General features: G+C 35.5%; 11 protein-coding genes, 1 non-coding gene and 2 pseudogenes across 21 annotated transcripts; 8 read left to right on the top strand and 6 right to left on the bottom strand.

Annotated features, from left to right (window-relative positions):
• Window positions 1-2966: 2966 nt before the first annotated feature.
• On the bottom strand, window positions 2967-10959 carry LOC133859864 (DEAD-box ATP-dependent RNA helicase 14). Its single transcript, XM_062295422.1, has 9 exons — window positions 10796-10959; window positions 9273-9627; window positions 8362-8508; window positions 7429-7497; window positions 6624-6893; window positions 6082-6432; window positions 5620-5897; window positions 4153-4536; window positions 2967-3586 (listed from the first exon to the last, which is right to left on the bottom strand). Exons 2-9 carry the CDS (start codon window positions 9591-9593, stop codon window positions 3301-3303), a joined length of 2106 nt encoding a protein of 701 aa, XP_062151406.1. The 5' UTR covers window positions 9594-9627; window positions 10796-10959; the 3' UTR covers window positions 2967-3300.
• Window positions 10960-14653: 3694 nt separating this feature from the next.
• LOC133859863 (DNA (cytosine-5)-methyltransferase DRM2) lies at window positions 14654-25689 on the bottom strand. 3 transcript variants are annotated; one of them, XM_062295419.1, is made up of 11 exons: window positions 25531-25689; window positions 25289-25409; window positions 20970-21015; window positions 20617-20748; window positions 19206-19305; window positions 19079-19125; window positions 18551-18667; window positions 18148-18247; window positions 16311-16402; window positions 15399-16130; window positions 14654-15129 (listed from the first exon to the last, which is right to left on the bottom strand). In XM_062295419.1, the coding sequence occupies exons 3-11, from the start codon at window positions 20970-20972 to the stop codon at window positions 14695-14697; spliced, it is 1758 nt and encodes a 585-aa protein (XP_062151403.1). In that variant the 5' UTR covers window positions 20973-21015; window positions 25289-25409; window positions 25531-25689; the 3' UTR covers window positions 14654-14694. The 3 variants fall into 3 exon arrangements, with proteins under 3 accessions (XP_062151403.1, XP_062151404.1, XP_062151405.1); XM_062295420.1 differs by having other exon boundaries at window positions 25513-25664; XM_062295421.1 differs by lacking the exons at window positions 25289-25409; window positions 25531-25689 and adding an exon at window positions 23362-23416.
• A 5252-nt stretch (window positions 25690-30941) lies between these two features.
• LOC133859862 (shaggy-related protein kinase epsilon) lies at window positions 30942-39085 on the bottom strand. 2 transcript variants are annotated; one of them, XM_062295418.1, is made up of 14 exons: window positions 38875-39085; window positions 38026-38093; window positions 37619-37838; window positions 37425-37517; window positions 35207-35266; window positions 34820-35092; window positions 33764-33838; window positions 33625-33681; window positions 32571-32711; window positions 32389-32439; window positions 32172-32267; window positions 31990-32073; window positions 31419-31521; window positions 30942-31282 (listed from the first exon to the last, which is right to left on the bottom strand). In XM_062295418.1, the coding sequence occupies exons 3-14, from the start codon at window positions 37754-37756 to the stop codon at window positions 31200-31202; spliced, it is 1254 nt and encodes a 417-aa protein (XP_062151402.1). In that variant the 5' UTR covers window positions 37757-37838; window positions 38026-38093; window positions 38875-39085; the 3' UTR covers window positions 30942-31199. The 2 variants fall into 2 exon arrangements, with proteins under 2 accessions (XP_062151402.1, XP_062151401.1); XM_062295417.1 differs by lacking the exon at window positions 38026-38093.
• Window positions 39086-47066: 7981 nt separating this feature from the next.
• Window positions 47067-51921, top strand: LOC133859860 (polygalacturonase At1g48100-like). Its single transcript, XM_062295414.1, has 7 exons — window positions 47067-47356; window positions 48108-48239; window positions 48610-48756; window positions 48881-48907; window positions 49199-49406; window positions 50334-50524; window positions 51257-51921. Exons 1-7 carry the CDS (start codon window positions 47096-47098, stop codon window positions 51653-51655), a joined length of 1365 nt encoding a protein of 454 aa, XP_062151398.1. The 5' UTR covers window positions 47067-47095; the 3' UTR covers window positions 51656-51921.
• Window positions 51922-52512: 591 nt separating this feature from the next.
• Window positions 52513-56546, top strand: LOC133859858 (polygalacturonase At1g48100-like; annotated as a pseudogene).
• LOC133859859 (peptide deformylase 1B, chloroplastic/mitochondrial) lies at window positions 55658-62373 on the bottom strand. 5 transcript variants are annotated; one of them, XM_062295412.1, is made up of 7 exons: window positions 62019-62373; window positions 61786-61924; window positions 59826-60018; window positions 59067-59177; window positions 57765-57827; window positions 57177-57305; window positions 55658-57031 (listed from the first exon to the last, which is right to left on the bottom strand). In XM_062295412.1, the coding sequence occupies exons 1-6, from the start codon at window positions 62239-62241 to the stop codon at window positions 57204-57206; spliced, it is 831 nt and encodes a 276-aa protein (XP_062151396.1). In that variant the 5' UTR covers window positions 62242-62373; the 3' UTR covers window positions 55658-57031; window positions 57177-57203. The 5 variants fall into 5 exon arrangements, with proteins under 5 accessions (XP_062151396.1, XP_062151393.1, XP_062151395.1 ...); XM_062295409.1 differs by having other exon boundaries at window positions 62029-62373; XM_062295411.1 differs by having other exon boundaries at window positions 55658-57026; window positions 62029-62373.
• A 1906-nt stretch (window positions 62374-64279) lies between these two features.
• Window positions 64280-68175, top strand: LOC133859857 (ADP-ribosylation factor 1-like). Of its 2 annotated transcripts, XM_062295408.1 has the most exons (7): window positions 64280-64439; window positions 64942-65111; window positions 65681-65751; window positions 66339-66458; window positions 67275-67393; window positions 67621-67702; window positions 67946-68175. In XM_062295408.1, the coding sequence occupies exons 2-7, from the start codon at window positions 64964-64966 to the stop codon at window positions 67949-67951; spliced, it is 546 nt and encodes a 181-aa protein (XP_062151392.1). In that variant the 5' UTR covers window positions 64280-64439; window positions 64942-64963; the 3' UTR covers window positions 67952-68175. The 2 variants fall into 2 exon arrangements, with proteins under 2 accessions (XP_062151392.1, XP_062151391.1); XM_062295407.1 differs by having other exon boundaries at window positions 67621-68021.
• A 1540-nt stretch (window positions 68176-69715) lies between these two features.
• On the bottom strand, window positions 69716-70276 carry LOC133860583 (aquaporin TIP1-1-like; annotated as a pseudogene).
• A 9232-nt stretch (window positions 70277-79508) lies between these two features.
• On the top strand, window positions 79509-83116 carry LOC133861439 (MYB-like transcription factor EOBII). Its single transcript, XM_062297232.1, has 3 exons — window positions 79509-79687; window positions 79820-79949; window positions 82718-83116. Exons 1-3 carry the CDS (start codon window positions 79546-79548, stop codon window positions 83040-83042), a joined length of 597 nt encoding a protein of 198 aa, XP_062153216.1. The 5' UTR covers window positions 79509-79545; the 3' UTR covers window positions 83043-83116.
• A 974-nt stretch (window positions 83117-84090) lies between these two features.
• On the top strand, window positions 84091-101104 carry LOC133859856 (monodehydroascorbate reductase 4, peroxisomal). Of its 2 annotated transcripts, XM_062295406.1 has the most exons (8): window positions 84091-84102; window positions 95734-95883; window positions 96964-97015; window positions 98090-98170; window positions 98360-98478; window positions 98945-99164; window positions 99371-99489; window positions 100196-101104. In XM_062295406.1, exons 2-8 carry the CDS (start codon window positions 95764-95766, stop codon window positions 100919-100921), a joined length of 1437 nt encoding a protein of 478 aa, XP_062151390.1. In that variant the 5' UTR covers window positions 84091-84102; window positions 95734-95763; the 3' UTR covers window positions 100922-101104. The 2 variants fall into 2 exon arrangements, with proteins under 2 accessions (XP_062151390.1, XP_062151389.1); XM_062295405.1 differs by lacking the exon at window positions 84091-84102 and having other exon boundaries at window positions 95327-95883.
• Window positions 101105-101783: 679 nt separating this feature from the next.
• On the top strand, window positions 101784-101855 carry TRNAP-UGG (transfer RNA proline (anticodon UGG)). Its single transcript has one exon. It is a non-coding gene; the product is annotated as a tRNA-Pro (tRNA).
• Window positions 101856-101999: 144 nt separating this feature from the next.
• Window positions 102000-102811, top strand: LOC133859854 (large ribosomal subunit protein bL12c-like). Its single transcript, XM_062295404.1, has one exon. It carries the CDS (start codon window positions 102014-102016, stop codon window positions 102647-102649), a length of 636 nt encoding a protein of 211 aa, XP_062151388.1. The 5' UTR covers window positions 102000-102013; the 3' UTR covers window positions 102650-102811.
• Window positions 102812-105455: 2644 nt separating this feature from the next.
• Window positions 105456-109164, top strand: LOC133859853 (PWWP domain-containing protein 6-like). The gene is made up of 2 exons (XM_062295403.1): window positions 105456-105618; window positions 105795-109164. Exon 2 carries the CDS (start codon window positions 105836-105838, stop codon window positions 108899-108901), a length of 3066 nt encoding a protein of 1021 aa, XP_062151387.1. The 5' UTR covers window positions 105456-105618; window positions 105795-105835; the 3' UTR covers window positions 108902-109164.
• A 985-nt stretch (window positions 109165-110149) lies between these two features.
• On the bottom strand, window positions 110150-113526 carry LOC133859852 (universal stress protein A-like protein). Its single transcript, XM_062295402.1, has 4 exons — window positions 113194-113526; window positions 110850-110971; window positions 110597-110715; window positions 110150-110414 (listed from the first exon to the last, which is right to left on the bottom strand). The coding sequence occupies exons 1-4, from the start codon at window positions 113369-113371 to the stop codon at window positions 110306-110308; spliced, it is 528 nt and encodes a 175-aa protein (XP_062151386.1). The 5' UTR covers window positions 113372-113526; the 3' UTR covers window positions 110150-110305.
• Between the last annotated feature and the right edge of the window lie 4103 nt (window positions 113527-117629).

The raw sequence follows: 117629 nt of genomic DNA, 5'->3' as shown, positions 1-117629 counted from the left end.
TGACATGGATATTGCCAAATATTTAGTCTATATCCATTTCACTCAGTTTTCTTCCTGTTAATTAGTTATACGGGTAACATTATTTGCGTGGGACAAATTAAGTTTTCATTCAAACTGGATTAGTTATGTTAATTAAATTAATATTTATCCTTATAGTACATGAGAATTAAAAATGCACGTAAGAATCACGTGTTCTAAGAAGAAAGTTACTCCAACCGGCCATTATATAAAACTATCATGTATTTCGAATCACATATTTTTTTAATAAATTTTTCCAAAGAGAAAGACTGTTGTATTCTCTTGTACATACATCTAAGTGCAAGAGATGTGCAAATTCATATTGAATTTGTGGACTCACATATGGATCTCACAGATTCAATGGTAAATTTGCAAACGAGATGTACAAGAAAATGAAGAGTAACATATCTCTTTTTGAAATTTTTTTAAGAATAATCATTTAACTATATCATAATACTGATGTGATAGTCTCAACAAACCTTTGGATCAGTCATTGTTAAAATAAATAAATAATTCAAGAGTTGGTTGGAACTGTCACATTAACATTGAGATGGTTTACATTTAAAATGTGATTTTTAGCATTACTCTCTCATAAAAGCATGCGCTTCTCACATACTAAGAACACATAACAATTTTATCGAATGAATCGAAGGAAGTTCCTCCTAAATATTGGAGGAAAACTCTATCTAAAATATTTTAATAGATCAGGTTGGAGATTCTTGAAATACTATGTCCAAGAAGAATAGATATCAATTTAACATACTAAATTAATATAAATTCCAAACCCAATTTAAAAAAAAAAAAAAAAAAAAAAACTTTATCATTTGCGTAATATGTTGTTTGGAATGTAGCTAGAAGCAACAAAATTGGAGTTTAAATAGCATATTTTCACTAATTTTCTAGTTCTGACAGAAATTGTGATGCTTTATAATACGTAAACCGTGTTCTTTTCTTTCTTTTTTTTTCTTTCTCTCTCTCTCTCTCTCTAATTAAGCCCTATAAGGTTCAAATCATGAAAGAAAAGGGGAAATGAAAGACGAATATTTTAACATGCATTAAAAGAGAGAGAGAGAGAGATAAGTGCGACTTGCCTATAGCAGGTGTATCCTGATCATGTGGCGAAATGTAGTGCATGAAATACATGTGTAACAACTCAAACACAAAAAGAAGGTAAAAAGAGGTCATAGGATCTTTCAAAAAACTAAAAAAAAACAAAACAAAAAGTTCATAGGAAGGATATTTTCAATAAGACAAAATCGTCCTTATAAATTCGAAAAAATAAAAACTTAAAAAATAACTTCTTTTTTTTAAAAAAAAAAACTGAAAATTTATATAAATATATATTAAATTAAAACAAACAGCTTTTATTTTATTTTAAATTTTTTAGTTTTTTTATTGTATAACTTTTTTTTTCTTTATTTTACATTTTTTAAATAATTTTTTTTTAAAAAAAAAATTAATAATTTTATGAAAAGTATTTTTGTCATTAGGGGGGACATTGACATTTTTCGGTAGTTTAGAGAGAGAGATTGACACAATTGGTAGTTTGGGGAGACATTGACAATGAGGTAGTAGTTTAAGGAAGTTAAGTGTATTTTTCTCATTAAATTAAAATAAAATAAATAAAATTAATATCCATTACGTGTTAAAAAAAAAAAAAAGAATATATAAGCAAAATAAAATACACAAAACACAAATAATTGTTTCTTAATATATTGCAATTTTCAATTCACCCATCTATCAAATGGATTCCAACGTTCTTTTAGATCCCAAAAATTATCTATGATTCAATATGTATTAAATTTCACATCAATTTGTCTTTTGATGTACGACATCAAAAAATCAGTCAGAAACTCATCTTCAATTTTAAGTTTTGATAATATTCATAATTGAAAATGCTCGTTTTATAGTTGCATAATAAAGTATATTTATATAGAACCTTCCAAAAGTAGAGGAAGGTCATGGCCTATGATGGTTCCCCCCTATTGTAAGTCTAGTATTATTCGTAGTGTAAACTAATTGTGAGTTTATACACTCCAATATTCGATCTTCCCTAAAGAAGCCATATGGTTTGAGACATGGATTTACATAATGAGCAATGCTAAAAATCATCTTTTTATCCTCTTAAAGTTGTTGTGGCTTTTAAAATCAGTATTAGATCAAAATTCAATAGTGATGCATCTCAAATTCACTGATGATTTTAAGAGCCACATGAATTTAAGAGGATAAAAAGATAAACCTAGCATTACACTTTACGTGATAACCTTGCCGCCATTGGTTAAACTAAACCACATCGACGTTTAACTAGGATGCTGTTGTTTTGATAGAGTAGCCTTCTTGTCGTTGTTGGTTGACAGAAACAGAGGGTGACAACAAAGACAAATTCTAAAGAAGACCACTGCAAAGGCAAGCCTATTCATTCCAATCTAGGCCGATTTGGAGTCTCCATATATCATTGCCAGGGGCAAAGCTTATATACTTTGGAGTGCATGCCATGTCGCTCCTCCTGGACCCGTCCTGGTCATGTGCAATCTCCACTGCAAGGAATTGTAGAAAAGCTAGAAATATGGCCAATACGTTTAAAAAGAAGAAAAGGAAGCAATGTGACAGAGAACCTTTGCAAGATCAGAAGTGATAATAAGCTTTGCATGTGACACAATTCTTAAACCTCAATCAGAAATGGGTTCTTTTCGAGTTAAGGACGAGATCAAATAAAGAATCACTCGTCGCAGGAATTGTCAACAAAAAACCCTGCATACTTGACTATTAAAATAGAGCAATTGGTTGTTTCAGGAGCATTTTTCCATTCTTAAGCCTCTTTAAAAAAAAAATTGAGGTAATTTGTTCACATCTCATTTATATGGCAGACTCTTGTGAGTTCTCACCCTCACAATCCCAAATCCACGCAAGAAGCATTCTGACGCTGGAAACAATGAGTATGTTGCACATTCAAACAAAATCAAGACCATGAAATATGGCTATAGTAAATGACTATGAAGGTCATCGTATTACAAAGCAGACATATCAAAACAATTTTTTTGTGAGTGGTGCTTTCTCCTCGCCCTTTCTCTTCCCTACCAAAAGCGAGAAAGAGAACAAAAAAGGTTGTCAAAGTTTTAAGAGGAGGGGTCGATCTGGTTCAGTCTTTAGGCCACCTCCAACTTAAGACATAATAAAAGTCAACTTCTACACCATGGTCGCCCTAGTTACAGTCCCTACTTACACTTAAAAACACTACACAACAAACAAAAAGTATAGCACCAGCCAGATGCTCTAACCGCTTTAAACCCCTCGAAGTATAGCATCACCCTCATCCTGAGGAATCATGCCTTCCTCTTCTTCCCCCAAATAAGAAGAATGAGGTCCATTGGCAAATCCTCCACCATTCTTGGGTTCCCTTGCATTCTCACCATTGTGGGATGACCGACTGCGTTCCATCATTGTCTGGTGAAAACTGCGCACTGGGGAGCGCTCTCGTGCCTGTGGAACCCTATCATATCGGTTGGGACTTCGACTACGGCTGCGACCTCTATCTTGTCCATAGTTGTTACCACGGTCACGGTCATACCTGTCTCACACAACAAAAAGGTATGCCCAACCATTACTTCTCAAAATACTCAAAAGTGCACATTCTAAAGCCTTCTTTTTTTAGTAGTCAGGAATACATTCAGCTCGAGAAAAAGAAAAACATATTTTTGGAGCTACAAGGCCAATTGAATTGCTATTACTTGGCATCAACCGCATCGCCCATTCTTTATCAGCCAAAAAAAAATGTCGCTCTCTATCTCTCTCTCTCTCAAAATGTGGTTGCTTTATCAATATATATGTGATTATACCGAGCCAAAACTGAAAAAAAAATAAATAAAATAAAAGGAAAAACACTTTCGCTAGCAGGTATGAAAACCAAATGCAGATGAAACGTTAGAAGTAACATTGCAATGATTAATGCACATTATGAACCGAGTCAAACTTCACAAACCACGCACAAAAATTGGCATGCAGAAGTAATAGTTGTACCATGGTAGAATGGAAGGACTGTTTTTAGAGGCACCAAACTCCAATCTATAAGTTCATATGAACTAATAAGAGGTAAACAATTAATAAAAATAATAATTAAAAGACAAGCCTCAGTACCTCTCACGTGCCTCAGAGTCATATCCACGGCCTCCACTTCTTTCTGGCCGGCCAGAAGAGGGAGGAGAAAATCCCCACCCACCCCTTCCACCATGACCTGAATCATTACGCCCACCGCGGCCCCCATCACGACCACCAAAACCAGAACCAGAACCCCAACGTCTAGACCTTCCCATCCCACCACCACGAGAAGCCATATCACGAATTTCTGGAGGGACTCGCTGATTTGCGCCTTCCAAAACTTTGATGAGATCTGAAGCATACTTGGCATCCTGGTCACCAAAGAATGTGTAAGCCAAACCAGTGGCACCTGCCCTCCCCGTCCTCCCAATCCTATGAACATAATCCTCCACTCCTGTAGGGAAATCATAGTTGATAACCACCCTGTGACAAAATATGACTAATTGTTACTTTGATTTTTCACCTCTGAAAACAATAGCATGGGAGAAGGCATTCCAGTCTCTTTTGTTTTCTGGATATCTTATTAACTTAGAAGTTGAAAGCATCATAAAACCATTTACGAGGTACAAATTATAAAACTAGTGAGGACTGCATAGTCTGCATTGTAAACCAGAAGCTGGCAGATGAACCATAGATTAAAAAAAAAAAAAAAAAAAGTGTAAATCAGCACATCTTCAACTATAGTTACTTCAATTGACAGGGTCACACACACACAACTATATATATATATATTTTAGTTCTCCAACTCCCACAGTAATTGCATCATGCAAAAATGAAGGAATATGCTGGGATATCAGAGGAAAATCACTTAAATCACTGTCACAGATGTCTTATTAACATCCATCTTTAGCGTAGCATGGTGGGTGGGTGAATGCTCCCAATGCCATGAACATCATCCTCCACTCCCGTGGGGAAATCACAGTTTGATAAGCACCGTGACAAAAACTATGACTGTAATTGTTGCTTTAATTTTTCAAATCAGAAAACAATGACACAGGAGAAAGGGTATTACAATTACATCTCTTTATAGTTTTTTTTTTATGTTAATTTAGTAATAAATCAAAAAAAAATTTAACAGGCACAAATTATAAAATTAATAACAACTGCATTGGAAAACAGAAGCTGGCAGATGTACCATAGATGGCTCATTCATAGATAACTTAAATTACATACGTACTATTAAGCTTCAACCATGGCCTGTCTCAAAAGAAGTTAAGGGGAAGAAATATCTGAAAAACTTGAACTGACATCCCCAAAAAGCAGAATGCTAAACATTATGAGTAATGCTGCATACACTCCCACTCCCACTCTCACAATATGGAAGTAGGAGTTGGAGGGTGCAGCATTTCTCAAACATTACTGCCGTGTATATTATTTTTTTTGATAAGTAAACATTATTGCCGTGTATATAATTGCCCCAAACTTTGCTTCTCAAAAAATAATTCTAACATAGAATGCAATGCCATAAAACATTAAAGAAGTGACTATAACTAGGTAGTCCCCAACCTGATATCCTTGATATCCAGTCCACGAGCTGCAACATCAGTCGCTACAAGAATCGGAGACTTCCCAGTCCGGAACTGACCCAACACGTGATCTCTCTCACCTTGAGATTTGTCTCCATGAATAGCAGCAGCACCAAACTGGCGGGTAAGATTGCGGGCAAGTTGGTCGCACATCTTCTTGGTTGAACAAAAGATAATTATCTTTGATCCTGGTTCTTGAGATCTCAATATCTGCTCCAGTCGTCTGTGTTTCTCCATGTGTGCCAAAACTTCAACATGCTGCAAGATGCCGAAAAATATATAGTATTAAGTATAGCATAGATGAAAATAGAACTTCTCCAACAATCCCCTGATAACAAAATTCAATACAATTATGCACATTAAAATAAGAGATTTTAAGAGAGGGAAAAGAAAAACCAACTTAAACAAAGATATATAGAGCTACTACAACACATTTTCGCACCTGCGTGATGGACTTGTTTGCAACAAGCTCATCCACATTGCCAATGTTAACCTGAACAGGATTGACCAGCAGATCTGCTGCAATCTTCCGAACCTCCTTTGGCCAAGTTGCTGTGAACATGAGGGTTTGGCGGCGAGGAGGCACCTCCTTCACAATCTTCCTTATCTGAGGTTCAAAACCCATGTCAAGCATGCGATCAGCCTCATCAAGAACAAGGTAAGAAACTTGATGAAGGCTAATTCTCCTCATCTCAAGAATATCATTCAAGCGGCCAGGAGTGGCAATCACTATGTCTGATCCTCTGTCTATATCTCTTAACTGGGGTCCCTTTGGTGCTCCTCCATACAAACACTAACATGAACAAAACATTAATAACATTAGTACCAAACCATATACGTCAGCTATAAGCATCAGCTATTATCAGGAGAAACAAACTTGATATTTATAGTATAAGATAAAATTACATCTGCAATATCAATGCCTATATCCAGGAAAAAAAAATGATGTATATTTGTATCTAATTGGAGTCAGATCTAACGTACCGTGCAAGAAAGCCTTGATGACTGCCCGAACTTCACAGCTTCAACTTGTATCTGTGTTGCCAACTCCCTTGTTGGTGACAATACCAACACGGTTGGACCCAATTTAGGGTCATTCCGACAGCGCTTGAGATGAATAAATCCTGGAAGCAAGTAGCCCAAGGTTTTCCCAGAACCAGTTTTGGCAATGGCCACTATGTCTTTACTTTGAAGAGCAATCGGCCATGACTGTGCCTGAATCGGAGTTGGGGCAGGGAACCCAGCATTGTGTACCTGGAAAAGCAAAAATCCAGCAACCCCTGTGAGAGAGGTACTGGCTTCTCGTTTCTGGGGTTTTTTTTTTTTTTTTTTTTGAACCTAATGGCAGAAGAAGCACCATCCCCCATATGCAGGCGGCCAATGCTTGCGGATGCAAGCTAGAGCAGGAGGAGGCCTCTTCTTCCGTACGGACTGAGTGGCAGACTGAATCATCACCAACGGCAGTCCTGGCCACGAACTTGGATGATTCGGAAAGCCCTTCCCAAAAATTGGTCCACCTTATAAGGGCGCTCCAAATTAAATGCAAACCCCCCACAAAGAGGGCACACAGCGTACGACATAAGCTCCTCCCAGGAGCAAATATCGCACCTGCGACAAAAAGTACAGATGGCAAAAAAAGGATTAACATGAGTCTGAAACTCAACATTGGACCTCCAGTAATCACAGAACTTTGCACAAGCAGCAAACTTACGTGAAATCTTGGCCACCGATAACCCATAAAGACCGAACCAACAAAACAAAGGAGCAAAAGAGAAACAGAAGTTCATACCTCTCTAAGAATCTCAGGTGGAAAACCAGAAGCTTCAAATGATGTAAAAGGCGGAGGCACATTGTCACCCTAAAAAAAATTGTGAAGGAAAAAAAAAAGTATAAACTATCATAAAAAGATGAATACATAAACCTTAGGGAAGTAAAGAAATATAAACTAAGGTCTGACAAATAAATTTTTTTGATAAGGCTGATAAATTTTATAAACAATTTGTAGAGAGATGAATACATCAGACCATACAGTATAAAAGAAACATAAACTTACGTCTATGAAAATAAACTTTACAATAAAAGAAAAGAAAAGAAAATGTGCAACTTAGTAAACGGAAATTGTTCATTAATTCAAAGGAAATAGAAGTTGTTAACCAACTATAGTTTTCACTTTATACATAGGAATAAGTCTCTTGTGAAGGGTGTGTCCAAAATAACCCCACAGTGATGGGGTAACTACAATTTTAAGAACAAATCAGCAAAACAATACACCAGGCATAAGCAATTCTGGGACAATGAAACAAGGACAAAATACGTGTCTTGAAAACCTGACTTCAATATTATTGATTACTATATTAACCATACACTTAAGTATGACAGCAAATGGATCAGCTCTATAAGCAAGCTGAGACTTGTAAATTACTAAATTAACCCTGATATCTGGTTTTCCCCTTCTCTTCAACTCAATAAGGAAAAATTTAATATATCATAGGTAATCAAGCTAACCAGTTAACGTAAATAACCATCCATCTTCCATCTAACTAGAGAAAAAAAAATCAAGTTTACAGATTCTGAAAATCTAGAATAGAACCAGAGATCATTGGAAAGAGGACTGGGGAGTGAGGAACAGCTTCCAATACATCCAGTCAAAAGAAATGTCAGGATCACTGAAATTTAAACATCATTGTACTATATCCAATGCATGAAGCTTTAAAATACTTACAGTAACAGATATTTCATGCCGACGACGATAAGACTCCGCAGAGAGACCAACTCCTACATCTGACGCTCCATGCCCTCGTGTGGAAGATCCTCCATGTCCAGCACTGAGTGTCCCATTTAAAGCATTAATGGTTCCGCCTCTTTCACTCTAATGCAAAATTATGGACATTGCATTAGTCCCAATTGATGAACAAAGATAAAGGAAACATAATATATGGTTCAAGAGCTTCTTTTTTTTATGACGAGGAATGCCTCAAGACAGGGCCACTTCATATATGGTTCAAGAGCTTAAGAGGAGGTCTGAGGGAAACTTCAGTCAGCCCCCATGTTCCTGCTTTGGATAAATGGTCCATTTGAATTTGTTAACAGTTAAAGAGCTTTTCTTTTTCTTTTTTTTCTTTTTTTAATGACAAGGAATGCCTCAAGACAGGGCCACTTCATATATGGTTCAAGAGCTTAAGAGGAGATCTGAGGGAGACTTCAGTCTGCCCCCATGTTCCTGCTTTGGATCAATGGTTCATTTGAATTTGTGAACCAATTCTTCGAATTTCAGTAAGACTTGTATACAACAACCGGGATCTTGTTCACAAAATGTGAAGAAGAAACATCAAACCAAGGCTCTTAATCAGATGCAACAAAAGCTACGGCTGCATGGATTTTGAGACTCTTCAATACAATGCAACAAAAGCTGCAACCAAGCTCACTCAATATCATATAAAAAATCCAACACAGCATAAACAGATATCATCCAGCATTTTTTAAGTTAAATATCATCTATCCTACAAGCAATTTTTAAGACTCTACGCCAACTAATGGGGTACAAATCTTGTTAAAACTCAAGAAAGTCAAGAGTAACACTACCCATGCGTCCATTCATGAAACAAAATTAGCTAGCACAAGTGGAGTGCAAACCTGCTGACTCCTTGATCCGACCTCGGGTTTTGACCCACCATTGATGCCTCTGCCATACCTACCATCCTCATCAGGACCATAGCCATGACGCTGTCCTTGCGAAGATTGTTGAACTTGGACAGAAGAACTAATAGGCGCTGGAGTGGACTTCTGTGGAGTAAAGCTTGTAGGCCTTTCATATTGTGTGACATTTGTGTCTGGATTCCAAAAGTAAAGGTACCCAGTTTTACCATCAACAAGGCCTTTCCACGGTTTGGGGAGCGTGGGGTCCTCTGGTGCATACCGTGGACCTGAAGAAGAGACAGTCACAGCGGTAGCCATTGCAAGGGAAGCACCAAGACAATCGAATACAAACCTACAACACAGAATATGGGTAATTATAAAGATAGATTGGACAAACAAAATTTCCAAAAAGACAAACTTAACAACAAAGGAGAACACATGAAAGAAACAACATACCACCAGCTATACAAAAACAGTTGTTAATTAGCACAAGCAAAAAGCAAGAAATTTCTGGACACAAGATGGGTCTATTAGAAAACAAAGAAAAACAACAAAACCATAAAATGATATGTAAGGGATGTATGTGTATCATTTCTCAGAGAAAAAAACACATGCCGACTATGCTAAGAAACTGAGCTGAGTAAGTTTTATTTAAGTGTACATCTTAATCTGGGACCCTTGATGTTAGAATATAAATTATATTATTAAATTCATCATTTCTTGTCCGCTTAAGCTTATAGGAAATTGTTAATTTAATTATTTAATTAATTTTTTAACCCTCCCTGTGGTCTCAACTCCTCCAGGCCCTTACAATATTTAATTCATAATGGGAGGTGGACAAGGAACTTTGTCACTTATACCATGATAAATCACCATTTATCCCTAAAGCTTAAGCTTAAAGAAAATGGTTGGTTAATTATTTAGTTAATATTCTAACAATTGATTTTAAAACGTCCCTCTCTTCTATTTTCTAAGCTAAAACAGAGCACGCGATTAACAAAAACAAATTAATATCAGGGAGTCAGCTCAAACGAACCACGAATTTACATACTTGTCCAAACACCCAATCAAAGACGCAATTTAACATAACACCGTAAAATCCTAGCTCAAACACAACTTCATATCCTCGCAGCCAAACAACAATCGAGCTCCAAGACATGAAAATTTCCGTTTAGTTCCCGATAAAACTGACGAAATGAAAAAAGGGGAACAAAAACCGAAACCAGCTCGGATTAACCATAGAAAAAAAAATAAAAATTCTTTCAACACTACATTACATTAAAAAAAAATAAAATATAAAAAAAAAAAAAAAAAAAAAAAAAAAAAAAAAACCAGATGAAATCCCTACAACCGAATAAAGAAGTCCAAATTCGTATTTTCTGAGCAACCAAACAGAGCGAATAGAAAGCAAGAAAAATAGCACCCAGTAAAACCCTAGATTTAACCCCCCCCCCCCCCCCCCCTGCATGAGAACAAAAATCGGATTCAGATCTGAGCGAGAAATTAAAAGGCAATTGTACCTGACGGCGTCGGATTGAGATTTGAAGAGCGAGAAATGCTCGGAGTATCTGACTCGACCCTCCTTATCCCCCTTTCTCTCTAAATTTATATATCTCTGTGGTTATATACTCGAGAGAGAGAGAAAACTACGCTTCAGATGGGCGAGAAGCGTAGAGAAAGGAAAGTGGGAAGGGAATGAGACCCGAATGGGGTATTTATAGAGATCTAAAGGTATCGAAGGAAAATGACCTTGGGTTGGGTTGGGACTATGGTTAGGTATTGACGTCGGCGTTTTGACCCAAGTTTAAGTCGTTGAGGCCCTCTGAAAATGTAAAATATCAAAGAGTTTGAGTAGGTTTCCCTTTTTCGTTTTTACTTTGATGCAAAATTACATTATTAGTTTTTGTGCTTAGTTTAAATTACATATCGTTAAAATTTTGTGGTTGGTTTGTAATTAACTTAATTTACAAATTTGTAGAGTTAAATTCCGTTAAAAATTTTGACAGATTCTATAAGCGCCACATCAACACCAATAAAATACATCAACACCAATAAAATAACGACACATATCGATCATAATAAAAAAATTAAAAATATAAATTAATAAAACTTAAAATTTTATTTTTAAAAAATTAAAAATTAAAAATAGAAGAAAAAAAAAAAAAAAAAGGTGGTATGGCCACTCCCAGTCAATGAGGGTGGCCACACAACCTCCAAAGGCATCAGAGGGTGGCGTGCGGCCAACCCTCTAGGTAGACAGAGGTGGCTAGGCTGCCACCCTTTTTTTCTCTTCATTTTTTTAAATATATATATATATATTTAATTAGTGCCTAATAGAATCTATCAAAATTTTTAACAGGATTTGACTCAATGGAGCGATTTGTAAATTAAAACAATCACAAGAATCTCTGAATTAATTTTGAAATTAGAAAAAAATGATTTGTAATTTAGGCTAACTATATGGACTAATAGTGCAATTTTTCCTTACTTTTATTTGAAATATGTTTGGGTAATATCATTTTTACTATAAATAACTCTTTAAAATTTAGGTGATAGTTTACATTCCTAGGGAATGATTAGTAATATATATTTTAGTAAATAATGTGATAAGTGTCGCATGAACTGTCGTGTCGGTTTTAGATATAGTATCATGTGATAATCTATATTTTAATAGTTAATGTAATGTCACGCTGTTACGCCGATTTGTAAAAAACTTATAGAAAAAGTTATAATACTTGTAGCTATAATTTTATTTTGCAAATTTAATGTCGTAAATTAGTGCAGTCCAAAGAGAAGGATTAGCAAACAAAATATTAGTTTTGTTGGTAATGAAAATACTTTTGGCTGATTTGTTTCTTGAATAGAATGAAGAATGAGAGGAATAAAAGGATTAAGATCATAAAACAGAACTCAGGAGTTAGATTTGATGGTAATGAAAACTTTTTTGTGTTGATTCTTTTTATAAGTTGTTCTAACTTCTAAAATGTAGGCTTAGATTTGTTAGAAATTTGGGACATCGTTTTGTAGTCTGTCCTATTTGGGTCAGAAGCATTTTTCGTAATATTAAAAAATAAAATTGAAAAATCATCAGAATAATAACAAAAAAAAAAAAAAAAATGATGAAGCTACCTTATTGCCTAATTTTCTAACTTCTATCTTCACTGCTGTTAAAGGGCTTTTTTTTCTTTTTCTTTTTCTTTTTCTTTTTTCTCTCTCTCTATTTTGTTTCTTCTTTTCAAAACAAAAATATTAACAAATAACCTAAAATGCAAAAAAATCAAACACTATTTTTCACCATGGACGAGTTGTAAGAAATTTCCTCCAACCCAATCTCTAAAAATGCCGCCTGTCTCTTATAATGTAAGAAGCACATGCTCATATGCTTTTTTAATAGCATTGATAATATATATATATATGAAGAAAAAAAAATAGTTTCTCACATGCTCAAGGGACACATGCACTTTTAGAGACTGGATTGAAAGAATTCCTATGGTCCAATATGTAAGAAATTTATATCATTTCACATTTATGTCATCACTTCTTCAAACTAAAAACAAAAAATATCATCCAAAACATATTATCAAATAGAACCAATTTTTTTTCTTTCTTTCTAGGATTACGGGGCTTGAGGGTACAATTATCTACTTAGCGTAAATATGTTTTTATGTACATGCCCCCCAAAAACATTAGGAAACACTGTTTGAATAAGAGTACTAGCAGCAGCAGCAACTTCCCTAAATCCAATTTCCTTCCATAGATATAAGAAAAACTCTTAAAAATAATTCATTGAATCAGATTATCTTGTTGTTCTATAAATTAAGGAAACACCAGGGGAACCAAAAATTGTACCCTAAATCTAGAAGCGAAAGTAGTTCCTTTAACATTATTTTAATATAAAAGACTTTATATTTTTTTCTCTCATTCTCCTAACATTTATTTGAAACAATATTTAAATAATTTTTATTTCTTCTCTTTCTCCTAGTATTTAATTTAAAGAATATTTAAATGGTATAGGAAAATGATAAAAGAAATTATTGTGGAGTGCATTTAAATAAAAAAAAGAAAAAAGTAATTTAATTCTTTAAATTGATAAAAAAAAATTTAAGAAAAATTATTGCTAATGCTCTAATAAAATATCCAATTTTTCAGTTTATGCATCGCCATAAGCCATAACCCTAAAGCATACATCTACGAGCTTCGTGTCTCACCAAGAACGTGGGTATACTGAACATATTTCCTTTACACTATGTTTGCAAATGCATATAAATAAAATAATGAGAATAGAAAATAAATTGAGATTTTTCCTAACATCCTATAGCTGCTGCAATTTATTTTTTTCTCTTTTTTTTTTTTTTTTTTTTTTAAAGTAATAAATTAATCTCATCTAAAGCGTAATACACCTTTAAATACATAAAAAATACACAGAGTGAACTATCTAACTAGAAAGAGCAAAGCAAACAAAAAAGTTACTATAACTAATCGACAAAAAAGACACATACATTGCTGCTGTCCATAGATACAATATTTCATAGAACAATGATAAAATTATTTCCCCCAACATCCTCTAGAGCCGCTACACTTTACACTTATAAAAGTCTCAAGAACGAGCACATTTCAAATAAACTAGTAGAAAAGTTATTATTGCATTATGGGCATTGTTTGGCAACGCGGCAACGCTTTTGCTTGTACAAGATAGTGCTATGACTAACAATCAAAACATTCTAACTTTTTTTTTTATTTTTTATATTACATCAATAATTTTTTGTTACTATTCAAATAAAAAAATTCATTACAATACAATTTTTTTTTTCACTTTTCTATATAAATTCTTTTTACTTTATATCACATTATCACTTTTTACTAATTTTAAAATTAACAACTCACTACTTTATCCTACATAAATATTTTCCAACCATACCCCTGAAAAGAAGAATCCAATACCTTTGTACTTTGATTAAATCCTTTTCTTTTCTTTTTTTTAATTTTTAATCTTTTTAGAACTTGTTAACTTTTTAGATTTAACACGTCTTTAAAGTAGTGTATGACGTGTCTCGTATACTTTTTCGTACTTTTTAGGCGGAGCAAAGAATGCCACATGTAACGAAACACTCCCTTCTCCACATTTTATTCCTCTCCCCCAATCAAAAAATAGGTGGTAGGTTTATTCATCTCATTAAAGAGAATGTTTCAACAGATAAGCAGGCAACGTCAGAAACATAAAGATAAATCTCAGTCAATAACTTTTTATCTTCCTTAACAAATAATTCCAAATTTCTGTTGAAATAAGCAGAAGCTTAAAATGAATTAGGTGAGGCATTGTTTCAATTTTTTGACTTTAAAAAAAAAAAAAAAAAAAAAAAGGATCTAAGAAATCTAAATTAAACAAGTAACAGGAAAAAGGGCTCCTTCACATGAAAAATCATTGTGTTTTGTTCATGATACATTTGACCAAGTCTAGAATACGAAAGTAATCGTAGAAGAGTGAAGATTCTTTACCCCCAAGTCCATCTCGATGAAGCCTGTTGCTACCTGCGAGATTATTACATGGGCTCCCACCAACAATAAGATCAAATCCGCCAAACGAGCCCATCAACTCCTCCAACCGATCGCCATTTAACTGCTGCACGTCTGCAAGGTCGATCAAATTCCCTCTCTGGTTTGTTTGCTCCCACCAACTCCTGACGATATTCCTATTTACTTCTGAAATCTCAACTGACACAACATTCTTAAGAGGGATACCAAGCCTATGTAGCGCTACTTCCGCACCACCAATCCCAGAGAAAAGAGAGAGAAGATTGATGCCATTTGGGAACATGGCTTTCAAGACCGAGAGATGGTATGCAACTGTGTCAACCTGAAATTAATTAATACATGCTAAGTGACATTTACAATTCCCCAGGGACATTATCAAACAGGAATAATTCAAAATTTAGGAGAGTCTATTTGGAAGTAGAAGATTAATTAACAAGCATTTCCCGCATGAAATAGGTTACATTTTGCAAACAATTTAAAATCAATGGCAGCATTTCTAGATATCCATGAATAATTCATGTATTAGCAACTCATGTTGTGAAGGGATTCAACAGAGACAACAATCAATACAAACTGACAGCAGATTCATACCTGGAATGAATTACCGAGTGATTTAAATCTATCAGTTCGACTTATTCCACCTCCCCTCGTGTGGTTAGTTGGGAATCCCAAAAGCTTTTCTACTTCATCAGGCTCAAGCGGGGCAACCTTGTTCCTCCCAACCCAGACCAGATTCCACTTTCGGCATTCATCAAGCACATACTTTTGAACATGCAGCGGTGGTTCACCATCATAGTCTTCAATTGCCTTGCGGATTCTCTCTGTCAGTTTTGCACTGCCAACGCAAGTTTGTAGGCAATTCAACTTTGTTCTCGGGTCCCACGAAGGCCACCATTTCTTTGTTAAGGGAAATGCCTCAAAAATGGTGCTTGGTGGAAGCGGAACAAGAGGATATCTGTCATGGATTGGGATATTGTGAACATAGCCCCTTTTCCTAGCTGCAGCACAGAAATATTTCGAATCAACAAATTCCGGCTCCACATCATACAGGAACCGTGAGATAGTGGTCCAAACCCCTTTAGGAGCAAGAGCCACATTCTCATAATAGAAAAAGGGAGGCCCAATGGCTGCCTCTGGGAGTGTTCTATGAATTGTCTGGCACATTTCATTAGGGACACCAAACCCAATCATTGGATTTGGGAGACGGACTATCTCATCATCATCATCGTGAAGGAGCCTCTTCTCTAACCCCCTCTGCTTTTTCCTTTTCCACATCTCATAATCAAAATGTTTCCTTTTCTTGTATGAAAGATTAGGCCTCGGCTGTGAAAATAGACATAACAAATCACCTTTGACCCATATTATTCCCAACATGCTATGAATAGAATCAATAGATAAAACTATGTTTCATTATAATTAAGGGAAAATAAACTAAACTTAAGCTTCATATTCACCATATTGGTGGATGAATTTATATCCACTTAAAGATGCAAAATGGATTACCTTGTCTTCAAGGGGGAAATGAACATCAGCCACCTTGGCCATTTGAGCAGCAGTGATAAAATCTGTCAACTCCACAAGTGAGGAGTCGAGACCTGCAGTGTTTGAAGGGCATAATAAGCCAAGGAGAAAAGAGAGGTGAAATACATTGTGCTACAATAGAAAAGAGACTGAAGAAGGTTTAAAAAGTCAAACTAAGAAACCAACAAATAAGTAGACCAAGGACTCCAGTAGTACACAGATATAAATCATTATTGTGGTTAACAGCACCTAGAAACCAACGTCACCAAGTCAACCTGGAATATACCTTGATTACAATAGGGTTTATAAGAAGAATGTTGCTACCCACCTTCATTTAGTTATCCCTGGTTCATTAGATTGCCACTTACAGTAGAAATCCAAACATAAAAAAAAAAAAAAAAAAACAAAATATAATGCTGAATAATTCATTGATATGAAAAATAACTACAATAATGCCTTGATGGAAATTTTGTGGCAAGTAAGCCGATACGGGAAATGTCAAATGACTACATTTTGACACAAGTTACTAATTGCGCCTCCCTAATGTCCTCTACCTCTTAGAAAGTAACGGGCATAAAAAGAAGCTTCTGTAGAACATTCGAGTTACTTCAGCACAATAACAAGCACCCTAATTTTTTTATAAACTAGATTACAACAGTAATCAATACAGCAATGTACTTCTTCCTTATGTCCCACATGGCAACACTTCCAAATCAGCTGAGCAGAAAAGTCAATTATGATCTAAGGAAAACGATTGATCAAGGGATTTTAACCGAAAAGTTGAGCATCTGATAGTACCATCCATACTTAAATGAGAGCATAAAATTCATGAATAAATTAAAGGAAATTATCCCTATTCTTCACAAACCAGTTAACGCACTATCCACATTTCCACATAAACCTAATTCCTAGCACAAGACCAAATGGGAACTTGAACTATTGATATAATTACCAAAAAAGTACCATAAATGTATCAACAGTAAAAACTATTGAGGGAGAAAACAGTAAAACTATTGAGGGAGAAAACCCAAAGAACCTAATATCAATTTTGCAGACTTTAACTGCTGCAAGACAAACAGGCAAAAAGTTCTTTATTTAGTCTATTTATTTCGGGGCGATCCCAGTTCTATACTCCCTTCGTACTAGAACACATCTCCTTTTGGCATGCTTTTAAACATTTTTTATAATTTATAAAATAAGAAAAAAGCAAAACTGGAATTAGTACAATAAAGAAGCAAGTAAAGGTTGCTCACAAACTTCTGTCAAGGGTCTAGACGTACTTTTTCACTCAAAAAAGCACTCCATTCAAATGAAACTTTACCCAGCAAAGGCATCAAACATCTAAGAGGTATTACATAGAGCTTCTCTCATGAGAAATAAAACTTTTTTATAAGTAATTGAATTTCATTAAAAGCATAAGGGCACAACCCAAGGACACGATATATAAAAGAAAAACACCTGACCAGAAATAAAACCAGAAACATTATACCCTTTAAAAAAAATACCTTGAAAATGGAAACCTTCAGTGACCAGTATGAATAAATTCATTTGATAAGTTATTCATACTGGATGAAGCAAAATGAAAAAATTTTAAACCCTGTCCGACAATAGACACTAAAAAGTCATTTAGCATGGACAGTGTATTTCACCAACATGGCAAGCTCCATCGGTCCCTTTTTTTCATTTCTTTCATTTTCCTGTGGCTGTTAGGGTGTGAACAACTAAATCTTAAATCTTCACAATCTATCATCACGAACAGGAATAATGAGTAATACACAGCTAAGACATTTCAAAATCCACATAACAATGAAATACGCACCACATCTCTCTATTGCTATTGAAGCCTCATCCCTTGTGTACCCCATTTTCACTAAAGACAACAATTTCTCATCCTCATCAGACACAGGATTTGTGATTTCCTGCAAGATAGATCAATTATGTGCAAATTTATACACATAATCAGCAAGAAAAAACTTAACTGTCATCATAAGCCTCCATGTGTGCATCAATGTGTGCACAACTTTCAATGTTATTGCAGATTTAAAGTTTTATATAGCTTGAAGACAAGAGCCACTAGGACTAGGACAGCCATGCAAATATGCAATATAAAGAGTTTCTGGCAGGCATATGTTTGCAGAAGGGTATGTTAGATGAATGGTTAAAAAGTCTATGCATCAGACATCATCTAAGCAGTCAGTTCAGCAAAAAAAAATTATATTCACCTCGTTGTCGGAAAAACTATCAACATCTGAGAAATCATCAAGAAAGCTCCCTTCACATTCCAAAGAACAATGATCAGAATCGATATGTTGCTGTCCTTGGGGAGAGCTTTCAAGAGCCTGCAAAAATAATCAATACATTAATCAGAAATTGGGACCTCAAGTTGTACACAAATTCAAGCTCTGGATGTGCTCTAGACAATATATTCAATACATTCTGGTCTAAGAAGGTAGCCATTCAATTAGGTCATAAAAAAGAAGTGATGGTCCAGCATGGTAGGCAATTGATTAGGCTACTCAAAACAGATCATTCATCAGCAAAGAGTAAGAGACGGTCTTTTATCCTTTGAGTGTGAGTGTGTGTGTGTATGTGTGTCTGTGTGAGAGAGAGAGAGAGAGCGGAGAATTGATTACCAAGCACAATATGGTTTAGTTCATAGAATCAGGATGTAGATAATGGAGAATAATTTACGTAGACAAGACAGCATTAGCAAAAAAAAGCATACGAGAACTAGGTAGCTATTCACTCACCGAGTATGTAAGGAGGGTTTCTAGAATTGAATCTGTATTTTCCTTTCCTGACATTCATCAGAGAAGAGTTATCTAATGCTTATAAAGTGAAAACATATGCTTAATTTAAGTGAGACAGAGCTTATACCATTTTCCTGAATTGCTTTGGCTACCATCTTTTCAGAGAACCCCATCCCTATGAAATGATCAATCAACTTGGAGTTGGAAGAACCAGCTGATGAGCTTGCCTTGAGGCAGAAAAGGAGAATAAATAGTTATTTAACGAACAATTTGTATATTGACATTAAATCTTCATAGGCAAAATATATATGAATTAATGTAATAGCAAGTGCATGCCCTTCAATAGTAAGAGAACAAGGTATACTCCAAGTAAAGAAAAGCATGGAAAATAGTCATAAATTTCACATTATGAATCCAAGCAAAAGAATGTATAATTTCATTTGGAAAATAACACAAGGTGATCCTTTTGCAAATTTGGTTTTGGGATTAAATGAGAGGAGATAAATTTGGTGAATGAAATGGGAGATATTTTTATCAAACAAATGGCCTGAAATCCTTCGAAGACTAGACCCCAATCGGAATATCTATAGAAATTAAAGATCAAAATGGCACACACCTCAAGAGACAAAGACATTAACAGGTGTACATACATCTTGGATAACCGATTAAATTATTTGCTGAGTGATCTACCATGTCACTTTGATCTGTTTGTCTACTTGAACCACCATTTTGGTTAACCATGTCTTCTTCTTTTTTTCCTTTTTTTGGGGAATTCATTAACCAGGACCATGCAACAAGGGCTAACAAAATAAAATATGCATAATCCAGTAAAACTACAATCTCAAGATGGATGATACAACCGTATGAATAAGCAAATGCAAACTTTTCAAAATTGGTTTAGAGGAGAAATACTTTTATGCAAGAAATGGGCATAACATTTATATCTTTAAATACATACATATCACTCAAGAACATACCAAAATCTCTATTTATATATATGAATCATTGATTTATTAATATGCACCAAATACCAAAAAAATTGCAATCCGATACTTCCATGATACTATCTTTTTCTGATAAGTCATAAAAGTGATATGAGAATAACCCAAGTACATAGGATGTATTCAAGAGAATCCCATAGAGAATTACAATCTAATATCAATATAATTTACAGATTCAGAACAAACAAAAAAAAAAAAAAAAAAGAAGAAAAGAAAAAGGAAAGAAAAGAGATTTGAGTTCAATAATTGATTTTTCGACACCTTCAAAGGTACAATTTTTCATTTCTCTCTAAATTGTCCAGATAAGGCAAAGTGGCACAGCCTTCCAAACAAATGTCTTTTTATTGTCAACCAGACCTTGCAAACTAAAGTACTCTCATCTAACTCCTTATTTGGCATTACCATAACACCACCAAACATAACCAAGCCATAAAATGTTATCATTGTATCTTTTTGTTTACCAATTTGCCCAGTACACTAATATTTTTAATGCTGAAACCAAAGGAAATTTAGTATCGGCTGCTGAAATTTTTTTACCTCCCCAGAGCAAGCAACAGCTTCTCCATTTGGAAGTGTCAAACTCGAATTAGAAGATAAAGAGAAGTTATCAATTTCCAGCTCATCGTCAGTGTTCCAGTTATCACCCTCTACACCAGAAGTATCCCCATCCTGCTCAAGTATACACGTCAACACAGATATGCACTACAAATAGAACTGAAATCACATAGAAATATATCAATAGCAGAGAAAGATTATTTTTATCTGATATTACTGTTCTGTCAAGGCCAAGATTTTGGTTTGATTCAAAAATGAAGAATTATAATGAAAATGAAAGGATTCCCAAATAATATATCAACAGATAGAAAACTAGAATGAACAACAAACAATACCATTTCTCTGTAATCTACAGCCTTGTGCAAAGTTGAGGTTTCCAATCTGTTCAGGAATACAAATAAGGAAATAAGTGCCAACTAAAGGCAGGTTATATACCACTCACAAATTAAAGTAGTAATGAACAATATAAATATCGAAAAAATTCAATATAAATATCTAAAAAATTTATATATATATATTTCATTTCATACGCTATTTCGATTTGAATTTCACTTTAAAATAATATATTTATAAAATTATATCAAGCACCATGAGACTTACATAAAGGGTTTGCTCACAAAAGAGTAGGACCCATAATGACACTCAGGTTTGAAGTAAGAAATCTCTGAGGTGCGGTGTAATGACCCAGGAAAAAGCGTTATCCACATATGCGTTATCACCCTAAAATGACTAGTCAATTTGAAGTTTCTCTATAATAACTTATAAAGCTCAATTTCACCTTAATTAGTAAGCAATGTAAGACTTAGCACCCATGAGTGTCTTTACTCACTCTATGTGGACTACTCATCTTTTCAATATGAGACCGAGGTGTTACAACCACTCCTCCTTAAACCCCTAACATCCTTGTCAAAGCCACATCATACGGTGCTAACAGTATCACATAGATACCATTTGTAACGACCCAAGGAAAAGCGTTAGCCACATTTACGCTACTATCCCAAAATGACTAGTCAATTTGGAGCTTCTTTATAATCACTTATAAAACTTAGTTTTATCTAGTAAGTAGCCAATGTAGGACTTATCACCAATGAGTATCTTTATAAACCACCCACTCTATGCGAGCTACTCATCTTCCTAATATGGTACCGGGGTGTCACATGCGGCGTTAAGATAACCATATAATTTTGAAACATAGAATTATGCTAGAATTTATCCAATCAAGCGGGGACAAATTTGTGGCCCACAAACTCTTTGACCAAGATCTTTCAGCACATACACTCTCTTACAGAGGGCCAGCAATCATATATGATTCACTACATTGCATAAAATCAGCTGTACATTAAAAAAAAAAATCTCAAAATGGTCAGAATTCTTCCATGAAATCTCTTATAAGGACCTCTTTTGTTCTCCACCACATAATTTAAAGCAAGGAGCATAAAACACAGAAAATACATTCACACACCAAATATATTCCCTAAAAGGCAAATCTCCCAAATGCAAACTAACCTAGAACTCCTTGGGCGATATTCAACACCAATCCAAACCAGAATAAAGGATCCATTGACCTGTACACTATCCTAAGATGATTAACAAACCCAAGATATTGAAACAATGATGAATCACATATAATCCAACAGATATTCACTAAAATTTAGCCATATGCCAGAAAGCACATCATACAAACGCGCTTGTAGACAAAGAGTTGGAGCTTTTTGCCAGAATAGACTTGTTTCCATACGAGCGGATCGCAAACTCAACTGAATTGTCCCGTCAATATATCTAATAGAAGACATATTGAAGTGCATTAAGTAAACAAACCTTCCCTAGTGTCTTTGGGAGGTAACTTGAACTACTCTTCCCATTTTGTTTATTTAATGGGTTCAGCAACTCTTTCTCATAATTTTCACACTAAATCAAACAAAAGTACATACTAGAACACGCTTTGTGAAGAACTAACACACTTGGTTCATGCATATCGTAACAAAATCTTTCAAGCTATTATTGCAAGGTTATAATGATGATATATAACGTTTCTAGTTTGTAGTGATTAACATGTGCCACATTATATTGAATGGTGTAGACTTTAATCACCATATCCAAAGAGAAAACAGCAATAGATATGCAAAACAATCCAAGATCAACAATTAGGAAATATAAAAGAAATCAATTCTAGATTTTCACATTCATAATGACGATACAGAGCTTACATTTCTTCTCATACAAGGTTTTGAAAGCCTTTTTACTATTTGATTATATCAAGATAAATTAAATTCAAAGCTAAAAAGCCTTTTTACTCGGCTTTCCTAAATCTGAAAAGTGTGAGAGAATCTATTAATTAAATTTAACTATTTTACATATAAATGGAGTTGCTCAAATCTGGAAGAATATATGAGACCATTATTAATAAGTATTTAACTGCCATACGAGCATGTTAACATCAGCATTCTTGCATTTCCTCTTCCAGCAAAATGGAATGAGAGTACAGAACTCTCTGAAATGCAGAGTTCCAAATTGATCTAACCAGGATATAGGCAAATATAGCAATATGGTTGTTTGTAAATATACACCTCTAATTTATTTGTCTATATCCTTGTCCATAACACAACTAATTTAACACGTGCAGTTTTGCTTTCAGTGTCTAATTTCACTAAGGACCATCTGTGTAGGGTGCACTCATTTGGTTGAAACAATGAAAGGGGAAAGATCCTGGAATTTTTCCAATCTTACCAGACGCAATGCAGTGATTTTCTACACCTCCCAGCAGCTGTTTGTAATTTGGACTTACCATGCATGGCATAATCAATAATCAGATATTAATCCTACTAATAATCAGGTCAACCAAGAACTTATGAGCTTCGAGACCACGTAGAGGGAATTTATCTCTAATCTCTTAAGTGCACTCGATGGCATTAATTTGCATTCAACCAACCATTCACAAATATTTCATTTGCTTGTACAATGACTCGTTGCCTTCTTGGAAACCAATTCACATACGTCCCCAAAAGCCGCATGAAGAAAAATATGAATAATTAAACTAGTATTAGTCAATTTATCAAAACGTAACGACCCGGGAAAAACGTTAGCCACATTTGCGCTATCACTAAAAAATGACTAGTCAAGTTGCAATTGGAACTCCTTAGAAACAATTTGAGACTTAGCATCCATGAATTCCTTTATAATCCACCCACTCTATGTGGAGCAAGTCATCTTTCAAGTGTGGTGACTAACTTTCTAAGGTGCCACAACCTCCCCGCTCTAAAATTCCTTACGTCCTCCTCGTCAAGGCTCACACCATGCAATGCCACATGGTATTATCAATTTGTTCTAATACCATTTGTACCGACCCACAAAAAATGCTAGTAACATCTGCATTATTACTCCAAAATGACTAGTCAAATTGCAATTGGAGCTCCCTAGAATCATTTATAAAGTTAGTCTCACCAAATAATGAACCATTATGGAACTTAGCATTCATGAGCTTCTTTATAATCTACCCACACTACGTGGGGCAACTCATCTTCCCAATATTGTAACTTAACTTTCTAGGGTGTCACACAAAATGTTTCAAATCCTTTTTTTTATAAGTTTCCAAACCCTCTTCAAACACAAACTCTAATCTCAACATCTGAACCCCACCACAGCCTTAAAAAATCAGTCACAAGGCCCTACACGCCCTCTTTGTTCTGCATCAAATACTCTAACAATAACAAACAGCAACAATAAACCTATCCCTCTGTTTGGTTCCTAAGAAAACTTGAGAAAATAATTTTCAAGAGAAACAGAATCTCAAAAATGCTATGTTGCATGTAGTTCTGGAATGAAAACTCACTTTCCAGTTAATTGTCCGGCGACTCCGGCCCAATATATACTCTTCGCCCCAAATGTGAACAAAAACTTACGAATGGTAAAGTTTTGAGAAGTGTTTTAGGTTTTGAGTTTTGAAAAGTGTGAAAATTGGTAATTATTTTGGTGGAAGCCACAATTGAAAAAAGTGTAATATGTGGGGTTAAAAAAAAAAATCGTTTAGTTTTTTGAAAAACAAAAAACTGAGAAGTGATTTTAAAAAAATAAAATTAAGTAAAAATATATATATATATATTGGGAAGTAGGGCCGCAAGACGGATCTGGCAGCCACCGTGAGCGGCCAAGCCAACCTCAATTTTTATTTTATTTTTGTGTAACAAGACAACTTTTAGACCTGAAAAAAAAAATTAAAAAAAAAAAAAAAGAAAAAGAAAAAGAAAAAGAAAGAGAGGATGAATTAAGTTATTTTTTGAGAAGTATTTTATGTTCAATTTGTTTAAGAAGTGTTTTGCTTTCTGCAAATAGTTTTTGCGATTTGTTTTGGAAGATTGTGTTAGTCATGGGTTACGTCCAAAAACTCGGTTCAATAACCGATGTTTAAGAAAAGTATTCAGCGTTAAAAAGAAAAAAAAAAAAAAAAACAGTTTTCTAAAATTTTGCGAAACAAAGCCGCAATTTTTCCTTTCGTTCAGTTTCCTGCCCTTTTCTCGACAGCCAAACAGAGCATTACGCATAAATTAACTTTTTAACTGCCCGCTTAACATGATATAATTCTAATTATTAAGCAAAACCCCAACTTAAAAAAAAAAAAAATTGGCAAAGAAATTTCTCTCGTTCAGAGAAAACTTACCACTGACACGAGAACGAAAGGAATCTCCCAAATTCTAAATCTACCTCCGCTCAAAACGAAAATGTACTATTCCGTCGGTGTAAACCCCTCCATCATACGGCTGTTAACGGTGAAGCTTCAGCTGCCAAAAAAGAATTGTCGAACAAATTGTAAAAAAAAAATAATATATCGCTGAGCGAAAGCAGAAGAAACTACATGCAGAAAAGGCTGAGAAATTTTAGTACAGAGAGAGAGTCTGTTACAGTAAAGAGCTCGTGAAATTTTGAGAGAGAGCTTTTGAAGCACGAGGAAGAGGCCGAGGCCTCTTTTGGCTCGGAATCTGATTTTCAGGGAAGGGTAAAACTGTAAATATCACTCTCCACACAGTTAAAGATTTTGATACTCGCCGGCTGTAGCGAGAATAATTTGCCAATAAAAGATTTTGTGGTGGGCGATCGATTGAGATTCCCCATTTGGTTGTTGAATATTTTAAAATCAGGATTCAATTTTAATTTATTGTGTGAATTTTAAAGTTTGATTTTATAAGTTAAAATTTTTTAAAAAAATTAAATAAAATATAATTTATTTTTAAAAAAATAAAAAATAAAAAATAAAAAATTCCCTAAACAAAAAATATGCTATTTAATTATTTATGTGCCGGATGATATGGGATTTCATTCAAATTCCCTGCAATTCTTTGTCTTTAATTGCAAAAATTTCGACAATTGATTTAAAAAAGCAATTTAAATTGAATTATACAAATAATAAAATCAATAATAAAAAATATAATAGGTATAGCTTTTTTTTCTTTTTCTTTTTTTTGGTGAGTTTAGTGGTACGAAAGGAAAGGTAGAGCGAGTGTGAGATTTTTGTAGTCTCGAGTGTGGGACTCGACCTTTCACCTTTGTTTTCTTTCGAAGTCAAACTGACATGTTTACTGGAATTTTGTGGAAAAGAAGAGACGGTTTTCGTCTGTTAATGTTTTTTAAAAGTAATTTAATGTGATATAAAATAAAATAGTATCGAGTATTTTGTATTTTTAATTGTTTATTAATATTTTTTTAAAAAAAAATGAAATAAATAAATAAATAACAAATAAAGCCGGAATTGTTATTGTAAGAGCTATAATTATGGTGGACATAATTTGAAGAACTCTGCATATGAGAAAATAATAGGAAATAATAAATGGGGAATAGAATTACTATTCCTTTCATTTATTTTCCTACCTTTTTTGGGCAACCAAGTAGAGCATTAACAATCCCGCTTAACATGATATAATTTATAATTCTAATTATTAAGGAAAACCCGAAATTAAAAACAAAATAGCAAATAAATTTTCCTAGTTCAGAGAGACATAAGCATGGAAGAAGAGTGATGTTCGCCTCATTTGGCAAGTGATTGAAGCACCTTGATTTTGCCAAACGATGCCGTTGCATCTGCTGGTATGTGAGTAGAGTTACATTATTTACTAGAAAAAAAAAAAAAAAAATTAATACCTTCAAATTGCATGCTAACATGTATTAATAAATTGTAAAAGAATTGTAGAGGTATGTTTTATGTAAAACCCTACATCTTAGGCTGGCTTACGGCTTAGCTCTCTCTCCCAAAAATAATATTGTCAAGGAATTTTATTTTTCTGTTTTTTTTATAAAAATAAAAATAAAAATAAAAATAAAAATAAAAATAAAAATAAAGGAAGGAGGATGAGGTATAAATGAGGAAACTACATGCCGAGGGTTAGAAAACCCAATATTCCCTATATATTATGTGATTACATTTTCATTTATGTATTTATTTTATTTCTATAATGACTTTCATTTTTTTGATTTATTTTTTGAGGAATGTTACAGTATCTCCTTGTGTTCTCCTAGAATTAAAAAATTACATCTATGCCATTGCAGGAGAACACCGAAAAATGTTTAGAACATTTCTCTTCTTTTTTTGTTGTCAAGTCTACATTTATTTATATTCCAAAAATAAGTGCAATTCTTCGTTATTTAACATTGTAGATATTGTATGGCCAATTCATAGAAAATAAATACAACTTTACTTAACTATTTTGAAAGTTAATCCTCTCAAATTGATCATTTGGAGGCTCGATCTCCTCGAAAGAATTGATTTGTCCCTTTATTTTCTTATATTTCCAATTAATACAAATCATCGAGTTTTTATCACGTGGTATCAGAGCAGTTGTCATGTTGAGTATCGGATCAGACGTAACTTGTCGAATATGTGATGCGACTTTATGGTAAAGTCACATAGGGCGGGACCTAGATAGGGCTGCCACCTATAGAAGACAAGGGTCGGTGTAGCCACCCAGTTGTGAATGATGGGCTGTCGGAACATTAGTTGAAGAATGTGCTGATATATTATAATTTTAAGTGTCTCAAATCCGTTAAATACAATCTTAATGATGTTTTTTTACCCATGTTTGTTACGTAGAGAAGGCAGAAAAGTTATAGGGGAGAGAGAGTGGGAGGAGGGGGGGAGAGTGAGTGAATTTATTTTTAACAAAATTATAGTCTTTATTAATAAAATCAATCAATCAATCAATCAACAGCTACATTTTAATTAACTTCAAACATACCTAAGAGTGATTTTTTTATTTTTTTTTGTTACACTAGCGGGTTGTAGCGACAATAATATAAAATAAATGCTAAAATCAAGATAGTAAGATGCTATTTAATTGTTTACGCGGTGGATGAATTCTCTGCAATTCTTGTTATTTTTAGTTGTTTGTATTGGATGACATGATATGCGATTGAGACAACGGAATTGCAAGGCTTATAGGCTTTGTTTGGTAAGGGAATATGAGTTAGGGGTAGTAGTAAGATATGATATAAAGTAAAAAAATATAAAAAAACAAAAAAAACAAAAAAAAATGCATGAAAAAAGTGAAAAAATTTTGTATTGTAGTGAATTTTTTTTATTTAAATAGTAGTAAAAAATTATTGATGTGATATAAAGTTTAAATATTTTGAAGTTGATTGTTTTTTTAAAAAAGTAAAGTGGGGAAGGGAGAATTTTATCTCCCTTGCCAAACAAGGCCATAATTCTATAAAGATTTAGGCAATTCATTCAAAACAAATAATTTAAATTTAGTCACATAAATAATAAAATAATTAAAAAATAATAATGGGCGATTTGACCACCTCCTAACAATGGAAAAAATGTTCTCCACTAATTTTGTATTTGGCGAGTGTCAACTGGGATTTAAAGAAAATGAGCGGAAGTGAAAGGGAAGGGAGGGCGAGGGTGAGTGCGAGTGCGAGAATTTTGTAGTCTTGAGTGTGGTATTCAAAATTGTGAATACTGAAAATTTTTTTTTTATTAAAGTTATATTTTGATGATTTAGAGAATTTGAAACAAAATTAAAAAAAAAAAAAAAAAAAATGAATAAAATATGAGTAGAATTTAAATTTAAAAAACCTATCTAACCATATATTTAAAAAATAATAAAAAAATAAATGCTACCCAAACATATCCTCAAATTTTTGATTTGGGTGTAGCCAAATACCTAATTTATCCCTCCTTTTGGTTTGAAACAAGCCCAAAAATGTAATTACAGACATTTCTTAGCTGGCTTCCACCATCCAATTATTAATGCATGTCACTATCATGGTTACTGCCACTATCTACAGTATCTTCACCAAAAATAGAATAAAGTACAGTAAAGACCACTTGCATTGGACTGCTCAAAGTTTAGTTAAATACCTTTTTGCCCTATAAGATTTAACAACTTTATTAATTGTTATGAGCATATACCGAAATAATACATTCATTCATCTGCCTTTAAAAAAACTAACGAATTTATTCGTCAAACTAATCAAAACTTATCACATCTCGTATGCCTTATTAAAAATAAAAATTGAGCTTAATTTCAATATATTATCACGTTTGTATATAATAATTGAACTAATAGCTATTAATTGCCTTGAACTCAAACAGCATGAAGAAACCCCCCACCCTCCACGCACCAAAAAAGACATACGAAAATCAATTTATTTCCAACAGAGCAACGTTTTCATCAAATCTTCCAGTTACTACCTTTGCGAACCTCAAACAATCAACGTTCTCCTTAAAAAGTCATGTCTATGTTAACATGATACCTTGTAAGTATAGAAGAACACTAAAAAGAGTTATATAGTATTCCTCTTTAGTTTTTTGGTCGGACTCTATCTAAATTCCTAATTTTAACCCTCATTTTGGTTTGAAACAAGCCCTGAAAGGTAATTACAAACATTTTCTAGCTGGCTTCCACTATCCTATTTTCAATGCATGTTACTATTATTATCACTGTCACTGTCATTATTATTTTCCAATTATCAATGCATGTTATTTTCAAAATGTAACAATTCCATGTTTTAAGGATATATATCAATTTAATATTAAATTATTTTTAATTTGAATAAAATCTCATCCTTTTGAGAATTGAGGTGTCTGTACCACTCCTCCTATCCCATAATAAATGATTTTTTATTTTTATTTTTTAATTCATATGGTCATATTTATTTATTTAACTTCTCATATTCTTCTTATATTTATATTTAAACCTGTATGACTTTTTTAACCCACCTTTTTTATAATCCACTTAAATACGTATTCAAAAGATTACATTTATTTTACTGCATTAAAATATGTGTTATTCATCTACTCTATTAGAATATTAATTAAATAATTAATTCATCATTTTGCATCAATTTAAACTTTTAAGATAATTAATGATTTTACATAATATGAAAATGTCAACTACTCACACAAACACACGGTCCAACTACATAAATTCAATGTGTCCTGTTTTTTCTCTCGTTAATCTTTACTTTTCACTAAAATTTGTATAGTCTTAATAATCCCCAACAGTATTTATAATAGTAATAATAATAATATGATAAAAAAAAAAAAAAAAACCGAAGATTACAAATTATAAATATGCAGTAATCATTCTCATCTTTAAATGAATATAAAAATTAATTAGATTCTTTTGAGAACAAGAACATTGTTGTTTTACTTATTTAAGTCAGATACAAATCATGACTTTATAATCCTCAATAAGAGGGCACTTTCCCTTGCTTTTTTATTCGTAACCGTTTGGGAGAAGAAGGGGCAAAGGGTTGGAAGGAAAGGAATTAAAATGGAAAATGAGATCAACTTCGTAAAGAAAAACTTTAGTAAATGAGAAAATATAGAGGTCGGGGAGGTGGACTATTATCAAATGCTATATAATGAGAGTGATGACTTTTACGATGTGTTATGCTTAATGAGCCATTGAAATGTGGATTGTCCTTTTTTTCTTTTTCTTTTTTGGACATTATTAGACATGGACTCACTGTTACACCAAATAGAGAGGATCATTGTCCAACATTTTAGTAGCAAAAAGATAAGGAGATAACGTCAACTGACCCAAAACCTGTTGACAACTGACTAGATCGGTCCAAATCGAGTCAACTTGATCTGTCCTGACCTGGTTGGGAGTGGCTCAGATTGGTTCCACCCAAACCGGCTCACAAAAACGATCAGACCAAACTAGATCGAACTTGTGGTTCATTCCTAATTAGTACACGGGTTCAATTTATTTCAAAATTAGATGTGATCGGGTCAAACGGACCTATTATGATGAACGGGTCCGTTTTAATCAAACCACATGGTCCGAACTGGTCAATGGAAGAGAGAAAAAAGGGGGAAGGCAACTGTACATTAACTGGCTACTATATGATTACAGACACGATCCACTTAGAATCACTCCCAAGTCTTCACAGAATAATAATATGCGTCCACAGTAAACAAAAAATGAAAAGAAAAAGGTAAATACCAGCATCATTTGTCAATCAAATACTTGAAAGTCCAAACTAGATAGAACAACAAACAAGTCGGCACTAATTTCTGCAGAAATCATATTACAATGGTTCCATTCATTTAGCACTGATGTTGCAATCTACAAAGCAAGGAAGGGGCATTGCTTTCGGGCGTGCTCTGGTATCAGTTTGGACAGAAGCTCCAGAGTTGCTCCTTTCAGCTCTACAGGTGAGATGTACAACATTGAAAATACATGGTATTGGCCAGATCAGTTCATGCATGCAAGTTATAAGTAGGAAAAGAGAAAGAGAATAATCCAACCAAAATAAATAAATAAATAAATAAGAGAGAGAATAACCTTGCGGTTTGAAGTTGAAGAGAGGTGGCAAGGGGCGTCCATTAGGGAGACGGGTGCTCGGATCACGAAGTTCATTGAAAAATGGGTGGACGCAGGCCTCTAACTGCAAAAGACATATAACAGTTGATCATTGGATTGACGATGATAAGGCAGTAGCAGAGAATTGGTTATTCCATGGAAATGATCATTTATGTTGTTTTTTATTTCCTCGGGCCATTAATGTTGTTATTTCTTTAGTAACTGGCAATAAGTGCATTTCACTTTACATAGCATTCAAACAAGTAAATGATGTGGATATAGGATCATAACTTAAAATCTAAGAAACAAAGGAATTATTCACAATGGGGCAACAAGAAGGATATCAATTTTTATTGTTCATTCAGAGGTTTTTTGGTCAAGAAACAACAGCTGTAAACATGAGTAGAAACCACACCCACAGGTTTTGACAAGGCAAGCCATATTAACAGTATAAAGGAAATTTCCACACAGTGAATTGAATGGCTGATAGAAATAATTAATCTAACCCTTCACTTGCATCACGACATAAGGAGGATCAAATGGAGATACTTACAGCAGTGCACCTTAGATTAGGAGAGTACTGAAGAAGTCTCGAAACAAGATCTACTGCTTCTGGGGGCATACGCTTGTGGAATATCTGTGTGCAAAAGAAGACAAGACCAGATAAATCTGCAAGTATCATGTAGAAAACGTCTTGAGCAGAAAATGTAGACCATGGAAGCCAGGGGGATTCACCTTATGCCAGGGGTGAGCCTTGATTTGTGGGAACTTAAACTCTGTATAGTTTGGATTCATACATTTGATTTCCTCACGAGTTGGGGTACCAAGCACCTATTTTACGAAAAGCTTCTTCAATCATGTTTGATTTACGAAAGACAATCAATCAAAACTTAAGTTCATCTAATGATGGAAATGTTCTCTCTCACACAAAAGGCTAAGGAGATCATCTTACCTTAATAATTTCAACAAGCTGATCAACTCCACTTTCACCTGGAAAGAGAGGCTAAAAGTTTTGGGAAGGCCCAAAGAAAAAAGAGAACAGCAATATTCACAATCATTTCCTGCTATACATTAAGTGAATCCAAGAAAGAAAGTACCCAGCTAAAAAGAAAAAATTTATGCTTTGTGGAGAACCTGTCCAAGCAGTAGCTCAGCGAGAACACAACCCACAGACCAGATGTCAATTGCAGTTGTGTATTCAGTTGCCCCAAATATGAGTTCAGGTGCTCGATAATAACGAGAACAAATATATGATATATTTGGCTCGCCTTTTACCTGTTCCAGATGATAAATAAAGAAGCAACAGATGCATAAGGAGGTTGAGGTAATCAAATCAGAGCTCATAAAATTAAGGCCCAACCTGAGGGAATACCATTGACATCATGGGGCAAAACTTATAGAAGAAGAAAGAAAAAAGATACACTCAAACAAGTCTTAAAGGCTAGACCATGCATAATTGCAAATGAAATCCAGAAATTCACATCTGTAATCCATGGTTCTGTATCCACCCATCCATTTTTATCATTCTAAGAACTAAAAGGTCTAAAAAATAAATTTGTAAGGAGAAAGGCAAGGAAAAGAAGAAGAAGAAGTTAGGGGATGATATTATACCATAATTTTTCAAGGTTCCTTAGTAAATTTCGGTTCACTATCTCTGAACCTTGATGAAAAAAAAACCGATACTTTGAACTCACCAAAGACAGGTATTAATATCTCGTTTTATTCCTCATTTAGTTTCCTAGCAAAGACCACATAGGGAAAGTCTCGGACTCTCTCTGTTGGTATCTATCAGGAGAGTAATGTTACACATACTCCCACTTTTCCACGCCCTTAGGTGTCTTTTAAAACCACAATTGGATTAAAATCTAATAAAGATCCATATCAAAGCCAATGGTGGTTTTAAAAGTCACCTAAAGGTGTAAAGAAATGGGTGTGGAGAAGTGGGAGTGTGTGTAGCATAACTCCTATCAGGAAGTACTTACAGAGCTAACTAGGCTCAATCTATTAGCTTCTTGATAAAGATGCAAATATCAACCACCTCAAGTTATCTTACTACATTCTAATATCTTCAAATACAAGAACTGACAACTGAAAAATAGATCTTGCCATTCTCACAAGAACCATGCAACTAAACGTTATCTATGCATATGACATTAGGAAGTCAAGAGACAAAGCAAAAAAATACTACCAGAACTTTTGCACTTCCAAAGTCGCATAGCTTGACCTGGTGAGTATGAGGATTAACCTGTAACAAGAAATTGTATTGGTAATAGGATCCAATTTTATTAAGGAAAAATCCCTAATATCCCTAATTTTCAAATACAAACCAGTAGATTCTGTGGCTTAATGTCCCTGTGGCACACACCTATGCCTCCATGAATATATGCCAAAGCTCTACATATCTGCCAAAATCCAAGAGGTGTGTTATATATCACAGTATAGCCGCTATATGCAAACAGGATATTCTGGTGATCAAGAACTAGTCCCCTAATATAGCAATAATACATATAAGAGAATGTTATCCACTGCCATTATATCACATTTATTTCTTGGAAGAAGGTTCTGTTTCCAATATCAACAGTATCTGTAAGGTGATCTAAAATAGCTATGAGAAGAAAAAGTTGTTTTTTAAGTTATACCCAAATGGGTATGCTCATAATGAGGAAGTGTTGTTCTTTCACCTATTTCTCTTTAAAAAACAATCATGTCTTCATCAACAATGTGCAAAATGGATACTAATATGCGCCATTTATATTAAGATGCACATTCTTGGGAGGAAGCCAGTATTTATCTCACTTCTTATTTGAACAGGAGGTGAATTTGTTATTCATGATGGTCAGTGTCAAGTCAAATTCCACTGATTTTTCCCTAGTTGAACAAAAAATGTAATTGAAGAGCATCTAGAAAAACTAAATTGAAAAAATATTTAGAGTTTTTTTAGTAGTGTTCATTGATAAAACAATTCAGAGATGGAACTAGAAACTAAATTTTTGCCTTTTTGGGGGGCGATACTGCCCTGAAATTTTGTGGGGGCCATCACTAATAAAGTAAAAGGGGGGTGGGGAGGGGGGTCTGTCCCTGAAACAATTCAACCAAGAAAAAAATGGATTTTACGAATTTAAAATTTTAACTTTTGACTCTCATTTTTGTTGATATTTCTCAACTTGTTCCCAAAGGCTTCTTTTTCTATTACACACCCCCCCCCCCCCCCAAAAAAAAAAAAAAAAAAAAAACCTCTTACTAAGTAACTTCTTAGCTTACTTGCACTGGATAATCAAAAATCCGCTAAAATAGTCTATTACCAAGTATAACCAAGTTAACACATCCAAAACAACAACATTCTTACACAAAAAGGAAAGGAAAAATATGGCAGCATAAGTAACCTGATATGTGTAGAGTTTGACATATATCATGGGCATCCGCTGATTTGCCTTGCTGTAGTGCTTGGCTACACGATATACAGTCTCAGGTACATATTCAAGCACCAAATTGAGATAGAGCTCATCTTTGTCCGTGGTTGAGAAGAAGCAGTGTTTGAGTGACACAACATTAGGGTGATCAAGAAGGCGCATCGTTTGCAACTCACGGTTCTTATATCTCTTATCCTGCAATACCTTCTTGATTGCAACAGTTTCTCCAGTTTCTAGACACTTGGCCTGGAAAATAGAATGTTTAAGGTTTCAAATGATTATCAGTAATCCCTATCAAAAAGGCTACAAAAAAATCAGCTATCAATATATATAACTTATGAATTGCAATTAAAGTATCACCTGAAACACAATACCAAATGAACCCTGTCCAACAACGCGCTCTGCCATGTAACTTATGGTCTGCAGTACACATCAGAAAAATTAAAGCTAAAGGGCTTAACCAAGTCAAATGGAAGGTTAAAGTAACTCATCAAATTCAACAAATTTATCAGTGTATGTGGTTTACCTCATGATGTACTATTTAGCTAGCAATGGAAAAACATTTTCCAAGGAGATGAACATGAAATTAAAAAAAAATAAATAAAAAAAAAAGGAAAAAAAAAAACCTTTTGTGTGTATGTGTGTGAGAGTGAAAAAGAATAGTAGTATCTGAAGAGTGGAATGTATTCATATCTAGTGGTGTACATGCTAAAAGCTCACATATGATACAAAAGATGAAAGGCTAAAACTCAGAAGCCCTATCATATGATCCAAAAGATAAAAGGCTGAAACTCAGAAGCCCAACTCCAGAAAACCCGTTGCTAGATTTGTATAAATATATTTTTTTGATAAATAAGAAAAACTTTATTAAAAAAAGCGAAAAACGCCCCTAAGTATACATGAAGTATACACAGGAACGACCAAGCTAGCCCACAGAAGAAAACCCACAAGGATTTACGCACTCACAACACCCAAAGTCCCCATAAAACCCAAAATCCAGACGAAACCCCCATAAAACCCAAACTACAAAAGAAGCCCCCACCCAAAAACCTGAAAAAAAAACCCCAAAACCCTAAACCCGAAATACAAGCAAACCCAAAATACATAGGGAAAAACCCATGAAAAACAACCCTCAAAAGATCCCAAGCAAAAACCAAAAACCCGAGGAACGACCCACAAACCAACCCAAGCATACAACTCTACAACATAAGGTCATTTCCTTTGCTATGCCTAGCGGAAGGTTTAGCGTCGCCATAGTTGATAGAGCTATGCAGATTCAGAAGCTCCCTCTTGCCTTTAGACTTTTGGTGCGATATCATCTTGTCACGCTGAAATTCTTCTTCCATGACATCCCGAATTGCCAACGCCTCCTCCCCAAAAGCACCCTCTGACGCCCAATCCAAAGGCAAAAGATCCCAAAGATCAACGTCCTCCTCCCAAACCACAATCTCCCCGTTATGATCAAAACCGATCAGCCAATTCCGAGATTGGGAGAATTCATTACCCTCAATGGGTGAAGAATTGTAAAAATATATATTCCAGAGTTTACAATGAATCCCTATAACCTATTGCATCAAATCAGCAATTTCTACCTACGATATCTCAATGCCCACAATTATTGACGTCATTTCCTTTTTGGATTTAGTTTTCAAGTTAAAGACATGGAGCTTCATGGCCTCTCACAACCAACTTCTCAATTTTTTTTTAGTGATTTATTTAGCGGAGGTATATGTAATGTTATTGTTAAGGAGATTGACACTATTGGAAGTCTCTCAGTGAGACCATAATACAGCATGTTAGGACAACAGTCAACCCAAAAGCTTAAGCCTATGGGTTTGGACAAAACTATGTTATATTAATCACTCACACTTATAGTATCTTTTCAATGTGGGACTTTATCCTTTTACACTCACACATGTATACTTAACAATCGCCCCCTCGCATGTGAGTCCATCACCACATTGTTACACTCCCCCTCAAACGGATTTTTATATCAATCTTATGGGCCGTCTCCAAGATCACTTGGGTGCTATATGAGTTTGTTTGTGCCATGCACCTTTGCCATCACTCCAAGGACTCTCGTTTGTACCCGTACCATGAATCTTTACCCTTTACTCTAGAAACCCTTGTTTATGCTCGCACTTTGTACCTTTGTCCCTACTCCAGAGATCCATGTTTGCGCCCATGCCATGAACCTTTGCCTCTTATTCCAAGAACCCTTGTTCATGCCTGCACCTTACACCTTTGTCCCTACTCCAGGGATCCTTGTCCATGCTTGTGCCATTCCACCATAGCATACACTATTATCAGCTCTGATACCACTTGTTAGGAAGATTGACACTATGAAGAATCTTTCAGTGAAACTATAATAATAGCATGTTGGGACACTACTCAACCCAAAAGCTTAAGCCCTATGAGTTTGGACCCAACTATACTATATTAACCACTCACACTCATGACATCTTTCCACCATGGGACTCAATTTTTTACACCCAAATGTATATACTTAACCATTCTCTCTGCAGTCCACAACTTAACTAGAGCTGATGCAATTACAAATAGTGTTTCACATGTCTACCTGTTTGGGTTGACCATTTCGACCACCAATCGTAGTTACAATAATGTGTCCAGTTTCAGTTCCATTTCCATCGACCACTGTTGCTTCCATTTCCTACCACACAGAAACCATCAATAAAGAAAAGACATGGACAATATAACAAAAACCGACTATACAATGACAAAAAGTCATCCAGATATATTTGAGAAGCCAACCTTTTCAACTTTTTCATCCCTGATCTTCATTTCATTTATTTCCTCTGGGAGCTTATCAACAATCATTGCCTCGCCGGCAGGTTTTCCGACGGCTGAAGCAGGAGCCACACTGGCAGGAGCTATGCCGGCAGAAGCCATAAATATTGAAGAGATATAGAGGCGAGATGTATGCAGTTTCTTAGAAAACACAATCCATGTCAACAAGTGAAAGCTTTATAACCTGAGAAAAGGTGAAAATATCACACAACTCTGACACAGCAATGGTACATACTACTCATTGAGATATGAAGAGAAGCTCATAAACTGAGCAATAGTGTGGCATCATGGAAACCCCATAGCAACTAAACACACATTGCCATAACTAACTTATCACAAAACATTTAACTTGAGAAACATAATATACTTACCAAGAGTGCGTTAATTCTGAGCATCAAAATCGGGTATTAAGATAAGCTCACATTTTAATATCAGTGCCCTAGAAATAAGCAGAAACTCTTTAATATATATAACATCATGTCCTTAACCTAGCCACATTGTATTTGTAAGCTGCATAGATTTCAAAGAAGCATGCAGATGTACACTATCATAAAGTTTTTATTTGATTAAACACAATCACATTCTCCATTTCATATCGTACATTCATAGATTTTGGTCTAACTATTTACATGCCAATAGATTGATAACATAGATTCCTACAACCCCAACAATACCCCAATACTTATTTTTCCCCTTCTAAATCCAACATATAATAAAAGGCATTTTTCTGAACTTTTCTCAGCAACCAAATAAAGCACTAAGTCAGCCACATCCCTAATCTTATGCAATTCAATATAAATTTAGAAACTTGCCAAAACCTCAAAATTCCGAATCTGTAACCACCAAAATCAGCTCAAGTCAAAACAAAAGGCAGTGACAGCTAATTCGTAACCTCAAACTGAAAAAAAAAAAAAAATAGAAAAAGAAAAAGAAAGAAGAAGACCTTCTTCTTTGTGCATAACAAAGAGACCTAAAAACTCCACTTGTTTGCTCAGAAAATGTAAATATACGAAAACAAAAACCTTCGAAATCGTAACCTTCTCAACTCCACTGAACCAAGCCTAAAGCAACCGCTAATCTTAGCTTAGCTCGGCTCCCCCATTTTCCAGAAATCAAAACAACCATAAAACGTAAAAACAAAAAATCTCCCTACTTCTCTTTTTGTCTCTTTTCTTGGAAACCAAACAGGAATTTAAGAAGAAGCACAGAAGTATATCTACCTGTGCTGCGAAGTGTGAAGCTGTAAATCCCTCACATTTTGCAATTTCTTCGATCCAAACACACAGCGAGAGATTTTCTTGTAAAATAAAAGAAAAAGTCTTCGAAGTTTCAGAGGAGTTTCTTACGGGTTTGACACTTTGACTGAGAGTAAGCGAGAGAGACTCTTCTTTGGATGCTCTGTGTAACTCTGATTCTGACCCGGTAGACCGGAACCCAACGGGCATTTATCAATTTTAGTTAAGAGTCAGTTTTCACGTCCAAACTTTGGACTCTGGTTTGACACGTGGGAGCAAGTGGTTGGGTGAGTTAGAGACTGACGTCATGGTCTTCACCGGCTTCGGAGACCAGGAAATGATAGCATGCATCTAAGGCCTTTTGCTCTGCGGAACAAATTTGGGCTTCACAGATTGAATTTCCTTTTTGTTTTAGATTGGGCTGGAAATGGCCATGGGCATCCCATTAGGTGTCATCCTGTGTTGCCTTCGATCCCACTCAAACGAGGATAAGGAGTTTCATTATATTGGATTGTGATTCCGTGCAATATTGCATAGGCTATAATAGTTTTAATTTGAGCTATTTATTTAAATCGACGGTCCAAAATCTGCCATGTTATCTACAATGTGAAAGCAATTTGCATATTGTTTTAAACATGCAAATTTTTAATTGGCATATGAACAGTCCAAAATTTGTCATGTCATCTACCATGTGCAAAAAAAAAACAAAAAAAATGGCATATCGTTTTTAGCCACCTCTCCACATCCATTGTCATCTCTCCATTTGCTCATCCATCACCTTCTGACTACTGTTTAATTCATATTTTGCCACCTTCATCGTCAACTCGTCGCACAAGGTGGTTGAACAACATTTGGGGTGGTTAACTACCCATTTTGGCCATTAGAGGGAGGACATACACCTTTAAAAACTAATTGGGGGAGGTCGATCAACGGGTGGTTCGGCCATTCTGCACAACAAGACGACAATGAAAAAGGTGACATGATAGGAGCTTGACGATGGTAAAGAGGTGGCAAAGGATCAGATGGAGAGGCCGTAGTAAGCGAAGAAGTGACTAAAACTGAAAATGAGATGCAATTTTTTTATTTTATTTTTATTTTTTCATATCAGAGATGATGCCATAGATTTTAAAATTATTGAATATTACACATGATCTCAATTCCATTTCATTGATCTAATCATAATAGAAGTAGTTTTTACATAGGGTTTAGTGGTTTACAGGAGAACCTAACTATCAAACTTAGCAATAATCAAGAAAACTATTGTTCAAGTGTCAAATTTAGTATCTACTAATTATCAAATCTTATGAGAGGGTGTAATTAAGTATGGTTATATATATTTTTTGAATTGTAAAAAATAAAAAGAAAAAGGAAAGGTAGGAGGTTGGTGGCACACCCTACCCAAGGTCTTAAGAATATAAATATATATATATATATATATATATATAAAGGTACTAAATCCTGTCACCTAAACTAAAGATATTTTGTTGTGTTAAGGAAGGAAAGAAAAGGATTGATAAGTATCGATCAGTTCATTATGGTAAACCTGGGACCGGATGCCATTAGAAAGAAAAGAAAAGCTCCTAAATTCGATCTCTTTGTTAATGGTTACCCGAGTGGATAGATCGACTTGGCCTCAGCGCCAGAAAGTAATAAGAAAAAGTGGGAGCTGGGGACAAGAAAAAGAAAAGAACCCATATCGCAGAAATTGCTGTTTTTGATGCCTCTATGATGTGCACCCATTGAATTAAGCAATGTGCATGCATGCATGTCTGAAAAAAACAATAGACTAGAAAAGTAGCTTTTAATTTGCTTATATATATATGCTACAAAGTTGTTCTAGTTTGAATGAATTATTCCCAGTAAACCAGCCTTGAGGAATGAAGAACAACAAGGATCTAACCGTTATTAAAATACTCATGGATAGTACTGAGGATTCAAGTACGAGAATCTTTTATACAGATTTCTAAAAACTCTGCACTAAATTCAACCGTGCATGCATGTGATGCAGACTGAACAGAGAAAAGGGAAAAAGAAAAAGGAATAAGGGAAACACCTCCTGATGGTGATCGATTAATTTAATTTATCTTTTGCGGTCTCAAAAAGCAACAATTTTCAAAGCAACCGGAGCAAATGAAGGATCGAAGAAGACAAACCCTTTGTAGATTGTTATTAGAACCCTCGGATTACAATATTAATACGTACTGACATTAAGATTAAGGGAGCCATGGGAAATAGTTTCGATGTTTAGGTTAGTAGTAGGGAGTATGAAGAAATAGTAATGGATGCTAATAATTAAGATAAATCGTTTGGGTGATTAACTATTAGATTTGTTTTCCTACATGCACGTGGGCCCTAAATATTAAATGGTTGATCTTAAAAAAAATTATTAAAGTTGTGTAAAAGTTGTATAAGAGTTGTGAAAGAAACATTATGCTCAGGTCTGTCTTTTTCTAAGCCTTAATAATAAACGCTCTTCTAATCGTCTGCCACGTGTCATCTTTATATTGGTGGCGCATTTCAACAGAATATATTGTTAAAATATTAATTAAATAATTAACTTATCAGTTTAAGCTTTTGAGATAAATAAATAATTTGACATGGTATTAGAGCCAAAGATTTTGATTTCGATTATTGATTTCGTCATTTACCTTTCATCTCAATTAAATATTTCACGTGCTGGGCCTCACCTGTTAAAAATAGAGTTTGGGATCCGGCTTGTGTGCTATAGTTAAAACTACAGCACACATGCTGTTAAAAAATGAAGGGTTGAGATTTAATCTCTCGCTACTATCTTCCTTCTTTCCACTTTCATTTTTTTTGTTCCCCTTGGCTCAAGTCTACTCCCTTTTCTATTGTAAAAGAATTCTCGCTACTCTCTCCCTTCTCTCATTTTCTCTTATTCCCATTCACCCATCTCAACTCATAATCTTCTTTCTCTTCCTCCCTTGATTCTCAGCGTACCATCAGCTCACTCTTCTTCTCTACCTCTCAATTTCTACTCTTCCCTCTCTCTTTCTTTCTTCTATGTGTTTTCTTCAACATTTCTTTCCACTCTGTTTCTCTCTCTAAATTTTTCTCCTAAATTATTTGATATAATTGATTGAGAAATCTAGAAGAGAAAAATCCCATGTTCAGTTCAAAAGAAAACAAAACCCAATATTGGTAAAAGAATTTCATAATGAAACCTGCAATAACCGACCAAAAGAATAAGACAACCAATGAAGTGAAGGAGTTGTGCAATAAAGTTACCCAGACGAAGATAGTCAATTCGACAAATTTCGAATCTAAACCACACAGAATTTTGTCCAAATACTCCAAACCCCATGTAGCCCATTCCCAAATGCCTAATCTTGAAAAAAAGGAAAAAAAAATTAATTAGATTGCGCCAAATTTGTGCCAAAATACGAACCCAAAACAACGCTTTCCCTCTGCAATCCTCAAGTTTTGAAGCTCTCTCACATGTGTAATTCATCACTCCACAAAAAGGAGAGAAATGTCGAAGAAAACACAAATAAGAAAGAAAGAGAGAGGTAAGAGCATAAATTGAGAGGACGAGAAGAGGAATAGGTTATGGTGTACACTAAGAATGAAGGGAGGAAGATGAAGAAGACCATGAGTTGAGTGGGTGAATGTGAAACCGATAAATCCAGAGAAGGGAGAGAGTAGCGAGAAGTTTTTGCTGAAGATGTTTACAGTAGAAAAAGGGAGTGTTACGTTGAAGTAGATTTGAGCTAAGAGAAAAAAAAAATGAGAAAATAGCGAGAGATTAGATTAAATCTCAACCCTTCATTTTTTAACAGCATGTATGCTGTAGTTAAAACTACAGCACACAAGCCGGATCCTAGAGTTTGAACCCACACGTGAGTGAGAGTGTTAAAGTATTAATTAAATGATTAAATTTACCTATTCCTATCAGTTTAAACTTTTATGATAAATGGTAATTCAACATATACCATATTCCATGCCGTGAAATGCAAGGAGCCCAAAAAAAAATAAAAAACCATTTTTTGGGTCTATTTGCAACATGCCTTATTTATATCGGGCAAGAGGGCCTCAAACCAATGGGCCTCCATTATGTTTGGCCTTAGATATGTAGGTCCACTAGAACCAAAGACAGATCAATTTGGTAAGATTAAAAGGGCGTCACTTGTTAATTGACATATATTATTTGAGTATGTGATCCTTACATGTATTTTTAACATTATTAACAAAGCATATGTGACATTTATCCTTAGAAACATGTAATTCTTACATACATTTCAAAAATACACGTAATAATCATATTTCTAAAAACAAATGTCAATTTAATAAACCTTTCTTCCCGTTTGATCAATTTAGAAAGAAAAAAAAATTTGTTCTTTATCTAAATCAAATCGTAATCCAAACGTTGTGAGTTGGAAGTCAAACTCACATGTCTAACAGAGTGTATATAATTGGAGTTTTTATGACAAGGAACATTGAATTTGTTCCTCAAGATTTTAATTTTATTTAATGGGGTGCATATTATCCCCCTTAAGGTCATCAGTGGAGTGCTAATAACATGGCGTGATCAATGTAACTTTGATGTCACGGATTAGCACCCTATTTTCAAACATTGCGTCTTCTGTGAGTAATGCTGCTTCCGGTCGTTTTCTGCATTTTACTCGATCTCTACATACTTTATCTGGACAAAAGTAATATCAATAATTGTATTGAAAGCTTGATACTCTCTATCTCTTGTAGAGTACTTCTAGAACAACTTCTTCTTTTCTCTTCTCTTTTTCTTCTTCTTAATTCCGATCCTCCTCTTTTTTTCTTTTTTTTTTTATGTTTTAATTTATTTTTTTCAATATGGGAGAGGGGAAAGGTAAAATGTAGAGTTCAAGAACTTAATTAATTAAGAAAGTGTTTGGCCGGCCTGTAATTTAAAAAAAGGCACAGTTTTAATTTGACGGCCGAATCGCGATTTTACTGAACGCTTAATTTTTTTTTTTTTTTAAATAATGTCTTTATTCGGTTCATTTTAAAATCGTTATTTTTTCAAATCGTATATTTTTGAAACGGTTAATTATATATACCAAAGGTGAAGAGAATTGACCCCAAAAGTAGCGCGCCTCTTCCTTATGTTAACACTGTAGAGAGGCCAATCCCTAAAGCCATGGCATGATGTATGGGCAACTAATTTAACGGTTTTCTTTAATAAAAGATGATATAACAAGAATCGCATGTAACCATCCACTTTCACAAAAAAAATAAATAAAAATAGAAATTGAGAATTCCAACAGAGGAATATTAAGGATGCCCCCACATCAAGATCTTTTGATGTCATTCACAAGGTTTATTCCAAGATTTTGCCTTGTCCCTTGCCGCTTTTAATGGCTTTTTTAATTAAGCATACTTTGATTCGTTTTTCTGGGCCATTGTGTGCTTGAATTTTCTTTCTTTTCCTATTTTCAGAGGCCACATGCATGATCAACATTCGAGAGTCAATGTAATGATTTATAGGGTGATCAGATCGATAGATATTGCTATAACTTTAAGCAGTATTGGAGTGCCTGATTTTAGGATTTTAAGAGCTTTAATTTAGGGCATTATAAAGATCGGCTAATGACTCATGGTTTATGTATGCATGACGTTGGGTGACGCTTGGGAAAATTTTGTTCCCGCGTGCTGACGTGCATGCAAGCCAACTAGAATCTATGACAAACTGTATTGTACGGATATGCATGTATTTTTTTATTTTTTTTTTCTTTCTTTCTTGTTTTTATGTATGAATATGCATGCATCTTAAATTTTAAAGTCAGATGAAAACGTGTCAACATATACAAAAATCTCATCAGGTATATATCATACCTGTTTGGCCACGTGAAGTTATACCCAGTCCATTAATCAACCGAGCCAAGAACAACGACATGGTACCACATTCAATCTTCTCTTTTGGCACGTCAATAATTATTTCCATGATTCCGACAAAGGCAGAACCACTTCTAGGCTTGAGGGCACTAGTACTCGATCCTTCCAAAAAAATTTAGTAGTGCCCCGAAATTTGAAAAATTCCTTTAGGTTTTTTTTTTTTTTTTCCCTCTCTTAAAATTCTAATTCCGCCCTTGATTCCTAGCACGAAAAAATTGCATATAGAAGAAGTGGGATGTAGGGAACATTTCAATAGGGAAGTCTCTAATAAAGGCGTAATACATAGTAGACGGTTATGAAAAAATCTGTTATAAAAAGTGGTGTATATTATGTAAAATGAGACTTTTGTCACTTTTTTTTGCACACTGTTCTAAGTTTCTAACAATACTAATTAAATCCTATTAATCTAATCGTTTTTTCTACAAAAAAAAAAAAGAGAGATATCTAAGTTATACAACTAAAGAGATGTATTCATTGATAAGAAAAAAAATTGTGAACAGTTATTAGATTGATGATAAAATAGAATTATAGACCTTAAGCAGTGACCCGATTGATGATAAAGAAAATGAATTTTTGGTTAAGTTGTCCATGCCTTAATGACATTAAAGGGGATTAATCAAAATGTATTGAGTCTGACTCAATTCTCATCTTGGAGTCCTAAACAAATTTAAATGGTTAATTGTTAGTAAAAGGTGGTTTGGATATTGTTCATTTTTAATTAATTTCATGGTTTCGAAAACTAATATGACTTGGTAGGTTTCCATTATTTTCTTTATAGATTAAGACTTTTTGTCTTCTAGATGAAGATATTGTGTATTTGTTCGAAAATAATTATTTTTGAGCTAAACTCTTTCTGACCATACCTTCTCATCATTATGGAGGGTATGGTTTGCATTTTTTTAATTAATTTAAATGGTTTCCATTTTTTATAAATCAAAAGTTAGGCAGTCAAGCCCATTATATTTCATATTATGCTGCACCAATTTAGCTCTCATTTCAAAATGGGTTCCATCAAAATCATAACAACGCACTAAGCTCCTGTGCCGATGTCCATGACAGCTTATTTTACAGTAAATTTCATTCTGAATCTATTAGTTCTTCCACTTTTGTGGCGACTTGACTCCCGTCACAAAATAATCATTTTCATAGGTCACCCCCTCTAATATTTGAACGCGTGACTTGATGTCTAATATTAATGTTGGATATCTAATTAATACACCAAAAAGCTTAAGATCCGACGGAACCTGAAAAATCAGGCCCTTAAACCTCTTATGTACTAGGCTAACTCAATTTAACGCTCGTATCCCAAATTGAGCCCCCACCAAAATCATATGAGAAAGAAATTATATATATATATATATCGCCCAGAAAGTGATGGGCCAAACACCAGAGTCCGGATCCTTTCGAAGTAAAATCATAAACACGGCGAAAACATGGTGGCCTTGATCAAAGTTCGAGATGCACTCGGGGGTTTGGAGATTTAAAGCATACTATATATTTTATTTTATTTTAAAGCATACTATATATATTATTATAATGATAGAATACGAGACTAGCGCAACGATGGTTTGAAATGAAATTTCATATGAACGTGGTGTTTAATTTATATAGATTAATTCTTTATGTGTAAGCGGCATGCGCATATATGCGTTTTTGTAAAATACAAATAAGTCTTAAATTTAATTGTATATTAAGTCATAAAGTCATAAATATATACAAAAGATATATGCCAAAAGTCATAAGCAATCTGACACAAGAGTATAAGAGTAAAAATTTGTGAGATGGGGTTAGAAACTATATATTTTGAGTATCAAAAGTGGTACTTTTTGGGAGCGTTTTAAAAAAAGTTTGGAGTTGCCTAAGACCTTCGAGATTGATCCTTGGTCCACCACAGATGCTACGTACACTTGCAATGTTTTTACAATTTATTCACACGTGTCGGCGCGTGATTAGAGTCACATCAACCGCTACTTTTTTTTTAACACTTTTTAATTATATTACGATGATGATTTTGAACAAATTGTAAAAGAGTTATAAGTCAACCATTTTTCATTGTACCAAATGTTCTAATTGGCTGGTCATTTAATTAGTTCCTTTTTAATATGTTTGTTTTCAGATAAACTTGGCAGTCCAGCAAAGTAACAAAGCGTGGGATCTAATAAAAAAAGAATAAAAGAATTTTGTTGCTAAATATTAAACTGTATAGCTCATGCCTGTACAGTGACACAAGCCTTTCTACTTATAAGTACAGAAGCCACTTATCTTCTTAATTCATAAATTTTCCTTAAGCTCTCTCTCTCTCTCTCTCTCGAAAATGAATAGGGTTAATCAGAAAGGCCTTAGAATATCGATCATCGTTTTTATTGCATTTTCTGTGTGGTCTTCAAGCTTTGGAACTTGCCGTGCTAGAGAAGGCAGGCAGTGGAGGCAGAGCAAGGCTGGGCCTGTAAGGAAACCAAAGGGTTATGGTGGTAGCTACCATCTAGGCCGTAGTATGTTGAACTCAGGCGCCTCATCCACCTTTAATGTATTAGACTATGGTGCTAAAGGTGATGGACATGCCGATGACACAAAGGTGATCTTATAATTAATTAAATAAAGAGTTTCCATGCTTTGCTAGCTCCATGGTTCAATATTATTATGTTAGTTATTATACTATACTATTCTATATTTAGAGTCCTTTTGGTCAGGGTCGGCTCTGCGATTTCATAAGCCAAAAGCTTACTTCTAAACAAAATTGCAAAAATTTGTCTCGTTTGAGAGTCCATTTTTTTAAAGTGGTCGTGATAGGCGGTTTGAAAATGTGAAAAAAAAAAAAAAATCTACATTTTCAAATCATATGTAAGAAAGTGCATTTTTAGAAACACACGATTTTTAAACTCAAACTGCGATTTTAAAAGTCAAATTACGATTTTAATTACCAAATACTTATGGGTCTATTTGAGATTATGTTAGGAAATAGAGCTTTTATATCTCGGAAAAGCTTTTGAGAAAAAGCTTTCTTTTCAAGCTTTTCCAAAAAATGCTTTTTGGCATTTTTAGAGCAAAAATGTACTTTTTGAATCTTTTACCAAACAAACTCATTTTATTGCACAACTTTTTATGTACTAAAATTACTTTTTAAGCTTCATATGTAATGTAATTTCAAACAGGTTCTAACTGCATTTTAAAAATTCATATTTTAAAATTGCACACTTTAAAATCGTAAACCCAAACGTACAATACCTTAGTCATTGATGTCCCTCAACATTACTAATCCATTCAGTTCTCTTATAATTAAGGCGCAAATTAAGCAAAGCTGATCTCTAGCTTATAATGCAAGGCAGGCATTCGAAGCAGCGTGGGCAGCAGCTTGCAAGGTGGAGGCATCAACAATAGTTGTTCCATCTGGGTCTGTCTTTCTTGTCTCACCGGTTTCTTTTTCTGGGCCTAGTTGTGAGCCAAACATTGTGTTTCAGGTAATTTACATATTATCCATATATATATATATATATATATATATATATATAAACTAAACTTTATCCTATTATTAAATTCAGCCATTCCATCCCAAGACTTTTTGAAACAAACCTAGCCAAATTTTTCCACGTGATATTTTCTTCTTCTTCTTCTCATTAGCGTAGAGGAAAAGCTAGCAACATCTTAATCACTTACGGGCGAAAAAGTGTTCACATATGTTATAATATTAATTAAATGATTAAATTTATTATTTTTTATTATTTAAACTTTTAAGATTAATGGTGATTTCCCATTAAATTAAACTTTTAACAATACATTATTTATAAATTGTCCAAAATTAACTATTTTTTATGAGATATGATTATGCAGTTGGATGGCAAAATCATAGCCCCCACAAGCTCTAAATCGTGGGGGTCAGGTCTTTTACAATGGCTAGAATTTACGAAGCTTCAAGGGATTACAATCAAAGGCAAAGGCATCATTGACGGACAAGGCTCAATCTGGTGGGAGGACTCGGTAAGTCTTCCCTTCATGTCAAGTCAAACAAGGCTTGCTTTTTTTCCAAGTTTAATTGTCGTTTAAACATGCAGCCGTTACTATTCTAAATTCTAATTCTACCTTTGATAAAAATCTTGTGCAGGGGAAAATGCCAAGCACGAAACCAACGGTAATAATTATTAACCTTCCCGGCCTGTCCCGTAATTCATGAGCGGATATTATAACTTTTATTAAAATTACTAACAAATTTGCGTGGCAGTATTTTAATGTTAAGCAAAAATTAAACAATAAAATTAAAGATCGATGAGATATATGCTTCCTCAAGTGTTAACAAATGGCTATATATAGACCTAAAACAAACCGAATTAATTACTATACTAATCCACCCAAAAGAAATAAGTACAACATTCAGAGAAGCTTCAGTGTTCTTACGTTGGGTGCTGATTTGGTATATATGAAGGCCCTTAGGTTTTATGGAAGTAAAGACGTGACAGTCAATGGCATAACAATTCAAAACAGCCCTCAGACCCACCTCAAGTTCGACAGCTGCACAAGCGTTCAGGTTTACGGTGTTCATGTTTCATCTCCTGGTGACACCCGCAACACAGATGGAATCCACCTACAAAACTCCCAAGATGTCGTCATTTACAGCACCAACCTTGCATGTGGTAATACCAAAAATCTAGCTCACCTTTCTTAGTTAAATTTTAACTAAATATTCCTTCTTCTTTTTTAGTTACTTATTTTTCTAAAACACCTATATCTCACTTTATATTTTAACTATTTACTTTTATTATTCTATTTAAATATTTTTTTTATTTTTTTCTTTTCAAATTGTAGCTATTTTACTAGACAAAAAATATTGTTTATCGCTTTGGTCAGTGCTATAGTAGTTAACAAATTTGATTAGTATTATAATCAACAATAATTTTGAGCAAGCAAGATGCACTACTTTTTTTTCTTTTCTTTTTTTTGATATTTTCTGTTTCGTGATTAGCCAAATTAACATTTGACTAGTCGGATGCGAGTGTTTGGCCTTTTAACCAAAATAACAAAGAAGGAAATTAGCTGACAAAAAATAATAAAAGCAAGAAAATACTTGAGGCTAGAAAAAGCCAAAAAACTAAAAACCAAAAAAGCAACTTGAACTTATAAATTAATCAAGTGGAATTTATTTTACTAATTAAAAATAGATTATATATATATATAGGACTTGGATATCAGCCAATAGAGATCATCTTTTGTTGTTACGTAATTAGTGGATATATATTGACAATAATGTATCTTATATTCTTATATATATCCACATCACCTGTCATAATCAGGAAAGTATACAATTCCACCGTTTGAATCACATCATCAAGGTCGAACTAATTAATAGTGAAAATATCTAGGCTAGATATTGCAATAATTAATAATGTTTGGGCAACATTAATTAGAGCTCTTCATATGTATACTTCGGTTTTTTTTTGCCCTCCAGGAATGTAATAACAATTGTGAGGAAAATTAAGAGTAATAAACAAAATAAAAAGAATTAACCAATTAAGTGCATGCATGAGATGGATCGATATGAACTCTCCTACTCCATTATGCAGGAGATGACTGCGTGTCCATACAAACTGGATGCTCAAATGTATACATACACAATGTCAATTGTGGACCTGGACATGGAATCAGCATCGGAGGACTTGGGAAGGCTAACACTAAAGCTTGCGTTTCAAACGTCACCGTCCGAGACGTCACAATGACCAATACTTTGACTGGTGTCAGAATCAAGACTTGGCAGGTAAAGACACCCTCTTCTTTTTGAGTCATTTTGATCCAAGGGAGGGAAAGAGATAGAGAGATTCAAATAAATCATTTTGGTAACAATTTTATTGTTTGGCCGGATTGCTGCGAATTGCAATTCTCGGACAGTAGATATAAAATAATTCTCATGAATCTACTTGTTCAAATAAGTTTAAGTTGCCCATTCGCTTACCTGTCTGGGCACGTGCATCTCATAATAGCTCTTACACATTAGCTATCCGAATTGTTAGCAATCAACGTAAAAAATCGTTGAAAAACAGGATCCTTAGAATCCTCTACAATCTCCTGCTCGAAGTGCAACGAATAATTGTAGGGGGCTGAGACAGATGAAGCTCGCCTATCCGAGCATCTCGAGCAAAGAAGCATATACTGTCTGAACACTCATTCGGACAAGTAGGCACCCTACTCAGACAAAAGAGCCTATACTTGAGCAAAAGAGTCTTACTGGGAGCCTTTCGTGCATGAGAAATTGAAAGATTCTAATGAAAAAATTGTAAAGATTTCAATTGCAGGGATCCCTATAAGTGGTTTTCAACTTATTGTATAACCCATTAATGTACTTATCAAGCACTTTTTTTTTTTTTTTTTTAATTATTATTATTATTTGCAAAAGCCATAATTTTAAACCCGTGGCATTCCATAAGCTAGCACACTGCAAGACCAAGACACCTATGGGACTAACACTAGTGTAACTTGTTTTCCGTTGCAGGGAGGGTCAGGGTCAGTACAAGGAATAAAGTTCTCAAACATTCAAGTTTCTGAAGTGGAAACTCCAATAATGATTGACCAATTCTACTGTGATGAGAGCAAATGCCCGAACAAAACCTCAGCTGTGGCAGTCTCAGGCGTAGACTACGTAAATATACGAGGAACCTTCACTGTAAAACCTGTACATTTTGCATGCAGCGACACCATGCCATGCACTGATGTCTCTCTAGCTACCATCGAGCTTGAAGCAGCTCATGAACAAAGCCATCTCTCAGCTGACCCTTTATGCTGGGAGGCATATGGAGACCTAAAAACTACAACTGTTCCTCCATTAATTGACTGTTTGCAGACCGCCAAGCCATCAACCACCGGACATTCTATTAATCTTGATTCTTGCTGAGCTTCGCCTTAATTATTGGGATAGATCAATATATACCATTCTTTATGGATGGTGTGGGTCTTATTAGATCCTGTCTTTTTTCTTTTTTCTTTTTTTTTTTTTCTTGGGATAGATACCATATCTATATATATATATATAGATAATTATATATATCAATGTGAATATATATATATATAATTATATATATATATCAATGTGAAGGTTGTGACCCCTTTCCCCTCATGAGATCGATATTATTGACTATGTCCTTCCATTTTGGTAAGTCATCTCAAGATTCTCCCAAGATTGAACCATGAAATGGAAAATCTCACAGGCTAATAATTGATTTTGGAAATGTTAGAATATTAACTAAATGTTTAAATAATCACTATCTTATCGGTTTAAGTTTTCAAAACAAGTATTGATTTAACATGTCCGTCATGATTTCTTCATATTCCAATTAAATATTAATTTCAAGTATTGTGCATTACTTATTAAGGAAAAATGTAAAAATATTAATTAATTAATGATTAAATAAATCATTTTCTATTAGTTTAAGCTTTTAGAAAGTGATGATTTTACAATAAATACACACACATACATACATGCGCGCGTGCATATATATATATATATACACACACACACATAAAGTATTCCTATACAAGTTAATTCCCTCCTAAGACTTCGTCCTTCTTGATTAACTAGCTCGCCACAACAATACAACATGGTAAGATGTTCTATCAATTATTTCTCCCAAAAGTGACTTCACAAATCATGCCTGCAGCTGGGACGGCCACCCATGATTTAAATAAAAAATAGGAGCAATTAAGAGAATATATATATATATATATATAGACACAGACAAACCCATATATATGAACCCACGTATATGCCCTATTGGTTACACAGACAGGGCCTTTCTTTCCCACCATTTTTCTCACACCCATGAAGATGTGTAGGTCTAACCTTAAAGAGCTTACACTAATTGTTGCCATTGCCTCGTTTGTTTGGTCTTCAAGCTTTGAGAATTGCAGTGCTTGGAAATCTGCTGCTAATTACATTCCACCGGCGACACCAAAACAAAGTGGATGGAAATGGAACTCTGCCATCTTTAATGTATTAGACTTTGGTGCTAAAGGCGATGGACATTCCGACGATACAAAGGTGATTCTATATATATAGCTTCCTTTTTTTTTTTTTCTTTTTTGCTTCATATATGGGTTTCATCAAATGCCACGCAGCCAATCAATATTCATTAAGAAAACCAAAAATATGATCAGCGAAAAGCCTATATCAATCCTTTAATTATATTGTTAGTATAATAATATAGTAAATATTAAATATAAAAAAAACATTAAAGAGTTCCATATTTGAACAATGAAACTCGGTGCTTGCTTGCACCATAATTAAGTGATCGAAATTTGGAGCAACGCGAGGTTCAGAGAAGAGATGAAGTGTAGAATTAATGAACAAATAGTAAAATGAACGATTGATAAAGCAGGATATATAGTGAGAGTTGCGAAAGAAAAGAAAAAAAAAAATAGAGTTATAGATAAGTTAGTATGATGTTAGAGATAAAGATAGGCAGAATTTTTGAAAATAAGAAATGAAGTTATGTTAGTAATTAAGTTACCGTTAACATTCTCTCTCATAGACAAAGACATATATATTAACCTTCTTTTATTTATTTGTTTGTTTGTAAAGATGCCTCTCTTGATCTTCCTTGAATACATATGTTTCACAATTATAGATACCTTTCTTGTTTTTTTTAGGGGTTTTATTTTATGGGAGACCTTAGATGGGGAATAGAATTCTTTCCATTTTAAGTGAAATTAAGAGGGTATATTTCATCGTCAATATTTTGTTATGCTGTATTTAACGATTTACATGGAGTCAAGTCATTTAATTTTTTTAAATAATTTGACAACATACACATTATTATTATTAGATCTGTGAAATTTAATCTGAAGAACAAAATGGAGAGAATCCTAATCCTATTGACGGGACCTTATTTGCCAACCCCTTTGAGCCGGCCTTTATCATATTTTAGATATCTAATGATAATTTCCATTATTTGATTCTCGGGGCATATGTTTGTTTCATCAAATGCCCCATAAATAATGAATATTCGCTAATATATATACACTTTGTCATATTATATGCAAGACTTCTATTGCATTACTCTTCTAAATATGTAATGATAATTTTCATTGTTCTATTAAAGGTGCCATATAAATACAGCTTATTGGATTCTATCATTTTAACTTCATCAAGAATTTCACTAGACAACCGAAGATCTGTCTATCCATATCTAGCTTAGACATTCAAAGATGAATTATATAGTACTTAGTGATGACTCCAACAACGTCAAAATGGGATATCATGGTTACCCACTAAGTGCTGTGTCACCCGCTACCAACGTGAACCCCAATAAGGTGACAGCACCATCACAGTAGTTGCTGGCAAATAGAAAAATGGCGACATGAGCAAGAAAGGGACACAGTCAACAGGGGGAAAAAAATATATCATTAGCAAATGAAGACCAATTTCTAGCCGTAGATGTCGCCACTTTCATCCAAACTTTTGATGAATAATCATTATAATTATTTTATTTTATTAATGTTACAATGAATGTTTATTTTATTTTGTTTTGTTTTGTTTTTTATTTCTGTTTTACCCCTAGAAAATTTACTTCTGCACTAGTCGAATCTGAAACTAACATGTAAAAGTAAAAGGCAGGCTTTCGAAGCAGCGTGGGCAGCAGCTTGCAAAGTGGAGGCATCAACATTGTTTGTTCCATCTGGGTTTGTGTTCCTCGTCCTACCAATCTCTTTCTCTGGCCCTAATTGTCAACCAAACATTCAATTTCAGGTGAACTTTAAATTGCCAACATCATATTTCATTGGATCAAACTAAATTGCAAGCTAAGGGATCCCTTGCAATTGTGAGAGGTAGATGGAACCCATCTTTCTTAACAGGTCTCGAACCCAATTGCAGGAGATCCTGATCCTATTTCACTACCATCTGATAACCATCATAATTTGTGCTAAAATGTGTCATCATATTACCGAATAAATCAGACAGGACTTTAATTCGTCAAATATAATGCAGTTGGATGGCAAAATTATAGCCCTACAAACCGTGAGCCCTGGGGGTCAGGAATCTTACAATGGCTCCAATTCACACAACTAAAAGGAATTACAATTTTCGGTAAAGGTATCATCGATGGACAAGGCTCAGTCTGGTGGTATGACACGGGAAACTTGCCAAGCACCAAACCAACGGTAGCAACCAACCTTACCTTATCACTCTCCTTTGATTTCCCAACAATGTCATGTCTTAGAATTTGTATGCATGGTGCTACTTTTCGTATGCAGGCACTCAGGTTTTACGGAAGCAAGTCTGTGACAGTCACTGGAATAACAATTCTAAACAGTGCTCGAACACACCTCAAATTTGACAATTGCGTTAGTGTTCAGGTCTTTGACATAAAGATTTTATCCCCTGGTGACAGCCCCAACACAGATGGAATACACCTGCAAAACTCTGAAGATGTTCTCATCTACGGAAGCAATCTTGCATGTGGTAATTCCAAAAATCTTAGTAGAGCAGTTCTATCTTTCAACTTCACAAACATTATTGCCAGTTGATATTACTTGCTCTGTGGCCTAAATGAGGAAACATAGGCATTGAATTGAACATTCAAACAATGGATTGGGATCCCTCGCAAGCGGACAGGGGGCTGTGAGAGGCATTTGCCATTGCCCACCCTGCCCAAACAAGCGGCCCACCTATCTGAATAGGTGTTTGGACAGCTTGGACACCTGCTCAAGCAAGTGGGCCCTATCGGGGCCTTTGACAAACTCCTACAATTTTCACAGGCAGAAAATTGTAAGGGATCTTGAAAGCACGAGAACCTAGAGATCACTTTATAGTCTTTATCTATCAGATATCATGGCAGTACCTGTCAATGTTAGGTTCTCTGTTTGTATATATATATATATATATATATTTTTAAAAAGGTTTAAGGGGCACCAAATCCCTCAATCTCGCAATTCATTTACCTATATGAGCCAAAGAGGCCCGGAATTTCATGAGTAAATTATTAAGGGTCATATGAACTACTCCATTCTGCAGGAGATGATTGTGTATCCATACAAACTGGATGCTCAAATGTGTACATACACAATGTCAATTGCGGACCTGGACATGGAATCAGCATTGGAGCGCTAGGAATGGATAACACCAAAGCTTGTGTTTCAAACATCACCGTCCGAGACATCACACTGCATAATACTCTGACTGGCGTCAGAATAAAAACATGGCAGGTATAATATAATTACACAACCTATTTATTATACCATCAATATCCTTCTCTAATTCAAAACCATATATGTAAACTTCCAATCCCTACTAGACATTTCCTTATAGTTTCCCACTGCAGGGTGGCTCAGGTTCAGTCCAAGGAATCATGTTCTCAAACATCCTAGTTTCTCAAGTTCAAATCCCAATCATGATCGACCAATTCTACTGTGCTAGTGACAAAAGCAAATGCCAAAACAAAACATCAGCTGTGGCAGTGTCAGGCATAAACTACGAAAATATACGAGGAACATACACAGTCAAACCTGTACACTTCGCATGCAGCGACGGCTTGCCCTGCACAGGTTTATCACTAGCTAACATAGAGTTAATGCCACTTCAAGTTAACTATGACTTGTGTGAATCTTTCTGTTGGAGAGCATATGGAAAACTGAGAACTAGAACTATCCCTCCAATTGCCTGTTTGCTGACAAGCACTAGATTTCAGTCTAATCATAATTCTTGCTGGCCTTAGCCTTGAGGACAGATACAGTGCAGGGATGCAATGGTTTCTCATGGAGTAATGAGTGATTAATGATGCAAATTTGAACCTTCTTTTCCGTAGGTGTTTGTTTATTTTTACTTATATTGCAAAGTGCAGAACATTGTTATTTTCTTGGTTCTGGTTTCTAGAAAATCTTGAATGTATTTTTCCATTTGTGAAACATAGCTCAGGTGCATCATCTTTTAAGCTGGAGTTGAAAAGATTTTTTCAGCATGATATTCTCTGACGACTACACAAGCATCATTATTATGTACTTAAGAATGGATTTCAGAAACAATGTCCTAGAATAAGAGGAGCTGCATCCTAGTTTACATGGTACATCTGAAAAAAATCAGTTTACACGTTACACAAGCACCTCGTGGGCCCTGAACTCACGACCTTACCCTCCAGTATATATATATATATATATATATACATGCATAATTTGTGAATCAGCCATTTTTTCCTCTTATTGGTTCATGTATTTGATCTTTGTCTCTTCTCAGTAAGTTCCTGTAAGTAATTCATCCAGCACCATCCCTAATACTAAGCTATACCAAATAATAAGCAACAGAAAAAAAAAAAAAATAAATAAATAAAAACAATTAAAGATAATAAAATGGAAAAAAAAAAAAAAAAAAAAAAAAAAAAAAAAAAAAAACAAGATTATGTATTATCAATTTAGAATATGGAAACCTGATGTGTCTATGGAAGCTAGTATGTTCATGATTTTCCAAAACCAGCCGCAACCGTCTTCCTTTTGCGGGTTTCTACTCTTTCAGGGCTTGCCAATCCTGTCTTATCCTCATACTTCTTTTCTAAGGCCTGCCATTGTTACATGAACAAATTAACTTAATTCATTTTCCTTTGCAAAGACATGACACCCATCCTGTTAATACTCATTGCAATTCTTCACCACAAGCAATCAAACACAAGTAAGCAAACCAAAAAATTCAAAAGCATTACAATTTTCGTTAAAAGCAAAGTCTTTGACAATTTTTTTGTATACAACTAATCACCCCAAATACTGACTGATAATGCCCATGATGCTTGAGTTCCATAAATTTCTTGTTTTCATCCACTAAGAAGGATGGTGTCCTCAATGGGAAATTTGCAAATAGCAGTAGCCACTGATTATTGTCCGTTCGCCTTTATTTATATATATACTTTCCAACAAAAAAGAAAAGTTCTAAGCAATCATCATGGTATACAGTTTTTCAGGGGAGCAGGAAAATTATTTGTGTAAGTTCAGAAAACATGAGAACCATATGTATGCTTACTCACCTGTAGCTGCACACGAATGCTGTCAAGAACTTCATCAGTCATTCTATCAAAGAACAGAATACCCTACAAATTCAAGAGTTGCCTCAGAAAGAAATACTGGCGAACCAGAAAAATGGACCCTACAAAAAATCAAACCTGAAGTATACATAAACATTAACATAAGTGAATGTTTCATGGAAAGCTTCGTCCAATTTATTTCACCATATGCAACACAAAGTATATTGCTTTGTTAAGATGAGGATGAGGAAATATGCCTCATATGCATAAACGTAGATAAAATGGTAGGTCTACATGGGGCACACCATGTTACTAATAACATGGATTCATTAACATAAATATTCATTACAAAAAAAGGATTCATTAACATAAATGAATGTTTTGATAAGACATTAACATAAATGAATGTTCCATGGGAAGCTTCGTCCAAGTTGCTTCACCATATGCATCACATAGTATATTACTCGGTTAAGATGAGAATAACGCTTTTGTGCGTCATTTTTCCTTCTTTTCATTTTATGTTTTGAATAGAAAGAAGAGTGGACTGATATTAATATGCATCTTATCTTCAAATAATAAGATAAGATACAGCGAGTTCAACGTGCTATGTTTAAAATTTTCTTCTTTGAGATCTCTCTTGGATTGGGCTGTACTTTATCTTTGAATCTTTTAGATCTTGTTAATTTTTTAGATTGTAGATGCCTTTAGGGCCTTTGTCTCTCTTGTATTCGTGTACGAGGGTTTTGCCATTTTCTTTCAATCAAATTATTATTCATCAAAAAATTAATATGTTCGCATTCTAACTACTAATTAAGTAAAGTTAACCCTAAAGGCTTGGCTCAAGTGGTAACTCACTTGGCCTTGGTGCCTGATGAAGCATTAGGTCTAAAATTCGACATCCCTTGAGTGCAAACAATTCATTGAGACCACGCCCATGGGTGAAAGCCCAAACTTTACCCGACATGTGTGGAGGGGCGCTTTACATGGTGTCCGAGGGATTTAGTGACACCCCGGTATATAAAAAACAAAAAAACAAAAACAAAACAAAACAAAAAACAAAAATTAAGTAAAAGTTCAACATAGACAGCTCCAAGTCTATTAAGTTCTGCGGTAGGTCGTAAATGGTAGATTATATAAACACCTTATTCCAGATACTGATCCACATTCAATGATAGTTTAGATTCATCACGACCATATGGATTTAGCATCTAAAACTGTAAATTACACCTTCCATCAGAATACAAAGGACTAGATTTTTGTTGTATTACTAGAAATACTAAATTGGATTTCAAATGAAGGACGGACCTGCAAATGGTCAAATTCATGCTGGAAAACCCGTGCAGGAAGACCAGACAAGTTGACAGTAAACCTTGCACCTTTAATGTCCCTTGCATCAATCTTCACAGATTCTGGTCTCTGCGTGTACAAAGTGAGAGACATTGTAAATACATCCGAAATAGTTTAAAACAAACAAAAGATCCTCAGAAGCTCAAATACAGTATTAGGTAACAATAGTTGAGCTAACTATCAAGTATGGCAGAAATCATACTTTTTATTTAACTATGTACATACTTGTATAAGAAGCCTCAGGTCATATTCTCTTTTTATTTGAGATTACAAGAAGATTCAAACCTTACCAATGGCCTCAAGAAAAAGAAACTTTAAGCAGGCATCAACAGAAAGCTTGAAGGTCCAGATTAGCTTTTGTTGAGGAACACCTACTACTATCTGTATATTTTACCGAAGGAGCAGATTAACTCATTTTTATTCTTGCATTACCAACAAGAAATGAGGAAGCAACCAGGAGATAGGAAAATTCAAAAAAAGCAATTCAGGCTAAGCCCTGGTACTGGGAAAACTGAATGCAGCGAACAAGACATCTAATAGCTTTTTGGTAAGTAAAACATCTATTAACTTTAATTGCAGTATCAATGGTATGGGAAAAAGTGTTAACATGCACCAGAGAAAATTGCTTACTCAAAGTGGCCATGTCCCACAGACTATTCTGAATGTAAACAAAAATTAAGGAGATAACATAAGAAACAAATAAGCGTTTAACAATACCTCAACATCAGCATAAATCTGTGGGAAGGATAGGCAACCTTCATTAAAAAGCACCATTTTCTTTGAATATCTGTTTACTCTTGGATTTACAAGAACAATTTCCTCTCCTTCACCACGTTCGCCAACAGGATTAAACACCATGAGTTGAACATTAATTCCTACTTGGGGTGCGGAGAGCCCAATACCATCAGTTCTGTGGAAAAGGAAGCCAACAAGTATTGTTCACAATCCTGTAAATAGCAATGATTTCTCATAAGCATCTAACCTTGAAAAGCCTAATAACTTAAGCATTTGATTTGGAAAACGGAAACAACATCACTAAATGAGTTTATCGAACCTCAAGACCAAGTCAATAATAAGAAAAGGTCGTAAAGAATATAATAGGAAACCAACAAAAGCAAAGAAAATATTGCACGGGTTTTCAAAACGATACATGGCAGTCGGCAGAACAACAAAAAGGGGTAGTGAGCCCTCACTTCAGTTTAAGTATGCATGTCTATGAAGCCATCAGTCTTTCGAAAGACTTGTGAAAAGAATCAGCAATATGATTTGGAATGAAGGTGTTTAAGAAATAATGCAAGTACACAAATGAGACAGGTAGAGGTAACGATAAATTTAGCATGTGGTTGACCAAAATTATAAGCCTCCAAAAAGGGCCAAAACGTGAAGTTGGATTGAAGTAGTTACCCCTAGAAAGGACGAGTTTCTCATAAATGGAGTGCTAGTTTTCTCAAAGCGGCTCAAGATAGGGAGGTTGATCTCTTTACCTCGTTCTTCAATTTGTTATATTCCCTCTGTTTAGTTCCTCACAATAGAACTAATTTCCCTTGGAGGAGTATTTGACAAAATAAGGCTCCCCTGAGAGTGGTTTTCTTTTCTTGGTCGGCATACCATCACGGTTGATTGATGTTGTTTGAGTAAGAAGAGTCGGGAGTCAATGGATAACCTTTTCTTTTTCTTTTTTGATGATTAGAACCTTACCAATATAGGGCTTTTCGAATCCACCCCTGGAGAACAAACCCCAGATGCACGACCGCACCCACCAGAACTATTATCAAGTAATCTAGGAAACCTCCTAGTGCGGAATCGAACCCAAGATGGCCGAGTCTACAGCTCATTCCAAACCCGCACTTTGACCACTAGGTAGCACCTTAACGGGTACCCTTTACTACATTGTGAGATGGCTAATGCCCTGTGGAATACCATCTTCAGCCTTATAGGGTTGCTATGGTTTATGCCTCGTCGAGTGATATATCTTTTTGATTGCTGAAAAGGGTTTTTTGGTAGAGGTCATAACAATTTTATATGGAAGATGGTTGTGTCTTGCCTTATGTGGTATCTCTGGAGGGAGAGAAATGATCGGAGCTTTGAAGTCTGTGAACGGATAGTGGAGGAGCTGAAGGATTTTTTTTTTTAAACTCTATCACTAGATTCACTAGACAGTTACCGTGAACTAAATTATTTCTAGCTTTAATGTTTTTCATGATGTTTTTTCTTCTACTAGCTATAGATTTCTCTAATGTATTTAATGTGTACTTAGGTTGCACCTTTTACGCTTTATGAAGAATTGCAACTTATTAAAAAGAAAGGACGAGGCTGTGAATCATTACATAGAGATTTACAACATCAATGCGATTGAGTGACAAGTAAATAAATTTGCAACTATTTACTCTTCTTCACTCGTCGTGAGAACATTGCGGTCGACAACTAGATGAATGAAGAAAACAATACGAATTTTCTCTATCTCAATTTACCATTTGATTATACACAAGCGCAAACACAGATATATAAATCGATTTATTTTATGGATATCTTTAAAATCAATGCTCTCTAAGCAAAGATCCAAAAGCTCAAGACTATGAGTTTGGCTCAATAATGCTATGTCACTGGACCTTGGATTCAAAAATCACAAATAACTAAAAATATCACACAATAACAGTAAACAAGTGAGGAAACTCACTTGTACATTACGTCGAACATTTCTTCGACGAGCTTCTTCAAATTATCGTCAAACAAATCGACCCGCTTGTTCCTCGCTCTCAGTATAGGGTCTGGATATTCCACTATTCTGAGCGGCGCTTCAAAGCGAAGATCATCGGCTAAAGAAAAAAAATCACACAAAATCAAAGCTCTTAGCTAAGTTCAATATTCAGATATTTGAAGTGTAAACAGAGGTAAGAGTTGTGCGCTGACGAGAAGCTACTTCGTCGTCTTTGAATGAGAAGCCCCGCTTGGCTTGCGCGAGGACCGGACTGAGTGGAGGTGAGGAGGGCCGGTTCGCGAAGGAGAAAAGCCGACCGGGCGAGGAGGGCCGGGTGACCCCGTGAAAGGTGGCGGTAAGAGCAGACCGGCGCCGGGGAGTGGGGACGAGAGCGTGAGGTAAAGGAAATGGGTGGAGCCAAGTGGCGCAAGCCATGGCCAGAAACAGTAGGGCTAAGCCTAGTCCAGTCCGTGAGCCCTCTGAGCCGTAGAGCCACAGATTTAATTATAATGAGTTTTTGTTTTGGTGGGGGGAGGGGCATAGATGGTGGGAGGGATCACAGATTCACAGAGATTGAAAAATCGGTGGGAATAGATTAAGATATATATATATATATATATAATATATAGTTTAAAAAATTAGATTCGCTTCCATATAAATTATCAATTTAAGCATATCGTTCTACAAGGAAAAGACTATTAAAATAGAGAGGAAAATCCTCAAGACCAAACTCGTTCCTCACTAAAAGTGAGTGTTTTCTTCACAAGCCTGTCGACCGCTCCATTAACAATTCACTGGATATGAAAAACCTTCCATTGACATAATTCATTTAATGCTTCCCGAACCTTATCAATAATATGAGTGTGTTTGGTAAGTGATTGTGAATTGAAATATTTATTTGAATAGTAGTAAGAAATGATTGATATGATATAAAATTTGAGAATGTTTTATAGGAAAGTGAAAAAGTTTTGTTTTGTAGTGGATTTTTTTGGTTGAATAATAATAAAAAATTATTGATATGATGTAAAAAATGTAAAAAAGTAAGAATATTTTTGATTTGATATTTTTGGGAAAAATAAAATAAAAATGAAAATTGTTTGGATGAGTTACCAAACAAGCTCATAGCCATTCTTACTCAAATTACAACATTCCTTCCTCAGGGCCTGCACCACCTGGAGAGTATCTCATTTCCAGCTCTATTTGTTGATATCCCAACCCTTTATGGAATAATACAATTCGTTAAGACGTAGTGACTTCTGCAATAACAGGGTCCGTAATGTAATCTTTCATAACTAACAAGGTAGTTAGAACCTCACCTTCACCATCTCGAATTACCACTCTAGTACCAATCTTTCAATTGTCTCTGTCCACAGTCGCATTCCAATTGACATTTACAAAACCTTCCGATGGGCATTGCCACCTCAAGTTCGTGGTTAAGATATATTTAACCATAATTATTCATGTTGTTTTTAGAGAGCTTACATTATTAAAAATAGTTAAAAGGTTATATATATATATAAGGCTCAACATTTCATTAGTTATTTTGACCAACGATTTGACTAATTATTGCAATAGAGTTGAGCATTGTAGCTCAATAATTAATAAGTTAAATTAATTAAATAAAAATAATTTTATTCCCTCTCCTCTTTGAGAATTATAAAAAAAAAATATAAAGAAATAAATTTGTTAATGAAATAATGAAAGTAGATAATTAAAATGCTGAGTCGAATGTAAATGATTTTAAAAGTTGGTAACTAAAATATAAAAATGTATTATTTAGTTAAATATTTACGGAGCTGGATGTGAACACTCTTAAAAGATGAATTTTGGAACTCACTTGTTTTTGCCATCCTTACCTAAAATTATATTTTCGTTTTTGCACTTGTTACGTCAACCACTTAAATTTATATTGAATCAATATGGTATTTATTATATTTATAAACTAATACGACAGTGCATATGACACTTTTTATGTTGATCACTTAAATGTTAATTACCAATTAACAGGTCACGTGACATCAATTCCTATAAAATACATGCCACATAAATTTGTTAAAAGATTATAGTAAAAGTTGTGGTATGTCAAACATTTTTCTAGAATGTAAAGGTACCATCAAAGCATTAACATAAAACAGATGATTCTGTTTGTTACAAAACCCATAATAGAGAACATTTCAATTTCAAATAAAATGAATAAGATTATTTTTATTATTTATTACATTTAACAGTAAATATGGTCTCACGTCACTTAAAAAATTTAAATGAAATTAAATATATTAAATCATGTGATAACATATCTTAAAAAAAAAAAAAAAAAAAAAACAACAACAACAACATATCCACTTAAGATCATAAAATGCTAATTGAACCACAGAAAGATCCAGATTCCTGATTCTCACGAAACGGCGGCGTTCGAGTTTCACACCTTGGCAAAAATCCAAAACTACGACGTATCCAGACCGCTCCCTAGTTCCACCAGTCTCTGAACTCGAATTCATCGCGGACATTGCGGTCAATAATTATCCAAGGCCGTTAAATATCGAAGAGAGAGGATTCACATTAGTCCCTCAAAAAATCGCGGCTTGCCACAACCTTGCTCCTCGTCCCCTCCCATCAGATCCCCTCCTCGATAGGTCAGCTCTCTCCCTCTCTCTCAAATCTCGTCGGTTCCCCTCTAAATCCATCGTTGATCTTCGCCGATCTTATCCGGTAGATCGGTCAAATTAAGTTCATAATTTGCATTTAAAAATTCACGGATATTCATATATTGATTTCATTTGACGATCCTGTTGTTTGTAAGATCTCTTTTTATATTGCTTAGATTTTTGTTTCAATTTTGAGTTCATTTCCGCCATCGGAGAATCTGATCAGAGAATTTTAAAATCAAACGGATCTGTCTGAATTTCTTGTTAATTTGTGATTATGAACACGCTTTTAGCTTAAATTTTGTATCCGCAGTTTGTTATCCAAAACGATTAGGGCTACATATTCGATTTCCTCCTTATATTAGGACTCTGTTAGACTGTTAGTTAGGCTTATTTTGTTACTCAGATTTTTTATGCCTGTAAACGCTTTGTTTTTGTTTTTTGTTTTTTCAAATTTGATTATTCTTAGTTTTATTTCTTTTGGAATCAGAGCTGAGTGATCGATAGGCAGGATGGGGTTGACATTCACGAAGCTATTCAGCAAGCTTTTTGCGAAAAAAGAAATGCGAATTCTGATGGTAGGTCTCGATGCCGCCGGTAAGACCACCATCTTGTACAAGCTCAAGCTCGGTGAAATCGTCACCACGATCCCTACTATCGGTGAGTCCCCAATTTTCCCTCCTGATTACTTTCCATTTCGTTGAATTATATTGACGTGATCGATTTACTTTATTTTCTTCATGTCCGATGTCTTACTGCTACAGAAGATAAAGAAAGCAAAATAAGAAATGGCTTTGTTTTTAGATATCGTTTTTTGCAAGGTCTTTGTGGATGTAGTTCCTATTATTATAGGTAAAGTAATGGACTCAGTTTAATAGGCGAAATATTATGTTAGATGGAACGATCACTACTTTGTGTGGGGCTAGTGTTAGCTTTTAGTGAATTGCAGCTTTCAAATATCATGATTTTATGTATTTCTTGTGGAAATTTATAAAAGAATCCAGTTTTTTGTGATGATTTGTAAATGGTGTAGTGGAATCTGCTATATGTGATATCTGCTAATTAGTTATTGTCGCTTGCGAATTTTGTCTTGGTTCCTTGAAATACTTATATATTTCCTTGGTGTTCTTTGATTAGTTGTGAGGAATTGTCCTCTATCCCTATTGTGATGCAAATGAAGGTTTTCTCAATGAATTTATTTATTAAATAATTGGAGTTGCTCTATGCAGGATTTAATGTGGAGACGGTTGAATATAAAAACATCAGCTTCACTGTTTGGGATGTTGGGGGTCAGGACAAGGTACATGCCTTTGTTTATGTGTCTGTAAAAAGGTTGTGTACAGTTATCTGTGGAAAATTTGGAAATTTATGTGTCTGTATGTGTGCCTTTGATATTTTAAGTTGTACCTCATCATGTTTTCTGTTTTTCATGGATAGAAACAATGGTTTTGTGCTTCAATGAAATCCAATTTCCAATGATCAAATGATCCTTTATCAATAATGTAGGATAAGTTTCAAATGTGTATGTTTGATGAAAAGGCTGATTATTGTATGAAAAGTTGGTAGTTTTTTTCTTTCCGGATTTTTAACTATTTGTGGACAGTGGGGGAGACAGTAACTATTTGTGACTAGTTATCAGATAGTGGAGCGATACTGTAAAATGGGTCCCTTGGAGATACGTAATGCAACCATGCTTGTCATTTCCAAGCTGATGTTGCATATACATGTTTGTCATGCATCAGCAGTCTATTCTAGAGGGTGAATGTTATCATAGCAATTTGTCATATTTTTTGACAGGAATGATTAAAATGGGAGCTTGTTTGTGTTTGTTTTGTTATATAACTTGTAATAAGATGATGATTAACTGACATAGTTTTTGTTAAACAGATCCGTCCATTATGGAGGCACTACTTCCAAAACACTCAGGGTCTTATTTTTGTGGTTGATAGCAATGACAGGGATCGAGTTGTGGAGGCAAGAGATGAGTTGCACAGGATGTTGAACGAGGTATATTACCACTTTACATGTATCTGCCATATGCTTTTCATGTTATGCTGTGATCTCCAAATTTCATCCCATATATCCATCTTAAGTAGACTGACATGGTTGAGGTTGCATGCCTCCTTGAATCTGCTCTAGAATATTTTTACTTGCTATGGCTTCATATTTGTGAAATATTAACTGCTATTTTGTGCATCTTTATTGTTGTTTCACCAGGTTCCGTTTCTCGACTCTGTGTACTTTCTTATGTAACATCTTTTTTGCTTAGAGAACTACTAATGCTCCATCGTTTATCACATCAATTTTTTTTAACAGGAATCTGTTAACTCTTTTGAGTTTTAACTTGGGTTGTTTCCTTGGTTCTATATATTCTTTCCTGGACATAGGATTTTATGCAATTATCTAAGTACTTCTTAATTGGAAACTTGTTTGGAATTTAGTTAGTGTAACGTTTTTTTTGAATCAGTTAGTGTAACGTTGATTCACTCATGGAGGCTATATTCGGGTTTTAGTTTGCATTAAAAATATAAGTTAAATCTGGGTTTCTGTAATGCTTTGATTGCTTTTGGTCTTTTGGTACTATTTACAAAAATCAACCAGCACTGCAGCATCTATTCTATATGAAGATTTACTTTCTGATTCTTGCATCAGTAGGATAAGTGATTTAACCTTCCAACTGTTACTAGTTGCTTATTAGTTGCTTGATGAAATTTCTGTCTTATGCTTTACAGTTTTTGGAAGTTGCGATTTTGTTGAGCTATATCCATTTTCTGTTTGATTGTGATAGGAGTTCTATTAATTTAAATGTTAATCGTGTTTCAGGATGAACTGAGGGAGGCTGTTTTGCTTGTATTTGCCAACAAACAAGATCTTCCAAATGCAATGAATGCTGCAGAGATAACTGACAAGCTTGGTCTTCATTCTCTCCGCCAACGTCACTGGTATTTTCTCTCTCCCTCGTTTCCACCTCAACTTGCGTTATTTCTTGGATGTTCACCGTGGACAAGGATACCAAATTTGTTGATTTTCCCGTGTTAGTTGGACAAATTGGACATGGTACTGGAAGAATTGTTCCAACTGACATAAAAGATTTTTCCCCCTGGGTTAACCTGTCTTTTCTTAACTATGGCTTTAACTCTTGTTGATGCAATATGGTGGGCCATTTCAGGTACATCCAGAGCACATGCGCAACTTCTGGAGAGGGTCTGTACGAGGGTTTGGACTGGCTTTCCAACAACATTGCTAGCAAGGCAAGTACATGAACAAAGCTTGAAAGCTAAATAAATATGGAAAAGAAAGTCAATGCATCAATAGCACATAGAATCATAGAATGGCTTAAGCTGCAGTGCAATTGTCTACAAACACTGGAATGGAAGATCTTTGTGAAAGTTGGTTCATTACTTCATCTAAGTCATCTTGGGTTCCATGCATGTTCAACGTTTGCACTTTTCCTTTCATTATTATATTACAACACTTCCTCCCTTTCTTTTCAGGCATGAGGCTTTAAAGAATTTTGGTTTCTGGCGATTTGGAAGATGACACCTTCCCCCCCTTCAGTGAATGTTGTAATAGAAGAATGTTTGGCTAGACCTTTTTATATTTGTCGGTTTGTATGGTTGCTACTTCAGCTAAATACTTTTAGCTGTGAACCAGACTTTTTATGTTGCTACAATCTCTTTTGGGCATGCCCGCACTTAACTAGTTATTTTTTTTTGCCTTTTAATTGACTGGTGGAGGATTTCTATTGGACGAAAGAATGGAGGTAAAGGTAATGTAATGTCACTCATGACTCATGGCCATATTGTAGTTCTCCATGGTGTCGATCTCCTATTTTCCTTGGGGATGACCCATGCGCACGTGGAAAAGCATTGTGAAAAAAAAAAAAAAGAGTGAGAATGGATAAATTACGCCACGAAAAATAATTGTGGAGAGAAATGATAGAAAAATACCAGATCTACTCTTTTCCAAGTTGCTAACACGTTGTCAATATGTGACTTGAGGCTGTTTAAAAAATTTTAGTGCTTGACATGACTCTAATCACATGTAGAAATGTGTTAGGAAGTTGCAAAAAAGTAGTAGGTGATGTAATCTCATGAGTTGTATTATTTGTATACACTTTATTTTTTGGGAAAAATACACTTTACTCCCCTGATGTATTTACAATTCACCTATTGGCAATTTGACGCCCAATGTTTAATTTTTGGTAGATGACCCCCCTAACGTTTACTACATGTGTCAATCTGGACCTTCCGTCCACTAAGTCTGTGAAAAGTGACAGAAAAGATGTCACGTGCGTTGCACATGATATTTTAAAGCTCATCTTTCCAAAAATTGCCCCAGATCAAAACGGTTAGTTTCACATAGTTAACGTCAGCATCATTCCTTGAAATTTCGACGGCTGAAAGAGCCAAAAGAAAATCTCAATACATAAAGTTAAACATAGATCTGTTCGGTATGAAAACTGTACGTCCTTGGGGGCTTTCTATTATGGATTTTGGGGTCTCACCAGGCCTATCCTTCACGGCGAAGCCAACGCTGGAGACCAACTCCTCTTGCTTCTCTCTCACGCCATCATCGACAGCTAAGCAAACGACACCGCTTAGCCCCCCGCGGCGAATTATCCTCTGCGAAGCACTGAATCCCAACCTCGCTCTCTTGGAATTGTTCACTCGTAGAGATCGAAGATAGGCGCTTCAAGTAACAACAACCGTAGAGCTGCAAGTGAGGGTCCAGAGCCGTGCTCGTGCTCCCCATCTTTCTTGTGGTTCTTGGGTCCAACGAAAAAAAGCAGGAGGAGCTCCCGCTTGCTGGTGGCCTTTGTTGAACGATTGGTTCCTAATTGCGCTCAGTCCTCAGGCCCACATCAAAGATTGCCGTGTGTACCTAGTCGGTGACAATTGTGTCTCTATCAAGAACAGGACATGCACGAGACACGTCGTGCATGTCCTGGATGAATCAAGAACATGACTCTAACACCTCAGAGCAGTGACTACACCGTAAGTGAATACCTAGATGCCAAAACTGACCAAACCACTAGAGCAAAGCACCAAAAGGAAAATTCTTGATCTGCGGGATTCAATGGACAAGTATCTTGGACAACATCATGGTATGCGTGGCTGTGTGCATGAGCATCATTAGGAACATGGATAGTAGGCTGTGCATGTGCATGAGCGCCACTAGGAACGTGGACAGTAACTGCGTGGACAACAAATTCTAGTGTACCTAATGAATGAGCAAAACACGTACCGGCATTGAGGAGGATATCAATTGCGTCTTGTTGGCCAGCTTCCATAGTGAAATCTCTGCGAAGAGGTTGGACGGCGAGAGGGCGTTCCAAGCCTAAGTGCATGCAGTATGGTCCGGCTCGTGTCACCATCCCTGGACTCATAAAGTGTCAAACTAGCAGTAACAACTAACAGAAAACAAATAGCCTCTCTCACCAGGCCATTGGTGGCGAACTTAAGAAGCAAGCAAGCAACGGTGGATCTAAGGAGCTAGGCGATCCAGTAGAGGATGCCACGAAGGAGGGTGATGTTACCACCGACGAAGGCGCCGAAGGTGACAGCTGGGTTGATGTGGCTGCCGGAGATGTTGGCGGCGACAGATACGGCGACGAAAAGACCGAAAGCGTGTGCCAGGGCAGCCACCACGAGCCCTGTCGGGGTTGTGGAGCAGTTGTCGATGAGCTTGTTGAAGGCCATGCCGGAGCCCTCCCCGGCAAATATGAATATGAGAGTCAATATGAACTCCGCCAACGCCGACTTCAGGGCGTCCGGGTGGGCCGCCTCCTCCGGCCTTCCGACGGCAATATTCCTGAACAACATGGTCATCGTCTGATGAGTGTTGTAGCTACTATGTTCACAATACACTCACAATCACTGCCTTTAGCTTTGGTTTTAGGTACTGCTCTCCGCTTCTCAGCTGGTGCGTTTATATTGAATGTGACGAGAGCAAATGCACCAGCGGCAGCCGGTTTTCCACATGTCGGTATCTTACTTCTCAGAATGTTCTTGAGGGGACCACTCACCATCGCACAGAGAAGACCATCACCATCAATGTTTTCCTCCTCGTCTTTCTTCAAATACAAGTACAGGAACAGCGACAACAACGGGGATGGGAACGGGAACGAGAGCTATGAAGAAGAAGAAGCTGAGTAATGGTAGTAAGAGAGGCATGGTAGCGTTTAAGGATGCCTTACGAGCTAAAACGATACGATTTTACTATAAATAAGGCATTATAGTGAATCTCAGCAACTATAGGAACATAAATATTAAAGAAATATTTCCAAATTAATTTTCTATATAAGCAGATGGGATATACTGTTGTTTTTGTTGCTTGAGAGCGTGCTACATGAAAAGCTCAGAGACAAAGGCAGAGCCTTTCATATCATCATCATCAATTCATCTAGTTTTCTCTCAATTTACAGGAATAGCAACAACAACTGGTTTTTTTGTTTGATTGGTTGTCGTTTAATTGGTTGTTGTTCAGGCAAGTGGAGGCAGCTTAGTCCGTGATTTGTGGGCCTCCAAGCTGTCAAAGCTGTTAAGTCCACACATGTATTAATCACTTTCTTAGTCCACGTACACAATGTCCACTTTCCACTTCTTCTAGTGTCTTCTTTCCTTTTCTATCTTTTGTAGCTTCCACAAGATGGATTCGAGCTCATTCTCGTAGTACAGATGCTCAATGAGTGCCATGATCGGAGGGATACAGAACAGGTCGTATGCGTCGGCGAAGAGGCCCATGCTGGTGAGCGTCCAGTGAAGAAGGAGAGCTTCGGTGTACGTGTTGGGAAAAAGTGGTTTTGAAACGACACAGTTTAATCGGGGAAATTTTGGAACGAAATGTGCTTAAACGTTGCACGTGACCTATTTTCCGTCTAAAATGACTGGTAAATGGACGGAAGGTCCACATTGACACACGTAGCTAAGATTAGGGGGGTCATCTACCAAAAATTAAACATTGAAGGTCAAATTGCCAATAGGTGGATACATCAGGGGGATAAAGTATAATTTTCTTTCTTTTTTTTTAATAATCTTTAGAATCTTCATTGCTGAAAAAGAAACCCCGAAGGGGATTACAACAAGGCCAAAGCCAGAACAAATACAAGAACATAGAAGGTGAGAAATTGCCCAAAGGTTACATTAGTGCCCGTATGCCAAAGTAGTGAATAGAGATGAAGAAACTCCATCAACAGTCAGAAAAGATCCTGGCTTAAAGTAGCTACCAAAAGGTAGACTGTGAACAAAGATAAAAGAATGTACAAATACAAATAGAAAACATCAGAAATCCAGGACCGGGAGAATCGTTGCCGGAGCTCAACGCATGTAGAGCATGCTCCTACTCCAGGAACCCTTCTAGCATCAAACGACCTCCAGAAGGCAGAAGCCCACAACGACACTAAACGAGGTCGAATATGCAAGCTGTGACCCTCACGCGCTAGCCTAGGGAGGACACTCCCTAGCGCATGCTGGCCACGCTCCGTGCAAGAACGAGCCACATAGCCTCGTTGAGTGACTACCGTGACCGGAGGAGGTCGGCAACCACTAAAGAAAAGCTCCTGTCAACAAACACTCAGCCGAGGTTTAAAGATCTAGCAATAAAAACAACTCCACTAGAGACTCACCGACATCAGCCATTCCCACAGGCTAAAGCCTGAAAATCCTTCTGTTTGCACCAAAACAACATAAAAACACCAACCTCATTGGATCAAGCATTGGGAGGGACTAAAAGCTTCACAACCCTAGGATTGGGAGAACAAAACCATCCACCACTGGAGACCAGTGAGATGATAAAAGCCACCCTAGTCCTTGAGGGCTAGGGGGAAGACTAGCACCAAGAGGGGGAGACGTGAAGCCTCCCCCCGGCGAGCAAAGCTCAAGATTTTCTCTCCCTGTCTCTAAAACCTTTCAGACGTTCTCTCTCCTCTACGTGGGTTGCCGTATTTGCATACACACTTTGTATAAACATTGTCCATGACTATTTCGAGTGTGTGCAGTGTGTGCAAAAATCATTTTCTTAATTTCGTAGATTTGTATTATTTACACACATACATTGTACACACACTCATGAGACTTATGCATGTGGGACCCATGTGAGATGAGTCTCATCTATTGTGAGTGTGTGTACAATGTGTAATGTGTACGCAAAAATCATTTTTCAATTTAATATAGATTTCAAAATAGAGATATGCTATTTGTATACACTCACATTTTTTATTTCACTTTTTATATCACATCAATAATTTTTTATTACTATTCAGATAAAAAAAATTACTACAAAACATAATTTTTTTTTTTTCACATTTTCATACAAAAAATTTCAAATTTCTTTCCGCTTTAAATCACATCAATCACATTTTATTATTATTGAAAAAAAAAAGTTACTTCTCAAAAAAAAATGTTTACCAATCAGTATAGTGAAATAAAAGTGTTGTATATAACATTTTCTTTAAATAATACTAGATTTTTTTTAAAAAATATATTTTATCTTAGAATTATTCTGCAATACAAATAAGGTACATAGTTCTTACCAATCATTATTAAAAAGAAAATTCAAAAATTTATTAAAAATGCCACATCAACATTATAAAATAAAAATATAATATATAACATTCCTCTTATTCATCTTTTCCATTAGAAAAGTACCAAATATTTATCCTTTTCGCTGTGCCATTACACGCAAACTTTTTTGGCCATGCATCAGTTCCATGCCTTGCACGCACGAGACTTTGCCAGTGGTCACTTGATGGCACAAAAGTCGTGCATCTTCTTCGCCAGACGTGTTTCATGGTGATCGGGATTATAATTATTTGCCGAGTCTTCCGCTTAGATTACAGTTGTTCGACTGCAATTATGAGAGCTTTTTAATAAAGAGCATTGTTCGAACGAACAAGCATTTGAACACTTGGGAACTTGTTCGAACACGTGGGTTTCATTGAAGTCCCTCACAACTATTTGCCCGGCAATTGTAGGGAATTCTGATCGGCTTTATATATAAAACCTTATAGTTGCAACATATATTTTACAAAATTTAATTTGTTTTAGGGGTGTAATGTACAAAAATGATCAAATTTTACAAAAGAGGCAGCATTGATTCGTAATAGAGTGGTTGTCTGGTTACTTTTTGTCTATAATCGAAACACATGAGCTGGATCTCTTCTCAACCACAAAAGGATCATGTGGTTGGAGTTGAATCTTATGAACGTATCAAAATGTTGCAGCCCTAGTGGCCATGGATCTAAATTGAGGTTACCGTTGTGTTCACATGTTGTTGCTTAACAACTAATTAAGCTGTGCTACTTCAATTCCTTGCTGCTAGCCAGTACTGATCCCAAAGGCATCTTCCCACTTTTCTCTCCTTTCAGAAAGACAACAAAAATGTTTCTCAGTAGGGCAAAGACCCTCTGCAGCTATACCTAATTTATAAATGCCTACAAATGCTTACTATAATGAAGATTATAGAGGTTTCCTAGTTTAATTATATATATCCACACCTATATCTCACTGTATCAACGCCCGTTTAATTAACAAATAACTTAAGATACAATATACTTTTTAAAACACAATTTATTTATTTTTTATTTTTTAAATCTATATTCTTGCCTTGTTATAAAAATATTTTGACGAAACAGGGGATTAACTCTTAAAAAGTCATAGCTAATTTATTAGTTAAAAAGTTACAAATATATATATTAGGGCATGTTATATTTATTCTTTTTAGGTTGACTAGCATGGTCATTTGTTCCCTTCAAAAAATAAAAAAATAAAAAAATAAATAAAATAAATAAAATTAAGGCTTACAAATGATTTGGGTCTAAAATAAAAGACACGCGCGCGCCTTGTAATAAGTGGTGGCTTAAAGTTCGAAAAGCGGCTTGACGAGAGCCAGAATCAGGTTTCCAAAATTAGTATCGCTTTCATCTAACTTTTGGTAGTGTGTCAAATATGAAATATGTATAGAATTATGGGTGGAGAAGTTTAGGAAGAAGACTTTTTAGGTATAGTCTGATTATGGTGATGATGATATATAGTTAATAAGTTTGATTAACAATTCGAATCTCAAAATAAGAATCTTTAATTTTATTAGTATGAGCAGTTTTGAGTTTTATTGATATTCTGAGGGGACTGAATCGGGCTATGACTCAGTCGAAAGGAAGCGCCTATTGTTCCAATCGTCTAAACTCTTGTTGTACGGCTCTCAACGAATATGTGCTACTATGATTACGCTCAAATAAAATAGTCACAATTATTCTCTTCCTCTTGCCTTTTAAATTAAAAAATAAAAATTGATTAACAAGGTTTATAAGTAGCTTTAGTCTAAACCAAGAAGCAGGGTCAATAATGGCAATCTGTCCTTTCTTGACTTTCTTTTGTGTGGATAAGAACCAATCAATCAACCAAACCTTATCTAATTAATACTCCATCTTTCATAAGATGATCTTTTGATGTTCCTCTCTCTCTCTCTCTCCTCTCACTCTCTCTGTCTGCAAGACAAAAAGATCAGTCTGTTGATCACCGGGAAGGGAGGCTTCTTCCCCGGTGAAATTTTTTGCTTCCTCCATGGTGTGTACCATGGGGATGGTAGTCTTTCTCCCAGTCGTTTAGGCTGTGGAGTTTTGTTCTCCGAGTCCTCTGAGCTCTGGAGTTTGTGTTATTTGTGTTTGTTTTCTTTTCTGTTCTTCTCGTTCTCTGGCAGGAGGTCCTTCCTGAGGCGTCCGGCAGGGTGTTATTGTTTTCGTTTTGTCTTGCCGGTAGAGCGTATTTGTGCCTAAATTGTTTCAACTTTTGATGCTAGATCTACGTTTTTCCATCGACTTTCTAGAGACATGCGCCGCTCAAATGGGTTCACCGGCGTCTTCTTGCTCCGCCGCTATTTGTTCTGGCTGTCGGGATCATCGGTGACCGGCGCGTGATTGTCAAGCGTCAGTGAAGTTTTCTCTTCAACCGGCGCGTGGAGGTCTCGTTTTGGCGTTTTTTCGCTGTGCAAAGGCGGCGGTCGAGCACTGGGTGGCTGATCTGATGGCTGGCGGTTTCGGGGGAGGCGCGTGTTGTACACGTGCCGGTCTCCGGCGAAGACAGTGTTCCCCTCTGACGTTTTTGGATTGTATTTTCTGCTAGATGTGTTTGTGTATTCTCTTGTTTCTAGGTACAGTTGCTTATGTGTAGCTCAAGTTTTACTAGAATTTTCTTTGTTAGGCGGCTGATTGTAATTTTAGTGAAATTTGAGATTCTACATATGTAATTATTTTTTTAAGACAGATCCTTCTGACTTAAGAGTGTGTGGGGGGTATGTCCCTCATTGCTCATGATGTAGCCTTTGGGCATCTAGAAGTTAAATAGCACATGCTATTTGTTCAAAAAAAAAAAAAAAGATGATCTTTTGACTACCACTACAAATAGAAACATAATTAGTCAATATTTCTTGTTAACTTGTAGATCGATCTCATTAAATTTTATTTTCTAAACCATAATGTTAAGTTTTTTTTTTTGTTTTTTTGTTTTTTTTTTTATAACAATAAAGGAAAAGATAGAGGGGACTAAGGAAGTTCTTTCGCACTCCTAATTCTTATAAAGGAAATGAAAGAAAAAGAAGTGAGAACACTTTCAAAACAATGATGAGAAGCCACCCATTTGACAACGAACCATGATGTTTGTTATTAGCTACATTATGGATGTTGTCCGGTAGGTTCTTAAGATTTAGAAACTTCAAAAGAACTCTCAAAAGAGAGAATTCATTACCCTTCCGCTATTTATAATTAATTAATGTAGCCCATCAGAGATCTTCTTTTAATTATTTGTGGAAAAATATAAATTTATTTATTGAGTAGTAATGGCACAATTTCTATTTACTTTCTATTCACTTTATTAAAAAAAAAAAAAAGAAAAAAGAAAAAAGAAAAAAGATGGGAAAGGTTATGGAGCCACCACCCATTCAGGCCCCGCAAGGTCCTTGTACTCCTATTGATTAAAATCGCTAATTTTGTACAAACTCTTTCTGTCACATTAGTTTAATTATCCATTAATTCATTTGTCCTTTAATTTTAGTGCCTCGAGTTCCGTTTAGAACTCACTTTTATTTGCTCTACAAATTTTTGTTGTGCAATCGATGCATATATATATATATATATATATATATATATATATATATATATGAATGGAATGGTCCCTTGAAAAATTCATGCATGATTTTAGGTTGTCATCATGGTACATGATACACATGCTTTTTGGTCATTCTCCTTTCGGTCAAAGTAGTTGAGCTTATATTACTAAAACATCCTCGGCCTTTTATAGATCGATCAACATACCCTTTTTTTTTTTTTTTTTTAATCCTCTGCTTCTAATTAAATTCAGGTTGGGATTGATTCCTTGCGACTAATTGTCCAAATAGCAGCCATTTGGCCAGCCAATTGAGAGAGTCATCAATGGGGTCTACCTGCTAGGCAGGTGCACTCCATTGGGATTGAACCGGCTCCAATTCGGTCAATGAATTGCAACCAATTTCGATTTATAAACTTATTTTAAACACATTTTAAATGAAAGAAATTGGTGTTAGAAAAAACTCTAAATGTTTTATTGTGGTGTGTGGTGGTGGAGAACGACCTTCAAGGAAGAACGGGTGCACTTATAATTAAGGTGATCGAGAAGCAATAAAAACATTCCCTCAATTTATCATGCACCCTTGTTCCCAATCTTTCAATTTGGTTCACAACTTAAAAGGACAAAAATACTCCGCATAAGATAAAAATTCCTAAAAAAAAATGTAGAAAAAAAAAAAAAAAAGGTATCACTTCGTCTATCATGAATTTTTTGTCATTTTCTTTTTGTTTTTGTATGCAATGTATTTTGTCATTTTGGGGGCAAAAGGAGGACATTGCAAGTTTGTAACCCCAATAATAAATTGGTAGGGTATAATCTTAACTAAATTGAAGGATTATAGGAACATTGTAACTATATTGTTGGTATATAGATTAAGGGGGCCGGGAGTAAGTTTCCCCAAAAAAATATATGTGCAGGTAAACATTTAGTAAAGAACAGAATTGAACAAGAAGTAACTTGGATTGTGTTAGCTTTTAATTCCAGAGATGTCGAATTAAAGGAACCTAGCCTTCAACAGCCATAATGAAGAGTACTCGTTTTGAAACATTTAAGTATAGTGTGAAGCTGAAGCACGTCTATATGTATATATATAGATTACATGAGGAAAGATATGTGGCATAATTAGCAAGCTTCGGAATTCATTGATAAATTACCATTTATTTTATAAGCCTAATTAAGTATGTAGCTAGGAAGACAACAAGTAAAATACGTTTTAATTGAAATATAAATTGTAGAATCAATGTTTAAACTCAAGACTTTTACTTTAATATCATATTACTTATTCTAAAGATTTAAGCTTAATAAATTGTTGATTTAATTAATATTTTAAATGTCATTTCAACAAAATTAAATTACACTTACATGGCACGCGGGATAAAACTATTATTCACAGACATCAACGTTATCGCTTTTTTTTTTTTTTTTTTGGTAATATTTCAAATGTTTATTGACTTCTAAAAAGATACATATCTTTTTTTTTAAAAAAAAAATCATTAAAGGCTAATTTAACTTATATATGTTATGTTTATATATATATATATATATATATATATATATAAGAAATACACTCACAAACACACGTCTTTCTTTTTCAATTCAGTCATGCTGGTTCCTCTCTTCCTTTTCGATAAGTGCTATAATCTTTGGCATAACAATATTGCATGCAATTTTTAACCCAATTAAAAAAAAAAAAAAAAAAAAAAAGATGCATGCAGCAAGCAGCTGATTGACTTTGGACAATATGGAACGGCTTCAGCATGTTTGTAGGACAGCAAATCAGGCTACTTATTATTTGGCTAAATATGCATTGTCATCAAATTCTGATATTTTCTGGAGTGAGGATTGCCCTCCTCTCCAGCAAATTGTAACTGATGAACAAGTTTCAGCTTTTTCTTGAGTTATAATAAAAACTCAGCATTTAAAATAAAATAAAAAATAAAATAACCTACGAAAAGTTAATTGCTGATCAATGCTAGAGTCTATCTTAATTAAGCACAGCAGTAATTAATGACGTAATGTCACATTGTCACCTCTGCTAGCTCTTCTTCAGTCAACAATTTTTTTTTTTTTTAATTATTACAAATTCTTCTTTTTCGCCTTTTAATTCAAGTTTAGAGTGTTAATAATTAGCGTCAATGTCATTTTTATAATTGCTAGATTGCTAAGACACTTTTCTTCAAGGGTCAGCTAATTTTTGACTACCGGTTTAGATATTGATCTAGATATGGATTATCAAATCACCGTAAAAGTATTTATATTTTCTTATCTTATTTAACGTCATTCAGATAGGGGTTCAGATGACAGGTTTTTTTTTTTTTTTTTTTTGGGTCCCTGTTTCTTGTCTAATTTGTATTTTGGTTTAGTTTGAATGAAATCCATCGACTAGCTTATTCATAAAAAAATAAAAATAATAATAATAATAAAAGTATCAAGCAATTTTAGAACATGTGCATGCATGAGATATTGCGATGATTGATGGGTTATATGCAAGTGTTAATTAACCATATATTCATAAACTTACAAAGGTGAACATATTAATTTCCGTAGGCAGACAGCTTTGAAGATCAATTTACTGATGTCAGTTTACAAATAAAGATGGAAAGAACCTGATGTGATATTGGAGCCCTTATTTACTCATGATGATTAGATGAATATTTCCTTCCACACACACACATTAGTACATTCTACTCCTCGCCACGCACGTGATTTGAAATACATTTTTCATTTCCTTTTAGCATTTATATATACGAATTATATTTTTATCCGAGAAATAAAAAAATGGCCATGCATGCAGACATCTGCTAGGTTTGATGACGCATGTACATAAGTTAACCTGCTAATAGCTAGGTTAAAGGCTCCCCTATGGCACTGATTAATGGCTCAATAATTGTCTTATAAATTTCCTCTATATATAAAAGCCCATCTACCCCTCTAGCTATAGCTATTATCTCTCATTACATGCAATTCTCTCTCTCTCTTTCTCTCTCTCTCAAAAGATGGATAAGAATAGACCGAGCAACTCATCCCAAGACGTTGAGGTGAGAAAAGGGCCATGGACCATGGAAGAAGACATGATTCTGATCGATTATATTGCAAATCACGGTGAAGGCGTATGGAACACCCTAGCCAAATCTGCCGGTAATAATTATAATTACCCTCTTCTCACCTATATATCATTATGTTTGAAAAACTTGCTCTTTTTCTTCTTCTTTTTATCAGTAAATTAATTAAGCTACTAGCTAGTGATTATTTTATCAATCTTCCCTGCAGGTCTTAAACGAACCGGAAAGAGTTGCCGGCTCCGATGGCTAAACTATCTGCGACCTGACGTTCGGAGAGGTAATATCACACCTGAGGAAGAGCTCTTGATTCTGGAGCTGCATTCTAAGTGGGGAAACAGGTGCGTGCGTTCATGTTACGTTAATCACATGCATATATATCTGTTTAATTTTCCAGGAATAATTATTAGTTTTATTTTCGGACTGTAAAAGAAGAACTTCTTCGTTTCGTCTTTTGCTATAGTAGTTTTGACTAAGAAAAACCGCACTGAGAGAGAGAGAGAGAGAGAGAGAGAGAGAAATGTGGCTTGAGAAATTTCAGCAGGTGGTGTTTGAGGAACGTGGGTTTGCAAGATCTGCTCCAGAAGTTCAATGGCTTTCCAATCTGGTTTATTTTTTCTTGATTTTGGTTTCAAACACACTACTTTGTTATCCACTATAGCTACTAAGATTTTGGCCATATATATGGAAGGACGATAGGATTTTGCTTAAAATGGTGCATGCTTTTCCTTCCACCACTTTTTCTCTTTTAGGTCTTATAAATGACGGAGCTAGGCCGGCCATATCTTTTTTTCCAGTGGACCTTCCCTCCAATTAGTACACAGCATCTCCTTAGATCCCGGCCTCAAAGACAGAATATATGGATAGTAAAATAGCAGGTCTTGCATGTGCACATAAGTATTTGATTTTGAAATTATTAAAGAGTTAATTAAATGATTAAGTTTATTAATTTTATCAATTTAAACTTTTAGGAAGAATAGTCGATTCATCATGCAATCAACCATCCCCTTGGGATTAAGATGCATATAGAGGATGATCGATCACCACTCCATATATATATATATATATATATATATATATATATATATATATATATATATATATATATATATATATATATATAGTATATTAAGTAATGCTATTTTTTATTTTTATTTTTTAAAATGTGAAATAACTTTTAAAATTACCATTAAATTTAAGATGAATTATTATTAATTAAATTTTGATTAAATGATACTCGTAAAAGTTATGTAATATTTGAGAGATATATAACAAAGAAAAGATATATAACAAAGAAAAAGTGAATCTACATTCCAAAAGGGTTGTAAATTATTTATAGAGTAATGATTCACTACCACCTAAATATACAACTTTTCACCACCTTGTCTATGTGGCAAGGTGGTCCCCTATTAACTTTAGAGTTTTTTTATTTTTAAAAAATAAAATAAAGTGGGGGACCACCTTGCCACATATACAAGGTGGTGAAAAGTTGTATATTTAGGTGGTAAAGAATCATTTATCTTATTTATATATCTAAAATTCCTCGAGGGGATTAATTCTTTCAATTCCCAAAGGTAATTATATAAAAAGCTTTGGATATTCTTTTCAAGGTTCCAAATCGATCTACTACAGCTGTGGATATAGGGCAAGATGGGAAAGCGGGCCAAACAGATTGAGCAATAAATATTTTTACCATTTTAAGCCGAACCCATATCAATTGGTCACATGTTAGCCTTCCTTTCAGAAGAAAGAGAAATTCAACAAAGTAGATTCAAAAGAAAATTGTTTTGGCTCTTCAAGACATGGCCTGGTCCCCAGTGACTCAAGGCATTTGCAAAAGGATGCCTTCGATCGATGCTGACCTCATTGATCGGTTCCATTTGATTCTATCTGAAGAGAACAACTTTAGAAAAATCAGCATGATTGATATATACCTTGAAGAAATTAACCTACCTTTTATATATATACCGTCCGACCTCCTTAAATGTCTGTGCGTAGCAAGTAGCCCAATGAACCTGACCAATTTCCTGAACAAATACTAATTAAAAATAAAAAGGAAAAGAAAAAGAAAAAAAGACAAAAGAGAAGAAGGAAGAAGAAGAAGAGGAGGAGGAGGAGACAGAACCTACTGTCTATCTGTGGCATTAATTAATGGTGAACGTCCTTGCCGCAAAACAATGCATGATATGATCATCAGTTCCATTCCGTAGACCTTGAACATCAAGCATCAAGTAGTTGACCTTATGGGGAGGATTTGATTATTTCCGACCATGGAATTAACATGATCACTTGGAATAAGTCACTATAATTATGATTAAAATGTTCTTTTACTTTTTATATCCCCCCGTAATTATATATTAGTGATGGTGAAGATTAATTAATTAGGATGTATTTGAGTGATGTTTGAGATATATATACCATAGCTTTTTAGTGGGACATAATTATTGATCATGATTAAAGAAAAAATCTAACTTTTGTTAACTCAAATAATTAGTGGTTGACTAGTCAATCATTTCACCAATTATAAATTGTCACATCAATTTGTATGGTGATTAATTAAAATAAAAATTGTAATACTCCAAATATTTGTTGTTGTATTAATTTACAAATCGCTAGCCAATGACAGAACTAAGGGGGGCTGGTGGAGCCATGGCCCCCTACTAGCAAAAATAATTGTCAAAAATGTATTTTATTTAACTTCTAAATTAGTTTAAAAAAAAAAAAAAAACTAATTTTAAGCCTTGTATTTCAAATTTGGTCCCTTAATTCTTTTTTACCACATTCATAGTCTATATATCCCCCTAAAATCAATTTTCTATTTCCGTCCCTATATATCGCTAGCTATCTATAATATTCAGTTCTGAAACAACATAATTAATTAAATTGGAAAGTAACTTCTTTAATTTCCTCCATTCATGTATATGTTTAGAATTCTGGATTTAGTTATTAATTACTTTCCAAATAAAGTATGATGACTCTGTTTATTGCTGGCAGCTTACTGTGAAGGCTGCTATATATATATATATATATATATATATATAGAAGCAAAAATCATAATATATTCATCAGCTATAATTTTGTTGTACGAATTACGTACCTGCTAAAGCAGGTGGTCAAAAATTGCAAAGCATCTGCCTGGAAGAACTGACAACGAAATAAAGAATTACTGGAGGACTAAAATTCAAAAGCATATTAAGCAAGCAGCAGAGAATTTGTATGGACAGACTTGTGATCAGGTCAATGATCAAGCAAGCTCAAGCCAAGCGTGTAGCATGAATATTACTTACCCGATGGAAAACTACTCTCCACCATCATTCCAAACAATGATGGAGCCGCAGCCTATCCCAGCTGCCCCTTTACCCGCTGCTGAATCGAATGACAGCTATTGGAGCATAGAGGACATCTGGTCTATGCAACTGCTTAATGGGGATTAAATACGAGGAAATTAAATATATTTGGGACAAATTATGATCAGTATTTATATATTAGATTTGTCTATAGTTCCAAATCTTTGTGCTAATATATATATATATAATTAATTAATTATGGCTTGTAATAGGATCCCATGCATACTCCGATCCTAATTACCTTTTTATTACGGTATTATAATAAATTGAAAGTAATTAATCGGCTTATAATCTCTCTTTTACATAAGAGAAGGAACACAGAAAAAGACTTGATTGTCATATTTTATAAGCAGATCGACATCAATGTGACCGACCGATCGATGTCCCTTTCCCAATCTTCTATGATCGATGTTCCGTAAGGAATTTGAGTTGATGCTACCCTCTATTAACGTACTATATTATTTTGCCTACTGTTGTTAGAGATGTGATTGCTTAATAATGGATTGAAGTTGAACTTTGTTTAAACTCAGTTGATAGCTAGGAAGGCTCTTGAGATGATCACTGACACTTGCAGCTACTGTACCTCATCAGACTCTTATCATTTTGCTGAAAGTTTTGTACATCAATTAAAAAGTACCGTTCTTACATCTCAAAAAGTTTGTCTTATAGTGACTTACTTGGTGGATTATAAAGATATTTGCTAGTGCTAAGTGTCAAGTACATTGATTGTTTATTAACTAAGACGGGTCTTTATAAGTAATTTTAGCTAGGGATATAATTATAATTAATTGATTAATTCCTTTTAGAGTGATATATATATAGCACAAATATAGATAACGCTTTTTTCGAATCATTAGAGGTAAGTCGATCTCTTGGATTTTGCGGTTTATAGATGCTCTATATATTTTGATTTCTTGCTTGAGAGAGAGAGAGAGAGAGAGACAGTACGTAGTTAAGAATTAATTAAGATTATGTCTTAGAGCTTGAGGCTGGTTTCCAATAAATGTCGTTGTCATGCATATATGCAATAGGGATCGGATAACCTGAGAAGGCGTCGATATATCTATATGCATACATATAACTATATCAGCATATATATACCCATCCATCAACACCAGCCAAACTGAAACCATAAGGAATTTGACACGTAGAGAGCCAAAATAACTATACTTGTCATGTTCCATCTCTGCTTTCCATGAATGTCCTTTTCATACATAGCAATGCAGCATGAAGCCTGGCGTTAGGCTAAATATTGACTCTCTTGCAGTGGTAGAAAGGAAGCTTGTTCAGGTACACTTTTCAAACATGTTTGCACATGCCAATGTTTTGTCATTAAGGACTTATAAGCATTCTACAATTAATTAACCTCCTAAAACTACGAATTTCGGGGGACGATCGAGAATCCTCCCGTTGTCAAACTATTCGAATAATACAAAAATTTAAATAATCAAATCAAACCGTCTAAGGGCAGGATCGAATTTGCGAGGCCTATCTGCTCAAAATTGGTCAATAGATCGATAAATTGTGCATTAATTTTTGGCTCTTAAACTACCCGAATTTCCATCTCCGGTGCCATATCATACGTTTGGTATTTCTTTTTCATGCACATAAAAGTTAGGCCTCTCTTGATGACGTTAACGTTGGAGACTTGGGGTAGCATTTACAGCATACCAACCCTTAGTCAAAGTCTGAAACAAAAAGGGTTTGCAATTGCAAAGGATCCTCGAGCCTCATTCCTCATAAATTTGCTGCGACTTTATATGGGGAAAATGATAAAAGATAATAACTGTTGGTACAGTTTCCGGTACGGTGACGTGTCGCCTTGTGATTTGTTGCCTTCCTCGATGTTCGTTCTCCTCGTAATCTGCAAAATAACAAACGGCTCGTCGGGGGTGCCGACCGGACCCCCACTCCGATGCCTAAGTCAGTTCAAACTTATTTTCTGGAAAATATCAGTAATCTCAAGAGTTCAGAGAATCTGCTTTTTAATACCTGGCGTAGTAGTCTTATTTATAGGCTCACAGTTATAAAACTGCTAAAATACTTGGAGCATAATCTGATTAGGAGTATGAGTCCTAGATCACATAGTCTTTAATTTTATCTTTCTAATTAGGAGTCTGAGTCCTAGATCACATAGTCTTGAGTCTTATCTTCATAGAATTCAAATTGGGTAGTAGAGTCCAAACTGGATATGACACTCTCTTTAGCTAATGTCATTCTATTAGGTACCTTATCCCATATTTGATGGGATAGAAGTCTATCTTGATATACTCGGGATATACGTCTTTTTGGAAATAACGAATGGTCTTATAAATTGGGTCTAATCTTGCTGGGCCGACCCGATGGGCTTGGCCCACATGTCTTTGGAGCTAATTATTTCTCCAACAGTTACCCCCCTAATTCTCTTATTTGAATTTAGAATGTAAGAGAATTAAATACCTCAGTTTCTGAATCTGGATCTTCCATAATCTGTATCTGACAATTGCCGCCTCTTTCAAAGTAATTATGACGAATAATGCCTCGAATCTCTGGAAGGATTAGAATTCCTGCTCCTTGTCGATCTAGAACTGCTGTCAAAGTTCTAATTGGACTCTGACCCTTTATTAGACTTCTAATCTGATATCTTCTTAGACTTCTGATCTGATCATTCTTCTTATCTGATTGGACCATAAGTCCTATCCCAATTCTACCAGGGATAACTAATACCTGATTTCCCTAAAGTAGTTGCTAAATGTTTATCTCCTCCTTGGATCGGGTTGAGTGGATCCAACTTGTAATCTGTCATAGTACTAATAGCAACTTCTCATAGATATCTTCTTCATAAATGCCTCCACATAATATTGTCGGTCAGGCCAAAGTTGTGAAGATGATCTTCTACTCTCGGTAGGAGATGGGTCGGACTAATGTAGTTGATTTCACCAAGATTGTGGTGAAATGCCACTCTGAGATAACACTTTGCGTACGACTTTCCTGAGATCAAGGTTCTGTCTGACAAAAATGGTAAACCGTTGAAGAAAAGGCTTAACATACCCGAAGCTTCTTCATTGGTAGCGCTTCGTAGACCGCTTCCACAAAAATCTCTCTTGGGGGCTTCGGAGGCCCAGACTAGCACTGAGGCTTTGGTTGTCCGAGACTTATAACGACTAGGGGCTTCTGGTGGCCCGAGGTTTTGTGCTTGGCGTACTGAATCTTCTAATCTGAATACCATCTAGCTTGGTCTCACCTGTGAATATCTTTATTTTCGAACTTTGTAATGTTTGAATTCTTTGTTATGGAAAAACTTTCCATGACAAATCAATTCTCACTTATCCTCTAATAACTTGAACAAACAATCGGTTTGCGTAAGTTAACTCCGAGGAGGATATGAAAAAATCTTTTAGAAGCGATGAACTTACTTGGTTATTTTTTGTAGAGGTGATATCCCCGTATGGTTTGTTATAGGGGTTGTCTCCCCGTATCTTTGTTCGAGTTGCTCCTGAGAGATCTTAATTTGAGAGTTTGGTGTAGCTTCGGTGATTTTGCCTTTGTAGAAGCTTTAACTTTGTTGAGCTACCCCCCATAACTTTAGTCCGCGACCGCGGGCTAAGTCGTTCGAGGCGGATAGTCAAGTCCTCTTAGTATCCTGGACGATGGTGTAAAAGAGATCTCGGAGTTCGGAGTGAGTCTCAGGGCTTCAACCTGTAAATACTTGAATTGATGATTTTTTAAAGAGGTTTTATCCTCATACCTTCCTGAAGCTTTTCATTCCTGAAACTCTGTCTTTCTAAACCTTTACCTTCATGTTTGTCTTAATGAGCTACCCCCCATAACTTTAGTCTGCGACAGCAGGTTAAGTCGTTCGAGGTGGGTAGTCAGGTCGCTGAGCTTTACCTTTCTTTTCGGAAATCTTTGTACCCTTTTAATTTCTTTATCTCCGAACGCTCCAATCTTTTAACGTCTGGAGACCTCCAACCGAGAGGTTTTCTTGTCTTGGTGTCCTTTCCATAACCATTTCGGGTTGTTCGAGGAAAGGACTCGGGCCAATTCTATCTTGGATGTTCTTGTCCTTCCGAAAACCTGCAATCCTGCCGTTGTATCCTTTGTTGGACTAACCGTTAGGTTTTTCTTGCTCTCGGTGTTGGACTAACCGAGAGGCTTTTTCTTTTTCTGCTCTCGGTGTTGACAAACCGAGAGACTTTTCCTGCTCTCGGTGTTGAATGACCGAGAGACTTTTCCTGCTCTCGGTGTTGACAAACCGAGAGACTTTTCCTGCTCTCGGTGTTGAATGACCGAGAGACTTTTCCTGCTCTCGGTGTTGAATGACCGAGAGACTTTTCCTGCTCTCGGTGTTGAGTGACCGAGAGACTTTTCCTGCTCTCGGTGTTAACAAACCGAGAGACTTTTCCTGCTCTCGGTGTTGAGTGACCGAGAGACTTTTCCTGCTCTCGGTGTTGAGTGACCGAGAGACTTTTCCTGCTCTCGATGTTGACTGACCGAGAGACTTTTCCTGCTCTCGGTGTTGACTGACCGAGAGACTTTTCCTGCTCTCGGTGTTGAATGACCGAGAGACTTTTCCTGCTCTCGGTGTTGACTGACCGAGAGACTTTTCCTGCTCTCGGTGTTGACTGACCGAGAGACTTTTCCTGCTCTCAGTGTTGACTGACCGAGAGACTTTTCCTGCTCTTGGTGTTGAATGACCGAGAGACTTTTCCTGCTCTCGGTGTTGAATAACCGAAAGACTTTTCCTGCTCTCGGTCATTCAACACCGAGAGAAACTGTTGGAGAAATAATTAGCTCCAAAGACATGTGGGCCAAGCCCATCGGGTCGGCCCAGCAAGATTAGACCCAATTTATAAGACCATTCGTTATTTCCAAAAAGACGTATATCCCGAGTATATCAAGATAGACTTCTATCCCATCAAATATGGGATAAGGTACCTAATAGAATGACATTAGCTAAAGAGAGTGTCATATCCAGTTTGGACTCTACTACCCAATTTGAATTCTATGAAGATAAGACTCAAGACTATGTGATCTAGGACTCAGACTCCTAATTAGAAAGATAAAATTAAAGACTATGTGATCTAGGACTCATACTCCTAATCAGATTATGCTCCAAGTATTTTAGCAGTTTTATAACTGTGAGCCTATAAATAAGACTACTACGCCAGGTATTAAAAAGCAGATTCTCTGAACTCTTGAGATTACTGATATTTTCCAGAAAATAAGTTTGAACTGACTTAGGCATCGGAGTGGGGGTCCGGTCGGCACCCCCGACGAGCCGTTTGTTATTTTGCAGATTACGAGGAGAACGAACATCGAGGAAGGCAACAAATCACAAGGCGACACGTCACCGTACCGGAAACTGTACCAACAATAATTAATGGCTGTAGGCTCTTCATTGTCGTCCTACGTAGAGAATCTATTATCTTTGAGAGCCACTTGTTCTATTCATGCGAAAATCATTCCAAACAGATAAACGTCATGTGCAAGATATGGATAATTCACATGATGGGTCGGCCGGCCTTGAGTGCTCATAAAGTGCGGAAAAATGATGAAAACCGGTCCCATCTAAATTTTCCCTTATCGATCAGAAACCTTCTACAATATTTTGTTAATTAATTTAGCTAGGTTTCTACAACTATATTTTTCTTATAAATTAAGGTGACAATCTCATCAGTCATCATTGGTGAAATATTGATTAACTACTAGCTTAAATTGATAAGTTATCATTTCCCAATTCTAAACAGCTACCTCAATTTGTAAGAAAAATTGCAATAGAAATTATAATACTACGTTTGCAGCACTTAAAACAATGTAGTTAATTACTTTAGGGTCAACTCGGGTTGGCAGATTTGTTTCGGATCAACTCGAATACGATTAGTTTAATTAAACTAATCAAACCATTCAATCTGGCTATGATCTGCAAGTGACACAACACAAACCACTTGATCTGTTTAATAAACGGGTCAGTCCGTGTCAAGCGGACCAACTCGAGATCAAGCGGGTTGATCCATTTATTAAATTGGCCAATCGGTTAAGCTCGTTTATGACTTAAATTAATTTATGTTGAACCCTAATCTTTTAATATCATATAAAATTAATGGATCGTGTAAAAAATTATCAATCCTGCATCGCATGAAAGTAAAAGCATATGAATTGTTAATGTGAATTAATTAACAAAGCAATGATGTTATAATTAGAAAGTGTCCGACATATTAATGGAAAAGACTGCCGATGGTACTGCATCTACTCGCGACGTTGATAGTTGCATATGGGTATGGATTACTGGATTAGTGTTTATCATTAGAGCTTCATTTGTAAAGCAGTCGTGAGCATGACTCGGCCCGCCCACAAAGTAACTTGGACGGCATTGTGATTGATGACCGTTCATCAACATGTGAGATATTGATGACTAAATCATACGCAAGATGAAAGGGAAAGGGTACTTTTTAGAGAATATAAATTTTTTACAAAGCGCTCGGTAGAAAATACATACGAATCATATCTATTATCTAGGATTAATATATGTCCTTCAACATACGAGAAATACATATTATTTTAATAGTATGTATTTCTCACATATTTTTTTTAATAATATTAATAAAAAATAAAATATATAATATATTCTCGTATGCTTAAAGCATACATATCACTTTTATTTGTGAGTTGTAGAAAATTTCCTACAAAACGGTTTATAGATCATTTATCTTAAAAATTTAAATTAATTTAAAATATTTAATTTAATAATTAAACTAATATTCTAACAAACACCTACCATTACTACTTTTCTTCTCCCGTCCTTCCTTTCTTATTTTCTATACTACCACCTCATCAACGACTCTATTTAGACTATTTTCCCCCTACCACCTACCACCGGCCACCACTATATCTATCGATTTATATATATAAATTGTTGATTTAACATAGAACTTTCAATGCAATTAGATTGTAAAAGATTGTTAAAATGTTAACCAAACAATAGAAAACAAAGTCTTTTCTTGAAATAAAAAAAGAAAAAAAGACAAAAAAAAAAAAAGAAGGGAATTTGGCATATGCGCTAAAGTACCTTCATGTTAGATGTTACCCAAGTGAGTAATACTGGTTGTACATCAATTGGGTCATTTGGGTGTACATACGGTGCACACAACAGTGCGTGCATTTTGATTGCATGAGACCCACATCATATGTATACGACTCACATCAAAATGCAATGAATGTGTTACGTACCAGATGGGGATGAGAACAAAAGAGTTCACAAGCAGTCATGTTTCTTTGTTATTTGGTTATTATTATATCTTTGTTATTTTGTTATTATTTATCTAGTAGAGTCTATCTTTAAGTAAGGATAAATGAATAGTATGTTATCCCTAAGTAGTTGAGTATTATCTTTATTAATAGTTGTTAGTGATAGGATAGTCATAGGATACATTTCTATGGAAGTAGTTTATGTTTATCGCATTTCTTTGTATTTCTATATAAATCTATTGGGTTGATAAATAAAGGTAAGCAAAGATTATTAATATTCAGCTCTTGAGTTGATTTGGGTGGTATTAGAATTCCTTGAACTACCCTTACTTATCCGTTATGTGTTTGAGCACTTAGGCACGTAACAGAATGTACATCAATTGATGTACAAATAATATTACTCTACTCAGGTAGCCAAGTATATAGGGATCGGAAACTACACACGCTTGTGTGCATAAACACATAAAGAGATAGGGTTGAAATCGTATTTTCCTTTGATTTTAATATTGATTCTCATTATTTTTTTATTCCTCAAGTCATCTAATACGGTATACAACTTAAAAATTAAGTTGACACTTACAAAAAAAAATTAAATTTAAATTAAGATGATAAAAAATAGTAAATTTAATAATTTAATTAATATTTTAACCATTTGTAAAATATTTATTTAAAAGAGAAATGTTTGATTTCATTCTCTTAAATATCTTTTGTTCATCTCCGTACAAGAAATGTGCAAATCCACTATTAAATATGTATGACAACATGTAGGTTTCACAAATTTTATGGTGAATTTGTAAAAATAATGTGCAAGAAAATGACATCAAACACAGTTCTAAGAGAGAAATGGAGGTAAATTATGAAAGAAGTGTTTGAGCTCAAGATCTTTATTCTCATACTATATTAAGTTATTAATTCTCTTAAAAGTTTAAATTAACAAGAAATAATAATTTAATTTTTTTATTAATATTCAAACATATAACTAGGTCGAAAATTCACAATACCCTATGTTCTATACCCTTTTTTTTTTTTTTTTTTTGGGAGCGTGGGAGGAGAGGGGAGGGGAAGATTACAAAGGGGATTTTTACCACATTTTAAGGCAAATGCAGGAGAAAAAAAGGAAGAAGTGGGAATGGAAATTCTTTGTAGCTTTTCAACAAAAGAAAGAAGGCAGAATGCGGCCGGTGCAGATCTTCAATGATTGGTGCTATATATGCTCTACTCTTGGAAAACATGGGCTTTATTAATGGGACAAGGATATGAACCGGGGAGGATCCAAATTAAATGCTGATGAATGGCAAGAATGGCAACCAACGAATCACCTTTCAACATAATCTTGGATGTTGGAGGAAAAATCTGAAGCAATCTTATTGGTCGAGTAAATCAGCATAGGTCCAAGTTTAAAGCTCATCTTATATAAAAGACGCACTCAAGCAGTTCGGTTCATGAAAAATAATTTGACATAATCATACACATCTAAACCCGCCACAGGGCATGCGTCTATTCATTTAAAAGAGACACTATCCCCAAAATTAAAGGTAAAGTTTGCTTCCCTGGCCCCTCTCTCTCTCTCTTTTTTTTTTTTTTTTTAAATTTTTTTTTTAAAAATCTCCTTATTTACTTTTCTTTATATTATTATACTGATTTAATCATCGAAGTGTTTTCAATCCTCTCAAAAACTAATTAATTCAGTGATTATTTTTTCTATTTTACAGCAGTCCCATCTAGGGGCGAAGCTACAACCTGCTTGGGGGTCCATGGCAACGACCCCAAGGATTTTAGAAAGCCTTGTAATTTTATATATATATTATGGCTGTATAAGGGCCCCGGCAAGATGGAATTTTGTCACCCAATAAAATCTTTCACCCCTATCACGTTGTACCTTAAAAAAAATAAATAAAAAAATAATAATGAATGGAAACAAAAAGAAAAAGATCGACAAATAAAAGATGTTTCTTTTATAGTTTTTCTATTGGGTGCCAATGACATCAATAATCAATTTATATTCTGACTTTGTTTTAGGCAATTTTATTTATTATATGTTATGCTCACGTTAAGATAGTAATATTGAAATTAAATAATGTGATAAAGTTAAGAGGTAAGTGTGAACTGTATTAATGTAGTTGTACTGAAATTTATTTGGGAAAGTAAAAACTAGGCGTGTCTTTTTCGGTCGAAGTACTAATTAAAATGTAATACTTTGATTTTTTATTTTTTATTTTTAAAAAAAAATTAGTTGACTTATTTTTTCATTGTGTTCTTTCATTTCTTGTTTTTATCATTCTGCAGCATTGACTAACGCTTGATTGTGTTTGGTTTGTTTTCAAGAAATCCCTCAATACAACATTAATTCTCTCAAGTTATTCGTTTTTCTTAGACTCTATTAATTGTGCGCCGTTGTATTATAATTTTGAATATTATTTTGATTTTTTGATATATTTTAGTTAATTTGATTTGGACAGAAATCTCCTACAAATCGGTTTGTAGGAAATTTCTTACAATCTACATATAAAATTGACATGTGTCTCTTGACATGTTTTTCTTACATTTTTTTTAATTATATATTTTTTTAATAATATTAATAAAAAAAATATATATTTCTCACAGGTTTAAAAGAAATTCAACTCTTTATACACGCGCGTCATCAGAATATGATCATTTGCGCGCACACATCGATGCACTGTTTACCTTCAAACAAAAAATCACAGTTCTGCCCCTTATCCCCTCATCGATCTGACCGTCAAAAATTTTGGTCTAACAAATCTTAACCGCAAGTAAGGCAGCTTCTCCGGTGATAATTTCAAGAGGAGGGAGTGTCCGTTCAGTTAATTCCAAACTCTCCATGCCCTAAACCCTCTGACATACACGGTAGGCTTAACCAAACTCTGAAAAAATTATTTCATTGGTCTTCCACATGGCTTTCGAAATACCCCAAAAATATAGCCCATCCCACAAAGACTCTGGACCATTTCTAGCCTCCAAAGTCAAAACGCAACCGTACTGATACAGTTCATCACTCGATTAACATTATGGTCCTCACCACCTACTAAACCAGGCTTCATACAAGTCTGTATAAACAATAAAGAGGGCTGTTATAGTACCAGTGGCATTTATTATTTTAATAATTAACTAATTAAATTTACCTGTTAATTTTTTTGCCATTCATGTTCAGTCACCTAGGCTGGTAGCATTCATAAAGACTGTTACGTCAATTTGTAAGAAAATTAGAAATTATAGTAAGAGATGTGGTATATAATTTTATTTTTTTCCTGTGGCATAAAAAAAAAAAAAAAAAAAAAAAAGAAAAGAAGAGAAAATAGAGGTTTAACTGCTTTAGCCAATAAGCCCAACCAAAACCCAAAATTTTGTTGGGTATATTTCAGACTCAGCAGTTAGCATCTAAAATTGGGCTGAGGTGCAGAAATGAAGGCCTGAGGACAATGATGGGCTTGATGGACTGTCCAAGAAAAGATTACTGGGTCAAGCTGTTTCAGGACTAAAATGTTCATTATGTATGGGGCTATTGCCTCTCGGGGTAATGAATAAATGGAGTGGGAGGGGGTTTTTATTGCAGAGTCTGATATAAGAGAAAATATATGTAATATGCATTGGTTCATTTTGATTTTTTAAGGCTCTAATTTTTTATTTTTTATTTTAAAACATGAGTTTTAGTTGTATTTTAATCGAACACCTCCATCTACTATTTCTTTAAATTAATAACAGAAATCACATGAAATTATAATTATAACTCTCAAAAAAATATAATTAAAAAGATTAAAAAAAAAAAACCAAACAACAAAACAAATTGGCTCTATGCAATGGTTGGATACAGTGAGTGCTGCCCTACACAACCATGGTTGCCCTATGCAAACACCCTGCCATGGTTGGAAAGGATAATGGAGTGAACCAAAATTGTTAAAAAAAAAAAAAAAGAACCTAAACCGTTGCTGGGTAGAGCAGTCATTGCCCTATATAAAAATAGGAAATCATTATTTGAAGACCATTTGTATTATGTTTTTTTTTTTTTTTTTTTTTGCATGGACATAAGGAAAAGAATATCTGCTGAGGAGGTTTTAGAATTAGAAAAATGATATTTGTACACATATATTTTGTATACATATTATACACATACTCACAATGAGTGTGAGATTCATGCATGTAGAACCCATAGATCCTACATGCATGGGCTTCACACTTATTATGAATGTGTACAATGTGTGTACAAAATGGGTGTGTACAAATAGGAAAATGATAGAATTACAACAAGTGCACAACTTCATGGCATTGTAGTGCATGTATCATTTATCGTACAAATGACACAACTCTTTAAAACTATATGAGCTTAGAGTAATGATTCCTGCACAACAAATATACATATTTTGTACACAAAGCTGACGTGGAAATAGTTTTTTTTTTTTTTTTATAAAAAAAAAATGCTGAACAAGGGACCATTTCCAAGTCAGCTTTGTGTACAAAATGTATACATTTGTTATGCAACAAGCACTTTATCCTCCACAGTTTGCACAGTCAGCATCTTCTTTAATCTATAAATGCTCGAAAAATTATACTTTTGGACCATGTGATTAGTCTTTTTACCAAATTGATTCATGAATTATCAAAAGTATCATGAAGGTCTTTTAAACCGCCAGAAATAGTGTCTGACATCAGTTATTTGATTAAAACTGTTAAATACACACGAGGATCTTCAAAACAAGACACTGAAATTAATGTCAATATTTTGTTCAAATACAAAGTTTTCATTATTATCCACACTAAAACATGTTCACCATGACCGGTAATTGTTTATACAAATTGAAAATCTAATACAAACTTAAGACAAAATTAGTGAATTAAGATAGAGTGGTTTGACTGTTTAATTAATTATAATTAATCTATATAATTTTAAATTCATATTTCAATGCCATATAAATCCGACACATAATCACTAATTGCCACCCTTCTTGTTGACCCTAAGATACTAGGGGAGTGGGGGATAAACTTTGGACCCTCCCAATGCTTTTTTCTTTGCCACAACTGAAAAACCCCATCCTCAACCAAAATGTCAAGAAGTGGTGTGTGGCAGAGGTGCGAAGGAAGCCTCATCCACAAGTCAGTTACACGAGGCGTTGCAAACCAGCATGCCTGACATAATCAAGTTGATCTTGATCATCACTATTCCCAACGATATCTACCATCCATTATCCATATTATCCATCGATTAGCATGTTCCTCTCAAACGTGGCAACACATGAATGGCCGAATCCACCTTCCACTGGTCCCACTCAGTGACTCTATTGGAATCCGATTGGCCCCACAGATCAACGCGTCCCCACCTTCGACTGTGGAATTCACGGCCCTGATTGATGGATGTTAGGACACACCCATGCACTTAGAGGCACCGGAGTCAATAGAGCAATATGGGTCATAAAATATTGGATTGAGTGGTTATGATGTTCAATTTTTTCTTGGGGGTGTGTTTAAAGTAAGCGCTACCCAGAAGACATCTCAATCTCCTTACAATAAGATGCACGGAATTTGACACGGAGAGAGAGAGAGAGAGAGAGAGAGAGAGAGAGAGAGAGAGATGGGAAGGGCATTTGTGTATGTGATTCTGGGGGGAGGGGTGGCAGCTGGATATGCAGCGCTTGAATTCAAAAAGAGGGGAGTCTCTCAGGGTGAACTCTGCATAATCTCTGAAGAATCAGTGAGCTAATTCTCTCTCTCATTTTTTTTTTTTTGAAAGTTCATTGGGTGCACATCTTTACTGGGTATGCATGTTTTTTTGCAGTTGGGTAATCGTTAATTGTTGTATATTTTATGTAGCCGTAAAGTGGTCCAGAATTTAGTTTATAATTTGTTATCTTTCAGGATTGGTTTGTGTGAGATATGAATGTGATTCATTGATAAATTTAGCTTATGAATTTAAGAGAGGGCGTTGGTGCACTCTATTTGAAGATTGTTGAGTATTCTGAAGAACAACAGCTTACACTAGTTTGTCATATTCTATTAGCTAAATGCTATTAGTTGTTTTGGGTAGTTAGAAAAGTGAACTTCCAATTTCAACACATGCTTAAATACCCATGGACATAAATATTTCTAAGAGAAATGATTGTCTTCCTCCCATGGTCCTTCTCCCGTCCTCTCACTTTTCAAAATCACCATTGGATCATGGGATTTTGAAAAGTGGGAGGATGGGAGAAGGACTAGGGGAGGATGTATAGCACGTCTCTATTTCTAATTTAAGTTTAAATTCTTGTTCTGTTTGTTGCTTCAACCAAGAGTTCTAATATTTTGGCAGAATTTCAAGTTGCTTGATATGTATAATTTTAACCAAGAGTTCTAATATTTTGACAGACTTTCAAGTTGCTTGATATGTATAATTCGCTGAAATATGCAATAGGGGCATCAGTCATGACATCCATTTCCAACACGTGGTTAATAGCTCCTTTGATTCTCCATAATGGCCATTATATTTTAGTTTGCGGTGGTGAGGTTTAATATGAAATTGGATGAGAGATTTTTGAGAACTGTAGTTATGCCATAAAGATTGGGACAGATATTGTGTGAATTGGAATTCCTAGGTACAGAGCATGAAATATGACATGGAACCTTATAAGCCTCATATACGCATGAAATGATTCTTGTAGAATACTAAATATTGAATTTCTCATGTCTTGTAATTTGTGTGAGTTGTTTGTAAGATATGAGTTAAGATTGTTAAGAAAAGTTTTTTTTTTTGTTTTTTTTGAAAGTACATAATGTTCTGCCACATTTTCTTTGTCAGGTTGCGCCTTATGAGAGACCTGCATTAAGCAAAGGTTTTTTACTTCCTGAAGGTATGTATTCACATCATAGATCCTTGTGAAGTGACTGTTGTCTTCATTATTTTTAACCAGATATCCGACGCTTCTTCCCATGAAAGATGAATTCTGCATTTGTTAAAAAATGGTCATGTTAGTTGGGAACTTGTCTCCTGCTCCTACCTGTATTGGTCTCCTGGATTTTTATTAAGTTAAATATATATGTGTTTTTAGGCTTATAAAAATTAGGCCTGACCCCTATCAAAATTAGGCTTAAACCCTTATCCATACTTTGGCCCCATCTGAATGAAAAATATTGGTTTCATCCCTAGGACTTAGTTATGCTTATGTGATACTTTCAGCTTCCTCATATTAAGTAGTTTAATTGGTTCTTCTGTCAGGGTTCATATATTTTTGTGTCAAAGGCCTGTGATATTTGACCCTCCGAATTTCGGTATTAATTTTCCCTGAAATTGAATGTCTGTTAAGTGGAAAAGAAAAGTTTTGCATAACACAAACCTCAACGCAACTCATTAAATGATGGAATCATTCCACAATCTAGGAAAACAGATGCATCCTTGATCTCTGAAAAGTTTTTTTTTTGTGACTGAAAAGTTTGTTTTTTTGCGATGCCACATACACGTTCTGGAAAAAGGCTTTAATAAATTTTCGTGTTAGTCATCCTTGTTTTCCCCTCCTAGGGTATCTCTGCATGATGTTTGAAACGGTTCGCAGATGGATATGGAAAGCAAAGAGTCAAAGACCATTAAATATTATATATTAAGTTTTGTGTTTTTGGTTGCTGTAGTGCTTACTTAATTATTTTAATATAAATTATTACCTACAACAAAGTATAATCAACCTGGTAAATTAGCTAATCATGTACCAAGCTCTTGCTCTGTTGGTATCTGGACATCACTATGACATTTGCTCAAGGGCAAGAATTCTAGAGTCTTAGGCTAGAACTTTGGGTAAGGTGGGAATCAATTTGTTTCCTATAAATTGGTATGCAAATGCTTAATGTTTTTGCTTCATTTTTTTTCCTATTTCTTTCATCCTTCTCGCTAAATTCATATCTGAATTGGTTACTAAACAAGTGCTAAAATGCAGCTCGTTCGCGCCTGCCATCATTTCATACATGCGTTGGTGATAATGAGGAAAGGCTGACCCCTAAGTGGTATAAGGAACACGGTAATCATACTCTCATCTATTCTTTTTTTAACCTCAGATGCTAATGAGAAATGTGCTAAGCAGCATGTCCTTTCTGTTGATATTCGTTTTTGATATGTATTGTGTCTGTTGATTGAAATCTTGTAAATTTTGGTGTATGTTTCTGCTCAATAAAAGTATTTATTTTTGGAATCTTGATCATTTCTGTAGGAATTGAATTAGTTCTTGGAACTCGAGTCAAGTCGGCTGATGTAAGGCGTAAGACATTATTAACAGCTGCTGGGGAGACTATAAGTTACAAGATTCTCATCATTGCTACAGGTGCTCGGGTATTAGAACTAATCTTTAATAGACTCATATTTATTTTGCTTTTAATAATGAGTAGATGTTATTATAAGTGCATATTGCATATAAAAGGAAGAAGCATTTGTCCTTGGGAAAATGACAGATATGCTAAGGATGTCGTTTTCCATTGAATTTGGTGACAGTTGCAATGGCTACATCACTTCCCTTGGAAAAATCTGAAATTGGAATTATACAGTAGTGCACTAGATGCCTAGGCCTAAACAAACAATAATGGATTTTTTTAAGAGCTTGTGCCTTGATTTGTCTTTTGGTCTATGTTATAAATAAGGCAAGATCCTAATGTCAAAAGAATTCTATGATTTTGTCAAAATAGTAATTTTTTTTGTAAATGAGTTTGGCCTATCAAATTGTCAGACGTTCTGAACTTTTATCAATATGAAAATAGGAGTGGCTTTCTGGCTTTAATTGATTAGTCTGAGTTGATTGTAGGCTTTGAAGCTTGAAGAATTTGGAGTGAGTGGATCAGATGCTGAAAATGTGTGCTATCTACGAGATTTGACTGATGCAAATGGGATTTTTAACGTGATGCAATCCTGTGTTGGCGGGAATGCTGTTGTCATTGGTGGTGGCTACATTGGAATGGAGTGTGCTGCATCTTTGGTGATCAATAAAATAAATGTAACCATGGTTTTCCCAGAAGCACATTGCAGTAAGTGTCTGATACTTCTTTTGCTTGTTTTCAGTTTGGATCCGTTATACAGTTTTACTGGATAAATCTGTCCCAGCGGTAGTTAGATGAATTGTAGAATATAATTGTAGTCATTTTGCTCGTGCTCTATTTTTTTTCAATAAGATGACTGACTAATGAGATTTTCTGTTCTATTCCTTTTCTTTCTTTTTTTCCTAATGATGCAGTGGCTCGTTTGTTTACTCCCAAGATTGCAAGTTATTATGAAGATTATTACCAGTCCAAAGGAGTAAAATTCATCAAAGGAACTGTCTTGTCATCATTTGATATTGATTCCACTGGGAAGGTAATGTTATGCTGCCTTGAGAGGATCTCTTTTGGGTTCCTTAGTAGAACAGCAAGGTGGGCCAAAAGTCCCCGAGTTTGGAATATGAAAAGGTTGATACCTTTAACGAATTTTATATCCCAAGTTAAGGAAACTGGCTTCAACTTACTGGAGAATAGGATGTTTATGGTCATTTCTTAAAATGATAATAATTGTTAAATTATCATTTATTCTAAAAGCTTAAGCTAATAAAAAATCATGAATTTAATGTGATTAATATTTTCTAACACTTCCCTTCGCATGTAAGTTCAAACTTATTCTTTATAAGTAAGACTTAACACATGAGATATTTAACTGAAATGAGGGTAAACTGTGGAGTAGGGTTCGAACTCAGGAACACTGCATTACTATCTTATTATATTACTACTTATCCCAAAAATTTAAGCTAATAGAGAATTGAGAATTTTTATCATTTAATTAGTATTTTTAAGAGTAACAATACTGATAATAATAATCATAATATAACAACAATAATAATTTTTCTTTTTTAATTATTTAAAAGTTAAGACATTGTTTTCATACTAGCAAACTCATATTGAGTTGTGCATCCATTTGACCTCTAAAGTGCTTATAACTCCTGTTAAATCAACCACTTATCATAAAAACTTAAACTAATAGAAAATTTTGAATTTAATTATTTAATTAATATTGTAACAACTTATTATAGGTCACTGCTGTTAATCTTCGAGATGGAAGTCAGCTACCTGCAGACATGGTGGTTGTGGGTATAGGAATCCGTCCAAACACAAGCTTGTTTGAAGGCCAACTAACTTTGGAGAAGGGTGGGATCAAAGTGAATGGAAAGTTGCAGTCGAGCAACAGCTCAGTCTATGCTGTTGGTGATGTTGCGGCATTTCCAGTTAAACTATTTGGTGAAACCCGTAGACTTGAACACGTGGACTCGGCTCGAAAGACTGCAAGACATGCTGTTGCTGCAATAATGGATCATGAAAAAGCGAGTGAATTTGACTACTTGCCTTTCTTTTACTCCAGAGTCTTCACAATGTCTTGGCAGTTTTATGGGGACAACGAAGGGGAAGTAGTCCATTATGGGGATTTCTCAGGAAGTACATTTGGGGCTTACTGGGTAAGCAAGGGTCACCTCGTTGGTTCTTTCCTTGAGGGTGGAACCAAAGAAGAGTATGAAGCTATAGCCAAGGCCACCAGGCTCAAGCCGGCGATTGAAGACCTGGCTGAAATGGAAAGGCAGGGTTTGGGCTTTGCATTGACAGTTAGTCAGAAGCCGCTGCCATTGCCGCCTGTTGATGTTAGTGGTTCTGATGTTGTACTGGAAAGACCAATTTATGCTTTCCATGCAGCTGCTGGTGTTGTTCTGGCTGCTTCAATAGCTGCATTTGCATACTGGTATGGGAGGCGGCGCAGAAGGTGGTAAGAAACTGTTTTGGCTGTGGTGACAGCTGACGGCCAATGGTGTTGTTATTAGAATCTGTGTAACCACGTTATAGCATTGATAGGGCTAGGAGATTTTTAGTACTTGATCATAGGTGATCATTGTTATTCGATGAAAGAATAGCTCCACAATATTATTTAATACAAGATTATATCTTTATAGAAACTTGGTAGTTATTCTGATATCTCTACTTTCTTCATGAATTTTGGGAATCTAGTTTGTCAAAAGAATTACCGATTGAACCAACCATTTACACCACTCACTGTTTGAGGGGAAGAAATAGTAGTGTAGTTAGTTTCAGATTCATCAAGCAAGTGCATCATTTTCTAATATACTCATTATGATGATGATGTTGAATGAACTGAGTCTTGAGTTTGCAATGAGCCCCTGAGTCTGTTTCTACAGTCTTCAAGCTCCTCAAAACCTAATCAGTTAAGAGGCAATTTGTCTGTCTTTCCCAAGCAACATCTGCTTCCGGTTTGCTGTTTTACTCCTTTTGTTAAAATTTTTGTTTTCTATTTTTAAAACAAAAACATTAAAAAACAAGTCAAGCAGAAAACCCTCCTAAAAACACATAGTTTTCACCTTTATATCACATCAAAATACTTTTTAAAACCAAATTTATTTAAAAAAAAAAAAAAAAAAAAAAAAAAAAAAAAAAAAACCCAAATACGTTAACAAACTTGTAATATGCTTTTGTGATCAGGGTTGCATCCAGTTTGTCTACGTAGCTAGAACTTTGATGAATACTTCATTGTGCACTTGGGATACGGTAGCACGGTGCTTTGTAGTCATACACAGAAAATGGTTAATAATTAAACGCAGAGGCTTACAATCAACAAGAGGGCATTTGGTCTAGTGGTATGATTCTCGCTTTGGGTGCGAGAGGTCCCGAGTTCGATTCTCGGAATGCCCCTACCTTCATTTTTTTTTTCCTCCTAGACCACCTATCTCGGATCCGAATATTTTAATTTTTACCTACTCTTTTAGCATTGCACAAGGGCATTGTCGTCAACCAAAATACCAAAACCAAAGCCTCGCCTATATTTTGCCTTTTCCGGAGCCCGTAGGTGTATGCCCCTTATCCTATCCTCTTCTCTCTTCACTCTTCACTCACCCTCTCTCTCAGACTCTCAAAGAAAAATGGCTAGCACTCTCTCAACACTCACACTTCGATGTCTCTCTTATCCTACGCCCATAACCTCCCCTTATCCTACGCACACAGCCAAACCTACCACCCTCCTCAAGTTCCCCTCCACCCCTCTTAGCCTCAGCCACCGGTTCCCCCATCTCCGTCCTATCTCCGCCGTGGCCGCTCCCGAGAAGATCGAAAAGCTCGGAGCCGAAATCTCCGGCCTCACGCTCGAGGAGGCGCGCGTGCTTGTCGACTACCTCCAGGACAAGCTCGGCGTGTCCGCCGCGTCCTTCGCCCCCGCCGCCGCCGTGGCAGCCCCCGGCGTGGGCGCCGGAGATGCCCCCGCCGCTGTCGAGGAGAAGACCGAGTTCGACGTGGTGATCGAGGAGGTGCCCAGCAACGCGCGCATCTCGGTGATCAAGGCGGTCAGGGCCCTCACGAGCCTGGCGCTCAAGGAGGCCAAAGAGCTCATCGAAGGCCTGCCCAAGAAGTTCAAGGAGGGCGTGTCGAAGGACGAGGCCGAGGAGGCCAAGAAGCAGCTCGAGGAGGCTGGTGCCAAGATCGGCATCGTTTGATTTTTGTGCTTCGTTCTAGTGATTCGAGGGTAGTTATGTTGGTGATTGGGCGGTACAGTAGAATGTGGTTGATTGTTGTTCTTAGTTGAGTGTCCGTGCTCACCTTGTGTTTGTTGAATTGCAAAAGAGAATGAATTTGTGAAAATGAACTTTATTTTATAACTTGGATAGATTCTACAAGAATAGCTATTTATGAAATGTGGGTAACATGCTTTAAACTTGTAGATTAAATGTTTGTTAATTTATTTTTGGGCTGTTCTTTTTGTTTTTGATTTGAAAGGTGTTTTGATGGGTGAAATTGTTTTTGTGTTTTGGGATGTTTATTAATAATGTCTCTTTGTTTTTGAGAGATATAATTGCATTGTGTTTTTCAATTGCACTCAGAGAAGTTTGTGGTTTCTGAGGGTCTTTGAAAAACGTTTCTGCGGCAGAGGAGGTTACAACTCTACTGTGTTCCTACAGCATCTTGCTGCATTGTTGTTGCCGTTTTGAGTCTAAAATAAGTAGACACTTTCTCAATGCATTTTTGTTGGTTACCTCAAGCCTCCTCAAGTTTTAAAGATAATCTGTTTGATTTTAGAATAGCTGAGTGTCACTATTTGCAGTTTTGGGATCTGCATTGTTAGACAGGGGAATATGTGACATTGATAGGACTTATTTATGGTTAAGATTTTGTTTTGTTGTGTTGAAGAATTTCTTTTTTAAATGACGTTGAAACAAATATATATCATTAGGTATGTAAAATCTAATTTGAACCCTGAAATGGATCTTTCAAGGGCTCATAATTTTTTTTTTATTATTTATTTAAAAAAAAAAAAAAACTTTGGCCCAAATAATTCAAGTTGACGTCTTTGGTCATAAGTTTATAACTTGTAAGCAGGTTGTTGATCATCTAATGAGGTGGTGGTGATCAACAATTTCAGTTTTCACCTTGAGGTGGTTATACTCCAAATCTTGCATTTGAGCACATAAACGTCTTTGATATATTCAATTAATTAAGCAGTGTCTCCGTTGTTGTTGGGATTGTCGAGACTATGCAACTTAGTAAAAAATAAAGAGAAAATAGAAAGAAAACAATAAATTTACGTGGTTCGAGAGGCCACTTATGTTCATATAATCATATGAGCTAGCGGCTAGTTTTTCACTATCTATTATTGTTGGGGTCCTTGGGGATTGTCCAGATTATACGATTTAGTGAAAAACAATGAGAAAATTGGGAGAAATCAATACACGTAGAATTTATGCGTATGAGCTACTAATTTTTTACTGCATCAATAAAGAATATGGTTACAATTTAAATCCAAAATAACGAGAAAATCAAGGAATAGAAATGCTTAAAAAATGAGTTCAATTTCTTAAACTATTCGACGGCTTTACTTTATTTTCCCTGATGATTTCTAAAGTCTCAAAGGGTGTCAAAGAAGAATGATAGCAGAGTTCTTGTTTACTTCTACGAAGAGGAATTCAATATTTTACAGTTAGGATGAAGAAAAATGTCATAATAGAAAGAGGAACGAAATTCAAACGTATAAACTAACTCATTAGAAAAATGATCTTTGCACAACATTTACACAATCACTCATATTGGTAGGACCATGCATGTAAATCTTGTGTTGTGAATGAGAGCTGATTAGTGCACAACAGTTGTGCACAACTATAAACACATGAGGTGAGACTCATGTAATGGGTCTCACTACATGAGTCATACCCTATATGTCTACAAAAGTGCACAACTGTTGTGCAAGAGTCTTTTCTCATTATGAATTTAGTCTAGAATCTGGATTTGTGTTTAGTAAGTAGAAGGCATATAAACATTTGCTCTACACAAATTTACGCCCCCTTTCAACTACAAACTCATTTGCTATGTTTCTCATTCTTTAAAAATTTGCAATCGATTTCCTTTAACCATATAACCCTTTCACGATTACACTTCTTCATTTGTTAAATTTGATGAAAAGTGTGTTACATATGATCACTACTCAATCCACATCGAGATAGCCACTCGACAACCCTAACCAATACAACTGCATTTGGGTGGCTTCACGCCCACTCAAGATGAAACTAGAACTTTTGGTTTAGAGGATAAAACTAAAAAAAAACTAAAATTTTGATTTTAAAATATTAAAATACCTTTTTTAAACAAAAATAGGGATGACATTGTGACTCCCAAGCCGCCATGTAAAGAGGGATGAATAAAAAAATATGTAAAAAAATGAAACTAAATATTTTTCTTTAAAAACATGATATACATCCTCTCGAGAGTGAATCCCACATATACAATAATAATTTTGAAAATGAAGAAAATAAGATAATGACCAGAAGAAAAAAAAAAAATATATATATATATATATATATATCATCTCTCTTTTCTCAAAGATAGGGCCTATTTTTGGGTGTCAACGCGAGCTTATAACAAAGAGGGCTGAAATTATCGTAGTCTTTTATTACAGCCTTAATTTCATCGAGAGTTTTTAAGACACGTGTCTCTCATCTTACAAGAGTCCGCGATTCCGCGGACTGGATTTAACATGTTGAGCTACGCGATTCCTCCACCACCACCCTTGCGTTCCTAAAAACCTCACATACTCTCTGTAAACAAAAACCCACGTCGTGCCCAAGAAGAATACCGAAACGCTAGAGCAACCTGGCAGAACAGTGTAGCGAGTACCGTCTATTCCCCAATCGAAGCGGTGCGGGACCAGAGCAAATATCAGCTAACGTACGTAAAACGCTGAAAGCGACCTTTCGATACCGACAACAAGAGAAACAAAATAGTGCCGAGTTTCCACCGCTTGAAAATGAAATGAACCTCTCGTTCACGGCGATATTTTAGTTTCGCATGTCCGAGATATTCGATTTTCTTTTCTGGAATTCATTTCAAGAATTTTACTCCACTCTGTTCTGGAAAATGGTCTCGAGGGTCGCTTCCAAAGGATAAAGCTTTGTTAACCCTAGCCCTTGTTCTTGAGGTACTTCCTTTTTCTAGTAGTCAAATTACTTTGCTTATATTTCCCTCAATATAAAATAATTCTTTTATTGGTGGTATTATTTAAATCATACATTGGAGCTCTTCTTCAAGAAAGCCAAAACCCTAGAAATGTTTTGATTTACACGTCGCCTTGCTCCTTTTTCGTGTTCGTTTCAGCGGTGGGAGTTGGTTTTCTCGAGAAAAACAGTTTCCTGGGAATGGGAACAGTTGAGACACGGGCTAAAACCCTAGCTGGGGGTTCTGGTCCTCTAGCTGAACCGGCTAAACCTCGAGCCCATGAAGAGAAATTCCTTAAAGAGTGTGTTGGCGGTCGGGTCAGTTCAGGGTCCGGTCCAGAGGGGACCCGAGAGAATGGGTTTCGGGTGTCTATGAACGGAGAGGAGGTTTTGGTTCGTGGGGATGTGAAAGTAGTTGAGACGGAGGTTTCGGTTGAGGAGGGTTTCGGGGGCCGAGACGAGGATGTTTCGGGTGAAGACGAAGGTGGGCTTGAGGAGTCCGAGATGGGTGGAGTGTCTTCTTTGTTGAAGATGAGGGGAAGTGTGGGAGTGAGAGATATCGAGGTTAAAGATTGTGGTGAGAGTGAGAGTGTTGAAACGTTGGGAACTTTGGGTATTGAGGGAATTGCTGCGGATGGTTTAGGTGGCGGAGCTGTGTCAAAGAACGGCATACAGAACAGAAGGGATTTTGTGGAGGTATTTGGGGATGAAGAGGATGGTGGTTCTATGAGTGAAAATGGGGGAGACCCAGATGGGAAAATTGAGATTATTGAGGTTCCAATTGAGGATATGAGTAAGAACGAGGATGGGGAAGGAGAGGAGAGTGCGGCCGATGAAGGGTATGGGTTTTCTGTGGGTGATTTTGTGTGGGGTAAGATTAGGAGTCACCCGTGGTGGCCAGGGCAGGTATATGATCCTTTGGATGCTTCGGATTATGCGGTCAAGTTGAAAGTGAGGGGCCGGTTGCTTGTGGCATACTTTGGAGATGGCACGTTTGCTTGGTGCCAACCCTCTCAGTTGAAGCCCTTTGAGGAGAATTTTGAAGAGATGTTGAGGCAGAGTAACTCAAAGAACTTTGTTTATGCCGTGCAGAAGGCCGTGGATGAGATTGGTAGGCTTTTAGAGCTAGAGATGATTTGTTCTTGTGTAACTAAGGAGAATGGAGATGGACTTGATAGACCATTGGCAGTGAATGCTGGAATCAAGGATGCAGTTCTTGTTCCTGAAGGCGGAATTGGGAAGCTTTCAAACAGTCTGTCTGAACCACTTGACATTCTTGCTGAAATGAAACATGTTGCACAGACTATTTCCATATGCAATGCTCTTAGACTTAGGGTGTTAAAGAGCCGGCTGGCAGCTTTTTATCGAGCAAAGGGGGGTTATGATTTGCCTACGTATTATCAACCACAACCAATTCTAGGTCTCGAAGACAATTTGAATGATGGGATAGTGGACATACATGAGAGGGTGGAAGTTCCAATTCAGGGGCCATTTGCAGAAGACTGGCTTTCTTCACCAGTAAGTCCTAAGTTTGGCCAGACCAGTCAAACCACGACACAGAAGAGCCTAGAGAATTTGGATGATAGGCTGTATCAAAGAAGGAAGAAGAAAAGTATTGCTGAAATCATGGAAGAGAACATTGATGCTCAGTCCGAAAGTAAGGATGGGGATGTGGCTAAAGAAGGGACAAAATGGGGCAAACCAACACCATTTTCTACGAATAAGAGGAAGAAAAGTAGCGATGTAACTGATGGTCATGGGGGCAATGAAGTGTTACAAGGGACTAAGAGAAAGGCCAGGATGTTGGGTTCTCCATTAAGTACTAATAGTGAAGTTTTGGGTGTAGAAAATGATTTCAGTGGAGGCAAGGAAGAAACCAGGAAGAGCCGTTCATCTAGAATAAGAAAGAAATATGAAGGTGTCAGCATTGAAGTTGATGGTGGTGGGGGCAAAGAACTAACTAATGATGAACATGTTACCATGGAAAGGAAGTTGAACAGTACTAGTGTTCAAAAAAGTGATGGCAAGGCCAAAGCACAAATTGAGAAGGGTTCTTTGTCAAGGGAAAGGAGGAAGAGCAAGTACTTGTCCCCGCCCTTCACTAATCTAATTATGGGGCAAAAGAAGAAAGACATTGTAGCAGAGTCCCTTAAAGTTTCTAATGAATCTCATATAGGGGAGAGGATGACAACGGCTGCAGGCCACCTTGCTGGGCCCTCTCCAATTCTAAAGTCTTGTAATGAGACATTTCAGAAGAAGCTCTCCCAAGAACTTGGTCTGGAGCGTGACCCATCTGAAATCTCAAGTCCTCAAACACCGAAACTAGATCGGATCGATCCGGTGAAAATTAAGGCGGCCTCTGCTAACAAAGTGCTATCTGAAGTTCGGCGTGCTGCTATTAATCCCCTATGTCCAAGGGGAAACGAATCCCTTGAAATGGTTGGGGGCTTTATGTCCATACTCAGAAGCTCAGTCTATTGCGACGGATCAAACTACAAAGCATACAACAAGCGTCAACCTGGTAGAAAGAGAAAGAATCCAGACTCTGATCCTGGGTCATTGGGTAAAGACCAAAGTAATACCGACCACAAATCACCTGGACATGAATCCAAACAGAGGACGAGGAAGAAGAACAAAGAAGCGGAGTCACATGAAGCTAAACCGAAGAAAGCTGCTAAAATACAAGATGCAAAGTTAGATAAGCCTCGATCGAAGCAAGATGCTGGAACACGTGATATGAAGAAGAGTGATAAGAAGACTGACGGGGAAGCTTCACCTACAGTGCTTTCTGTGGCATTCGGCCCAGGATCGCATTTGCCTTCTAAAGCTGATCTTATCAGAATCTATGGGAAGTTTGGGGCGCTGAACGAAGCGGATACAGATATGTTCTATATCAATTTCTGTGCTCGGATTGCCTTTGTAAGGAGCTCTGACGCAGAAGAAGCCTTAAATCATTCACTTCGTGCCAGCCCTTTCAAAGCTGCTGGTGTTACTTTCAGCCTCCTATATCCCTCAACTGCGATAAAGACTCGTGAACTAAGAGAAATACCGTCACCTAAAGCTTCTCCTCTAGGAAAGACTCTAGAGAAGCCGGCTCCCTCACAGCCATCACAACTCGACTTCATAAGGAAGAAACTTGAGACCGTGAACTCAGTGCTGGAGAACTCGGGTGGGAAAGTGTCGCCGGAGATGAAATCCCAATTAGAGAGAGAGATAAAAGGCCTTCTGGAGACGGTGAGCGCCATGGTTGGATCCCCCTCGTCGTAGATCAGACAAAATATGAGAAACTGAGCATTTTGGGCTCTGTGCACAGGCAGATTTACTGTTTAGCTATTGGTCGATGTTTAGAGTTAGGAACATATGTTACTTTCTTTTGAAGGTGTTTGTAGGGGATGTACGGGTTAATTGTCTCACTGGTGTTTTTGTGCGTAGGTTTTTACTTGATACAGATGGGTTGCTCTTGTTATATAGTCCGTACATGAACTAGTTCCATATGCCCGTTAGTATACAGATCTTCACTTTTTCCTCTCTCTCTCTCTCTCTCAACACTACTTGCCACTTTCATCGTACTGTGTTCTTTTCTATTATATTGGTATAAGCTCTAGTGATCCGGGTTCAATGAGTCATTTCTTTCGCGACGAACGGTTGGCATTAGTCTTATATTTTGTCTTTGTGGACCGAGAAGAAAAGAGGCTCAGCTCCGAAGAGGATTGTAATATGGAAACGTGAGGTCAACTTCTTTTGAATATACATGGATTCCTGTAATGCAATGTAGTTGGACTCTCATATCAATTTGAACAGTAATGTTAAAAGGAATATTCATGTTTTCTTTGATATTTTTTAAAAATTGATGTGACTTTTAAAATTACTATTGAAAATAAAGGTTATAGTTTCCCAAATAATTTCCCAGAATTTTGGCAAGAAGCTATTGTACATATTATTGTTACTAATATAAAACCGAAGTGGAAATGGGGATTGCTTGCCTATTTGAGGTCTGAATCTCTCTACATTCAAAGTTCTGTCCGTCTTTTGTATATTACCTTGTAAAAGGATTCGGAATAATTTACAGAAATGGCCTAATTCGGAGAGAAAAGGCCCCAAAATTCGTCAAGTGCTACTTATTTTGTCTGGAAATCGAATTCATTTAATTTCATTGTGTTATGATTATCCTTGCAATTAGATCACAAACAAACAACAGAATCCAAATAAGTTGAAATTAAAGAAATCAAGGTTGTCCGTTTAGGTCTATGATTTGAAAAAATAATTTTTAAAAATACAATTAAGCGTTTGACAAAATTTCAGTTTGATCTTTAAAATTGCAGGTTAGTCTCTAAAATTCTGCATTTTCCAAAAACTACCTCCTTGCCTACGAATTAAAAATACAGTTTTCTGCGATTTAAGATTTTCAAGCAATTCCTATATAATTCATTTTCTACAATTTAATTTAAAATCATACTTTTTACCTACGAAATCACAATTACAAACTCATCCTTAAAAAAAGCGTAAAACACAGTCTGAAAACCAAGTGGATGATGACCACATATAGAAAAAATAGTTTCTCCCATATGAATGTTTTCACCATGTGCGATTCCACAGGACGCAAAATATACACGTCAGGGGCAATTCTCATAGGGGTTTTAACAAACGGTATGAAGCTCATTTCTAGAAGAATCAGTCATCAACAGGGTCCTGAGGAGTTTCATCTGCCCTGCGTTTGATTGTGAGGACAGGGCACTCAGCATGCTTCGCGCAAAATTCGCTTACAGTTCCTACAAAAACCCTGCAGAGTAGTCCACAAGAGGAATTACTTTTTGAAATACCCTACAATATATCAAGATATAGCACAATATCCCTTCCAAGACAACGACCATATCAAATAATCAGTAAAAATGGATTACATTGTTATGTTCATAGAAATGAGCAGAGGGAACTTGAGTCTTCAAACAAGCACTAAAAGCATACCTCTGAAAAGGGCCAAGACCCCGGCTTCCCACAACCAGAAAATCAGGCTGGACTCGCTTCACCTCATGGCAGATTACTTCTTTGGGATCACCTTTCTTGATCCATGCCTCACAAGAAATCTACAATCATTCCAATATAAACATTGGAGACAAATATTACTTGATTCAATGCAACACAAACACACGCACACAGATCCAAAACTGACGTAACACACACACACACACACAGATCCAAAACAGATTTGCATCAGTACCCCAATTTCATGACATCTAGTGACAAAGTGCTCAAGCAGATGAAGCCCTTTTGCCCTGTCCCTGTGGTTCAGGTTTTTAAAATCTTCAGGCGACGCATAAATGCTATCCATGTCATCAAAACCTAGCAGAAACAAGTTATAACATACCATAATTAGCTAGCGGCTTTCTTCACATAAGATGCAGTACAATTGCAAACTTAGATCAGCATATGGGAATTAAATAAGTAGAACTTAAATGCCACTTAGAAAGTTAAAACACAAAACAACAATATCAGAGAATCAATTTGGTATTCTGCCAGATGACCAACCATAAGAGCTATTCTCTTACTTAGAAATTTAGTGGATAAATATAGAGAAATGAGTAAGATCTCCATACGGTCTTTATCAACTGAGAAAAAGCATGTGAAGATTGATAAAGAAGTGGTTTTTGGATTGGAAAGGAGTTCCTCTATAATAATTAATGTGAATAAAGATATGTATAGCTGTAAGTAGTTTAAGAACTAATGGAGGTATCACAAGCAAGTTTCCTATTAAAATAGGTTTACATCTCAGAGCAACATTAAGTCCTTATCTCTTTGCATTCATGATGGATGGGTCTACTAGATTGATTCAGGCTAAGGTGTTAATAGTGTATGGCTTTTGCCGTATGATATCGTGTTAGTGGATGAAACTACAGCGGATGGTATCATGTTAGTTGATGAAACTAGAGCAGAAGCACTACTAATTCAAAGTTTGTAGATGACACTTTGGAATCCAGAGGTTTGTAGGTTAAGTAGGACTTGGATCAAGTGTACATTGGTAGACTAAAGAAGATTGAAGTACCTCCATAAGGGATAGCTGTTCCTTATCCTGATGAAATAAAATAAAATAGAAAAAGAAGCATAGGAAAATGGTACAAAACATGGAAAAAAAAAAAAGGAGAGAGAGAGAAACACATACAGTCCTGAAATTTGTCCTTAAGGAAATTTGTTATTGTCTTAAAAGGAACTGCAGCTTTATTTTGCAGAGGAACAGTGTAACACTCCAGTCCCATATTGGGAAGAGATGAATATTTCACATAGAGTGAGTGGTTTATAAAGATACTCATAGGTGATAAGTCTCACATTGCCTAGTTACTAGGTGAAACTAGGTTTTATAAGGAATTTTAAGAAAAACTTCAAATTCACTAGTCCTTTTGTGGTGATAGGACAGATGTAGCTAGCGCTTTTCCTTAAGTTGTTACATTTGGTATCAGAACCACCTAGTAACGCCAGGTCATGTGGTACTGGAGTACCACATGACGTGGCCCTGACGAGGACGTCAAGAGTTTAAGGGGGGGAGTTTGTAACACCCCAGTCCCATATTGGGAAGAGATGAATAGTTTACATAGAATTGGTGGTTTATAAAGATACTCATGAGTGCTAAGTCTCACATTGCCTAGTTACTAGGTGAAACTGGGCTTTATAAAAGATTCTAAGAAAAACTTCAAATTGACTAGTCCTTTTGTAGCGATAGCACAAACGTGGCTAGCACTTTTCCTTAAGTCGTTATAAACAGATACTACGAATTCCTTCATGAATCAACAAAAGGAAAAAACCCCTTGACTCAGGATGCAGGGAAGGACTGATCATGAATGAAGAGAGGAGATAAGCAATTGAGGTGAATCTATATAGCCCTACATCCAATTGTACACATGACAGATGATTGACTGTGCTACATTAGCTTTCATTCTGTCACAGGTGCAATCAATTAGATGGAAGGACGATATTGCTCCCTTTTAAATTGTTCAAGAACGAAACTAAAAGTTTTTACATTTTTTAGACAAACTCAAACCTAGACCAAATTTGAAGGACACCAAAAATTGTATTTACGGCCAAAAAAAACACTAGTAATATAGGGAGAAGAAAATTCAAAATCGAGCATCAACCTAACACTATCCAAGCTCAAGTTTCCACAATCACCCGCTTCTCCAATTGACACTTCCAAATTCAATCAAATCAACCCTCAACTCCGGTGCTTTCACCATTGAACACAACCAAACATCCAATCTACCCACTTTACACAATCAGGGCCAAGTTTTACTTCTATAATCCAAATCCATTTCCATTCTACATTTCACCGAATTACCAAACGAACCATCAGCGCAAGTAAAACCAATTCCCTCAAGATTTAGATCCACAGATAAAAATAAAAATAATAATACTTCAGAAAACCTTCAAATTGTTCAGGTTTTCAAACCAAAAACCGATACATCGCACTAACCATAGGCCAGAAAAACAATTAGGTTTCCATTCCTCCGTTTTCTCGGCAACTAAACAGAGCATAAAAAGCAACTATCACAGAGAGAGAGAGAGAGAGAGAGAACCGTCTTCGTCGGTGACTTGGACGTGAAGGAAGAGGAGCTTGAAGCCAGAGGTGTTGGAGCGAACGATCTTCTGGAGAGTCCACTCAAACGCTCCTCTGCTGCTTATCGACGCGTGTGGATACCCCTTGATAGTCGACTCGTTCACTCCCATCATTATCCGAGTCGGCTCGCCCTCCATTTTCCTCTTCTTCTTCTTCTTCTTCTTCTTCTTCCACTCACTAACTCAATCTCGCTCGTTCGCTCGCTCTCTCTCTCTCTGTGTCCTAAGTTCTATCTCTCTGCCCGAAGTTTGTAGAACAAAAGCTGTGCCGCGAGTACGCTTACGGGCGTATTCCGCACCAGCGTGTAAGTTAACGCGTTTGGATTAGAAGTTGCTAAATTGCACCTGCCACCCGGCAGTTTTTTTGAAATGAGGTGTCGTCGTTTGGTAAAGGAAATGGCGGGGGTCAGGGTCATTTTTTGTCCGATTCTGAAATGTCGAAATACCATAAATACCATTAGACTTCTTTCAATTTACGTACGTATTTTACATGCGAAACTTCTATTAAGGTTTTGAGGCATTGACTCAAATAAAAAGTCAAGTAATTATAATTCTCCAATGCATATTCTTATTTAATTTGTGTTTTGATCATATCTTTAATAAATTTAAGGATGTATTTGAAAAAATTTCTGATTGTTCTGATTGAACAAGGTTTTTTTTTTAAAAAAATAAAAAATAAAAATTGATGAATGATAAATTGGTCATGTGGTTCGGGATTTTAACAAATATATTATTAGGGTTTAAAAATGACTAATAACTCTCCAGGGTGTACATGCGAGCAGATAATTAATCGACCGCATCCGCTATCCACAATTATCCGCCTCCTACTATCCGTGCATGAGGATGCGAGTAGCAAAAAATTTATCCCCGTGTGCGGATGCGTATAGCGGTTTCAAGGTATACCGAACATACCTTTTTATATATAATATACGTTATATATATATAATAAATTCATCAAAACGGCGTCGTTTTGGTGTTTAATACCAAAATGACGCCGGTATGGATTAGGTATAGGTTATGATTATATTAGTTTGGTTGACTGTTGCTTTCTCGTATAACGTTTGAGCAAAAAGACAAAAGTAATGTAAACTCAATATATAAATATTTTTAAAAGTTTAGAGCTTAAAAAAATTGAAACATGCCCAAAACACTAAAAACATGTCTAAATTATTTTCAAAATCGCTTAAATTGAGTCATAACAAAGACCCAAAGAAGGCCCAAAAGTTTAAAATATGCTCAAAATGCTCATTACCTAATATGCAGATAACAAATAATAACTGCAATAAACGTACATATATGGTTAATAAGAACGTGATGCAAACACGGATATCTAAAAGCGATACCCACATTTTGCAGATGGGACTTTGGATATTGTAAATAACCGCATCCGCATATACTCCCCTACTCTAGAGTGAGAAAAAAAATACAAATAGGTTACTGCAGTTATAAAAGTTGACATAATCCGTTAACGTGTCATATCAACACCAATCATATTACAACTCCAAACCACAAGGATTAATAAAATTGAACTATTTATCAAAACTTCAATTTCACATCAACTAATTTAATATTTTTTTTTAAAAAAAAAAAAAAAAAAAAAACCCCTTGATAAATGATATTTACATTCTACAAAAGAAAATGTGTGGGTAGTATAACTTTTATTACAACTCCTATAAACTCTTGGTTTTTTTGTTCTTTTTTTAACATGTCCACACAAAAAGAAGAAGGGAGAATCGAACTAGTGACCTCCGCTTTATGAGACGTAGTTTTCAACCGATTAAACTACCCCTTGAGGACCTTATAAACCCTTGTTGTTGATGTATAGCAAAATTCAATTGTGTTTTTAAAAATCACATCAACTTTGAGATAATAAAAATATGGTATGTAGCATTACTCGGTTGAAGTAAGTGTTGTGTGGTGAAAAAAAATTAAATAAAAAAAAATTGACAGACAATTTAATTGTTTAATAGTTGACGTGGTAAGTATTATGTGAATTACTATGTCAATTTGTAAGAGAATGTAAACTTGTAGTACAAATTGTTGTACCCTAACATCACTCTCAAGTTAAGAATGAGATTTTTTTTTTTAATTCTATTTTGAAAAAAAAAAATGGAATAATTTCTAACACCACAAATTTCTACCTAATATGGGTCTAAAAGTATTTTAATCTTCATTTCAAACGAGAAGGTATTGCATTCACCTTCCTTAGGAGTTCGTTTGTTTGGAGAGCAAGTGTTAATTTGGGATTTTTTTTTTTTTTTTCTTTTTTTTTTTTTAATTTATCAGAGTTTTAATACTTATGTTGGTTAAAAAATAATAGCACGTAAGGTAAAGACAATCGGATAACTTCTCTTCTTAAATTCCTCCAAATTCAATTTAAATCTCAAATATCTTTTTGTCAAATAGCATATATTCTTATAACACTAATAACAGCTTCGCAGTTGTCTACGACTCTCCGCCAATTTAAATCTCAAATTTATTTTTTGTCAAATAGTATATATTCTTCTAGATCTACGACTCTCCGCCATTTTTCACAGGACACGCGCATTTCCATCAACTTTGCTGTTGTTTTCCACCTCCACCGGCACCAAAATCAACTCCCCCGGAACTCCAAGCACCGACGCATCCATGCATTGTACCGAGTCTCCCCATCCCCTCATCTTTGTTGTTTGGTGGTCCGTGGTCATTCGTGACGTTTGTAGCTAGAGAGAGGTCTACTAGAGTAGGCACGTGGCATAAACGTGTCACATCCGGTGACTCCAAACCCCTGCTCCACCGCCGTTTAGTTGTTGCTGTTGTGTTATTGTTGTTACTTTTGGTTTGGTTTTTTTTCTCTCCGAGGGCAACTTTGTTTCCCTAAGAGGAGAATGTTGTATTGTCTCGTATTTGTTTTGAAATTGAGATGTAAGTTTCATTTATTTGTTATAGTTTTTCTCCTTTGGAGAGTTGGTTTCGATGCAGTTCGTTTTGTGTGTTAGATTGTAATTTCCTCTGTGAGTAAATTTGTCCCTACTTTTGCGGTGGGCTGGTGTGTGGTAGGAATCGGGTTAAGCGGCCGGACCGAGACAGAGTTATGCTGAGTTTGTTAGTCTAACAACGATGGCGAGAAGTCCGGGCGAGAATCAAGGGGACGTGATCATGCTTGGAAATGTTTCCCTCGAGTTGTGGGCCGTACATGATTGATTGTAAACCTCCAACATGTAGTTTGTTTTGAAGGAAATATAGATGTATGGCTTGTTTGTTTTCCGGAGTTTCGGGGAAATTGTATTCTCAAGGTCTAAGACTCTGTTTTTTGTAGAGCAATTTGCTCTCTTGGGTTCATAAATGAAATTTGATATTTATTTCAAAATAATAATAATAATAAAAAATGACATCTTCTTTTAGATTTTTCTTAAATTCAAGAAATCAATTTTCTTTTCACTTTCATATTCAAATAAACTGCACAATAGTTTATCTTATTCTCTTGCTACACCACTTCAACATTTTTTTTCCAATTAATGTTAAGAAAAATAAATAAAGGTCCGTTTGGATTTGCGATTTCAAAAAGTACGATTTAAGAAAATAGCGATTTTAAAATGTGCGATTTGAAAAAGTGATATTTAAAAAAACAGTTAATCAATTGGCAAAATCGCAGGTTAGCCTTTTAAAATTTTGCGTTTTCAAAAAAAGACCCCTTCGCATGCTGTTTAAAAACACAGAAAACAGCTTTCAAATCGCAGTTTTTTAAAAACGCAATTTCCAAACAGTTCATTTTCTTCGATTTTATTTGAAATCACACTATTTGTCTACGAAATCACAATACGCACACTAAGAAAGAGAAAGCTTTATTTATTTATAAAATAAGGATAAGGGAATATACTCCATGTGGGTTCTTACGATTTTGTTCTACATTTATAAAAAATAATATAATTTCAAAAATTTACTGCTAGTGCTATTAATATTAAGGAAAAGCAAGGGAGGAGAAAGACATTATAACTGAACATGATATAATGTCCGGGTTTTTCTTTTCTTTTATTTGTTTTTTTTTTTTTTTTTTTTTTTTTTCAAGATATAGAATTTGTGTTAAAAGGGAGGGGAAGCTTATTGCTGTTGGTTCTCCTATGACCGGATCTTTAAAAACTACGAGAATCTTTAGTTAGAATGGGATTTCAACTCAAGCACCCAAATCTTCATCCAATTAACTACAAAAAAAAAAAAAAAAAAAAAAAAAAAAAAAGTTCAAAATTTTTAATTTAAATAATTAAATTTACCATTTACTAATATTCTACATTTGTAAGATAAATAGTGATTTAATACCGTATAAGAATCGAGGTTCCAAATTCGAATCATGATTCTACAATTTATCTCTATTTTAATTAAAATAGTACACGCGTTGTCTGGACCCACACATGAGGGA

Source organism: Alnus glutinosa, chromosome 2 (assembly GCF_958979055.1).
Source record: "Alnus glutinosa chromosome 2, dhAlnGlut1.1, whole genome shotgun sequence".
Lineage (NCBI taxonomy): Eukaryota > Viridiplantae > Streptophyta > Magnoliopsida > Fagales > Betulaceae > Alnus > Alnus glutinosa.
Note: the sequence above shows the minus strand (reverse complement) of the source record. Positions and strands in the feature narration are given on the sequence as shown.

What these genes read in the sequence shown, in the direction of transcription:
- LOC133859864 (XM_062295422.1), bottom strand. Translation starts at nt 9,593, where the DNA reads ATGGCTACCGCTGTGACTGTCTCTTCTTCAGGTCCACGGTATGCACCA. An exon ending in CTGGATATCAAGGATATCAG is followed by an intron (nt 4,537 to 5,619) that starts GTTGGGGACTAC and finishes ATTTTGTCACAG; the next exon opens with GGTGGTTATCAACTATGATT. An exon ending in GACTCTGAGGCACGTGAGAG is followed by an intron (nt 3,587 to 4,152) that starts GTACTGAGGCTT and finishes TGTGTGAGACAG; the next exon opens with GTATGACCGTGACCGTGGTA.
- LOC133859863 (XM_062295419.1), bottom strand. An exon ending in CTGTTGCTTGCTCTGGGGAG is followed by an intron (nt 19,306 to 20,616) that starts GTAAAAAAATTT and finishes TTCTGCCTCAAG; the next exon opens with GCAAGCTCATCAGCTGGTTC. An exon ending in AATAGCAATAGAGAGATGTG is followed by an intron (nt 16,403 to 18,147) that starts GTGCGTATTTCA and finishes CAAACACTGCAG; the next exon opens with GTCTCGACTCCTCACTTGTG.
- LOC133859862 (XM_062295418.1), bottom strand. Translation starts at nt 37,756, where the DNA reads ATGGCTTCTGCCGGCATAGCTCCTGCCAGTGTGGCTCCTGCTTCAGCC. An exon ending in TCAAACTCTACACATATCAG is followed by an intron (nt 33,839 to 34,819) that starts GTTACTTATGCT and finishes GGATTTTGGCAG; the next exon opens with ATATGTAGAGCTTTGGCATA. An exon ending in CTAATCTAAGGTGCACTGCT is followed by an intron (nt 31,522 to 31,989) that starts GTAAGTATCTCC and finishes TGTCTTTTGCAG; the next exon opens with TTAGAGGCCTGCGTCCACCC.
- LOC133859860 (XM_062295414.1), top strand. Translation starts at nt 47,096, where the DNA reads ATGAATAGGGTTAATCAGAAAGGCCTTAGAATATCGATCATCGTTTTT. An exon ending in GACATGCCGATGACACAAAG is followed by an intron (nt 47,357 to 48,107) that starts GTGATCTTATAA and finishes AATGCAAGGCAG; the next exon opens with GCATTCGAAGCAGCGTGGGC. An exon ending in TGCCAAGCACGAAACCAACG is followed by an intron (nt 48,908 to 49,198) that starts GTAATAATTATT and finishes GTATATATGAAG; the next exon opens with GCCCTTAGGTTTTATGGAAG.
- LOC133859859 (XM_062295409.1), bottom strand. Translation starts at nt 62,347, where the DNA reads ATGCCCCTCCCCCCACCAAAACAAAAACTCATTATAATTAAATCTGTG. An exon ending in ATGTTCGACGTAATGTACAA is followed by an intron (nt 60,019 to 61,785) that starts GTGAGTTTCCTC and finishes CCTTTTCCACAG; the next exon opens with AACTGATGGTATTGGGCTCT. An exon ending in AGATTTATGCTGATGTTGAG is followed by an intron (nt 59,178 to 59,825) that starts GTATTGTTAAAC and finishes TTGTACACGCAG; the next exon opens with AGACCAGAATCTGTGAAGAT.
- LOC133859857 (XM_062295407.1), top strand. Translation starts at nt 64,964, where the DNA reads ATGGGGTTGACATTCACGAAGCTATTCAGCAAGCTTTTTGCGAAAAAA. An exon ending in ATGTTGGGGGTCAGGACAAG is followed by an intron (nt 65,752 to 66,338) that starts GTACATGCCTTT and finishes TTTGTTAAACAG; the next exon opens with ATCCGTCCATTATGGAGGCA. An exon ending in TCTCTCCGCCAACGTCACTG is followed by an intron (nt 67,394 to 67,620) that starts GTATTTTCTCTC and finishes GGGCCATTTCAG; the next exon opens with GTACATCCAGAGCACATGCG.
- LOC133861439 (XM_062297232.1), top strand. Translation starts at nt 79,546, where the DNA reads ATGGATAAGAATAGACCGAGCAACTCATCCCAAGACGTTGAGGTGAGA. An exon ending in CACCCTAGCCAAATCTGCCG is followed by an intron (nt 79,688 to 79,819) that starts GTAATAATTATA and finishes TCTTCCCTGCAG; the next exon opens with GTCTTAAACGAACCGGAAAG. An exon ending in CATTCTAAGTGGGGAAACAG is followed by an intron (nt 79,950 to 82,717) that starts GTGCGTGCGTTC and finishes CTGCTAAAGCAG; the next exon opens with GTGGTCAAAAATTGCAAAGC.
- LOC133859856 (XM_062295406.1), top strand. Translation starts at nt 95,764, where the DNA reads ATGGGAAGGGCATTTGTGTATGTGATTCTGGGGGGAGGGGTGGCAGCT. An exon ending in AGGTTTTTTACTTCCTGAAG is followed by an intron (nt 97,016 to 98,089) that starts GTATGTATTCAC and finishes GCTAAAATGCAG; the next exon opens with CTCGTTCGCGCCTGCCATCA. An exon ending in TCATTGCTACAGGTGCTCGG is followed by an intron (nt 98,479 to 98,944) that starts GTATTAGAACTA and finishes AGTTGATTGTAG; the next exon opens with GCTTTGAAGCTTGAAGAATT.
- LOC133859854 (XM_062295404.1), top strand. Translation starts at nt 102,014, where the DNA reads ATGCCCCTTATCCTATCCTCTTCTCTCTTCACTCTTCACTCACCCTCT.
- LOC133859853 (XM_062295403.1), top strand. Translation starts at nt 105,836, where the DNA reads ATGGGAACAGTTGAGACACGGGCTAAAACCCTAGCTGGGGGTTCTGGT.
- LOC133859852 (XM_062295402.1), bottom strand. Translation starts at nt 113,371, where the DNA reads ATGGAGGGCGAGCCGACTCGGATAATGATGGGAGTGAACGAGTCGACT. An exon ending in CCAAGTCACCGACGAAGACG is followed by an intron (nt 110,972 to 113,193) that starts GTTCTCTCTCTC and finishes TGTTTCTGCTAG; the next exon opens with GTTTTGATGACATGGATAGC. An exon ending in CTAGATGTCATGAAATTGGG is followed by an intron (nt 110,716 to 110,849) that starts GTACTGATGCAA and finishes GAATGATTGTAG; the next exon opens with ATTTCTTGTGAGGCATGGAT.